Source organism: Spermophilus citellus (genome assembly GCF_964194105.1).
Source record: "Spermophilus citellus genome assembly, chromosome: 9".
Taxonomy (NCBI): Eukaryota; Metazoa; Chordata; class Mammalia; order Rodentia; family Sciuridae; genus Spermophilus; species Spermophilus citellus.
In genome coordinates this window covers 63351753-63495931 of record NC_138191.1, presented here as the reverse complement: position 1 = coordinate 63495931, position 144179 = coordinate 63351753, and positions in this window count along the sequence as shown.

The window sequence follows — 144179 nt, the reverse complement described above, 5'->3', positions numbered from 1 at the left end:
ATCTTTCCTACCCACATACTTCCTCCCCCCACTCCACTCCCCTTTGCCCTATTCAAAGTTTCTCCATTCTTCCCATGAAATCCCCACCCCCCCATTATGGATCATCATCCACTTATTAGAATTAACATTTGGTCTTTGGTTTTTCTGGGGCATTGGCTTACTTGGCTTTGCAGGATATTCTCCAACTCCATCCATTTACCTGCAGATGCCATAATGTTATTTGCTTTTAATGCTGAGTAATATTCTGTTGTAAAAATAATGAAATGCCAAGACTGAAATAAAATAATAAAATACTGAAGGTGGAAAAAAGAAAAAAAAATAAATCATTCAAATTTCTGGCCACGTAGAGTGTGTCCATGGGCCCTGACTTAGATTTATGATAGTCTCCTAGATTCCAGTCCTTTCTGAATCCAGGATATTCAGTGTGTCATTGGATTTGTGAGTTTTCAGTATTTGTATTCATTAGATTGTACTAGGTTATGCTCAAGTAACAAACAATTCCAAAGTCTGAATGGCTTACAACAAAGGAAGTCCATGTGTTTCCCATGTTAAATGTGGTCTGTAATTGCCTGAAGCTCCTTTCCATATACTTTTTGCTCTGGGTTGAAGACACTTCTGTTTGGGAAATTGCCACATTTGTGCAGACAGCAAAGTGCAGTGGGGCAATCACACAATCCCTGCTAAGTCTTCTGCTTGGGAGCCCCGTGTGTTATTTCCCCCTCACTCTAATTGGCCCCAGAAAGCCTAACAGCTGAGCAGCTGGAAGCCAACTTCTCCTCCAGGGAGGAACCTAATAGGGCAATGAGAAGCAAGAGGGGCAGCAGGCACTTCGCATAACAACGCAATTTAAACTCCAGTTCTGCCAAGTATTAACTGTGCAAATGTGGTGAAATTACTTCACCTTTCTGAGTTTCAGTTTTTGCATCTTTATTGTAATAAACCTCAATATCAAAGTCTCACATTGTTGGTTGGAATCTATCACAAAACTTAGCCAATGAAATGAACTTACTTCCAGGATAAGCCCTATGAGATTCTCTAGGATCTCTCTTCCCCAACTGCAGCAATGGAGAAGACCTCACGTTTCAATTGGCATGGTTATTACAAGCTTGAGTCTATGAGAAACTTCAGAGAGCAGAGTCAATTTCCTCCTAGAGATCTATGCTGGATATTAGATGAGAGAAAAAGCAATACTTTATTATGCTAAGCCATAGATTTTAAGGTCAATTTGTTTTACTATATAACCTAGACATTCTTGACTAATATAAAAATTGGTAGTGATGTTGTAATCCTCAAAATCCTGGTATTAAACTACTTCCTCTTTGAAATACCTAGAATGGCTACTATATCCTGCAAAAACCTGACTGATACAGATGCCTGACCCAATCAGAATATGTTTGGGAGGGTTGAGAGGGATGTTTGGTCCTGCACAATGGGACACTTGAGCTATGACTATGAGAATGAATAGATATGTGAAGTAAAGGAGAAGGGTATTCCAGACAAAATTTAGAGCTTCCTGAGAAGTACAGAATCAAGAAACAAAATTATGGAGATCTATATTCAATGCCACTGGTTGAAGTTATAGAAAATAAAGTTGGGGAGATAAATAAGAAATTTTGTATCCCATTAAGGTGATTAGAGAAAGATGATATTATGTTCAATGTTAAGGTCCATAAAGTTACATTTACCTGAGGCAATAGGAAAAAGTCATTGATGGATATGAAAAGGGAAAGAGAGGAGGTGATAATACATGAATTTTAGATAAATCTCTTCATTTACTACATGAATGATATATTTGGGGATGAGTTAGTGAATAAAATGAAGACTAAGTAGTCATTTAGAAGGCTATTATAGTAGTCTTGAGGAAAGGTAATAAAGATCTAACCTAAAGAAGTAGTAAAGGAGATCGTATTAGGGAACAAATCACAAAATATTCTGGATATTCAAGTGATAAGACTTGTTGAACAATTCCATGTAGTAGTGTAAAAGGTGACAATCAAATAAAGATTATTAGTTTTCTAACTTGGATGACTGATATCCCAAAGCTGAGAATGATATTATTGGAAGAGCAGGTTTAGGTAATTAATTCAATTTTGTACTTATTGATATTTAAACATTAAGGGCATATGCATATAGATTTGTCAGTGAAAAAAAACGGATATTTGCATTTGAAACTCAAGGCACAATTGTAACCTGAAAACATAGATTTACAAATTTCAGAATCATCTGCTTATAAACCATGAGTGGGGGAGATCAAATGGAAAACATTGGAAGAGTTATGTCCTGGAAGAACATTAAAATTAAGAACAAATTAGACATAAAAAGAACAGAGAAGATAAAGGACATCCAAAGAGCATAGTGGCAACAATCATAGTGATAACAAGTGTTAGATATAGTTAGGTCAGAGATTTGATGAGACATGATGTGGAAAATGTCCATTGGATTTGATCGTAAAGAAGTATGTTATTCAGCTTTTCATCTCTGTGATCCCAATACCTGACGAGAAAAACTTAGAGGAGGAAAAGTCAGAAGTATCCCAGAGCCTGATTGATAAGCCACACAGTTACCCTAGCTAAAGGGAAAATGGATTTTTAAGAAACACCTAGTTTCAGCTAAGAAAGGAGATGGGAAAGGATTTTGTGAGTAGGTCCAGGAAGTAAGAAGGTTAATGCGGTGATGTTCTGGGGGTATGTTTGTACAAGTGGCTCCTCAAATCCCTCCCTGACTGACTGTACAATACCACTTCCTTTCTTTGCACTGTGAAAATTCTCCTCAATAGCATGTCAAACTCATTTCAACCTCATTGTTCTCACCTCAAAGACCTCAAATTATTTCTCTACTAACCTCTAAATCTATCAAGGCCCAGTTTGAATTCTATCTCTGTTTTGAAGCATTTCCTGATTATAACTGGCTTTCTGAACTTTTCTATTCTATGCACCACTGTGTGCTTTTTGGATGTATCAATGTGGGGTGCATCATTATAAGCAGCTCATGAATCACAGTGTTGGCTTTGCTCCTCTAAATAGCTTGCAAGCTCTTTGAGAGCATGATCTGTGTGGTGGCTATTTATTATTTTGGCTTCACTTCTCTTCTCCATTCTATGGAGAAAGTGCCTCTTGACAATTTAAGCTATCTGTTTCTGTTGGAAACCATGATTTCTAGTTAAAATATTTCACCCCATCGCTTCCATCACAAAAATAGGCAGGTAACCAAGTGTTATGGTTTGGATGTGAAATGTCCCCAGAAAGCTGATATGTGAGACAATGCAAGAATATTCAGAAGTAAAACCTTTAGGTTATGAGAGCTATAATCTAATCAGTCCATCCTCATTTGAATGGACCATCTGAGTGGTAATTGTGGACAGGTGCAGTGGGGCCAGAGGAGGTATGTAACCGAGGGCAAACACTGGGGGGATTGTTCTTCCTGAAGCCCCTCTCCCTTTCCTCTCTCTCTCTCTCTCTCTCTCTCTCTCTCTCTCTCTCTCTCTCTCTCTCTCTGCTTTTTGCTGCCATGAGGGAAACAGATTTCCTCTATCACGTCCTCCCTCATGATATTCTGCTCTACCTTGAGCCCAGAGCCATGAAGTCAGTCATTCATCTGTGAACTGAGACCTTTGAAACCATGAGCCCGGATAAACTCTCCCTCCTCTAAGTTGCCCTTCTCAGGTATTTTGGTCACACACACACACAAAAGCTGACTAAAACACCGAGTCTGGATGAATTGTAACACTGCGTTTTGGTAATCACAATGATTTGTCAATGACTAATAAATGTTCATATCTAGAGTGGTCCAAATAGGAACTAAAAAAAGAAGGGGAAATTTCCTGTATCAAGTTATTAGGATGGGACTTCCTGTCTGATAGCAGGTATGGTCTATGGTAGTTAATTTCACATGTCAATTTGAGTAGGCACAGATATTTGGTAAAACATTATTCTGGATTTCTCTGTGATGGTGTTTTGGATTAGATGAACATTTCAGTCGATAGATCAAGTAAAACAGAATGGCCCTTCCAAATTTGAGGTGGCCTTATCCAAAGAACTAAAGTCCTGAATAGAACAAAAAGACAGATCTTCCTTTAAGTAAGAGAAAATTATTCCCGCCTGCCTCTGAACTCAGATATTGACTGTATTTCCTGCCTTTGAACTCAAACTGCAACATTAGCTCTTCCTGGATCTCCAGCTTGCAACCTTCCGACTGAAACTCCATCAGCTCTTCTGGTCCACAGGTCTTCAAACTCAGACTGGAACAAACCACCTTCTCTCCCTGGTCTCCAGCTTGCTGACAATCCCCAGAGACCTTGTGAATTGCAAATCTCTACAATCACGTGACCCAGTTCCAAATTGATAAATAAATAAATAGATAGATGAAAAGAGACTGAAACTGACATTGAAAGATAAGCAGTAGAGGGAAAGAGACGCATGACTTTAAGACATCAGATCCTGGGGTTTTATTTCATTTCTGGTGTTCCTAATTCATGGCTATAGTATTGTTTGCTTCAATTCTGTGAGCTAACCCAGAATCTTCTAATAAATTCTCTCCTGTGCTTTAACTAGCTTGAGTTGTGCTTCTGTGACTTGTAACCAAGAGAACTTTCACAAAAGCAGTCTGTGTTTTATATGTCTATATTCCCTGAAGTACTCAGAATGTGCAGGGCACATGGCTGATTCAATAAAAACTTGTTGATTGATTGATTGATTGATTGATATTAGAATTAGACTTCTCCTTCGCCCAGGTTGTTCCTGCTGAACTCTTGGCCTGCTCAATAGTATATTCTTAGCCCTATATTGAAGAAAATTTATCTAGACTTCTAGGAGATAATCCAACTCTGAGAAAACAGGACCACTGGCAGTAAATAGCCTAGATTCACAACGAATAAAACAGATTAGACTAACTAGAAACTTTTTGGTTGAAGTCAAAGATTATATTAGCCAAAGGGAATGTGGTAGATGATTATTTGATCTTGTATCTCGATAATGCATATAGTAAAGTGCTGGATAGATAACAGCATCTTGTGAAATCTTGATAACTAAATTAATTTAAATTAGCTGCATATGTAGATCTTAAGTATCTGAATACAGCAAACATGGGATGAATATAATAATAAGAAGGTGTCAGGTTGGAATGTGCAGACTGGCTAATCAGATCATGGGGGATCAGTTTAACTTCGTTTTGTTGGACCATCTTCACTAATAGCATCTGAAGGGATAAACAGCATATGATGACCTCTTCAAAGGATTGAAAAGAACATTAATAAATTAAACAAAGAGCTTGAAGAGATATGAGAGATATCCTGACAAAATGCAAGCTAGAATATTAGAGAGAAAAATATTCCTTAGATCATTAAGATCCCAAATGCTTAATTAGAAAGAAAAGGAGAGTGACTAAGCAATATAAAGTTGTCAGATTTTAAAAGGATGTTAGGGATCAGTGTTAAGTGCATTGGAAAGCGAGGGGATGTGTTAGCCCAGAAAGCAAGTAGGGGTAGAATAGTGTATTGTCAAGCACACAATCTTTTTTTTTTAAAGAAGGAAAATGTATATCTAATCTTAGAGTAGAAAAAGACCTTTGAAACATGAAATGTAAAGAAGAAGCCAAAAAGGGAAAAAATTGTCAACTTACTAACTATATGATTTTATGTATTATAAAAATCACAACATAAAACAAAGGATAATAATGACTGTATTTGAAAAGCTTTTCAAGTTCAAAATTAAAAAACCAATAGAAAAACCTAATATATGAAAAGAAGTACTCCAAAGACAAAAAGAAAATTACCAATAACATTATTATTTTTAAAATGAGAAAACATTTTTGACCTTGAGAAACAACAGATCTCAACAATATGCTTTTATTTGCTTGTGATTGAAATGGTATTAAAAGTTGATGGTGGGGCTGGGATTGTAGCTCAGTGGGAGAGCACTTGCCTAGCACACGTGAGGCACTGGGTTCGATCCTCAGCACCACATAAAAATAAATAAATAAACACATTGTGTCCAACTATAACTAAAAAATATCTTTAAAAAGGCTGACAGTGTTTTCTATGTGACTTTTAGGCACAACAATTTGAAGGACAGGACAAGATGAGTACTTTAAATTAGAACAGGAAGTCTAATATCAGAAAGACTGCAATATCAGAAAGACCCAATACTTTTTGTGACGGATGAAGAGACTTGTGTGCTTTTTCATGGAGGAATCCTGATCAGGTACTCAGTTGGTGAGGAAGCTTTAATCTGGTCTTCCTCCAAGCCACATTTCAGTCACCTTTTGTTGCCACCATCCCCCTCTGCACCATCATGATTTATATCCAGCCAGGGGAAGGGAGACCTCATGAAGAAGACTGACTGAGTGGCCATTCCTGACAGTGGCATCCAGCATTTCTATTCACAATCCATTGGAGAGATGATAGTCTTTTGGCCACACAGAGTGTGAGGGAGCCTGGGAAATGTAGTCTAGCTGTGTGTTAAAGAGAAAGAGAGAGAGAGAGAGGGAGAGAGGGAGGATTGTACAACTAGAACTAAAGAGTCAAGATCCTGAGCTTCCATGGAACAGAAAGTCTGTTATAGATCATATATTATGTAAAGATCTATTATAGATCAAGGAGTGATCAGCTCCAGAAATATATTAACTACATGAACACATTTGCATTTATTAACACATCAGTGGCCTTTTCATGTTTCTTAATCCTCATAACATCTCCACAAGATAAGTATTAATATTTCCTTGAAGAAATAGAGTCATGAAGTCTTTAAATATATCTTTATGTCAGATAGATAGCATATATTCAGTACCTGAATTCAGGTCTGTCTTATTCCACAGCCAACTTCTTCATTTTTCATCTATGCCACAGTGGATAGAATGAATCCTCAAACACTTTATTTGTCCCATCTTGTTCTACAAAAACCACATACAAGCTATCACTAACTTTATCTTCAGTCATTTACTTCAATCAATATTTGGTGAGAATTTACTCTTTGCTGGACACTGCATAAGCATTATTTCTTTCTGTCCATGCAACCATCTCTTGAAGGAGACATTTTATTTTCCACTCTGTGTAAACTTGGCAAAAAGTTACATAAGTAGGCAACAGTTTCTGATTGCAAAACCCAGGCTTCTCACCATGAACACCATACAGCATCCACTCATATGCACATAATTCCTCAGGGAGGTTTCCTGGAGACACACGATGTACTATGACTTTTTTTTTTTTTTACAAGATGAACCAATGTACAAAATCTACCTCTTCTCTCAATGAGCTTCAAATTGGTTGGGGGAGACCAGACTCTCATATTCACTCAAATGTACATACTACACACACACATCAGGAATATGTTGACCAAATGTAATGGTAAAGGTGTCAGTGGTCTGTCTTCTATTGGAGATGTAAGGGGAAGTTTCTTGGAATCATAAAGATTTGAAATGGGTGGCCTGAGAAAGACATGGGAGACAGGAAATGAGACAGAGATCTCTGAAGATGGGAGGACAGAGATCCCATAGAGTCAGGGAATCTAAGAACAGTCAGACTTGTTTCCATCCAAGATGACCTACCTGATAATACTGGTTATAATAAACAAGGAAATAAGCAAAAATGCTTCACAAATACAACTTAACAAGGTTTTGGCTTCATTAATGTCCCGTCTACAATTAATGATCTGAATTCTAACTCATCCTTCTTCTCTGACGGGGTTCAATGCTTGTTTTGAAGTTAACTTCCCCTCCCCCTTTTTATGAATGTGCAAATGTTATAATGCAAAGGTGAACTGAAAAGCTCTTTGTCTTCAGAGACTGAAATATATTACCCTAATATTAGTTGCTGATATTGCTCTTGCAACAGCTGTTTTCCTATTAATATATGTGCAGAATACTTTGTTTAGCAAGGCTTATACCAAGAGATCTTAGTGGAAGGCTGAGTAGACACCACAGGGAGAATGGAAGAGAGTTCCTTGGCTTCAAAAATATTATTTTAATATATGGTCAAATTGCCTTCTATCCTCAAAACAACATGAATATGTTCTTAAGAAAATGTATCGGGGGTATTCGATTTTCTTCTTTCATAAAAATGATTTTAAAAATTTCCCTTGACTGAGGAAAACATGACTTTCAGGGGAAACGGCAAACAAGGTAGTGACATTTGTAGACCAGAGGCAGCCTCATTTAAATTGGGTATTAATTAGGCCTTAGTAGGTATAGGTTCTGTTCTAAGCACTGACTCAATAGTTTCTGTTCTTTGCAACTCAACTTTGGTTCCAAAGATTTCAACCAGGAACTGAAAGATGCCTTTTCTATTGATGGGACAAAGCTGCATCCATATCTTCCATGCTCACTTAATATATATTTATTGCTTTCCAGCTATAAGACAGGTACTTTTCTATGCATCAAAAATATAGCCAGGAATATTATGAATAGGATTTCTTTCATTGAAAGTCCATTATTGGTATATAAAAAATGCTACTGATTTTTAATGTTGATTTTGTATCCTTGGATTATTTTTACCAGATCCAAAGTCTTTTCATGGAGTCTTAGATTCTTTCTATGTACAGAATCATATCATCAGTAATCAGGGACAATCTGACTTCCTCCTTTCCTATTTGTATTTCTTTTATATTTTTTCCTCCTGTCTGATTGCTCTGGCTAATGTCTAGTACTAAATTAACTTAGGGTAATGAGATCTGATATCCTGGTCTAGTTCTAATCTTATGGGAAATACTTTTAGTTTCTTTTTCCCTCTTGGCATGGTGTTGGCTATGAAGTTTTCATAGTTTTATTGAATTGAGGTATAATACTCCTGTACCTATTTATTCAGGAATTTTATCATGAAGGGATGTTAAATTGTCAAAGGCTTTTTCTGTATCTATTGTGAAGATCATATGATTTTTACATTTGGTTCTATTTATGTGTTATGTATAACTTTATTGATTTGCATAGGTTGAACCATCCTTGCATCCCTGGAGTAAAATCAACTTGATCATGGTGAATGATCTTTTTAATATGCTACTGATTTCTATTTGCAAGTATTATGTTGGGAATTCTTGCATCTGTATTCAGCAGGTGTATTGGACTGTAGTTTCCATATTTTTTGGTTGTGTGCTTATTAGAATTTGGTAGCAGATACTACTGGTTTTGTAGTATGAGTGTGGCAGGCTTCCTTCCCTTTTTATTTTATGCAATAATTTGAGGAGTATTGATGTTATCTCTTCTTTAAAAGTCTAGTAAAATTTCTCAGTGAATCCATCTGGTCCTGGGCTATTTATTATTGTTTCATTACTTGTTATTCATCTATTTAAGCTTTTTATTTTTTCTTCATTCAATCTTGGTAGATCATATGTGTCTGGAAATTTGTTCATTTCTTCTAGATTTTCCAACTGATTGACATATAATTTTTCAAAAGATTCTCTAATGATTCTTTTAATTTCATTTGTGTAATGTCTGTCTTCTCTAATTTTATTTATTTGGGTATTCTCTCCCTTTTGGTGAGTTTAGCTAAAAATTTGTCAATTTTATCTTTTCAAAAAACCAACTCTGTTTCACTGATGTTTTGGATTGTTCTTTTGGACTCTATTTCATTTAATTCTCCTCTAATCTTTATTATTTCTTTCCATCTACTGATCTGGTGTTTGTTTTGTTCTTGTCTTACTAAGGCCATGAGATACATCATTAGGTTACTTATTTAAGATATTTATATAATGAAAATTATAAAACACTAAAAAAATAAACTGAAGAAGACACTAGAAGTTAGAAAGACTTCCTATGTTCATTAATAGAGAGTATCAGTATTGTTAACAATAGCCATATTGCCAAATTCAATCTACAGATTCAGTGTAATCCCTATCAAAATACCAATGACATTCTTTTAAAAACTAGACAAAAATAGTGCTAAAATGTACATGAAAGCACAAATACCCCAAATAACCAAAGCAATCCTGAGAAAAAGAGTAATGATGGAAGTTTCAGAATATCTGATTTCAAAACATACTCTAGAGCCATAGCAATAAAAATAGCATGGTATTAGTATAAAAATAGACATGTAGACCAATGGAATAGAATGGAGTACCCCAGCAATAAATTTACACATCTACAGTCAACTTATTCTTGACATCTTTACAAAAATACCCAAAACAAACATTAAAGAAAGGACAACCTCTTCAATAAATGGTGTTGGGAAAATTGGAAACTTACATGTAATAGATTGAAACTAGACATATACCTACACGCATACAAAACAACTTAAAATGGATCAAAGTCCTTAATGCAAGACTTGAAACTTTGAAAATACTAGAATAAAACATAGGAAAAACACTTCAATAAAAAGACATAGACTACAATTTCCTGAGTAGGACTTTCATAGTTCAGAAAACAAAACTAAAAATAGACAAATAGGATTTCATCAAATTAAGAAGCTTCAGCTTAGCTAAGGAAACAATTAAAAGAGAGAAGTAACAACATACTCAATGGAAGAACATGTTTACCAGCCACTCATCTAATAGAATATATAAAAAAACTCCAAAAACGTCATAGGTGATACAATTAAAAAATGGGCACATGACCTGAATAGACATTTCTCAAAAGAAGTACAGATGGCCAATAAATATAAGAAAAAATGTTCAACATTCTTAGCCATTAGGGAAATGCAAATAAAACTATAGTGAATTCCATCTTACCCTATTTAGAATAGCTATCAAATAATCAAAAAGTAACAAATGCTGATGAGGATGTGGGGAAAAAAGGAACCCTTGTAGGCAAAGCTAAGGAAGTCTTGTACAGGTATAAGGGAATGGAAATTAATACAGTTGCTATTGTGGTAGTTCCTCAAAAATCTAAAAGCAGAGTATCGTAGAGCCAGCTATACCATCCCTAGGTGTATATCTGAAAGAAATGCACTCAGCATACAAAAGATTCACCTGCTTAACCATATTTATTGCAGCAACATTCACAATAGCCTAATATATAGAACTAGCCTAGGTGTCTGTCGATAGATGAAAAGATAAAGAAAATACAGTCTACATACACAATGGAATATTATTTATCCATAAAGAAAGAATGAAATCCTGTCATTTGCAGAAAATGGATGAAACTGGAGGACCTCATATTAGGCAAAATAAGTCAGATATAGAAAGACAGGTATTGCATGTTTTCTCTCATATGCAAAAAAAAAAAAAAAGAATTAAAAAAGACCTGAAAGTAGAAAAGGAACTATTAAGGACTGCAAAGGACGCTGGGAAAGGGGGAAGAGAGGGAGGGTGAGACAGGGTAGAAGGGAGAGTGAGCATGAGCAATGCCAAATATATGCAAGCTTGGAAATGTCCTAATGAAACCCATTGATTTGTACAATGAATATGTTTTATTAAAATAAATAAAACTGGCAAGAATACTTAAAGAATACAGCATTGAACCCAACAAGACAAAATAATAAACAATTGAAATATGTTACATTTTATGAAGAAAAAAATAACTCACAATGGGGTAGGGACATGGAGGGAATGTTGAATGAACTGACCAGGGAAATCCTCTATGATAATGTGGAATGTGAGTCAAGCAACCAGAACAAAGTGAGGAGACAAGTCATGTATATATGTGAGGAGATGTCATCATAGGCAGAGCTATGTGTTAGTTCAAAGGTCCTGTGAAGACTTGTAGGGTTTACAGAACAATGAAGAAGGCAATGTGGCTGGCAGAGAGCAACTAGAGAGAAGCAACAGGAGGGGAGTGAAAGAAAGTGAGAACCAGTTACATATGGGTCGATTTTGTTTTGGATAAACATTAACAAAACCCAGTCTTTTGAGCAGAGAAGTGATATTATCTTAAAGTTTTCAAAAGTAGTTTGTTTCTGAGTAGATAGTAGTAAGTCAAGGATTGCCATTGCAAACTGATTAGGAGGCTCCATCCAGCAGAAGAATATGGTGGCATGGACCCCTGCACTGGGGTGAAGGAGGGAGGATAAGAATAGAGTAGAAGTGGTGAAAAAGATAAATTTATCTATATTTTTGGACATAGAATTAATGGATTTTTTACTCTATTTAGGGTATAAAAAATAGAAATCAAGGATGAATCCAAGTTTGGGGACCTGAATAAATGAAAAGTGGAGTAGAAATTTAATAGTCCAAGGAAGACACTGTTTGAGTTGGAACTGTTTCATGTGTAAAGTTTGAGATACAGATTATACATACAGGTGGAGAGATGAGTGTAGGGGTGGTTGGCTGGATGAAAAAATCTGGAGTCTAAGAGAGAAGTCAGAGCTAAGAGAGAAATACCAGAGTTCTCAGGGTATAGTATATATTTGAAACTCCTGGCTAGATAAGTTCACCGAGGCACTGAGTGCAGAACAAAGAAAGGAAGAATACTAAGAAAGAAGCTCTAAGGCAATCTTCCATTACTTAGAGTTTGGAAGTATAAAATACAATTGAGCCATGCAGGCTGAGAAATAGCAGTCAGCAACATAGGAGAAAAACTAAGAGTCTTGGAGGCCAAGTGGATATATTATTTTTGGAATAAGGATGATTGAAAAGTAGGTAAATGGCTACCATGGCTCCAAGAACAGATAAGGAAAAAGGAGACCCCACTTTGACAGCCTATGACTCAGTTACTTGGTGTGGGTTCTGATGACCCAACAGGGCTTTGACTGCAAAGTTCCTTACAGCTGGGGGCTCATCCCCAGCTTTACTGTTGCATGCATCAGCTATTCGTGCTATCTCAGGTTGACAACTTCTAGTATCTGTTTCCAACTAAAGAAGAATATTAAGCAACCATTTTAAAAGAGATGATTATACATCTTCACTTAATTGAGGCTTTCTTCCTAAATCATCATCATTATCATATAGGAATTGTTGGCATCTTCATTATCTAATCATTTCTTATAGAGTCTACAGGTGCCACTGAACTAAGATCTTCACATGCACATTCTGGCAACTGTTGAGAGTTACGTGTTTGGCTTCAATCTTAGCTTTTGAAAAAGCTGAGGCAGGTAGGTAAAGTGCTTGCTTGTAAAGCCAGAATACCAGGGTGTCTAAATTCAGAATCCATGGTCTTCATCACTCCCTTGCTTCTGATTTAGTGATTTTCATGGGCCTGGTTTACTGTTTGTAAAATAAGTCTTATTTCATTTAGAGACAAAAATAACAGGCACTTATTATTATTCTAAGAAAAAAGTTGTTGTGAGTCATCCACAAACCCTTACCTCATTCATCTCTCAGGACAATATTTTGTCTAATGCCCCAACTATTATTATATTAATAATATAACTGTTATTATAAATGTTAGTATACTTTATGTGATACCACCTCCATTCCTACCCTGATCCCTCAAGAATTTTGTTTATTGTCTATTGAGGACTGGGGGTTGGTTGAGTTGGTAGGTGATAAACCTGCATAAAGTTTTCATTACACACATGATATAAAGTTCTTCATTGTTTGTATCTCTTCTTTGAAGTCACGCTTTCAATTACTTATATCTATACACTTGGTTTAAAGATAAATTATTTTCAGTTTGCAAATATATGCAAGGGAGAAATTGATTTCTATCCATTTACTACTTTTGAATCTCTAAAAATGTTAGGGTCCCCTATTTCTACCCTTGTTAAATCATTATATTTATCAAATATTTATTCACATTTGTTCTATTTGGACTATATTGATAATTTTCTCCTATTCCATATTTATAGTACAAAGCCTCTTCATAGCGTTTTCATCTCCAATTTAAGATCTTGTTCACCATTTTTGATGATAGAAAATGAAAAAGTAAGATTTGTCCTTCTTCTAAACCAATATATCTGGTGAATTTCGCTTACTTCTTCGAAAGATATCCCTTTCACTTCTCAACTTAATAAGAACCAGAATAATATTTTAGTAGCTATGGAAATTGTACCCCATTATTTTGTACCCCATTATTTTGTTTTTTATCTAGTTGTAGGATTTTTATTTCATTATAAAGCTTTCATTAATATTCCAATGACTTTTTCAGAGACTGTCCCTCAAAAGCCAACAGGAACATGTTAGTAACTTGATGGGGATTTAAGCTTCACTGAGTGTCTCATTAGCACAACAAACTTAAATTCAGAGCTACTAACTTAGAATTTCCTTTTCAACATATTAAATAGTTTGAAAAGCTAAGTTTTCATTTTAATTTTCACAAGAACATGACAGCAAATTCCCAGGCCCAATATGTCTGCTCCCTGCTTTATACATCACATGCTAACACCAATGAACAAATACAAAAAGGTACAAACCAGCTGCACTCTATGAACTAAAATAGGAAAATTCTATGAGGTAAAAGCAAAGATTCAAGGTGTAGACCAGTTCTTTAACCCAACCTGTGGGACCTTCTGTGGCCACATAAATGATCTGACTTTCCAGTTACATTCACTTCTTTCCAATTTCTTAGCCACCAACCTCCTCACCTTTCAGGTCTTCACTAAAGAAATATCTCAATCTTCATTGCCCACTGTGAGGCTTGGTGTAGGAGCAGCCCATCTTTGGGAGAATCCCTAGCACTTTGTCATTCTCCTATGGTAACATTTATTACACTTGAACATCATAGTTTCTTTGAATCCCACCAGCATCATATTTTGGCAATGAGGGCATAAATTCACCACTTTTTCCAATAGGTGTCTATCATTCATTATATACTTCTTACCTATGTGTTGAATAAATGAAGCACATCATTAAAACAGGTGGATAAAAAAAAACATTTATGTGGTGGTGTAGCTTGGTTTCTAAGTTCAGACTTCTTTGGACTGAGAGTGCTGAATTCAAATCTCAGTTTGGGCACTTAACTAGCTTGATTTACAGATCTGGGAAAATTACTTAATTTGAATTTCAGGTTCTTCTCTATAAAAATGGAGATAAAAATAGAATTACAATATATTCCCAATGAAATATTTTGTATAGAACTGTATTTGACATATCAAAGTATCATATATATATATATATATATATATATATATATATATATATATAGATATGTAGATATAGATATAGATAGATAGATAGATATTTTTTTTAATTGTCACTAAGTGATACTATTAAATAATGAAATATGTTTACAGGTCAGGGCATGAATAGCTTTTATAGTAGTGTTTATGAATTTTAGTAGTAAACATAAAAATACCTAATGTAAAAGGTTTAGGGAGTAAAAGTAATGAGTCTATAATGTGTTGAATTTACAAACATAGATAATTGATGAAGATTAGGATGCGGCCTGACAATGGCCAATCCACTAAATTTTCCACTAGGTATTAAGGAGAATGAATGTTATCCCTGTGCATTTATCTTTGATTGATAGTTTAATAAATACAAATGAGATGAGTGGAGAAGATGGCGGCGGGAAGTGAGTAAGCCGCTCTGAGCCCCGCGCCGCGGCGTCTGAAAAGATGAGGTAAAGATCATTAAAGGAGATCTGTCGACAAAAACCCAGCACCATGTCAAGAAAGGGGCCTAGGTGGAGTGAATCAGCCACTAATCCAGCCAAGGTGAAGGGAGTACAGCACGACTTCAGCGCGAGCAGTAAGGCTGCAGCCCGAGCCGCCCGGCTCCCTCAGCCCCTTCTCCTTCTCCTTCCCCTTCTCCTCTCCGCCTTTCCGCCTTGCTTCTTTCTCCCCAGCCGTCTCTCCTCCCAAGCTCAGTCTCTAAATTTAGATCTCAACTTCTTTCCCCCACCCCGCCCGCTCTCCTGCGTGTCCGGTACCCGGACCGCGCGGCCCTGAGGCGCCGCCTCCCCTCCCCCAACCCGCACCCCCTCCCCGGGGGTCCCGAAGGCCGCCGCTGCCGCCGCCGCCGCCGCTGCTGGCGCCGCCTCCCGTGGAGCACCATAGAGCAGACTCTTCACCGCACGAATGAGCTGCCAAATTATATGAAACAGCTGATAAGATGAGCGACAATTTAAAATCCAAGTGATCCGAGAACACGCACTGAGCTCTGACCCGCTGAATTCAAACTCCCGGTCACCTGCTTCCCGCAGACAAACAGCTATGACTCGGCATTAATTCATCCCGCTGAAACAACTGGTCAGCCCTTCTCATCATACGAAGGTAAATGCCTACCGAGCCTTCATAAGTAGTGGCCACAGGTTTGAAACGGGGCTTGGGAGAGAAGGACCCACCCGTTGAATTAGTCTCCCGGCAAAGGGAAACCGTGTCATCAGACTGCTGCGGAGGAGATAACTGCGTTGAAACAGGTGTGTGATCCCATAGCCTTGCCTCTCCACACATCGGGAAAACTCTAAGAGCCCCTCCCAGCTCTCCCGTAAGGGCACCTCCCAGCTCTCCTGTGAGTGCTTCAGCCAGCCCGAGGGAATCAGAGGTGGTGCGGGTCCCGCAAGCGGAAATACCGCTCCCACTAGGGCTGACTGCTGAGGTCTCTTGCACCACCTACGGGAAGTGGATACCAGAGGGCAAGTAAAAGCCGCTGAGGATTCTCAGCCCCAAACTCTACAAGCTTAGGGTCTGAGGGAATGGCAAACTGGAAGAGTGTGCCCAGTCGTTCATGAAAACAGGGCTCCCGGGAGCAGCAGACTTGGCGTGTAGCCAGTATTGTGGTGAGAGGGGCCTGGCTAGAGAAAAAGTGGGAAGTGACTAGACACAAGAGGAGGCCCTAGACACTCAGGATTGGAGACTCGCCCAGTCTGGGAAGAGCTGCTGCACAGTGATTGGTTCCCGCGTATTGACAGGAGAAACTTGACCTGGTGGGCACAGCACCACCTACTGGAAGAGAAGTTAATCAAACTCTAAGACTGCATTTATTAGGTTTTTTTTTTCTTTTTCTTTTCTCCTTTTTTTTTTTTTGATTTAGGTTTTTCTTTCATTTTCATTTTTTTCTTTCTTGTTGTTTTATTAATTTTTTTTTTACAAAATATTTTTTTTAAATTTTTTTCTACTAATTTTAACTTAAAATTTTTTAATTATTATTATTATTTTTTTTAAATCTTTTTCTTTTTTAGTTCCTATTCTTTTTCTTCTTTAGTCTTCTCATTTTTCTTATCCCCCCTTTTTTCTTGAATTCTACCTGCCTACTCTCATTCTCTTTAGAGACTTCTTCCCTTCCCTTCAAATACCTTTCCTCCCAAGCATCAAACTAATTTATAGGAGTAAACAGTAACTCAGCAGTCAAACAGAACAAGAAGCAACATGAGCAGCTTCAAAAAACGAGGAAGAAAAGGAGTACAAACAACGCAGGACAGCCTAAATATTCAGGAGGACCTAGAGTCATCAGAAAAATGGTCATATAAAGAACTCAAGGAACACCTAAGACAGATGGAATGGAACCTTAAAGAGGATACAAGACAGCAAATTCAAGCAGCGAAAGAACACATTGAGAATGCATTTCACAAACAGATAAAAGAAGAAGTTAAGCATCTTTATCAGGAGATAGAGACTATAAAAAATAATCAAACAATAATTCTAGAAATGAAGGAAACGATAAACCAAATTAAAAACTCAATTGAGAGTATCACTAACAGAGTGGAGCAAGTAGAAACCAGAACATCAGAAAATGAAGAAAAAATATACCATCTTGAAAAGAGTCTAGCCAACTCAGAAAGGCTGGTAAAAAATCACGAGAAAAACATCCAAGAATTATGGGATAACATTAAGAAACCGAACTTACGAGTCATCGGGATAGAAGAAGGTACAGAGATTCAAACCAAGGGAATGAGAAACTTGCTGAAGGAAATAATTACAGAAAACTTTCCAGAAATAAAAAAGGAAACAGATATACAAATTGAAGATGCATACAGGACACCGAGCACACAAAATCACAGTAGACCAACGCCAAGACACATTGTTATGAAGATATCCAATATACAGAACAAAGAGAAAATATTAAAAGCTACAAGAGAAAGGAGACAGATTACATTTAGGGGTAAACCAATACGGTTAACCACGGATTTTTCATCACAGACACTGAAAGCAAGAAAGTCATGGAACAATGTATTTCAAACACTGAAAGACAATGGATGCCAACCAAGAATTCTGTATCCAGCAAAATTAAGCTTCAGGTATGACAACGAAATAAAAATCTTTCATGATAAACAAAAGTTAAAAGAATTTGCAGCCAGAAAACCAGCATTGCAAAGCATTTTGAGCAAAACACTAAACGAGGAAGAAATGAAAAACAATAACCAAAGCCATCAGTGGGAAGTGCCGCAGTAAAGACAGAGGGCAAGGGGAAAGACAATCATGGAGAGACAAACTAAATTTTTTTTTTTTTAAAAAAAGGATAAACAATCAAACATGGATGGAAGTTCAAACCACATATCAATAGTAACTCTGAATGTTAATGGCTTAAACTCTCCAATAAAGCGACATAGGCTGGTATCATGGATTAAAAAAACAAATCCAACAATATGCTGCCTCCAGGAGACACATCTGATGGGAAAAGACATACACAGGCTGAAGGTGAAAGGATGGGAAAAAATATACCACGCACATGGTCCTCGTAAGCAAGCAGGGGTGGCCATCCTCATATCGAATAAAATCGACTTCAAGACTAAGTTAATCAAAAGGGATAAAGAAGGTCATTATATACTGTTAAAAGGAACCATTCACCAACAAGACATAACAATTATCAATATTTACGCACCAAACAATGGTGCTGCGACATTCACAAAACAAATTCTCCTCAAATTCAAGAATCAAATAGACCACAACACAATAATTATGGGAGACTTCAACACACCTCTCTCACCATTGGACAGATCCTCCAAACAAAAGTTAAATAAAGAAACTATAGAACTCAATACCACAATCAATAACCTAGACTTAACTGACTTATATAGAATATATCAACCATCATCAAATGGATATACTTTCTTCTCAGCAGCACATGGATCCTTCTCAAAAATAGACCATATATTATGCCATAGGGCAACCCTCAGTAAATATAAAGGGAGGGGATAATACCATGCATTTTATCTGATCATAATGGAATGAAACTGGAAATCAATGATAAAAGAAGGAAGGAAAAATCCTACATCACATGGAAAATGAACAATATGTTACTGAATGATCAATGGGTTACAGAAGACATAAAGGAGGAAATAAAAAAATTCTTAGAGATAAACGAAAATACAGACACAACATATCGGAATCTATGGGACACAATGAAAGCAGTTTTAAGAGGAAAGTTCATCGCCTGGTGGTCATTCCTCAAAAAAAGAAGAAACCAACAAATAAATGAGCTCACACTCCAACTCAAAGCCCTAGAAAAGGAAGAGCAAAACAACAGCAAATGTAGCAGAAGGCAAGAAATAATTAAAATCAGAGCGGAAATTAATGAAATTGAAACAAAAGAAACTATTGAAAAAATTAACAAAACTAAAAGTTGGTTCTTCGAAAAAATAAATAAGATCGACAGACCTTTAGCCATGCTAACGAAGAGAAGAAGAGAGAGAACTCAAATTACTAACATACGGGATGAAAAAGGCAATATCACAACAGATGCTACAGAAATACAGAAGACAATTAGAAATTATTTTGAAAATCTATATTCCAATAAAATAGAGGATAGTGAAGACATCGATAAATTTCTTAAGTCATATGATTTGCCCAGACTGAGTCAGGAGGATATAGACAATCTGAACAGACCAATATCAATAGATGAAATTGAAGAAGCCATCAAAAGACAACCAACCAAGAAAAGCCCAGGACCAGATGGGTATACAGCGGAGTTTTACAAAACCTTTAAAGAAGAATTAATACCAATACTTTTCAAGTTATTTCAGGAAATAGAAAAAGAGGGAGCTCTTCCAAATTCATTCTATGAGGCCAACATCACCCTGATCCCGAAACCAGACAAAGACACCTCAAAGAAAGAAAACTACAGACCAATATCTCTAATGAACCTAGATGCAAAAATCCTCAATAAAATTCTGGCAAATCGAATACAAAAACACATCAAAAAAATAGTGCACCATGATCAAGTAGGATTCATCCCTGGGATGCAAGGATGGTTCAACATACGGAAATCAATAAATGTTATTCACCACATCAATAGACTTAAAGATAAGAACCATATGATCATCTCGATAGATGCAGAGAAAGCATTTGACAAAGTACAGCATGCCTTTATGTTCAAAACATTAGAAAAACTAGGGATAACAGGAACTTACCTTGACATTGTAAAAGCTATCTATGCTAAGCCTCAGGCTAGCATCATTCTGAATGGACAAAAGTTGAAGGCATTCCCTCTAAAATCCGGAACAAGACAGGGATGCCCTCTATCTCCACTTCTATTCAATATAGTTCTCGAAACACTGGCCAGAGCAATTAGACAGACGAAAGAAATTAAAGGCATAAAAATAGGAAAAGAAGAACTTAAATTATCACTATTTGCAGATGACATGATTCTATACCTAGAAGACCCAAAAGGGTCTACAAAGAAACTACTAGAACTAATAAATGAATTCAGCAAAGTGGCAGGATATAAAATTAACACGCATAAATCAAAGGCATTTCTGTATATCAGCAACAAAACTTCTGAAATGGAAATGAGGAAAAACACTCCATTCACAATATCCTCAAAAAAAATAAGATACTTGGGAATCAACCTAACAAAAGAGGCGAAAGATTTATACAATGAAAACTACAGAACCCTAAAGAGAGAAGTAGAAGAAGATCTTAGAAGATGGAAAAATATACCCTGTTCATGGATAGGCAGAACTAACATCATCAAAATGGCGATATTACCAAAAGTTCTCTATAGATTTAATGCAATGCCAATCAAAATCCCAACGGCATTTCTTGTAGAAATAGATAAAGCAATCATGAAATTCATATGGAAAAATAAAAGACCCAGAATAGCAAAAGCAATTCTAAGCAGAAAGAGTGAATCAGGCGGTATAGCGATACCAGATTTCAAACTATATTACAGAGCAATAGTGACAAAAACAGCATGGTACTGGTACCAAAACAGGCGGGTGGACCAATGGTATAAAATAGAGGACACAGAGACTAACCCACAAAGTTACAACTATCTTATATTTGATAAAGGGGCTATAAGCATGCAATGGAGGAAGGATAGCATCTTTAACAAATGGTGTTGGGAAAACTGGAAATCCATATGCAACAAAATGAAACTGAATCCCTTTCTCTCGCCATGCACAAAAGTTAACTCAAAATGGATCAAGGAGCTTGATATCAAATCAGAAACTCTGCGTCTGATAGAAGATAAAGTTGGCTCCGATCTACAGATTGTGGGGTCGGGCTCCAAATTCCTTAATAGGACACCCATAGCACAAGAGTTAACAACTAGAATCAACAAATGGGACTTAATTAAACTTAAAAGTTTTTTTTCAGCAAAAGAAACAATAAGAGAGGTAAATAGGGAGCCTACATCCTGGGAACTAATTTTTACGCCTCACACTTCAGATAGAGCCCTAATATCCAGAGTATACAAAGAACTCAAAAAATTAGACAATAAGATAACAAATAACCCAATCAACAAATGGGCCAAGGACCTGAACAGACACTTCTCAGAGGAGGATATACAATCAATCAACAAGTACATGAAAAAATGCTCTCCATCTCTAGCAGTCAGAGAAATGCAAATCAAAACCACCCTAAGATACCATCTCACTCCAGTAAGATTGGCAGCCACTATGAATTCAAACAACAACAAGTGCTGGCGAGGATGTGGAGAAAAGGGTACACTTGTACATTGCTGGTGGGACTGCAAATTGGTGCGGCCAATTTGGAAAGCAGTTTGGAGATTCCTGGGAAAGCTGGGAATAGAACCACCATTTGACCCTGCTATTGCCCTTCTGGGACTATTCCCTGAAGACCTTAAAAGAGCATGCTACAGGGACACTGCCACATCGATGTTCATAGCAGCACAATTCACAATAGCTAGACTGTGGAACCAACCCAGATGCCCTTCAATAGATGAATGGATAAAAAAAATGTGGCATCTATACACAATGGAGTACTATGCAGCAATAAAAAATGACAAAATCATAGAATTTTCAGGGAAATGGATGGCATTAGAGCAGATTATGCTTAGTGAAGCTAGCCAAACCCTAAAAAACAGATACCAAATGTCTTCTTTGATATAATGAGAGCAAGTATGAACAGAGCAGGGAGGAAGAGTAGGAAGAAAAGAGTAACATTAAACAGAGACTTGAGATGGGAGGGAAAGGGAGAGAAAAGGGAAATTGCATGGAAATGAAGGGAGACACTCATTGCTAAACAAAATTACATATAAGAGGTTGTGAGGGGAATGGGAAAATAAACAAAGAGAGAAATGAATTACAGTAGATGGGGTAGAGAGAGAAGATGGGAGGGGAGGGGAGGGGGGATAGTAGGGGATAGGAAAGGTAGCAGAATACAACAATTACTATTAGTGCATTATGTAAAATTGTGGATGTGTAACTGACGTGATTCTGCAATCTGCATTTGGGGTAAAATTGGGAGTTCATAACCCATGTCAATCTAATGTATGAAATATAATATGTCAAGAGCTTTGTAATGTTGTGAACAACCAATAAAAAAAAATGTAAAAAAAAATAAATAAATACAAATGAATTACATGTGCCATAATCTAAAAAAAAATCATTGGTAGAATTAAAAATAAATGTTTCCCAAATAAATATAGCTTAGTAAAATCACATTATAGTTTTTCTTTTGAAACGCAGAAAACTAAGAAACAGCAGAGTAGAAAACAAATTTTTAAAAAATTATAAAACATGGAGAATGGGAGGGTGGGTATGCTAGTTATGAAAACATGTAAATGAAATACGTATCTTACTATAAAAAGAGACCTCTCAATGAAATTTTTGAAAAGTTGATGTAATCCTCACAGAACAAAATAACTTTTTAAGTATTAAAGTGAAAGATTCATAAATGGTAATCAGAAATTTTCTCATAATTCCTGGTTTTCTACAATAAGCAGTTTTTAATTTTTTTATTATGGAGAAAATAGATGAAGTTAATGCAATTCAGACCTCAGAAAGGGCCTGGATCAGGTCAGCTCCACGTACGTGTTAGTTCATGGTACTAGTGATTGCAATAGCTCTGCCATTGCCATCAAAATACTTATATCACAGTCAAGATTTGAACAATAGTATCACAACCATGCACCTCCCAGTCTTTTGGGTTTAATTGGTCAGACTTAAGAGGTTCTCAGGGAGAAATTCCATGTAGGGATTTCAGTTATTTCTGGTAAGGCTCATTCATGTATCCTACATAGACTAATGTAGATACTTCCATTATTTTCACTAAGATAGCAGTTATGACCTGTAAAGGGTTCTGAAGTTATCAAAGTGGCTTCATTTCTATTTTATGAGACAACAGGAAAATTAAGCAAGTTGTGATTTATGTTCTTTGCCCTCCCCTATCATGTAAATTTTGTTATTATAATTATTTAATTCAGTCTTTAATTCATTTGTCTGTTATTTACCAGGCATTGTGAGAACGCATAAAGACAAGTGAAAACACACCTGGCCCCTGCCCTCTGGATACTTACTGTGTATTAAGAGACAACATTTAGTTTATTATCCAAACCAAAGCAAAAAAAGCACAATTTTGTGACAGCACATTAGCATATAACCAAGAAGTCTATATCCTTTGCTGGGGCAAAAGCAGGCCAGGATTTTCAAGGAAGATCTCATGTTCAATGACTCCTTTGACCCAATCACCAAAATGAACTCTGTAATATATTGGTTTATACTTTGTTTTATTCAACCCTCTGGGTTATATCTTTTGAAAACAATACTCTCAATTTTTATTAGTCACTAAAGCCAAACAAACAAAAAACATTTATAATTAATTACTGGGGAGGAAAATGAATGGATAAACCCAGACAGACTGAAACCCCTTCAAACAGGTTTGTATTTGGAAAGGAGACACATTGGTTCTTACCCAACACACTGTGCCCCAGCCATAAGTGGAGGGTTTTGTTAAGGTCAGCTACTTTGCCATGTCCTTAGAGGTTGGACCATATCTGAAGAGGTCACCTGGACCTGAAGGAGAAAAGTCACATAGCCCACTTTGACTCTTCTAACACTTGCAATTAAAAAATATATAGTTAAATAAATAATGCCCGAATTCACTCCTCTTATAGAACTGAAAACATTGGAAATAAGATTAAAGTCCCTTTGGTAGCTACCCTTTCTATAAAATGTGTCATCTATACAGGTGACTAACCACTGCCATCCGTTTGATGTATTTCTTTCAAGACCATTTTCTTTGAATTTACATAAACACATGTATGATACTAATTTTCTATACTTTTTTTTTACACAAATAAGCTTATTCTATAGATACATTTTGAAATCTCTTTTTTACTAAAGACTATATCTTTCTGATTTTCTATTGGGTTCTTTTTATTGTTGCAGAGTATACGGAAGTGAGAATATATTAGAGTTTATTCATTCCCCTATTGATGGGCATTTAGGTTGTTTCCCATTTTCTTCCCAATGTAAAGGTGCTATCATGAGTATTTCTGTGAATACATTAGTAGGTCTTTTTTCTACACCGTCACCCTATATGGAGGTAAGCTTATAAAAACTTTATGGAGTTGTCTGTCACTTTATGATTTTATAGTTTGCCAGAAATTATTTAAAAAAATCAGAATGACATGGGCACTAGCCAATCAGAAAGGAGGCACCAAGGATCCAGGATAGGTGCCAGACAGAAACGATTATTATGTTCCTTCTACTAAATACCCACACTTGGATTTGGAATTTCAGTGTTAGTGTTCAAGAAACATTCTTATTCTCTTACAGATATTCTTATGGTCAAATTTGACTATTCACATTAGTAATGCTACCTCTCCATGGCCAAAAAAACATATAAGCTAAATACTCTGTGTGTGTGTGTGTAGGTGCATTATGGCTTATATAAAAATAAATGCTTATTATTTTAATAAAAATCATAACTCAATTGAAATTTATAAATAATGCAAATGATAAGTATTTAATTAAACATATAATTTTAAAGGAAGATTTTTTTTACAGAATAAGTCACACTGAAACACATTGATATCTTTCTCAGTAAGTATTAACTACTATTTATCTTAATGGGATTTATAGTATTTGATTAAGATATTTCTTTCTAAATCATTCAAATTTTTAGTTTAGACCTTTTCTAGAATTTGGTACACACCCAATGCTGCAAATTAGTTTCCCTCAAAAGCTTGTCTAACTTTTCAAGTTGTTATTATGCATTTTAAAGGAACCACTCTTATGACTACTCAGCTCTCATACCTGCTGAAAAAAAAAAAAGTCAAAAGTTTCAGTAGTCTTCTACTTAAGGGTGTTTCTTTCATCCTTTCCATGGCACAGAATCAGAAAAAGAAGGAAAAGAAACACACGGGGCACTCCCTTTGCTGAAATTTCAAAAACTCCTTGTGACTACTTCAAAAGGATCTGCAAAAAAATACTTTTCTGTTTAATTATTAAACAAGAAGGAAGCATATCTCTTTCACACTGTTTCTTTTAGAATAATAGGAAACGGGGATAGCAAGGCATGTTGTAGTCTGTAAAGTACATTCCCATCCTCCAAATGGAAGCTCCTAGCAAGTTGTAACAATACCTCACAGAATATGGTTTCCTTTAGTAATACACTAGCAATGAAGCCTACCCTCACACATGATTGCTCTCTTGCCCAAAACGTTCATGCTATTAGAAAAATGTAAAATGAACTAAATGAGGATTTTTAAAGCAAATCAAAACTGGTTATCTGTGACAACCAAAAGAGGGGAGGTAAGGGTCAATCCTATTTTCCACGCCCCTTCCTCCAGTTTCTCAGAAATAGAGTTGTTTTGTACCTTCTTGTTTCAAAAGCAAATCAAAGCCATATTTCATTCAAACTGCTCATGAGAGAGGGATCTTGGGAGGCAATTTTCAACCCTATGATTTTAGAATCTATTAAACCTCTTGTTCTTATAATTATCTTCACATTTTCTCCATTACTTTACATAGATGGCAGAATAAAGAAGCTGCAATTTTGATTACAGGATTGTTTTAATCTCATTACTTCCTCATATCCACTTTTTCTCTTTAATTTCTAATTTGAAACATATTAAAATAATAAAAAATATTTCAATTATTCTCACACTAATTATTCGACAGGTCTAAGATCCTAATCTCTCAAACATCTTACTTATGTCAATGAAGCACATGCAATTTTAGGCATTAAGAAAAAATAATTTTAATTTATTCTGTAAATGAGGAACATTATATTTAATTTGATAACACACCAGTCTATTCAATCTGAATTTGAAGGGGAGAAACAAGATAATGTTGGAACCCCAAATTCAAAGTTTCCTCTTCTTTGCTATACAGATGACTCTGGAAACATTTATTTACAACACACTCTTTCTACAAACCACAAGATAAAAACTGTGTTCATTGGTTACACTTAACTCTGATCCAGGCACTATATCAGGCGCTTGAAAACCGATCAAGGGTATCTGGCTTTAAGGAGCCACAGTGTCATAATATAAAATATGGCTAGCACTGTGAAGCATAGGAATGATGTTCTAGAGGGACATTTAGGCATTAATGGTCCCTTCTCACCCATTAAGTTGTGGGGAGAGTATCAGAGGGTGGTTTATTAAATAAGTAGCATTTCAAAGCAGATTTTGAGGTATACTATAATGAACTCAGCATCTGGTTATTAATAATACTTTTAGGATTATTTATCTTATATGCACATATGTATAGTTCTTTCCTACTCCCTCCTAGTTTGTGAGGCATATTTGCGGAAGGTTGGCACAAAGGGAAAGATGCAGGCCAAACAAGTTTCTATTTTCCTCTTCTACCTTCCCCGAAACATCTTTCATCAAGAAAAACTTTGTTTTACCTATATTTTATATAAATGCAGACTGAAATAAATAGCTGTCTGCATTTATCTGTTTTGCAAATTCAAACTGTCAAACTGTGTGTATATTCAGTGTGTATATGTATGCATATTATATATGTATGTATGTATATTTTTTTAATTACATTCACCTCCGGTAATAGACAGATGAACAGATGTACATACAAATAGAAACTCAGACCTTGAAAAAAAGAATTAAACAGTTAAAAAAGAAATCCTAACAAATGAAAAAATCAAATATGAGTAATTCCTTAAAACTAATGTTGATATGTTAAGGAATCATGAGAATTACGACAATGTTCACAAAAAGTAAAAGAAAAAAAAATCAGAGAAATCTAAATTTTTTCAAAATTGAATAGTCTCAAATACAAAAAAAAAAAAAGAATAAAAGAATCTCCAACAAACACTTTTGCATTATCAATCCACCTTTAATGGGAGAATTTGCATGTACTGAAAACAATGAGATCAAGTGTCAGTGGAATGCCCTGCATTCTCCACACTTGGTAAGAGAGAGGCTTGCTAAGACTGCAGCTTTTCACAGTTGAAATTATTCTGTGAAATTACAGACTTGGTTTATCTACTTTTTTATTTTCTTCATAAAATTTTCAACACTGTACATTATTTTAAAACCAAGTTCTATAGTATAGATCTATACTAGCCTTTGAAGTACTTTACTTTTTTAAAACTTTGAAATATACCTATGCTCATTTTCATTTGCCATAAAAATCACTTTCCTATTTTTTTAAATTTTTAATTTGTTTTGATTAGTTATACATGACAATTGAATGCATTTATGCACTTTGATGTATCATACATAGATGGGATATAATTTCTCATTTTTCTGAGTGTACATGTTGCAGAATCATATTGGTCATGTAGTTATATACATCCATACAGTAATCATGTCTGTTTCATTCTACTATCTTTCCTATCCTCACATCCCCACCTCTCCCCTCCCATCAATTACCTCTACCTAATCTAAGGCAAGGTTATTCTTCCCTAGTGCCCCCTCTCACCTTATTGTGAATTAACATCTTCATATTAGAGAAAACATTCAGCCGTTGGTTTTGTGGGATTGGCTTATTTCACTTAGCATGATATTCTCTAACTCCAACTATTTACTGGCAAATTTTATAATTTTACTCTTCTTTAAAGCGGAGTAATATTTCATTGAGTATATATGCCGCATTTTCTTTATCCATTCATCCATTGAGGGACACCCAAGTTGGTTCCATACTCTAGCTATTGTGAATTGAGCTGCTATAAACATTGATGTGGCTGAGTCACTATAGTGTAGAAAAATTTAAAAAAAATAGAAAAGTGGCAGCTCTGTGGTTGCTGCCAATTTCCTATTTTAAAACAATTTTTTTCTTTTAATATTTTTTAGTTGTCAATGGACCTTTATGTTTTTTAATTTTATGCGATTCTGAGACTCAAACCCAGGGCCTCACACATGCTAGGCAAGAGCAGTAAAACTGAGCTACAACCCCAACTCATCACTTTCCTATTTTGAGGAGGAAGAGTCAAACAGTTCCTTGGAGTTGTCATGTATAAATTCTCTTTAATGCAGTTGGGGGGGGGGGAGAAGAGAAGGGAAAATTTCCCACATTAATTGCCTGCAAGTTCCTCACAGAGGCCATCAAGGGGTTAAGTACCATAAGAATTTGAAAACTTGTTTGTTGAGATTGACAAAGCAGTTTATCCCTCACTTCAGTCAGAAAGAACCTCCCAAACTGAGTCATGTTTTTGCTATCTGTGCAGAAATTCATAGTTCATACATGCATCCACACACCTATACTTTCCACATTCCTGATTTGTCTTCAGAAATGAGAGATAAAACAACCTAGAGACAAATATAGAACTTGCTGCAGAGAAAAGTACAAAGTATAAGAGCTGGTCATAGAAACTCTTCAGGGACAAACTATCTTTGGTAAGACATTCTTGTTTGTGTTTTTGTCCTTGGATGATTCTTGGGGTATGTCCTGTTGGATAAGAAGTAAGGAAAAAAAAATACATAAGCCCCTCTGTCCATGAAATCAAAGGACTTTTGAAGGAAGGGCAAGCAAGTCTGAGGGTATGGTGTAAAAAATATAGTATCTTCAACATAGCAATGGGATGAAACTGGATTAAGAAAACAAAGGAAATTTTCTACAGTTGGTAATGACTATCTCATTTTTTTTTTTTTTTTGTAGTGCTAGGAATTGAACCAGGACCTTTTGTGTGCAAGGCAAATATTCTACTAACTGAGCGATACCCCAGCACTACAACCAAGTCTTTTAAGAAGCAAGTCATTGGATTTCTTTTGTAAATGGACTGTGTGGCACAGTCTTATTTAGCCATCTTTTAGCCATTCCATGATCCCAACTCTCATTTACTGACACAAAATCTTCAATAAAATCTACTACATATACAACCTTAAATAGTTGATATCTAGGGAGATTATATCAATATTCAGTAGTTTGATATAATGCAAGAAATAAACAGACAGGTGATTACATTCAGTGGATCGATCGAGAATTTAGTAGAGGAAGCAGTTATTTAGGGGAAAGATGAGCCCTGATCTCAAGATGCTGTGACAGTGTGGGGAGGGGGAGAGACTAAGTTTTCCATCACCAATGGGACAGGGACAAAATGATCCTGAGCAAACCAGGGACTTGGGAACATCCTTCAATTTGACCTATGCATTACAGTTCTCAGGGTCCAGTGATGGTTCACTAAAGCTTACATTTAGACTACAGTAGAAAAAGAAAAAACAGTGATGATTCAATTATTGAGATGAAGCTTCCTTTTATTAGCTATGAAGAGTTTGATAAGCAAAAATAATTTGGTTCCTGGTCACATGTTACAGGAAAAGGGGAAAGGGAAAGGAAGAGTGTAGAGGAGCTATGTCCTAATCCCTAACATTGAGGTACTCTTTGATATTTTGCCAACTTCTCTAAAATCAAAGCCTCAATACATCATCCAACACCATTTCCAAGATCTAACCTCACCCCCCAACTCAAAAATGTCTCTTGAGCTGTATCTCACAATGAATCTATGTGTTACAACTAAGGCCATTGTCTCGTGACCATGCAAGTATCAGAAATGGGGGCGAGTTTGGGCAGGCCCTCACTTCCTAGTAAAGGAGGAGTAAGGCAGAGAGAACAGCTTTGGCAAGGTGACTACAGCTCCAAAGGTGTCAGTGTGTCAAGGCAACCTCTATTTTCCCTTTGCTAGATTTGGCTTGGGTTAGAATGGGGGCAAATAGAGTCCAGACATCTTCTATCTATCCAGCTAGGAAGATCTACTATCAACTTAGAGGAGAAAAATCCAAGAATGTGCTTTATTGTATATTAATTCAGTTATTTCCTGCCTTTCACTGAATTGAAAAGCCATGAATGTGACTTCTTTATTCTCTAAGGTTTATCTATGTTGGTACACTGAAGATTCACATCTGTTGAACAGAATGAGAGAGTACTGTATGTCAAAGGGGAAGGTGTACAAGGAGAGACACACTGGTTAGAGTTTAACAAACTGATCCTGCTCATATCAGCAACAGAGAACAGTGATGATTCAATTATTGGGATGAAGCTTCCTTTTATTAGCTATGAAGAGTTTGATAAGCAAAAATAATTTCGCTCCTGGTCACATGTTATCCCTTTCTGCTACCATTCTTTTATCCACTAGGCTGGAGACATATGGCATTTCATCACATGGGCTTTCTCCCATGCCAGGCCTTTATACCTCACTCCTCCTCTTCCTAGGAAGCTCAGACCTTCACATAGCTGACTCCTCCATATTCTAGACTCCACTCTACCACCTTTCCTATTAAGGGCTTTCCTGGTCCTCTGTTTAAAAATAGTGTCCAACACACCCCCAAACACACACAGTCACATTCTATTTTTCTGCACAGCATTCTGAGAAATCCATTATTCTATTTGCCATCTATTTATCTATCAATCTAATTATTACATCTATTTATCTATCTAATCTAACAATTATTTTTCTCTATCTTTATAAAATATCTCATGAACTTCCATGAAAACAAGCATCTTTTGTTTCTCTGCTCTTTGCTAGCCTGTAGAATTGTGTATCCAACACGCAACAGGTGGCCATGAACAAATACTAGTATTTAAAGTGTTTTAGCAGGGATATACATCTTCTGTTCTTTGTTTTCAATAGATGGGTTAATAACGAATGATTCTTATCCATTTCTCAAAATTGACTAGTGAAACCTCTAGCTAAGATACTTTGGTTCACTAATAAAATTCTGCCTAGAATATAGTAAGTTTATATACAAATTTTTAACATTGCAACCATTCAGGCTTGCTTTTTTTTCCCACTAAATTAGGTTGGCCGTTCCCCAAATTAATATGAACTATTTTAGGAAGTTAATGATATATGATTCACCAGACAGCTCAAAGTCCCCTTTCCTTTGTTAAATAAAATCTAAAGGAAATGACTAATTAGTCAATTTGAATGATTCCCAAATAACACCACCAGTCTGTGTTTGTCTATACTACCAAGGTGAATTATTCATTAGCATTTATGAGAAGTGCCTGAAGAGCACTAGCAGTGGGAGTAAGAAAACCTGAAATGGTTTTTAAATGACCTCCAAGCAACTTGGATTAACACTGACATCATTCTCCCTGTACAAATCAAGTTAGAATTTTCCACGTGTCGGGGGATCTTAGAAGGCGGTGGTGGAAGGAGTGGGGGGCGGGGGAGGCTTCACAAGGGAACGACCTCTGCACCTCCCAGCAATTAGGTTCTGCTTTTGTTCCCTGTGTAGGATCTGGGTACACGTATGTGCAGGCACAGGCTCCTGAGAGACAGAGACCAAAAGGGACTAAGAAGCAAAGAAAGAAGCAGAAAGAGAGACAGAGGTGAGTCAGAGAAAGAGACAGGGCAAGGGGAAAGAAAGAAACCAGGGATGAGAGAGAAAAAGGAAGAAAAGAAAGGAGATGAAGTGCATGAAACAAAAAGAAAAAGAAAAGAGAAAAGAAACAGGAAATAAAAGCTAGAAAGCAAGAGGAAGAAGGGGCCCAATGGAGGGAGGGAGATGCTGGTGATGGCAAGGACAGACTCAGGGCAGGCCTTCCCTGGAGTTGGCAGGCCAGGTTGCCAGGCTCCCAGGAGTTCTCCCAGGTGTGCAGGGTCACCTGACTTAATACTGATTAAAAGTGTAAATTGCAACACAAAAGGAAAAAAAAAAGAGTAATTGTCACATTGTTTCTCTCCTGTGAGGTCATACTCCCTGGTTGAAGCTGAGCCTGCTGCTAGGCACACCCCTCTTGTTTAATAAAATTGTATTAACTTTATCCCTGTCCTTGATTTGTGGCTTTCTCACGTTGTGAGGAATAAATAATAAATGATTGTAAAGTACTTGTACATATGAAATGCCACATAAATGCTTAATAATAATCAGCTTAGGCCAGGAAACCAGGGGGTTTGAATAGAAATCATCGCACGTGGCTATTCTTGTTTCTGTGGCTAAAATCACCCTGTGTACTTCTCCTCTCCAAATCATCCAACAGATTTAATTTCCACTCATTCAAGAATCCACTTCTCTGCAAACTAAACAACCTTTGTTCCTCCATCCCTACCATAATGTCATTTATAGGAGGAGAATACAGCTGCAAAAATCCATCTTTGTCTTTTCGTTTCAGCTCTTTTTTCTTTTTTTCTTCTTCTTCTTTTTTCTTGCAAAAGTCCTTTCCTCCATTTTAGTCTTTCTAAATCCTCACGTGCCCAATTTTAAGCCATCATTTCTTACCCCATCAGGAATGTTTGTTCTGTTCTGCTTACCTTTGGAAAAATATCTGTCTGCTGGTCTTGGATTATATTAGGCTTATGTTTTGGGAAACCAGTGGAGCTAAGTTGCTCCTTCCTTAGTTGTCTTCATTTAGGCACTCATTTAACCCTTTGTTCATCAGCCTTGACTGATAGAGTGTTGTGTTAAGCATTAAGGACAAGTGGAAACAAAGATGCATTCCATAAAGAAGACAGACAAGACAATTTTAGCCACTTTAGAAAATTCCACAACCAAATTACTAATAGCTAAGGAAAGTCATCTTACAAGAGGCTGGATGTAGGTAATTCTGCTAGAGTCTGGGCTAAGTTCTTTTTGCTTAAAATGTCTGTAAAAGACTTCTTATATTCTATTTAATTTGCTTAAATTCTCTTGATTTGACCTGCAGTGTAGATAGAAGGGAATGGTTTAGACCCAAGGAAATACCCTATGAGAGCCTCTCCTTGCTCTCTGGAAGGAAGAAGGCAGAGAGTGAGGGGCTATGCATCTCTGTCTGCTCCAGATTCTGGTGGGTGAAAAACAGTCTTGGGATTGGCAAAACCTGAACCTTTGCTGATATAACTGTTCATTTTGACCCAAAATGAATTATTTTTTTCAAAAAAAAAATCTCATCTAGACTTTTACTAGTACATTTAATGATAAAAGTAGTATATGTCAACTTAGAGAGGCCCTAAGCAACTTAGTGAGATCTGGTTTCAAAATAAAAAATCTTAAAAAGGTCTATAGGTGTGGTTCAGTGATTAAGTGTCACTGAGTTCAATCCTGTCCCCCCTCCCAAGTCATATATGCTTATATAAAACATTGAAAATAAATATAAGCAAAAGCAAATGAACTGCAATAACACCACCCACTTGGGATCATTTTTATCATTTAATATATATCTGCTCAGATTTTTTCCCCATGTTTATATTGTATATAAACGTGCCTTAGGGCACATATCTCCTCCCCACATAATATTAAATTTTTTATCAGTGTGGGATTATACTATTCTTTATATATATATATATATATATATATATATATATATATATGTTTATTACTTTTCTTTAGCAAAAATATATCAAAAATATAATTTTGTATGAAATGATTTTATCCTGATTCTAATGACTGCTTCATATTCTGTTACACATATGAATTATTTCAGAGTTTTACATATATGAGCATTGCTGAAATAAACCTCCCCAAATTGGAGTTCCTGAGTAGAGGTATTGCCCGCATTAAGGGTTTTGTTACCTTGCCAAACTGCACTCCAGAGAGCTTAGACTAGCTTATCCTTTGATTTCCAGTACTTCAGATCCCTGCCCATACCCTCTGCTCTCCTTCTCAGCCCCCTACACATCCCTTAGCCAAATGAAGTACTCTCAAAGAAGATCTGCTTGAAGCTCAACAATTTAATTTTTCTTCTACTTTCCCTTTCACTCCCTTGTGGCATGAGAATTAGTGGGCCTTGGGTTTTCAAACAGGTGGAGAAGGCTGTAGGGTGTATAATTGCTTTTGGTGAAACCATCAACGTCCACATTTAGTTTTTCCTGCTCCACTTCCTCCAATTCAATTAGACTGTTCTTACCAGGGGGAGAGTTTTCAAAGCATCAGATGAAGTGTTACCTCATGATTAATAATTCATGACAAGAAATGAAGATCTGGAAAGGTAATAATGCCCTCCAAGCTGTTTTTCTCTACCACTCTCTTGTTCTCATTCACATAAAATGCTGTGTCTCAATCGTTAAAGCAAACATACAAAGTTTCACTGCCCCATAAACCAAAGATCCAAAACAGGCTTCTTGAAGCCCCTTTGAGAATCTCACAAAAGACTCAGCTTTGAGGGAAAGAAATCAACACTGTGGCATATATAGATACTCGTTCCCATAGGCCAGGCACCATGAAGGCCATCCAAGGGACTCCCTAAGTGAAGCTCTCTGGTCAAATAAACAAAGAAACAGAAGAGGCCCAAAAGAAATCAGAAGTAAAGCGGACAAGAAGTTTAATGTGCCCGGCTTCTGCTTTCTGTGCCTAGATCTGCGATAAAAGAAAGAGATTTCTTCAAATGTGATTTAGTTATTTAGGTATTTTTGCAAACAGATATGTGAGATAAATGAGTATTAAAAGAGTACATTTGGGAAAATGTATCTATTAGAGGACAAATCCAAAAAGGGTGAGCTTAGTGGGGTGTTGATGTTGAAATCTATTTGCAAAGCTACAACTGAGGATGCATTTTTTTTCTTGCCAAATGCTATGAGCCATAAAATGTCCAAGGCAGCGGGTCACACCCACTGCCTCATGCTCTGCTACTTGGCATTCCTCTAGGTTCTTCCTCAATTGTCATATCTCCACAGGCCATAACAAGGGACAACAGTCAGCAGAAATTCAATTTCGACCTCCATCTGCTGGCAATAAGAACATAAGGGGGAAATTAATGTACACTCACACACTTGTCATTATAATAGCCCAAATTTGTTTTTATAGTATGACTTTCTTCCAAGGAAATCAAGAAAACAATTTATGTTTAAATTCCCAAGAAGCAACTCACCTGATCGACAACTGAAATAATAATTTCTTTTTCTGAAGGCACAGAGATGCTGAATATGTGTCCAGGGCCACAAAGCACTTCCATGGCAAGGTATGGAGATCAGAAAACTCTCTGGAAACCAGTTTGGCAATTCCTCAAAATCTGATATCTAATATCCAACCCAGAAATCAGGTAACACTAACAAATTATGTAAGTGTACATCCAAAGATTTATACTTTGCTAACACGGTCTTTTTTTACTCATTTTTTTCCTTTAATTAATTCTCTTTTCCCAAATCCAGGACCTATACTCCGTGATTTTGCCTACATTTGTTCCTCCATGAAATGAAAATAATAAGAGAAGCCAACTCATAGATTTGTTATGATAATTAAGCAAAAATTCACAGAAGATTCCCTAACATATACAGGGTTACCATAAAAATCTAAAAACTTGGAGATATATATGTGTGTGTGTGTGTGTGTACACATACACATGTGTATATATGAAAGATGAATAGAGTGAACTACTGATAAGTGAATGGAGGGGTCCATCATAATAAACATAGCAGAGCCCTTTATCACATATTGTCTTGGGAGAGCTGATGTTTTTGACAGCAAAATTAGAAAGTTGGTTAAAAAAAAATCAAGGATATAATCAGTGTGTAGGGCAAATCTTTTTAAGAATAATGATCTATTTTCAACAAGGTGAAGGAAACAATCATAGCCAAGGCCATAGCCTGCCAAAGAGATCAGTTTGCCAAACAGCCAAAGAATTGGAGGAGCCTTGCAAAACTGTCCAAGACATCCCCAAACACACATCTTTTAATCATACAAGATGCAAGTTCTACAAAGCTGATTGGGGGTTGATCCTGACAGCATGAGGAGAGGGAAGGCACTGAGGCTACCTAACAAGTGAGGTTACCCAACAAGCCATGTATTGTACCCAAATACCAATAACCATTTATTATGCATATTTATGTTTCCAGGCCTTTAAACACTGATAGTAAGTATTTATTAAATATTTATTATTTGCATCATAAACATCATCATCATATAAAGAAAAAATATAGGAATAAAAGGATGTCTCACAATCCACTGCTTTCACTTTTTAAATAATCACGTTTTGGCACCAGCAAGTAGGAGCAGAGGCCTCGGCAGTCAGTACTAATGTTTTGTCCCTATTCACTTGGGATCCTCTATTCACCTCTTTCTTCATTAGCTTGCTAATATGTTCCTCATCCTTTAAGGAAACATGAGTAGTGAAATGAATCTGCACATGTTTCCTGGCCATTCTCCATAGAATCAAAGAGCTTAATATCTAAAATGGAAAGTTGAAGCCCATCTAAGTAATTTTTTCTTTCTTACCTACTGTCAGTGTCCCTTTCATGAAGAGATATTTGTCTTAAAGTTGACTTTGATGCTTGAAAACATTATATTTAGGCTCAAATAATTATATAGATAAGTCTGTATCTTCATACACACACAATAATAACATCAATTTATTTTTGATCACTTGCATTGTCTCTCTGGACAAGTTTTAATGACAGATTTCTGATGAACAATTCCATGAAAGCAATTGTGAGAAAATTATATATGGGAAAACATTTTTAAAACCATCCTTGCTTATGCTCATTTCTAATCAAGATACAGGGAACTTTCCAAATAGACAGTATGCATATATTATTTACTTTATATACTATATGTCATTCTGTCACATCAAGTGGACTTACTTCACCAGGTATCTCAGGTTGATTTTAATTCTCTAGCTCAAGGTACTCAGTGTGATGCAGTCTGAATCTGAATAAAAAGGGGAATTCAGAAAGGTCTGTTAATAGTAGGCTAATGCACTTTAATGTCAACACGTGTGATCAAAGTATAAAGAGGCAAGTATCATAAGAACCTCATAAGAGCTTCTTCTTGCAGGATGCTTAGAAAGAAAGCCAGATACAAAAAATATGACATCTTCTATCAGATTGTCATTTGGCAAGTGTTTCTAAATTTTTGTATGCTGCCTAGCAGAAGCTGTAGGTTGGGGAATATAGAGAGGCTACATGTTGGTAATCACTGAAATCTTTTACTTCCTATGAATGTGGGACTTTGGAGAAATCAGACAGGATAGAAATTAAAGAATAGCCAAAATATAGGAACAAGGACTGAAAACTTTCAAAGTAAATTAGTAACTGGTTAAATCACACAAAGGAATGTGATACATGGGTCAAATCAACCAGGAAGGAGTGATCCAGTAAGTATTATTCTTAGCCCTGAACTGTTTACAATTTACTAATAACTTTAAAAAAGAAGGTGGAACTATTAAATTTCAAGATAGTACAAACTGAGAATGAAAGGTAATATTTTTGAAGATAAGGAAATCAATATGGAGAGTATATGGACTGAAAGTTTGGGTGTAAGAAAAGTAGAAAGACTTCAAGTATTCGTTTATTTAGAGCTAAAAGAGAAGGGACACCCAAACTAAAATAATTTAGGGAAGTTGAATAAAGGAATTATTTACCAAGGTGTGGATGTGGGTTTAAGGAAACCACAAAATGTTGCTAAATATCCCAAAGAATAATATATGTTCAATTACTCCCTCTATGCCTGAAGGAGTGAGGGAAGGGACTGATTTTTTGAGGGGAACATAGAAGGATGGATAAAGAGAGGCACCTAACTTAAGAGGAGCTTTCAGGAAAAAAATAAAGGGAATAAACAGTCCAATCTCACTCTTACACCTACTTCCATTCTCCAACCAGTACTTCCAATCTACCAAACTCAACTGAAAACAAAACCAGAAGCTAGTAACTCATTGATGTGTTGATTCTTGCAATGGGATATAGAAATGTCTTGTTTACAAATATGGTTGATGATTGGAGAGCATCTTAAATTTTAAGACATTAAAATCCAGAGTAAACTGAGTCTTACTATATTTCATGGGTCAGAATACCTTCTGTAAAGGGCCAGATTTTAAGCATTTTAGGCTGATATAGGCCGTAAGTCTTCATTTTAAGTATATGTCCTTGCCTTTGAGGAATAGTAAAAATAAAAATGGCCAGTCTTGCTCACCAACCAACTGGATTTGGTCCACACTACAGTTTGCTGATTCCTACTCTACTGTTTTGAGGAACAAAACATGCATGAAGTATTGTGTTCATTTACTGCCCTGGATTTTAAAAACACAGGACTTCTCAATACCCTCTAACACTTGAAGATTTAAGCATATTTCTTATAAAATTTAAAAGCTTTTAAAACATGTTGATAATCGCATTCATTATCAATAAAACTTATAAGTCCTGACAAATCTTGTTGGAATCTCAGTTATACCAGAAATGAAATTTGACAGAAGTATACAAAATGGGAAGTTCATATCCAGGAAAATGATGTATTGATGTATGATATGAAATATTAGAACTTTGATTTTTATTTATTTTTCATCACATTTGTTTTAAATTTCTATTTCCAAATATTTTATGATGTACTTAAGGTTTCAATATTAAGGAAATGAAAATATTTACAAATTAAATAAATTATTTTATTTATTGAAAGGTAGTATTGCCAAACATAAAAATCTATCTTCCATTAAAAAACAATAAGAATACAGGTAAATAATTGTCAAAATAATCTTTTTAAGTGCTTTGGAAATTAACCAAAGGCTTTCAAAAATCTAAGAGCAGTTTACTCAAGAAAAATGGTTAAATCGCTATAAGAAGATCCAGCTTTGTGGAATTTTAGGTTACCCTGTTCCCATCTGCTTCCTCCCAGCCATGTAGTAGCATTGAAAACCAGAGGTTTGGAACCATGGTAACCAGGAAACAAAACAGTCTAGCAGCAACTGGAGAGAGCAGAATAAGTTTGGAGCTTCCTCAAAAACCCCATTCCCAGAGAGCTGTCTTACCAGACTGGTTTTGGAAGCCCCTTGAAGAACTCCATTCTCAGAGCTCTTCTTTATTTGAGCTTACTGAATGAGGAAAATTGCATGTGCAGGTTATTTGCCTCCCCTACCCACCCCCTCCAAAAAAGAATCAAAGGCAATTGGTGCTCATCATGGCAACCCCGAGTGACAAGGCCAATTGGAGTAATGAAGACACCAAAAATTAAACAGAAAATTAAACAGAAAATTATGAGAGCAATAATTCTATGAGGGGTTTGAAAAGTTCTGACACATTTCTGAGAAACCGGAAAGCTACATATATGTGCAGGGTTTTGCACGTAACAGGAAAAAAAAGTCTTGAGAAGTCTCCACTCCCTTAACCATGGCTGATCTGAGACTCTATGCAAACAAGGAGTAAGGGTTAAGGTACAGTTGTAAATTACTGGGGTACTGAAAGAGTAGCCCAACCCACATACTGGGCCTTTCAGCAAAGATTGAGGGACTTATTGGTTCAAGGCATTTTAGGAAATCTCTGTTTAATTATTTTCTGAAAATAAAACAATTGAGCAGTGAAGAGAGTTTGGTGGATGCACAGAACAAAGAATGCAGACACTAAGGAATTCAACAGGACAATCAGTAAACAGGTACACAAATAAACAATAAATGTAATAACAATAAAACCCTGGGGGAAAGGGCAGATATCTAATTTTTAGAGTCACCAGGCAATATTATTTTAAAATTACCACCTTTCAACAACAACAACAAAACAAATCACGGGATGAATGAAGAAATAGGAAAGTGTGTGCAACACACAGGAAAGAAATTAGTCTTAGAAAGTGTTCCTGAAGGAACCCAAGTATTGGACCTACAAGACAAAGACTTTAAATCATATGTAATTCAAATAGAAAAATAAAATTAAACCAAAGTAAAATATGACATTTCCTTACTCCTAAGTAACCAATGGGTAAAAGAAGTCGTCACAGGAAAATTAATAAATATTTTAGATGCAAGTATGCCAAATTTGATAGGATATAATAAATGCAGTGCCCAGAGGGAAATTTATAACTACCCACATTAAAAAAGAAGAATGATCTTAAAGCAGAACTTGAACTTACGCCTTTTAAAAACTGGAAAAAGAAGTACTAACTAAACCCAAATGAAGTAGAGAAAGGAAATAATAGAGAGTAGAGCTGAAGTAAATGAAAGAAAAAATAAACAATATAGAAAATCAATAAAACCAAATGCCAATCTTTGAAAAAAGGAAAATTATTTACAAATCTGGATCTAGTCTGACCAGGAAGAAAAAAAAAAGAATCAAATCACTAAAAATCAGTTATAAAAGAAAAAATGTTACTATTGACCTTTCAGAAATAAAAGCTATTTTATTAGATATAAATTTTATTAGATATATCCAACAAATTAAATATAGTAGATGAAATGGAGAAAGTTTCTAGAAAGACACAATTTGTTAACTATGATTCAGGAAGTATTAGAAAATCTGAACAGATATTAAAAGGCTCAAATTAATACTTTTTAAAGTTTTCACAACAAAAGGCAAAGTCATAGATGTATTCACTGATAAATTCTTCCAATGTTTTAAAGAAGACTTATTAGCAATTCTTTATGAACTCTTCCCCCCAAAAAACAGTGTTTATTGAACTCACTCTTTGAATCAGCACATAAAAATGAATATGCCAAAATGAAACCCACCACTCTGTATAAATAATATGCACCAATAAAAAGTGAATCACAGTTCAAAATATAAAGATTAAAACCTCAAAATCTTTCAGAAAAAATGAGGATGATTCTTCACTGACCTAGAATTAGATAATTGTTTCTTAAATGTGATATTAAAAGCATAAATATTTTTAAAAGATAAATTTGAACTTTACTAGAATTAAAAACATTTTGTTCTTCAAATAAACCATAAAGTTAATTCTTCAATAAAATGAAAAGATAGATAGGAGAAAGTATTTATAAATTATATATCTGAAAAAAAAGTTGTAACTAGAATAATGAACTTAACAATAAAAATACTCGAATTTTAAAATTGGCAAATGATTGAGTAAACTTTTCTCTTAATAAATAAGTATAGAAATGACCAATAGGCCCACAAAAGGAAACTTTGCATCTCTAGTCCTTAGAGAAGTATAAATCACACCTAGCAGGCTGGCAGAAACATAAAAAAGAAAAATAATAGTAAGTGTTGCCAAAAGTGTGGAGAAATAGGAACCCTACTACATTGCTGATGAGACTGTAAAGTCATGAGCCTTTGAAAAGTTTAGCAGTCCTTCAAAAAGTGAAACAGGGTTAACATGTGACCCAGTGTTCTCACTCCTAGGAATATACCAAGAGAGATGAAAATGTATGTTCACACAAAAGCTTGGGCAGGGATGCTTACAGCAACATTATTAATGATAGCAAAAACTAGAAACAACCCAAATGTTTGTCAACTGAGGAATGCATAGAAAAGAACAGTATAACTATATAGTGAAATATCATTTGGTGATAAAAAGGAATGATTACTGATTTGTGTACAACACAGATGAACTTTGAAACCATTATATTGGGTGAAAGAAGCCAGTTACGTGTTCTATGGTTCCATTTTTATGAAACAGTCAAGCAAGGTAAATCCATGCAGTCAAAAAGTAGTTTAGTGATTTCCAGGTGCAGGAAGAAGTAGGGATGGAGATGGTGACTGCTATTATCTACTGTCATGAATAACTAATTAAAACAAATTTAAAAATTTTAATAAATAAATAAAATGTATTAAATTAGATGGTGGTGCTTGCTATATGCCAGGAAATACAATGAAAAACACTGAATTGTATGCTTTAAAGGGGTACATTTTATGGCATATGAGTTATCTCAATAAAACTGTTATTAAAATTATTGGAATGCATCATGTAATGTTTTTAAAATTAATGGCATGTAAGATGAAAATAGCTTGAAGTGAGTTTGGGCTCCTGAAAGACTAATAAATTCTATCACACAGACATTCCTAAATATATTAACTACAACTACAGATTAATACAAAACCAACAACTTTAAAACATTTGAACAAATGTAGACAGATTTTGGAGTGGACCATGAATGTGGAAAAACTGATTGAATTTTTTGTTTTATGAATTTTAGCCTGAGAACAAGCTGAAGTTGAATTTTTTTTTAAAAAAAGATATCTACTTTCTCTGTCCTAAAGATCCAGATGAAAGAGTTCAGGGAAATTACATCTGCTAGAGTGAGAGTTAAAGTAACAGGAGAAACTCAACATGGTGGAGAGGATCCAAGTCCTGTGTTCAACTCCATTCAAAATAACTGGCTGACCCCTGAACCAGGCATGCCTGAGAAAAATGTAAAACAGTTCAGATGAGGATTAGACATACAAACAAAATCAAAAACAAAATTAAAGCTTTAACTGATGTTTGAGTCACTGCGCAATAAAGAGCGCTTGTAGTTTCAGTATAACCAATATAGTTGCTTGCCGAAATAAAAAATATCTTCACTTTTCAGAGGCAGTAAAAGAAAATACAGAGTTTCTGCAACATAACAATCGTGTCTAGAACACAAGCCAAATTTACACAGCATAAAAAGAAACAGTGACCAGTTCTCTAGCAAAAAGATAACCTATGTTGATCAACCTTAAAGAGATTTAGGTATGGGATTAGCACATATGGATTTAAAAGCAGTTATTACATTTTGGTACACTTTTAAAGTAATGAATATAAACATAGCACAATGAATGAAAAGATAGGATTTATCAGCAGAGAAATATAAGCCATTGCAAGAAAAAAGAAAAAAAAAAAGGAAATTCTAGTACTAAAGAATACAAGAGAATCTGTTGCCAGTATTAAACCAAATAAATTGCCAAAGTCCTGAGGCTGAAGAATGAACACCAGTTAGAAACTCATCCTCAGAAGAAATGAAGAGCATTGAAAATAGAAAATAGATGTTAAAGATAAACTATTTTCTTTTCCTCTTAATTTCTTTCAAAGTCATTTAATTATTCAAAGCATACATTACAAATTGTCTCATATGGTTTATAATGTATGTAGTAGCAAATATGTGGTGACAAGAAGATAAAGATGAGTGTGTAATAGTAGCCAGTTTTGTGAATTTTATGTGAAATGGCTCAATATTAACTCTAAACTCACTCTGAAAAATTAAGCAGGTACATATTATTCTACACAATAATTACTAAAAATGGAATGAGATATATCTAAAAAGAATATACATAAAATGAACAACTTTACTCAACAAATTTGGTCAAATAGAAATATTTCAGAGGGTAAGGGTAGACAGCTTACAACTGACAGAACAAAATTGAAAGTCTTATTAATTGTATGTGTAATAAATAAATTGAACCAATTAAAAGCCTTCCCATAAAGAAAACTCCAGATCTTGATAACTTCATTTATGACTTCTTTCAAATATAAGGAGAAATAGTACAAAATGTATACAAAGGCTTACAGAAATTAGAGGAATAGAGAATCTTACTAACTTATGTTATGAGGCCAGTATTATCCTGATACTGATATCTGATAAAGAAATTACAAAAAAAGAAAATCACAGATCAGATTTCCTCATGGGCATACATGAAAAAATACTTGACAAAATATTACTAAATCAAATGGTAGATTTGTTTAAAATATCCAAATATTGAAAATAGCCAGATACATATTTAAATAGAAATATAAAGCAACTATTGTATGTATTATGGTTTAGATATAGATGTCTCCCAACAGCTCATGTTGAGACAATACAAGGAATTTTAGAGGTGAAATGATTAGGTTGAGAGTTTTGACCCTGTCTATACACGAATCCACTTGTATGGATTAACTGAGTGGTAACTGTAGGCAGGTAGGGTGTGGCTGGAGGAGGTGCAGGCATTTCTTTGGGTCCTGTATTTTGTCCCTGGTGAGCAGAGCCCTCTCTCAGCTTCCTGATTGTTTTCCTCACCTTTTTTTTTTTTTTTTTTTTTTTTTGCTGCTGTGACTAAAAGGACCCAACCAGAACAATTTTAGTGGAGGAAAAGTTTATTTGGGGGCTCATGTTTTCAGAGGTTAGTCCATAGAAGACCAACTCCATTTGATGGGGCTCAAGGTGAGGCAGAATATCGTCCTGGAAGAGTGTGGCAGAGGGAAGCAGCCTACATGGTGAACAGGAAGCAGAGAGAGGTCTCCATTTGCCAGATACAAATATATACCCCATAGCCACGCCCCCAATGAACCACTTCCTCCAGCCACACCCCACCTGTCTCCAGTTAATACTCAGTTGATCCTACCAGGGATTAATTCATTGATTATGTTAAGGCTATAGCCCAGTCATTTCTCTTCCAAACTTTCTGGCATTGTCTCATACATGAGCTTTTGGGGGACACCACATTTAAACCATAACACTGATTGTCATGTCCTGGGCTGCTTTCCTCTCTCATACCTTTGTACCATGATGTTCTGCCTCACTTGTATCCAGTGCAAAGTAGTTTGGCATCTATGGACTTAGACCTCTGAAACACTGAGCCAATTAAACTTTTCCTTTTCTAAAATTGTTCTTGCCAGATCTTTTTTTTTTCATAGTAGCAATAAAGCTGACTAAAACAGTATGTTTATACAATAGAATAATACTTAGCAATAAAAAAGAACAATACTTAGCAGTAAAAAAGAACAAATTATTGAAACATGGATAAATTTCAAAAACATTCTATTGGAATAAGAAATACATAAAAGTACTCTGGGTGGTTCCATTTATTTGGAGTTCAAAAGCAAACAAAACTAAGCTGTGATGCATTCATAAGAATGATTTGGGGTTACAAGGATATTGAGGCAGGAATTAACTAAAAGTTCATGAGAGAACTTTGTGAGGTGATATTGAGTTACACAAAATCTGTCAAATCCACCAAATGTTTTTCAACTTCTTTCTACATAAATTATACATTTTAAAAGTGTAAGAAAGATTGAACCCTATAATTAATGCCATGTATGCTAAAGTGTTTAGGAAGATATGTTCTGATATCTGCAATGTTTTAAAAAGATGAGTTGATGAATAGCTGTATGGATGGATGAATGACTGTATGTGTGATTAAGAAATAAATTGCTGAGCGTGGTGGTGCATGCCTGTAATCCATGCAGCTCGGGAGGCTGAGACATGGGAATTGCAAGTTCAAAGCCAACCTCAGCAAAAGCGAGGTACTAAGCAACTCAGTGAGACTCTGACTCTAAATAAAATACAAAATAGGGCTGGGGATGTGACTCAGTGGTTGAGTGCCCCTGAGTTCAATCCCAGGTTACTGCCCCACTCCAAAAAGTGTCAATTTTAAATATACAACAATGTTTACTGTGTTTACTATACAAATCTTTCAAATTTAATTTGTTATTTATCATGTCAAAAAATGATGGACAAATATTTAGATGTCCCATATCTTATACTTCGGGAAATTCCTCCTTTAGGAATTTTCAGGACCAACAACCAACAGAATCTTAATAGAATTATGAAGCCACCTAAAACATAAACCATGTTCAATGTATACCTAGTATGAAATGAAAAACCAGCATTCCAATGTGGAAGGAACTTTTCAATTAATATTAATGGGTCAGTACTAAGAAACTTAATTCATAGTCATTTTTCTTATTTAAATCTTGGATCAAATAGAGCATCTGAGCCATTGATTCAGGTTGTTCCTACTTCTAGGAGAGCACCACAGATTTCCTCTGAGCAAATGTTCATTTTTAAAGGTAAACATTCAAGCACAATGCTCTGCCTAGAGTTTCTGGTTGTTTCAATGTTCCATGTGCTTCAAAGTCCCAAATCAGCTTGATAAGATGTTAACAGCTCTTTCTCTTATTCCTCAAATTGGATTACATTACTAAAATTGGTTGGATCAACAAATAAATCACCAAATAAAGAAAGTGAACAATGGAATGAAGAAACAGAACTTAGCCAAGGTCAACAACTCAACCCTCTAAGCAGCACTCCAGTTTCAGTGAGTATTTGGGTATCTTGCCAGTGTCTTGGCCTACTGAGAAGGGTGGAGTCTTATCCCTACATTCTGGTTGTCCTCAAATCCCTGGACTAAATAAATCTTTCTGTGCAAAGAGAAGTCAATGGAAAATTTTAACACTTTAACTTATAAATCTACAGTACAGAAGTGTGAATTCTTCATACGATTAGACTTAGACCGTATAAATAAAATTGCTCCAAAAATGTTTGCTTGTAGTCTCAAATTACATAGATATTACTTAGAGTTCTTCTATCTTTGTATTCTTTAGCACTTGGCACAAAATAAATTTAAATATCTCTGAATGTAAATAAGTCTTTCTCATTAAAAAAGGTAACCTTAAGGTGATAGGAGATTGCAGACACATTAAATCACTCTTGGAATCTGGAAGTTGCTAATTGATACTGCAGAAATAGAACAAATAATTCAAAGCATATGCTTGAAAAATATTTGTAAACTGAAGAAAAAGGGAATAGAAATTTAAAGAGAGAGAGAGAGAGAAAAGACATGTAAATTAGAATTTCTAGATTCTATAAAAGATTTTAGGATTAATATTTTAAAAAGGGATGATAGAAGGCCTGTACTCTAAAAATCCTAGGAAGTTATTAGAATTTAAAAGTGGAATTTGCAACACTTATAATTTTCTAAAATTTCATATATAGTTACTATGTTAAAAAGTCTTTTTTTTCTCTTTTTTTAAGCTTTAGGAAACCTGAATTTTTTGTCTTTTGATTCACTGTTAAGTGAACACTACCTAAAATACCATCTGATGCTTAGTAAATATACAATAAATGTCTATTGAATGAATGAACTAATTTTAATTAATTAAAAAAAAATCTAAGCTAGAATTCATTTGGGGTGGTGTTGGTTGCGTATGGAAAGGCAGGGAGCCAAATAAGTTTTCTGCAAAGCAATTAAAACCACTTTGGTCTCAGGTTTCTCCTCTGCAAAAAAAAAAAAAAAAAAAAAAAAAAAAAAGTTTATTTATTTTTTTTAAATAAAAGCAACATAGGTTTAAAAACTTTTATAACCCCCAAATTGCATTAATAAATAAACTGCCTTTTATGTACAAAGACAACAAAAACAAAACTCAAGTTTTTCCTAAGCCTAAGAAATGATGGACCATAAAAATGTCTTAAAAGAGTGCTTTGTATAGGTTAAATATTTTATCAAAATTAGAAGTTGGGGGGAAAAAAGGGAAGTTTAAAAAACTGGTAGTTAAAAAATCCATCAAAACCATAAAATTACATGAATAAGAGGATTATCACCATGAAGAGAATTGACGCTGTTGCTTAAAGAGTATATTGAAATATACTAAATAGAATATTAAATGCAAAAATCACCTAGAATAAACCTGTGTACACATGACATGTAGTATGTATAATACGGCTAGTACTTGTGTATAGGTATAAATATAGATAAGCAGCAGAGGACTGTTGGAGAGCTGGCATCTGTTCCCATGTACGTGTGTGTGCACGCGCATGCGCACGCACTTCAACTTTGAGAATAATGCATCCAGATCAATGAGTGGAGGGAGAAGTAAGGATGCACAGAGAGAGAGGAGCAGTGTTCTAAATACTGTGGCCAGTGAAAGATAACAGGACACCTGGAAAAGCTTAGTCAAACTCAGTTTCTTCCATCCTACTCCCAAACCACTGGTGCCTTTTGGTTTGTACTCTGTGAATCATGTAGCATTTCTTTTTGCCTTAATTCCTCAAAATGGTGCTTTGTAGATCTCTCTCATGAACTTGCCTGTGACTTAACTGAGTGTCCTTGAAAATCAAAACCTAGAATGAAGACCTGTGTCTAGAAAACTTATTTAGGAGGAATAGGAGTAGGAAGGAGGAATGGGAAAGAATAAAGAGAAAAGACAATATAATGGGTTAGGACCCCAGGGAGGATGAATATGGCTCAGTTCCACCCAGAACTTTCTCAGGAGCATAGAAAATAACTCTCACATTAATGTGACATAGGATTGAGTTGGATAGCTATATGCATATCAGTCTCTGTGCCCTGTTGAGTAAGAGATGAGGGTATTAGCTCCCGGGCACCTCCTGTTTACACAGGCTGGTTGTTTCTGTGAAGTGAGAGAAGCTGGGGTAGGACGTGAAAGACCAGGCACTAGCTGTCCATTTGGGGAGGACACTGTCAGTATGAGGTGAGTAGAAGGCTCAGGGAGCTAGTATAGCCATGGCTGAAATCCCAGGTGAGGCAAGAGGGTGTTGACACAAATAGGAGCCTGATATTCCTTTGGTATATCCTCCAAAGCTATAAGGCCACAAGCTTTACAGCTCAGTTAATTCCTTCCCATCCTCCTATCTAGTCCCATTGAGCAGAATCTCCTTTGAAAATGGTGATCTATGTTTTTACTTACTTGGAGGAGGATTTCATACAAAGAAAAATTGTTAATGAAGGCAGTAAATACATTAAAGATAAATATGTGTGTGTGTGTGTGTGTTATTTTCATATATATATATATATATATTTTTTACTCTAGAGGCACAGGGGTATTTGTTCTTTTATAAACTATAATAATTCACACACTAAAACAAAAAAGAAACATTTTTTTAAAGTATGAACTTTAGGGGGGAGAAACCTTGTCACCATGAAATAAAACTAGAAATTCAATGTAATCTCAATTCTCACTTCCATTTTAGACTCTTAACTTCCATATTCTTGAGTGTGTCGTTTTGGGACTTATGCCAGTCACTGCCTGTTTGTGCTCAGCTTCGATGCCCACCCTTCTGTGCTTTGTGGTACATTAAAGGAAGCTAGAAGTCCGCAAGCTGTTTTTCAGTCTTCCTTGCAGGTTTCTTCCTGATGAGGTCTACTAATAGAAGGTACTAGTAAAAGATAAGAAGACAGTGGGAACAGCAAATATCTTCCTTCTGGATCCAACAGTGTGGCAGTTGGGGGAGACTACTGCCAGTACTTATAGTAGCACTGAGATAGGTTGAATCCATCTTCCAGCATGGTGGACACAATACAGAACCTTCTTCATGGTGCCAGTCTTGATTCAAATAACACACCTTTGGCAAATTCACTACATCATCTCCAATCAGCAGCAGAAAGGACAGGCTCACCAATTACAGCCAGACAGTCTTAAAGGTTTCTGATCTCTTGGTATGACCCCTCTTATTTCTTTATCCCTCTATTTCTCTTTTCTTATATTTGATTTCTGCTAATGATCTGAATCTTTGTGTCTCTCTCCAAAATTCATATGTTGAAATCTAATCCCCACTGTGAAAATATTAGGAGGTAGGGTGTTGGGGAAGTGATTATGATTAAGGGTTCTACCTTTTATGAATGAAATCAGTGCCTTTAAGAAAGAGATCCCAGGGAGTTTCCAATCTTCCTTCCACCTCAGGAGAAGGCAATGAGCCCTCGCTAGATTGAATCTGCTGGTACCTTGACTCTTCTAGAACTCTAAGACATAAATTTCTGTTCTTTAGAAGATACCCCATCTATAGCAATCCAAACAGACTATCCCAATCCTTCCAATCCAAATCCATAACTCTTTATATAAAATTTAATCTGTTTGAAGTACCCATAGTGAATATTTGTTTTCCCAGATGCACCCTAATATATAAAAATCTTTGATTAATTCTTAATTTAAAATGTTGTATGTGTTTTTAATTATTTATTTTTTTGCCTCAGAATTCTGTAAATAACTCCAGATTATTTTGTCATTTTTGTATTATGAGAGAAAAAAAACCCTGAAAATAGCATGTATTTTATTAAATTGTATGTATTATGCTTATTTTGTTTTCTGCAGTGCTGAAGCCTCAGAATTTTTCTGCCCAATCTCCTTTCCATCCTTTTCTGCTTTCATAGATTGCAGACTGGCATCTCAGTCTGAAAGCTCATGCTGATCTGCCTCTTTACAGGCACATGGGCAAGCCCCTCCATAAATCTTTGGCATTTGTAATTCTCTTTTGGCATCTGCTTATCAAAGGACCTGAACCAACACGGTATGGAACACAGTTTTGATAGATTGCCCCTGTTTCTGATCGGAAACTAAATTTCTTTTGACTGAAAAAAAACATTTTATTTTATCTTTAATGTTTTTATTAGTGCATATGGTTATATATAATAGTGGGGTTAATTTTGACATAATCATAAATGCACATAACATAGTTTGCTTATCCTTAATCTCCCGTATATCACTCTTCCCTCTTCTCTTTGTTCCCCATGATCTCCTTCCTCTACTCTACTGGTCTTCCTTCTATCTTTTTACTGTTTTAAAAAATTGGTACATTATAATTATACATAATTCGTTGTGATGTATTGATAATGTGTACATAACATAATTTGGTCAATTTCATTCTGCAGTTTCTTTCTCATGCCTCCTCCCTTCCCCTGAATCCTCTTTCTCCACTCTACTGTTCCACTTTTTAGTTTCATGATGTACCCCTACATTTTTATTTATTTATTTATTTATTTCTCTCTAACTTCCACAAATGCGGGAAAACATTGGGCTCTTGACTTTCTGAATCTGGCTTATTTCATTAGCATGATGTTCTCAAGTTCTATCCATTTATCAGCAAATGACATAATTTAATTCTTTATGGCTGAGTAAAACTTCATTATGTATACATATCACATTTTCTTTATCCATTCATCTGTTAAAAAACACCTGAGCTGTTTCCATAACTTGGCTATTGTGAATTGCACTGCTATAAACATTGATGTACTGGTATCACTATAGTATACAGATTTTAGTCCTTTGGGATAGTTACCAAGGGGTGTGGAATATCAGAGTCATGGTAGTTCCATTCTTAGCCTTTTGAGGAAACTCCATACTGCTTCCCAAATTGGTTGTACTAATTTGCTATTGTTACACGTTGGATGTGAGTTGTCCCCCAAAAGCTCATGTCTGAGACAATACAAGAAAGTTCAGAGGAGAGATGATTGGGTTGTGACAGTCTTAACCCAAACAGTGAATTAATCTTCTCATAGGGATTAACTGAGTATTAACTGAAGTGATAGGATGTGGCTGGAGGAGGTGGGAATTGGGGGACATGGCTTTGGGGTATATTTGTATCTGGCAAGTGGAGACCTTTCTCTCTGCTTTCTGACCGTTATATGAGCTGCTTCCCTCCAATACACTCTTGTGCCATGATGTTCTGCCTCACCTGAAGCCTCAAGGAATGAAGCCTGCTGTCCTTGGATTGAGATCTCTGAAACCCTGAGCCCCCAAATAAACTTTCCTTCTCTACAATTGTTCCTGTCAGGCCTTTTGGTCACAGCAGCAAAAAGTGCTGACTAAAACAGCTATCCTACCAACAGTGTAAAAGGGTATCTTTTTCCCCACATCCTTGCCAGAAATTATTATTTGTATTATTGATGATTGCCATTCTAACTGGAGTGAGATAAAATTTCAGTGTAGTTTTAATTTGCATTTCCCTGATTGCTAAGGATGTTGAACATCTTTTTTGGTCATTTGTTGGCCATTTGTATTTCTTCTTTTCAGAAATGTCTGTTTAGATCATTTGCCCTTTTATTGATTGAGTTATTCGATTTTTTGATGTTAAGCTTTTTTTTTTTCTTTTTTTTTATTGGATGTTCACAACATTACAAAACTCATGACAAATCATATTTCATAGATTAGAATCAATTGGGTTATGAACTCCCATTTTTACCCCAAATACAGATTGCAGAATCACATCGGCTACACATCACATTTTTACATACTGCCATATTAGTGTCTGTTGTATTCTGCTACCTTTACTATCCTCTAAAATCCCCCCTCCCCTTCCCTCCCATCTTCTCTCTCTACCCCATCTATTGAAATTCATTTCCCTCCATGTTTGTTATCCCATTCCCCTCGTAAACTCTTATATATAATTTTGTATTACAATGAGGGTCTCCCTCCATTTCCATGTGATTTCCCTTTTTTTTTTCTCCCTTTCCCTCCCGCCTCATGTCTCTGTTTAATGCTAGTCTTTTCTTCCTGCTCAGCCTCACTGTTCTGCTCTTAGTTTCTCTCATTATATCAAAGAAGACATTTGGTATTTGTTTTTTAGGGATTGGCTAGCTTCACTAAGCATAATCTGCTCTAGTGCCATCCATTTCCCTGCAAATTCCGTGATTTTGTCATTTTTTAGTGCTGCGTAATATTCCATGGTATATAAATGCCACATTTTTTTTATCCATTCATCTATTGAAGGGCATCTGGGTTGATTCCACAGTCTAGCAATTGTGAATTGTGCTGCTATGAACATCGATGTGGCAGTATCCCTGTAGTGTGCTCTTTTAAGGTCTTCAGGAAATAGTCCGAGTAGGGCAATAGCTGGGTCAAATGGTGGTTCCATTCCCAGCTTTCCCAGGAATCTCCATACTGCTTTCCAAATTGGCCGCACCCGTTTGCAGTCCCACCAGCAGTGTACAAGAGTACCCTTTTCCCCACATCCTCGCCAGCACTTGTTGTTGTTTGACTTCATCATGGCTGCCAATCTTACTGGGGTGAGGTGGTATCTTAGGGTGGTTTTGATTTGCATTTCCTTGACTGCTAGAGATGGTGAGCATTTTTTCATGTACTTATTGATTGATTGTATGTCCTCCTCTGAGAAGTGTCTGTTCAGGTCCTTGGCCCATTTGTTGATTGGGTTGTTTGTTTTCTTATTGTCTAATTTTTTGAGTTCTTTGTATACTCTGGATATTAGGGCTCTATCTGAAGTGTGAGGAGTAAAAATTTGTTCCCAGGATGTAGGCTCCCTATTTACCTCTCTTATTGTTTCTCTTGCTGAGAAAAAACTTTTCAGTTTAAGAAAGTCCCATTTGTTGATTCTTGTTATTAACTCTTGTGCTATGGGTGTCCTATTAAGGAATTTGGAGCCTGTCCCCACAATCTGTAGATCAGAACCAACTTTTTCTTCTATCAGACGTAGAGTCTCTGATTTGATATCTAGCTCCTTTATCCACTTTGAGTTGAATATTTATTTTTTAGTTGTAGTTGGACACAATACTTTTATTTTCTTTATTTACTTTTATGTGGTGCTGAGGAGCAAACCCAGAGCATTGCACAAGCAAGGCAAGTGCTCTACCACTGAGCCACAACCCCAGCCCCTGGTGTTAAGCTGTTTGAGTTCTTTATATATTCTGGATGTTAGTCCCTTGTTGGAAGAGTAGCTGGCTAAGTTTTTTTCCCATTCAGTAGATGCTCTCTTGTGCTTTGCTGTGCTTGATTCTTGGTTTTATTTCTTGAGCTTTGGTAGGCTTGTTAAGGAAGTCAGTGCCTACACCAATATGTTGGAGTGTTGACCCTTATGAGTTTTTCTAGCAGTTGCAGTGTGGGAATTAAATGTAACAGAAATACCTCGTGAGGTAGGCAGATTAGTTACAAGATCTTTCTTAAATGTGCTTCAAATGATTGTTTATCAAATTTGGAAAATGTTAAGAAGGTGTTATAGTTTGGATCTTAAGAGTCCCTCATAGGCCATGTGCTAAAGGGGCTTGGTGCATAGCTGATAGCGTGGTTGGGAGGTGGCAGAGACTTTAGGAGGTGGGGCCTTGATGGAGAAAGCAGATCTTGAGGGGTGTGCCTTGGAAGCATTTATTTTGTTCAGGTGGGTCCCTTCCTCTCTCTCTCTTTCAGTTTCCAGGCCACCATGAGGCGAGCAGCTCTGTTCCACCATGTGCTCCTCACCAGGAGGTTCTGCCTCACCACAGGTATAAAAGCAATGGAATCACGCAACTATGGACTGAAACCTCTCAAATCATAAGCCAAAATAAATCTTCCCATCTTTCAAGTTTATTTCTGTCAGTTATTTTGTCATAGCAATCAAAAGCTGGCTAGCACAGAGTCTCTTAGTTTCCAAGTATAATGAATACATTTATTTTTAAAAATAGAGATATGGACAAAGTTACTGCTTACTCAGACAGGAACAATAAGGATAATAAAGGGATCAAGCTATATTAAGAGCAAGAGATAAAAAATAAAAAAGAAAATCTTAAAAAATGATTTTAATAATTAAAGAACCAGTATATAAAATGGGGCCTGGCTTCAAAAGGTAGAACTAGGATCAATACAGATAAGCTATAGGAAAGAAAATTTTTAGTTTATTGAAAGGAAATGTTATATTTTAATGGTTAAAATGTATTAATAATGAATTAAATAATATATTTTATAATATATTTGCTGAGTAAATAACTCCTTTGTGCGCCATTTGAACAAGGACTTGACCACCTGGTAAGAGTGTGGCAGAAGCACTTGGTGGAGGGCTAAAGTCTAATATTTTTAAGATCAGTTCAATGTGAGATAGTTGATTCTGTAACCAATTTAATAAAACAGAAGGATGTACCATTACATCCCTTCTCTTTATAATTTTCGTTCTCCTATGATCATTCTTATATGCATGGTGATGTCAATAGGGCATGCTTGCAAAAACACACACTGTAGGAATATGCCTGTTTACTGTGTCTCAGTGGGGGCATAAATTTATATTTCAGTGGAGAGCATATGGAGCCCAAAGAAAGGAAGAAAATATATTGGTTTAAAAACAACTAATTAAAGCTGGTGACTGGACCAGAAATATCTTCCACCTTTACACTAAAACATTTCAAATTAGTTTCTAATTGATAGAAAGTAGAAAATTTAAAAATAGTTCTATTTCTCTAGGAGTTGCTTTTAGTGATGTTGCTGGGAAAATGGTTGTCTAGAGGAAAATAGTGTGGAGGGGTGCAGACATTATGAATTCGTCTTTGAAGTCCAGTGCTTATGTTCTATGTCGTCTTAAATTTCTCAAAACTACATGAAACTGAACATAAACATCTAAAGATCCAAAATGAGTTCCTTAAAAGAAAAGAGAAAAGTTTTCTAATGGGTCAATGAATTGATATTTGCTAAAAGTTCCACATTGTATGAAACTGTGGACAAAAGTTGTTCATTTATCTCAGGTAATAATGTCCATCACCTGCAATTACCTAATCTAGAAAACCCTCTAGTTTAAGTCCTCTTTTCATCATAATTGATCTGACTTTGTTTTATCACCACAAATAATATGACTTTGTTATATCAATTTTACTCCCTAAATATTTTCTAAAGTCTCATCTGCTTTCCAGCCCCACATTCCCAATTCAAGGCTTTATTACTTCCTCCTTGGATTATTAAAACAACCTTGTAGCTGGATGTTCTGTGCCTCAACTATCACTTTGCCAATCAACCATCCACCTTACTAACTAAATTATCAAGCTGTATCTCCCTTGCATTTGAAAGCCTTCAATGGTTTCCCATTGTATTCCATGAAAGTCAATCTTCACAAAGCCCTGCTATAGAATGAGGGTTTAGACTGTGTTATTTCCCTATCCTTTCACCTCTGACATGATATGGATTTGTCCTCTGTAAATGTTGACTAAATAATGTGTGATTCCTAGACAACCTTGTAGTTAAATAGACAAGAGTGTGTCCATGTGGCAATTTTCCTCAGTTACTGAACTGATTTTCATATCTGTATCTGTTCATTCTCTCTCGCTCTGTGTGTGTGTGAATTACACAGTAGTGTAATATGTGTATGTATATATATATTATGTATGTAATACACACATATCAAATAAAAAATACCAGGTGAATTTGAAAGAAAGTCCAACATCACTGAAAGTATATTGGAAATTATTTTTAATAGCTGAGTTTGATTTTAAAATCTTCACGTTTCACTTTAGAAAATTTGAAAAGTTATAATAACAATAATCATAATAAGTCACCAATTACACCACACAGAGATAATAATAAAGGCTGATGTTTCAAGTTCTTTCTTGTCATTTTTTATGCCAAATAAGCAATGAAAAATGAAAATTCTGTTGCACATAGTTTTGTCTCTTTAGCATTGGTATTATTCCATATTAGTAAATGTTTTTCTAAAATGTGCTTTTAGTAACTTTACAGTATGTTTAATCATCATTTTATCATTGTGCACCTTAAACACTAATTCATTCTTAACTGTAGCCCCAATGATTTCTTATACAGATTTCTAGAAGAGGAATTCTGGGCTAGAAGAAAAAGATAGTTTCACTGTGCTTCATATGTAGTGAAAAGTTTTCAAAAAAGTGAACTGAGGATGTGAGAAAATGTTCATCTCACCAATATGCCACAGCTACTGTGTATTATCTTTTTTAAATCAGATTTTTGCCATTTTAAAAACTAGATTTAATTCTAATAAGGCAGTCGAACAGTTTTTTTTTTTTTTTTCCTTATAGACATTGGCTCTTTGTTTCTATTGTGAATTGTCTATTCTTGGCCCATTTTTCCATAGCAGTATAAAATAACACATATTTTACCAGCAGGTTTCAACACACATGGGAAAAAGATATATTCGTGGAATGTGCCTTTGAACCTGCATTCAAAGGAACTCAGGCAGAGGTTAGTGGTGAATAAAGCAATTGCTTTCCCTTAATGACACAGGTGGGGAAAGAGTTTGTCGAACATGTTTTTCTTGAAAATAAAATATCTGTGGCTCGCAATGTAGGCGTACGTACAAATCAGCTTCAAAAGTGCTTTCATAGAAGGAGCTGCTGGATACGCAGTATAAATATCTGCCTTTTGTATCACAACATTTCTTTAGAAGGGTCTAGCTAATAGTGCTTTCAAGCCTAAATTTAGGAATTGATAAGTCACATATCACAGAAGCTCGAAACTTCAGAGTCATCCTTGACCCGTCCCCTATCCAATTGCTAACAGATTTCTGCTCATTTTTCTTGGGTGTCAATGCAATAGATCCCACTAGAGGCATCTCCTTTGTTACTGCTTTGACTCCGGCCTCGTGTCACCTCACCAGGACTTTCACTTGCCGGTGTCTAAAATTACTCCCAATTAATATTCAGTCTTTGAATTGGATCAGAAATATATCTATTAAGTATAATTTATTTGTTAAAGTAACAAGTGGTAAAAGCTCATCAGAGAAAATAGAGACAATAGAAAATGCAAAGAGAAAAGGATTTTATCCGCACTCCTATCTTTTCCTCAGAAATAAACACCTAAAATCCATGCATATATTGTTTCAGTATTTCTACTTACTTAAAAATGTAATCATTCTGGTCCTGCGCCAAGCAATATATTGATTGAAACACCTTCAGATGTTTTTATACATTTGTCTGCATCCAAATGTTTAAGTAGTTGATGTGCCATTGCTTGGACATTCAGGTCACTTCCGATATTTTGCTATTACAAGTAAAGCTACAGTAAACATCTTTGTAATTAAATCTTTTCTTTTAATACTTTCAATGTATTACTTCATTGTTTTCTTCCATCCAATGCAACCATGGAGAAATCTGCTATTAATCTCACTCTTCTTTCCCTGCAGATGAACTGCTCTTCCTTTCTGGAAGATAGTAGAATTTGTTTTTTTGTCTTTGCTATTTATTCCCTGTGTGAGGTTTTCCTTATCTATCCTTGTGTTCTATAAGTCCTTTTTGCGTTTGGGTCTTTCACTGTTTAAAAATGCTGGCACATTTTGCTCCATTATTTCTTTAAATAGTTCATCCAATTTTTCTTTTTCTCTCTGAGACTCTTTTCATCCAGATAATGACCCTTCTGTCTTCTTTAACTCTTAGCTGTTCTGTGTTTCAACTCTTCATTCTTCCCTGCTGTCTCCTGGGTGAACTTCTCAATCTGATCTTTTAACTCATTAAGTTTTTCTTCAGCTGTGTTCATCTAAGTCTTCAACTCGTTTTTATCACTCCAAGTCCTGTTTCCCAGTGACATATTTTTTCACATTTATTTCATATCATTCATCCATTCATTCTAAAAATTCACTTACTGAAGCAGTATGTTGTCCAGGCTAGTAGGTTATGTGTCTTCTGTAAAGTTGTTGAATGTCACAGTAGGCTCATTATTTTAGCCGTGTTCTCTTCTGAGTGTCAGCTGCTCTGTCTGGTAGTCTGTGCAATGGAAGAGCTGAGGTATAAAGTCCTACTTTGGTCAGACCATGGAAGTTTCAGAAGAAAGGAAGCATGAGCCCAGAGCAGAGCCCTGAGCAAACATGCAATTATTGTTGACCACCCTCTTTTGCAGCAACCAGGCAATACCTCTGGGAAAGGTTTCAACAAGCAGCAGTGGTAGGAAACAGGCTCCCAAAAGTCTGGTTCATTAGCCTAGGGGCTCAGAAGGCTGGGGCGTGTGAGTATGTGCTGGAGGATAGCTGGTGGAAGGAAATCTGTTCTCCCCAGTTCTTCATCCCTTAGGGACTTTTGTTGTGTTCCCTTCATCCTACACCACAAACCCAGATACTCACAGTCTGTGCCATCAACAATTTGAGAGACACCAATGATCCCCAGACAACAGGAGTAAAGGTAAGAACAAAAATTAAAATGGTTCATTGGTCACTGCCATAGCCCCTCATCCTGTGTCTCCAGTGATAGCTACTCACTGTTCATTGCATTCAGCCACTGCAATGACCCCCAAACCCAAAGTCCTTTATGTTCCCCCATTGGTTTTCCACTGTTTTATGACATCATTTGTTTCTAAAATCTGTTTCCTATTTTTTCCTTAATGTTTCCAGGATTAAATTTTGGGCATGGATATCCAGTAGCCCTTCTGATTTTCCATCATGGTAGAAACCAGAAGCTCATAGCAAAATCTTTATTCACTTCCATATCAGTTCCCTTAGGAAAAACCCATGGATATAGTAATGTTATGATACAGAGTACCTAAAATTTAAGACTTTTGGACACGTTTTATTAAATACGATTTTCAGGCACTTTGGCAAAGTATGTCAGGATTCACAAAAATGAGAGGACAAGCAGAAATATCCATAGCTGATTTAGAACATGGGAAAACTAAACTATAAAGAACCAACTTTTTCTTGTCCTTTAATACAGAATTATAAATAGAAAGAGATACATTGGTTGGTAAATGACATCCAGTCTTTCTTGAACAATCTGATGTCTTTATAAACATACTGCTATGAATCTAAATGCATCATATCCAACCATACAGAACAATTTACCACAAAATGAACCCAGGTCTTTTCTACATCTGTCCTTGCTGCTTGAAAGAGTGCTGCTTTATTCTTTGCTTGGTTTCAACTCAACATCAGGTATTGTATGGATTTCTCCCTAAGTTCCTCAGAGATAGTCTCTTTATTTTTTTGGTTATTTTCTAGCATTTTGCTCAATGCATCTATTTTCTTTTTGTGTGTGTGCCTTTATGAACCCCTACACTGTGAAATTCTTTTATATAGAGACTCTACCCTAGTCATCATTTTATTGCCAGAGCCTTGTGAATGGCACAACCTTAGCTGATCAACCAATGTTGGTAGAACCAATGAATGAATTGTCAACTACCTGAAAGAACTTTAACTAAGTGTGCTTTTAAAGCACTTTCATTCAATCTTCAAAACCACTTGTATTATTATCTGAACTTTGTAGAAGCGACAACAGAAGCTTTAGAAAGGTAAGTAGCTTTCCCACAATAGAGCTGGAATTTGAATTCTTACCTAATTCCAGAGTGGAGACAAAAACTGGGATCTACAGTCGCCACTGATTCTGTGTTCTAATGAATGCAGATAGAAAAAATCAGGACTATTACTCAATAAAGTGGCTTTCTATTTTTCTTCATGAGGCTGGTATTTCCAAGCTCATGTAATCCAATATTTGAGAGGCATCTTTTCACTATCCAGTTATTTCAAAATAAACCTGAAACTAGAAGGATTAAATTATATCAACCACAAGAAATAGCCTTTTTTTAAAATGATAATCTCGCTGAATGACTATATAAAAGACTGACCTGAAAACATTAATTTGGGGCTGGGGATGTGGCTCAAGCAGTAGTGTGCTTGCCTGGCATGCGTGGGGCACTGGGTTCGATCCTCAGCACCTCATAAAAGTAAAAAAAAGATGTTGTGTCCACCAAAAACTAAAAAATAAATATTAAAAATTTCTTTCTCTCTCTCTCTTTAAAAAAAAAGAAAACTTTCATTTGCCTGCAACACAACACAATTCTTATCTCCATTCAACAGTTCCATTTAAAAATGATTCTAAGATTTGTGTAGTTTTCATTAAAATTTCTTGGTGAGGCTATGGGATGGGAAGAAGATATAAAACTGGTGCTGGAAGAAGCAAAAGAATCCAACATACATAACAAGGTAGCGGGCTAAGCAATGAATAGGTGCTCTTTAATTTTCACTATTACCTCAAGAAAATTCAAGTATCTAATAATGACAGATGGATGAGCTAGCTTACTGATTTTGCCATTTTTATGACAAACTTTATAGGTCCAGCCTGAAAACACTTGTTGAATTGCATAAGCCTGATTGATGCCTCTGGAAGATACTTATGGTTGAAGGATAACTACCTGATACCAAGGTCAAGTTTTCAACCCTCTTCATCATCTACTGCCTGGCAGTCAACCAGGCTGAGGAGGTGGAATGGGTGACCCATGCCACCTGATCCACTCTGCCATGCTCTTGTTATTTCAGGCATGGAGGCATAGTCCAAGGTAAATGTCACTGATATGTATTCCCCTAAAGCTGAATAAAAACAAAGGCAAAGTTTATTGATTTTTTAAAATTAATTTCTTTCTGCCAGACTTCATTTAGGCCCATTGCCTACTTTCTTTGAGAACACCTGGGCAAGCAGAAATTTCCATAGCTGATTTAGAACATGGGAAAACTAAACTATAAGGAGCCAATTTTTTCTTGTCCTTTAATACAAAGGGAAAGAGATCTTCAGAAATGGTGTGTTGGTAGCTCAAATAAAGAAGGGGAACAATAGAGCCAAAGAAATGCCCTAGAGGTACAATGGTTTTGACCGCACTCTGATGTTACCCCTTCTGAAGTTAGAGATTTTTGTTGGAAGATTTCTTTGTTTTGTCGACAAATTTCCATATCCACTTATGTACTATATAATTGGCCGTTTTATTAAATATGATTTTCAGAGCATTTTGGCAAAGTATGTCAGGATTCACAGATATGAGAGGCAAGAATCCCATCATCTTGGAGTTACAAGAGGGAATAATTTGAGAATTAGCTCTGAAGGAATGTGCCCAACATGTTCTCTTACCATTGAACAACTTCTGAAAGAATAAAATTCTTGAAATTTTATGAAAACACTCAGTTAGGGACATTTTGGTTTAAAAATAAAAATTTTGGCAGATTCAAAATCTTCTAGATGCCAAGTGTATCTCAACATAAAAGGCAAGTGTGAAGGGCCATTTTAGAAAAAAAATCAGTTGTAATAGAGGAGTCACCATTACATGGTCCTTCTTCAGTAAACACTGTAAAATTAACCTCTTGAGCCTTTCTTTCTTGCTGATGATGAAAGGAGTATCTTCCTATTACAAGCAGAGAAAGTGAGCCATGACAGGTCCAGATCATGTCACTTTTGGAAATGGGAAGGTGTGATTTAGGTTGCTCATGAACAAGTGACCCTGTAGATGCTACAAATCTTCTAACTCCTAGGTCAATGCTCTAAGACTGGAAATAAACTGAATTATATGCATGTTGATAGATAAAACCTGATTCTGATGTGATGCTTATTATAAGATTATTTTACTATATTCAAGTTAGAGTTTTATTCATTTTGCTTTACTAAAAGAGCTGTCTCTAGCTCTCTTACACACACACACACACACACACACACACACACACACACAGTCACACCCTGTTTTCAAAAAATGAGAAGCAAAATGCAGAATTCAAGCTTATGTCACAATACCCCAAAGATGACCCAGGTCTGGTTGCTATGCAGACATCCCTATTGCTATACAAAACGTATGGCAGGCTACAATTGTTTTGTGCTAGGGAACAGATAAATGACATGGATTGAAATGATGGTAAATTTAAATTGATGGCCTAATTAGTATTATCTCTTTTTGTATTCAATGTAAGAAAAATTATCCAGGAGGAACTCATTTTGCATTAATGTTGATATAAAGTGTAATTCTCCAGGATTTTCATTGTAATTTGGCATTAATTAATGCATCATTATTTTAAAGTGTTAATTAAATTGTTACAGAAAGGGACATCTGCAGTGGCTCAGAAAGGAAATCACATGAACAATTAGTTTTGTGTAGGTCTGTGGTGCAGTCTCTGAGATCACGTGTGTGTGGTAGCAGCATCAAGGACAGGGGGAGAGTGCAGGCAGGAGAAGCTCCTGTTCAGTGCCGTGCTTTGTGGCATGGACAGAATGCAACCACTTTTCTTTCCTTGTTTATTGTGTCCATGGGAAGAACTGGCAATCTTCAGAGCACTGGATATTTGCTCTGTGGTTAGGACAGTATGCATGTCAGAAGGACCATGGTTTCTACTTGATCTGGGGGAGCGGGAAGCTTGGCAGTCATCACTCTCTACTTTTCTGTGTGAACAAAAAGAATAACTGATTCCTTTTTTGTAAGATGTTCTAAAGACCACATAACCAGGCAGCTGTAGAAGGCTAGGTTAATATTTCTACTGGTAATAAACTCCATACAAAACTGTGATAAATCAAAGGGGAAATAATCTGTGGTAATTCCTTACGCAGTGGACCATCATTGTGGAAGCATCTGGAAGTCATTGAATGCTATCATGGCTTAAGATATATAATTCCAAGGAAATTCCACTATGATTTCATATATCAAGGAATCAGGGCAATTAGATAGCAATGCAGATTGGCAATTCAGTGGAACTTGGGATTTTGAAGGTATACATAAAATAGGCCTCGAAGATTCTGTCATCATGATCCTTCAGGACAAAGAAATTTGGGGAATCTTATTCTGTCAGCAATATTATGCTAAAGTTGGTCCTGTGGGGTTCTACTGAATGAATTTTTTTTCTTTTGTCAAGAGTTGTAAACCAGGATCCCCATAGGAGGAGCATAAAAAGATACTATAGCATTGTACCACATACAACTATGAAGTCCTGAAAGTGTTTATATATTTTCTTCTAGATACCAACTTAATATTAAGATTGCAGCCCTTCCTTTTGTGGCCAAAATAAAAGCCTTAAATTTCTTAGGTTGTGTGAAATTTTCCTCATAGATAACTCTGATCTATGAGCATATAAAGCAAAGCCCAAATTTCTCCAACCAATTTGAAGTCAATTTTTTTTTCTCTTTGCATCAAGTAAGTTGAACAGAAAACATCAGAATCAACCTTGCTCATTTTGAGTTTTTCTTAGACAATCGTAATTCACTGCCCTTCTTCAAGAAGATGAAAACTTCCCTCAGCAACAGGTCTTTCTTGGGCATCTTGTTCAGTTCCAGGTCTTTCTTGGGCATCTTGCAGGCTTAAGCCAGGTTCACTCAGTAAATAGTTCCTTAATGGATGGATTTATGTAGTTCATGAACAATGGCTTTCCAAAGAGGTGGTCACAAAACTTTTATAGGTTCAATAGGAACCTATTTGGAGGTGATTGGCTTTAAAGAAACAGTACTGCTCATCCCAATTTCATGGCCTGTATTCATCACCAGGAAAGGCTGTAAAATGAAGCTGATTTGTTATGGTTCGTACGATGCTGAGGGCCATTGCCAAGTAGGAATGACGCATCGAAATTTCCTTGCCAGCGTACCCCATGTTAAATGAACTTGCCTTGGAAATTTGCTGTGACCTTGCATGTGTGTTTGAGAAAGGTGACCCTGCTCAATGACCAGGGTGGATCCAGGTTTTAGGAAGTATCCGGGTTTAAGATAATTTGGTTTTAAGGCGTTCCCGGTTTAAGACAATAGGGGTTTTAGGGAAGTTGGAGGTTGAAGATTATTGCTGCTGGGATTAGGGTGTTCCTGCTGCCTGAGCTCCCGTTGAGTTCTCGTGAGATTCAGAAAGGATTTTGGGAAAAAAGCCTCGTGGAATAGTTGAATTGGGCCGTGGCAGAACGGGATTGCCCCAGAGCGTGTGTGGAGGCCGGTGTGAGTTCGGGAATAAAGAATTGCTGTTTGAATCTACAAGGTGTGTGGTGGCTCGTGATTCTGTGCCCAGCCAAGACATTGGCATTACATGAGGTGCATTCAGAGGCGAATGATGAGATTATGAGAGTTGTAACCTAACCAGTAAATTAATCCAGTGATATGGATTAACTGGGTGGTCACTATAGGCACCTAGGGTGTGACTGAACTAAGTAGGTCACTGTGGGTATGTCTTTGGGATATACATTTTGTCTCTGTTGAGCAGAGATGCTACTTCTTGGTTGTCTTATCCTAAACTGCTGTCCTTTACCATGCCCTTTGGTCACTCTGTTTTTTCTTACTTTGGACAAGAGCTATAAAGTCACCTACTGTGAAGGAACCTCTGAAACCATGAGCCAAAGTAAACTTTTCCTCCTCTAAATTGTTCTTGTCAGGTCTTTTGGTCACGGCAATGCAGAGCTGACTAAAACGAGGTGAAAAATCGAATCCCAATGGAACCTAATGAGGAAAATTTTATTTGTGGGAAGGAAAAATCTTTCTTAGCAGAGAAATGAGTGTTTTGAAGAACAAAAACAAACCAACAAAAGATAACATTAAGAAAAAAAAGCTACAATTTAAGTGGTAGAAGAATCTTTCAATCTGTAGAAATGTGGCATGACCCTTAGATGAAGGGGATCCACTCTATGCTCCGAGATTTGACTAATTTTGAGGTGATCCTCCATCTTCCATCCTTCCCAGACAAATTTTAGAGTCTTCTCTTAACCTCACTTCATTCTTGATTCTACCATGATATTTCCATTTATTGATTACCATGTGTTTTCTGAAACTGTTTCAGTTTGGACTCCCTACTTCCAAAACACTGACTTGGGGACAAGATAAGAAGCTGACATTACAATACAGAAAAACATCTTTAAAACATATTGCCCATGCCTGTGCTTAAAAGCCATTTCCATAGCCTTTTCGAGAACACTCCTTTCCTCCTCCTGGTTCACTCTCTTGTCTCCTTCTAGATCTCAACACTTACCCTGTCCATCTCCTTTCTACAGTGAACTTCAGCTCTAGGAACACGGTTAACTTGGTTTGCAGAATAGTTGAGCTACCTCTTTGTTTTACTCCTACTTTCATACCATACCCTGAGGCCTTACTCTGAACCAAATTTTAGGTGTGTCAAGTTAATTTTGCCAAACAAAGGGCTATTTAGTCCTTCTTGGGGGGGGGGGGAACAGAAGTTGCATTCAATTGTGGTGTTAAGTAACTTTTTCCTTTTTTTTCTGTTGAGTTTATCATCTTATAGTTTCAATGGTTACCTTAGGCTTTTGGGAGAATGTTTCTTTGTTAACAACACTTCCGACACACAGCAGATGCCAAGTCCTTGCCCGCAAGTTACATGTGTCTAGTTTTTTTTTTTCCGTAGGTGTTTGTAAATGCTGAAGTAGACTCTTCTGCCCGCTTTGGGCATTATATAAATGCTAGGGACCAAGAGCCAAGTGAAATTCAAAGAGAGGACTAGGAAAGCATTTTCAGGTCCAAGGTTTGGAGGTGGTAAAAGGAACGTGCAAAAGAGCTGACTACATTCCCAGAAATGAGAGGAGCCCAGAAAGGCCACAGAACTAGCTTTAATTTTTAAGCATAAGATGCTCCACATTCCTCTTTCTAAATTTAGTGCTGTGGCATTCAGTTTAAAGCACCTTGTGTCCAATAATATAGTTCCTGGCCTGCCCTGAGGTCTTCAGGAAGCATTTTGTCTTTGATATAATTGCCAGGGTGAATCCCTAGTTATAACATACTCTACAGCATATAAAATAATTGTTGCAACTGAACCCATCACATAAATATTAGTGATTGAAGAGATTGGTTGGGATAAATCAATGTGGGTGACATATTTAATAAACTTTGTATAAACATTGTTTGCAACAGCTATAAATAAAATTGTCTTTAGGAATTTTACATATTGCACATCCCTCTATTCATGGAGAGGCACAGGCATGATTTCTAGCTGCACTAAATGACAAGCAAAGCCTTTTAATACTTGCCCAGATCAGGGCAGGCACACAGTCAGGGCCGGGGCTGGCAGCTCAGGCAATTGCCGAGGCTTGCCCCCTCCCCTGAGCTCTCCAGCTATTCACTGGCCACTGGAAACCAGGCTCATTCTGAGCAGAGCTTCTAGCCAACATGCATCTTCTTTCTTGCTTCCTTTTTTTTTTTCCAAAAGAAAAAGCCACACCATAAATAAAGCATGATCGAGATGGCATTTTACATTCACACAGATTTTGGCATAAATAAATAAAAAGGATTTTGTTAAAATTCTGTCATCCTTACATGCCATTTTAAAATTATCTTTCTCTACCAGTTCATCATATTGTACTCCACTGTGAGAGTCCTACTGGCTCCCTCCAGTGGCTGGCCGAGCCTCTATGAAAGGCAGGGGTATCTCTGGAGGCCATGCAGACTACAGGTTCAACATGGAATCACTTATTTCTGAGATAAGGAGTTCAAATCTCTTTGGAAATTCTGCCTGCCTCTTAACATGCATTACCATTTTTGAAGGATTTTATTCTCTGTACTTATTTCATAATTAATCAACATCATCGTCCCCCATCCCAATTTCACTGTTCCCATTTTAGGGATGAGAAAAAAAAAAACCCTAGAAAGGCAGTGGAGTGACTGGGCACAACGGGCTAGGCCCAGCAAGGCCTCACCTCTCACGTAGAACAGCCCTTACCTGTCTTCTGACCTATTATTGTTAGATTCCAAGGGATGACAAATTATGGAAATATTTAGGTTCTTTTTTTAAAAGAGGTCAGACGTAATGCAGTGTGTCTTCAGCTTTAAGCTTAATGAAATGTCACATGCACATTTGGAAATTCAGGTATGAACTGTGGGTCTTACATTGTATGAAATTTACAACTTTCACATTTATTTTTATTAGTAATATTTTAGTCTCTCATATATTTCTCTGTCATTAATGGAAAAAACATGGTGTCTTCAAGCAGCCAAAATAATCTCTCTAAATTCCCACTGAGTTTAATCAAAGGCCATGCAATTTAATGGCCAAAGTTACTGCGATGTATTTCCGGTGTGCTGGGTTCAAATCCCATTAAATTGGGCTCTAATTAAAATTCATCTTAACTATTTTTTATTGTGTAATTGTTTTTTAATTCTTAATGACTCACATTAACCTCCTTTTACTGAAGGAAAAAATAATAGGGAATTTTAATAAAGGAAACAGTGAGGCAGGAAAAAGATTCGTTGAATTATGATATGAGGCCTTTTAAAAACGCAGCCTATGAATTGGGCATGCAATGCAGATGATCAAGAGGAGACTTAATTAGGGCTCAACTGTTCAGTTCATAGTTCTTGGGTCTTTATAAAAGCTAAGAGCAAAGCTAAATCATGTGTAATTTGCCATTATTTTCCCAGATAGCTCTCCCTGAAATGTTATTTTTTCACTTGCCTTTTCATTTTTTTTTTCATCTTGAGAGCACAGTATCAAACCTTGTATATACAGCTTGCCACTTGCCTGCTGTCAGAGAGAGAAGTGACAACACTTGTCACTACCAATCTCTTCATGTCTGGTCTCATCTGAGCGATACATGCAGCCTGATTTCCAGGTGTTTGTTGAAACTCCAGGTTATGTAACATGTCTTTGCTGTGCTCAGAATTGAAAAAGAAGCATCACAGGGGGAATAAATTCTTAACTTTCTAGGAACTGTGAGTGTGCATAATACTGATTGAGCTCTATCCTACATTATTGAAGGGATGATTTAGGGACAAGCAGATGAGGCATTGCAAAGCCGAGGGGGGGCCAAACAGATTCAGGAATAGTTAAATAGCATTGACAGATTTTTTTTTTACCAACTCTTTAAAAAGCAAAGCAACGTGAGTCTGTAGTTTAAGAAGTTAACCACGTCTAAGAGCACTACATATTGAAAACAAATGAAACAGTGACATTTCTCTCCAGCTCATTTTTTGATCTCTTACAATAGTAGATGGAGATGGTAGCTCCTTTACACATACACACAGATACACACCACCTCTTTCTCTTTTCCTCTAATCCTTGCAATAGAGTTTCAGTTTGGAATTAAATCCACATTCTATAATGTTCTTATTATTCCCTGCAGATACTTCCTTGATAAACCAACTAGTTAACTCCACTTGCACGTATTTTCTTGGAAAGCTTCTTATTTTCTAAAATTAATGGTCATATCATTTCTTCCTTTCCTTCTTTTAATCTCTAATTATTTGACTCGTGCTCCAAAGTGTGCCTCTTAATAGAGTTTTCCACCCAGTTAAGTCTAATAAGTAATATATCTGTTTTTTCATCAAATACTCCTTGAATTCCACACTTTCTGGTTTCACTCTGTGCTGGTTACTGCTAGGCCAGCCACAGAAAGATTGCCTTATGTATTTCCCTTTGAATCATCCTGAGAATTACCTTATCCTTTCTCCAATGTCAGGTGTGGGTTTTCTTTTTTTATAACTATGCTTTTTTGGAGAAAATCCTCCACTAGCTTTCAGATAAAATGTGAATTTAGAAATCTTTCCCCCATTAGAACTTTAAATTCTCACTTTACTTTTTCTAGTTTGCAGCTTTATAGTCTAGAAGTTCCATGCCATGTCTTTATCTTCAGTGTTCCAAAATTCCATCATTGCTCACTTTGGTGTGATAGTTTGTTCAATCATTTTGCTAGATACATAGAGGGCCTTTTCCTTCTGAAAGCATGTTCTTCAGTTTGAGAAAATTTTATTGTGTTCTTTAAAAAATAACTTCCTTTCCATTATTTTCTCTGGTCTTTCCTTCCCAAAACACCTATTCATTATTATACGTGAAACTTAATTTTGGGATTTACCTTAAATTTTCTTTTAACATTTTTCTATGTTTATTTTTTTTCTATTTTTGTTTTTTATAAATTTTTTTTAAATGTATCATCTAACTCTTTCATTAAAATTTTGGCAGTCATATGTTAATTTTAGGAACACTCTATTTTTTCTCAAATTGTTTCATTTTTCATAGCATTCTGTTGTTGGTTCATGGGACAATCTTCCTCAATGATTTTCATTCTTTCTATTGTGTAGGTTTTACATCAGTTCTATTATTGTTTACTTGTTTCTCTTTATAAAGTGTCTGTTCATAGTTATACATTAAAACATTGGTGGAAAACCAGGTAGGTCAGTGACACTGTGAACTCATTGGCTTCTCACTGGCATAGAGTTGGGTTTTTCATTGGACCATTCAAGTATTGTTATCTGCAAATCTGTACTGGTTTGATTTCCATGCAGAAGGAACACCAATATCCCTTCTTCTGCCAGCATCTCAGTATCAGAATAGGATTAAAGCTGATGTGGAGATGGGGAGGTATTCTCAATATTCATAATTTTATTATGATTTTTATCCTTATCCTAAAATTGGGAATTGCCACCCTTCCAAATTCTTCTGTTGCTCGTATCCTTACTTATCACTCTCTATAGGTGGTTTTGGTTAAAATCTGTTGTTGTTTTAGATAAGGTATATCCACTTGCAGAGCCAGATAGTATGAAGGAGGGTATCATCCATATCATTCTTCACAGAACAATCAGTGAGTTCCAGGTAGCTTTTCTTAGCTAAAGAGCCATCTGTTTTCTTGCCCCTCATTTCCCAATCAACCTGAGTAGTCACATGTAGGTAATGTAGAGATATTTAAAATTTACTTTTGAATGCTGAGCCAGTGGAGTATTATTAAAAGCCTGGGGTTTGGAAGTAGAGAGACATGTGCTAGTCCATTGACTTACTATCTATATGATGTTAGATGACCTTTCTGGATTGCAGTGTCTTCATTAAAATAAGCTAATTTCTCTGGATTCTTATTTCTCAGCTATCATAATGGAGATATAATGTAATTTTTTAGTTGTAATAGTTGTATGAATTACTACATAAAATTGCCTAGCACACAAAGTTGCCCTAATTCCCTTTCCTCTTGTAATCTCAGTAGGTCATTATTTCAGGTAGGACTGAATCTAGTTGCCTATAAAGCCAAACCTATAGCAATTGTGACTGGAGCAAGATGTAGGTGGCCAGTCCTATGTCTGGCAGGAACTTAGGCTCTTTCTAGATTTCTGTCCCATCTCTTTAAAAATGGAAGTGAAAATAATATTGTGGTCATTTGGATATTACAAAGATGGAATGTATATTAATTACTTAGTAGTGTTTATTTACAAAAACAAAAGCATGACTTTAAAAAAGGAGATAAAAGATTCAATCAGTTCAATTAGTTATAAACAATTACTTGACAAGGAATCTAGAAATATGTTTTCCACAGGCATGAAGAAGTCTCTCACCAAAAATCTGGTGGCATATTCTTACTCTCCTACAATTGTTTAGAATGAAAATAAGCACTTGGCAATTCAAATTGTATCTTCAGTAACAAATCCCCAGTAACTCCTATTTAGAACCACTCTCCTAGGTTTATTTTGCCCTTCATGAACATATTCTTAATCCATCAGCTGGATAGAGATGGTCATCATAACAAAAATAACAAAACAATAACTACTCTGTGGATGCTGCATGAGGACATCTATTCAGAAAACTTCGTTGACCTTGACTATAATAACAACAGATAAGGCTAGCTTTTGCCTCATTTTTAAAGACATTGAGTTTCTGTCTAAAATGGAAATAGCCTCAGTAAGTTCGAGATCTAAATTTCATAAGCATGCCATTGTTCTTTCAGTATAATTCCTCCAGGGCTTGGCAGAGATATTAAATTCCTTCCAAGACAAAATTATGATAACTCAAGGATTCAAAATGTTTTACTTTTCCTACTAAGCCTTTAACAATTTTCTGGAATGCTATAATTATTTTCTTCTAAGTTATAAGTAAAAGAATTTGCTAAAAATATATCAGATGACTTTGTCTTTTGGTTTATTGTTCTGAAAATTTTTATTTCCCCAATCTTTCCAGAACCCATAGGAGCCAAATAATCCATTAATGTTGACCAATTCTTAATTGTACTTTATCTAAATTTCCAAAAGCAAGATTTTCCACCTGACTTAGGAATGTGTTGATTGACAAAAGGGTATATCTCCCTCTATCCCATTAAAGTAGACATAGTTTATCCCTTTACAATCCCAACCAAAAAGAACAGATCCAAACAAGAAGTCCAAGTATGTTTCTACCATAGAGAAGCCTGTTTCTCGGTGGGTTGTGTATCTCTTCCCTGAATGATGGACAGAGAGTAAAATGTCTTGTATATGGAAAATGGTGACCAGTTTAGGATTGAGTTTCCTTTGAAATTATGCCCAAATGAATCATAGGCTAAGCCCATTTTGTTCTACTAAAAGTTCCTTTGTGCACTAGTGGCCATAAAAATGTTTCACTGTCATGAGGCCACTTCACCTTTCAATGAAATTGTGATTCCTAAAACAAGATCTAGGAAAGATGCATGCTGGGTGGCAAGCAAGGTCAGCTAATTTATCAATACCCAGGCATAAAGGTTCACATACTTCACTTTACCAATAAATGTGTCTGCCTCTTCTGTGCCAACATCTCAATCCTCAGAATAGATGACATTGAATAAGGGATCTTTTCAAATTCAAAAAATACTTCAGCTCTCATCTGTCTAATGCAGCACTTGTTAACGGGGATTCATTCTATCATTTTAAAGCCAGTAAATGATTACTGTGCCAAGTCAATATTCTGAGGTGCTGAGATTAAAAACTACATTCTCCTTTTGAACATCCCATCGGGACAATGGAAATATTTTTTGGAACCAATTAACATTGTATCCTGGGGTTTCTACAAGTTCCCTTACATAGAAAAATGAATATAACATTCTTCAGTGATATTTTAGCTTTCTATTCTTTGTCAACAATTGTTACATAATAAAGAGATGATAGATTTGTAATTGGGCAGAAGGAAAAGAACTCAATTTAAACAATTACATCTGGGAAATTCAATTCTGTATTCAATAAATTTTTCACCTGGGAAACAATTCAATTCCCCTGGTTTGTTCCTCAATAGGAATCTATGGGAACTTGATAATGGTCATATTTCATATTGGAAGTTTGTTTGTTTCTGTAGCCCAAAATATGCTGGAGACCTATTTCTGGAGGCCACTAAACCTTTAATCAAGTCACTGAGTTCATTTTTCTCCCCTTTGACCCAGATTGAGGAATCATCATAAGATCACTTGAGAGTCCTAGAAGAATCTTTAGGGTTGAGAAACAAAGAACTTACTCTTTTGCCCTCTGCATAAGCAGAGAAGAACTAATGAAGGAAGGTGGGTGTCAGATAAATCCCAGGGCAATCCATAAGTGGGACGATCCTGTCATTTACCTGATAACAGTCCTTATTCTTTCCCAATGTGTAAATCTTTACCCAGATGTTGAGCGTCTATTGCACAAGCCAATAGCAAGACTGAACTTATGCTGAATGACAGGCATCAAGACCGACTGAGGTATCTGGAAGTGAGAGAGCTAAAAGATATAGGGATGGCAAAAGAAGCAGGTATGCATACATTTTTTTAAATATCATTGTTCAGGGCAAGGCTCCTCGCATGCATGAAGAGAATAGTGGACTATTCCCTTAAAGACCCTTAGATAGGAGCATGGAGCAGATTTCCATAGATACTTCCCTGTAGGCCGAATCTATGGTCTATGTTCTTGGTAAGAGTTTGCCCCTCCAGGCTTTGCAAAGAAAACAACAGACTTGTGTAAGGGTTTCTCAGCTTTCAGGGAACTTGTGATCTATTGCTAGGATGAGTATAGACAGGAAATACCTCAAAGCAATATATGTCACTATGCATAATGACCAAAATATATGACTGATATAGAAGTGTTTGTTAGTTTGTTACTGTATCTCTAATACTTTAGATAGTACTTAGCAGGTTCTAGGTGGCCTACAAATATATTAGAATGAATGAATGAATCAATGAATGATTTCACACAAAATATAATCTATTCAAGGGTAGAAGTTTCAAAACTAAGTAGGTTTACTCTCAAAGGGCTAGTATATATTATAATAATTTCACTTATATATCATTCTTGAGATAACAAAATTATAGAAATACCCAAAAGTGACTGCCAGGGTTTGGTAGTAAGGTGGGTAAGGAGGTGGCAATGGATTTCTGAGGATATTGCAAGGGATCCTTGTGATGAACATGCCATCTGTATGTTGACTGTGGTGGTGGTCAGACTTTACACATGTAATAAAACAGCATTGAATTAAATGGAGTCATACACATGCACGGGGGCATGTAAATTGGTTGAAATCTGAACAAGGTTGGTGATGGGCACCAATGCCAATATTCTTCTTGTGATGCTATACTGAACTTATATAAAAAGTTATAATTGAGGAAAGCTAAGTGAAGGCTCTACACAATTCCTCAATGTTACCTGTTCAAGTTGCAAGTAAATCTACAAACATCTCAACATGAAACTTTTGACAAAAATAACAAATAAGCTGAAGAGCCTTGTTTGGAGAAAGGTTCACACAGAGGTAGGGTTGGGCTTGGCTTTGGAATATGGATAGGATTGGATAAGAGGAGAAAAGACTGCAGAGAGGATTGCAGAATGGGCAGGAAAGTAGGCTTATGAGAATCTCAAGGGAATGGTCACCCATGTCAATAAGGATGAAGCTAGAAGCCTGGCTTCATAATTTAATGGCTTTGTTTTTAACAGAAAAAGTATGAATTTTGGAGTGTGTCCTTCCACCCTTCTGGCCAGTTCCTACACGCTCATCTGTCTGATGGCAGCATCTACCTAATCTCTGAAGTAGGGTTCCTCAGAGCATCGCAGAGGGTACACTCTTCTGGTACAGGCAGGAGGACTAAGGGAGCTGACACATTATTACATGGCACTTAGCAAACACAGACTCTTTTCTCCTGCCTTTGGACCCTGTCTATAGGTAAACCAGAAACTCTCGAGTCAAATTTAAGGCAGGTGATTGTACATTCTCACCCTGCTCAGGGCTGGGGATGCTGCAGAAAGGGGCAGTGCAAGAGGAGAGGCCTGGCATATATCAGCCTTTAGCCACAACAGAGGCCCTGATATGGTTGAGATATCAGGTGGCCCCCTGAAGCTCATTGTGAGATGATGCAAGAACATATAGAGGTGAAATGATTGGATTATAAGAGCCTTGGCCCAATCAGTGAATTAATCCCCTGCTGGGGATTAAAAGAGTGGAAACTGAAGGCAGGTAGGGTGTGGCTAGAGAAAGTGGGGTATTAGGGGCAAGTGGAGATCGATCTCTCTCTCTCTCTCTCTCTCTCTCTCTCCTTCCTGATCACTGTTGTGAGCCTCTTCCCTCTGCCACCTTCTTCTACTATGATGTTCAGCCTCACCTCAAACCCCTAGGAATGGAGCCCCCTTGTCAATAGACTGAGACTTATAAAACTGTGAGTCCCCAAATAAACTTTTTCTCCTTTAAAATTGTTATTGTTAGGTCTGTTAGTCACAGCAGTGAAAAAGCTGACTAAAACAGGACCCATATGAGGACAACACATGAGTAGAAGACAGGAAGCATGCTCAGTCTCAGGATCGGCCAGCATGCCTGACCTCGCAAGAGGAGACCAAGTTCTCAGAACAGCCTGTCATGGCCAGCTGCAGTGACCATCACTGCCTCTTGGCTTTGCCACCTCTGCTTACCTGGACAAAGCATGAACACAAAGTCAGGGGGTCTTCTGACAGTGATGGCATGATCCATGTCAGCCCCAAGCACAGCCCCGAGCTCACTTAACCATAATGGTTCTGCTGGGGAAACCAGGTGGACTTCTAAGGACAACCTTTTTTGGCAGCAGCAGCAGCAGCAGCCACAGAGCAAAATAGAAAACTTTTTAAATAAAATGTTTGCTCACATACCAACAATTTTCTTAAATCTACATTGAAAATTAGTACCAATTTGGAGACAGAATGAAAGATCTAAAATAATAACTTTCCAAGGAATGTTTCTCCCTCATTTCCTCTAATTTCAAAATTCAAAATGATTACCATTTTAACATCTCGGTTTGTGCCTGTGTATGTATGTAAGTGGGTTTCAGCGTGTCTGTCTGCGTGTGTGTGTTGTCTATAGTGCCGTATTAGTGCATTTGTGCTCTTTTTCTCCAAAGAGGAAAACACAGATTGGAGAAACAAAACTGTAGGCTGACAATATATAGTTTTGTAAATACAACATGTAACAATACAAGCATTTACCAATAGGCATTAGCTATAACAATATGAATTCTGCAGCTGAGCCGTATAAAACATATTTAGAGCCAGGGCTTTACAGCATGCTGCTGATGTAGTAGGATAGTGTTTATTGAGATGTACAGTGAAACCCGAGGAGATGATCGTGCACAAGAAAGGCATCTAAATTGACTTCTCCAAATTTCTGCTGCTTTCAGGTAATAAAATTCGAACACTATGGACTCTAAACAAAATCTCTGTCAAAATGGATGGTTAGTATGAGATCTGGTCAAAAACGTCAGGCTAGGAAAATAAGTCAACATTTTTTTGTTACGGTGGTGGTTGTGTTTTTTTTCTTGTTTCTTTCTTTCTTTTTTTTTTTTTGGTACAGTTCTGTTTTCTTTCTGTTCGTGCTGCTATTGATACGTCAGGCATCCAATCATGAAAAACAATGTCCATGTCACTAAAATGGCCTCCAGGCATCCAGTATATCTACATTGGGGTTAAACATCTGTGTGAAGATGTGACAGCACACCCTATAAAAGGTATTATTGAGTAATATAGACTTTCTGTAATAACCAAACAGTAAAGAATATAGCTTTTTAAAGGTCTCCCCATGGCTGATCTCATGACTCAAAGATAAGACACTGTGCTGCAAGCTAAGTAATAAAATCTGGTGGATACTCTGGGCTAGCTTGTGACAAATCATATCAAAGTATTATTAAAGAAAGAACTTGAGACCCAAGACTATTATTGATTCTTGACAGAATTTCTTATAAATAAAGTGTTGCAATCAGGTCCCAGACTTGCCAAGGTCCTGGTAGAATTCTTCCTATTATAGGGACGGCTGCAAAATAGTAACGCTCCATTAGTGAGAGCCGAAAGCCTCTGTACACAGCACCACAAGGATGGGTCATGGTCAAAAGACAGCCAATAGGAACACAATCTCCAAAGGCCTTTTATGGCACTCTCCACTGATTCCTTTCTGAAATGGGTAAAACTGCCTCTGAGCTTCCACGCAAAGTAGTTTGTGCCCTGACTGTGTTCCAGAATGAATCTGTGACCCTCCAGAGCACTAAGGACACACCTCCATTAGTGTCCATATTCTTATAGCAAAGGGGCTGATACAGTCAACTGACATGACAGGGTGATAAATATAAAACCACTATCATCAATAAGACTGGAATGTAAAAGCACTTAGTTTCAGCCTAAGTAACTCACAGAAAGTTTGGTTTCAAGAACCAATGCGTCATCCATCACTACTGTACCTTCTGTTGACAAAGTAATTGTAAGATATCTAGAATGGAGGTTCAATACGAGCTGACATTTTTGAAAGGAGGAATTGTGTGCCGTACTTACTCATTAAATGTATTTTTCCTCTACTAAAGATGTTTCCTTTTTTAGTTTATGTATGAATAACTTTAAAGTTCCCTTGACACTCTGACTTTTCTCTGAATAGCACCTATGTTCATTAACATAAAACCTGAAAGAAAATAATTTTAATGTAGTTTTTTTAACACTTCAAAAGCCTCTAACAAATTGATCGAGCAGCACAATTATGCATTCTAAAGGGAATTATAAAGAGATCACAGAAGGTTGAAGAGTTCTAGTTGAAAAAAAGAAAAAAAAGAAAAACTTTGGGGTGAAAAAGAAAAGAAAAAGAAAAATAGGTGGTTAGTGTGAAACTTTGAAACACATTGAATAAAAGTAAACTCCGGCTGTTGAGGTGTTTTGCATTATCCTATAAATGCAACACTCACAGAGAACAATAAACAAGAACTCATAGCAGGTTGAGGCTGGGATAATTTGACAGAATGAGATATATTTTATACAAATGTATGAACTTTAGAGTCAGACAGGCCTGGGTTTGAATTTCTGCTCTGCCTCTCTCTTCTTGCATAATGATGAACAACTTACTATTTTCTGAAACGAGGTTTCTTTTTTCTCTAAGACTCTTTGTACTAGATATGAAGATAATATTATATAATGTACTTTTTAAAAGTGCTTACCACACTGCTTTGCACACTCAAGGCATTTAACAGTTTAGTTCTTCTGATCACCGTTGGAAGCACATCATGAGAACATAAGTTCTCCCTTTCTTAAATTCTGTGGATTTTTTTTTAAAGAACTAATGGTTCTTAATGAAGTGCCAGGGTACAAATAAGAAAAACTTTCTCCTGAGATGGATACATCGTATCAAGCTTAAATTTCTGCCCTTGTTCTTTGGCAAGAAGAGAACTCTTGGACTTTGTTTCTTTCTCATTGCATTTTACAAAATCCAACTATAACTCCTTCCATCTCTTAACAGCCATTATAGATTCTTCCAGTGAGGTTCCCATTCCTTTGGGGACATATTATGTTATGTAATTTATACTATACTGCCAGTTCCTGGAGGGCAGGATCTGTGTCTTATTTGTTTTTGTCCCCACAGTACCTACCACTGGTCTTTGCCGATGGTGAGTACTCAAAAAAAAAAAAAAAAATCCATTGAGTACCTGTTGGATTGCTGTCACATAAAATCAGGCTAAAAGGTAAAGACTCAGAACTTGAAATAAAAAATTTCTAAGCAGCTAGCCATGCCGTTAACCCTTTTATGCTTTGCAAATAAAGTCATTGTGACCACCATGCAAAGTCCCTTCAATCCATGCAGTCAATCAAAACCATTTACTGAGCCCCAAAGAGTTATAAGTAAAGGATATGCAAGAGAATAAAAAGCTGTATCCCAAGCTTTGAGAAACTTACTATCTTGCTAAGAAAATATCCATGAGGGGGATGTTAAAAACACACCACCACCATATGCAGGTTATAAATCTCAGACTGCCAGGCAGTAAACCTCAGTGGATATGTTCCCCATTGCCCTGAGCCATTGTATATAAGTTATAACACAGAGAGTGCATCAGTAAAAATATATTGGACCTGTTGCTCTGCATGAGGCTAGATTTATACTTAGCTAGACAGCCCCAGCAGCCAGGACAAACCTTCTCTCTTTGTTTCAAATGACAGCCCTTCCTAGTGGTGATGGATATGAGTACTGGAAACAGTTGGCCTTTTCCAGCATCTCAGTTCTCTCTTCTACTGTTTGACCCTTGATCAAGTCACTTAACTTCTTTGTGTCTCACTTTCCTCATCTGCAAAATGGGAGTAAAAGCAGGATCTTCCTTATAGCATGGTGGGGGTTAGGTGATTAAGTGAGTAAGTTTAAGTCAAGTTTAAAGTTAAGTCAAGTTTAAGTCACTTAGAACAGTGAGGCCCTAACAAACACTATTTATCAGTAATTGTGTCTTGGAAGCAGCACATTTGGCAAGAACACTATTCACTAAGGCTCAAGACTCAGTGACAACATTCATCCTAAGAAATCTGAACTGGGGTGATGATGGGTGTGATCTCACGGCAATCAGTTAATTGAGAGGATGAGCCTCAGAGTTGGGAATTGGAGACCGTAAGCATGCGCTGATGTTGAAATAACAACAGTTTGCCAGTATTTTACATGTATACTTACATACTTCCAAAAAACTTTACCAAAGGTTTTATTGCTCTCTTTTTAAAACTTAGAAAACCAAGGTTCTGGGAATTTGGCTTGTTTAAAGAGCCAACAGCAAGTGTTGAGTTCAGTATTAGATTCTACCTGAATTCCATTGCTTGAATCTTATGAAGACACCATTCTGTGAAATAGCTCTCAAAGTTGGAGGAGAATTGTTTTGTCAGGAATCAGGTTTACAGTTCACCTCTCATCCTGCACACAGGTTAGATCCACCAGGAAATTTCTTCTTAAAGAGATCAACTGGCTTTAACTGGATCCAGTCTATTCTCTCCTTTGCACAAAGGAGAGAATCTCCAATTCTTCATCTTGAAACTTTCTCAGCCCCAATGCAAAATTTAAGAGACAAAAATCAAATGTTCTTTTGCTGTTTAGATGCTCTGTTGCTTGCCTTCTGCAGCAGCACTCGGGTCCCTGGAGCACCTGAACCCATTTATTTTCCATCTGTTTCTTGCCTTCCTAAAGCAGTTTTATTGCACCCCAGAAGGCTTCACTTCTCTCAATTAGAGAGGGAAGAAACACTCAAAGATACAGATGCACCAGAGATTTTGCAGGTGGGCCAGGAGGATAAACAGGTTCAAGAGCCCAGGAAGGCAGATATCTGATCCTTTAGCACTTAGACACGCATTGGGTTGGCTGACTCTTGGCTGAAAGATTATGACTTAAGGAGAACTGTGCCTAGGAGCCCATTTTGTGGGGAGAAAGTTGACTTTGCCCAGCAATGGGTGAAGGTGAGGGCGCTTTCCTACACAGGTGGGAGAAGTATACAAGTTGATGGGAAGGTAGGTTTTCATTCATTCTGATAAAATGTAAGAAGGATTTGGAAAGTTACAGGGCTGCAGAGTGCTCAGAAGTCTTGAGGAATCCCTTTTCTCCCTGAGGATGGCCTCAGGCTCTTCCCTCTAAAGTAAGAACAACTAAGCCCATCATTTTGTACCATTGACATAGATGCTGGCTGCCCCTGGGGGAAGATCGCCCTATGAAACCCTAGAAACTGTTTCCCCAGAGGCATGCCAGTTTTAAAAGATGCAATTAGGACTGACTTGGGAAAAATGAGAGAATTTGAAATCTGCAGTGTGGGGAGATGCAATGGAAGGTGGAGAGAACTTAATTCATAGCTTGTCAGGTATCTGGAAACAGCACTCACTCATGGGCTTCTCGGACTCCAAATTGTTAGGAGAGCCAATTATTTCACCTATTAAGGTTTTAATGTGGCACCAATAAGTCAAAACCAGTTTAACAACTAGGAATTATAGTTGATATAAAATGTTTGAATTTGGGCTAATAACATATACTAAGTTAGAGACAGATGAGATTTAAAATGACTAAGGTAAGAAACGGGGTTCATAATGGACACATTAATAGACCACTAAACTGACTTTAAAGGCTCTGGCAGGCACAGTCAAGACACCAAACATATAACAACTCCATCCATCTTGAGCTTCCTCATCATGTCACCTAATAGAATTTCAAACACTGTTAGCACACTGATAAATGGTTATTGCATATTACCCACGCATGCTGCCTTTCCAATTAAAAGACAGGAATGGGCATCTGCTATTTTGTTGTATCGGGCCATCTTTCCTTATCTTTCTTTATGCTGAAATAGAGTTTTATTTCTCAGGATTGTTTTAGGAGCCATGAATCCTTTCTCTAATTCTAGGGTGGAGAGATGCCTTTATGGCCTAAGGACAAAATCTCCTAAAGTAAAAATACTTAGATTAACTTGAGAAAAAGTTAACCAGGTGGCTCCTGTGGGACTGAGCTAGCCAATATCTCAGAGGTTGGACCTGATTATCCATTGCCATATCAGCAAGGCCAAGGACCATCATCACTCACTGACTCACCAAAAATAATTTTTTGAGTGACTTCTATAAGCCTGACAATGTTCTAGTCATGGAGAATACGGCAACAGATTATACATGATTTGTGTGCTAACAGGGTTGAAGAGTTTGTGGGAGACAGCCAAAGAGCCCCTAAAATAGTTAAATTACAAGTAAGTTTACTATGAGGGACCCACAGAACAGAGAAAAAGTCCAAGAATACTTCTCTGAGGAATGCCAGTTAATCAGAAATTTGCTTCATACATCAGATTTATTTAACTAAAGAACAGAAGGAAAAAAATATATCCAAAGGGTCTAAAGAAGAACAGGGCTTTTACTACCTCCCTCAAAAAAAAAAAAAAAAAAGAAAAGAAAAGAAAAGGCGTGATTAGCAGAGACCACTTTGTGAGGCGCACACTGAGGATTTAAGATTTTGTTCTAAGAGCAATGGGAGGTCACTGAAGGGATTGAACCAGGTAAGCCATGTGGTTAAATTGGAGTTTTTGAAAAAACAGTGTTACCATTGCAATGTTGGAAGTGGACTAAAGGGATCAAGAGAGACAGAGGAAAGTGAAATCAGTTAGCTATTCATTAATTCATGTGTGAGAAGATCAGGATGCTGATGGTGGAAATAAGAGTACTGCAAGATTCAAGATCTGCTTCGAAAGTGAGATTAGTAAAACCCGTGTCAGGTAGGATATAGGGATGGAGAGAGAGGAAGGTGTCAAGAACCAATCCCAGGGTTCTGGTGTGACTGAGTGGATAGAGATGATATTTAACTACCTGAGCTTATGGCAAATGTAGAAATCCACAAGGAAATTCCATTAAAGGTATATTAATCTCTTGTCTATTGTAGTGGCTTAATACAGGAGCCTCATTGATACAGAACTTAGTCCAGAAAGAGAGAACACTTCCATGGGAACCAGAATAGATTTCACTAAATCCATGAGATAAAATGTGAACTTTAATATAGAAAAGTCCCTTAAACTCTCAATCAAAACCACCCATTTACTCTCCCTTTGAACATAATGTATTGGACTTTCTAATTTTGGCACTTACATAAAAACAATGATACAAAGCAATATACAAAACAAATAAATGGTCCACAAAATAGGCAGAAACATCCATAAGAATATAAAAACAAAATAAGAGTGTGTGGTTTGCAAGAAGGAAAAAAAAAAGATGTATGGTAGATGGTGAATTTTCATTGTTTTGATTGTATTTGCCCAAGGAGGATACTTCTCTCAAATTTCCCTATGTGGCTGGATTCAATAACACAATTTCTATTTCAATAGAAATTTCTATTTCTTCCTTTGTGTTTTGTCCTTTTGGTCACCCCATCCCCCTTATTATCTTCACTTTTCACCCTTGTTTTCTTGGTAATTATGAAATTAAACTCTAATAATTACATAGATGTACAATAAAAGGTGCAATGAAGGTCACTGAGGGTTTCTGAAAGGTCAGCAAATACACAAAGAAGGACCTAGGAAATCTTCTGATTTTCCATTGAAGCATCACTAGACTTTAATCAAAAAACCATATAGAGACCCTTATTTATCCTTGGATCCAGATCTTAGCACAATGTCTAGGAAAACTGATGTAAACGGTTTTCAGAGAATGGATATAATGAGTGTCTTGCAAAAATGTTAAAGGCTTGGGAATGGGGTGGGATCTTTATGGTGAGGATGGGTAGAAGAGCAGTTAGTGGGAGAGCAAATTATATGAGTGACAAAAACAGGTTTCACAGATTATATTAGGAGTCCTTTCTAATTGTCAGGGTAAATTATTTTTTTCATGTTAGTTTAGCCACAAAGATTGTGGCATCTCTTTCCTTTGGCATTTAATTTAATTTGATATTTTTGTTATTACAAAAATAATATTACAAGAAATTGAAACATAAAAATACATGAACTTCAGTCTCTAGTAATTAAATACATCAAATTAAATTCAAGTTTATCTTATTCCACCCCCCAGTCTCTCTCTCTCTCTCTCTCTCTCTCACACACACACACACACACACAAAAAAAAAAAAAAAAACTGAATAATATCTGAGAAGCAGTAATTATAGTATGCATACAAGTAAGCATTTTAATCGTTTTATGTAATATTATGTCATAAACTTTGTATAAAATTTTTAATTATGGTTTTAATGACTGCATTAAAAATTCCACCAATTTAGCCTCAGCAACTTAGTGAGGTCCTAAACAACTTAGCAAAAACCCTGTTTCAAACTTAATTTTAAAATGGGCTGGGCTGGTGATGTGATTTAGTGGTTATTTGCCACACTGGGTTCAATTCCTGGCAAAAAAAAAAAAAAAATTCCACCAATTGGAAAATGGCAATCTGAGCACCTGTTCACGTTTCAAAAAAAAAATTCATTAAAATAACAATGAAAACGTATCAAAAGGAATACATCAATATTCATTAATTCATTTGTTTGTGCATCCATTCATTCAACAAATATTTATTAAGTGCAAACTATGTGATGGACAAGTTTATAGGCTCTCAGTCCATAGTGAGAGTGAGAGTTCATCTCTGTTCTCATAGTGATTACAATCTAATGAGATGGGAGACATGTTTCCCAGGGAACTTCAGGCAGATTCAGTCCTGAAGTTGGCAGGCATGAAGATCAGGAGTGGGCTTTGGTGCATGGTTCAGTCCAATTAAATGAAGGGATTTCTATAAAAGAGCAGACTGTTGATTTCTCCACCACCCACAAGGGTCCAGAGCAGCATTTGCCTCCATCTTAATTAAGACCTTGAGAACTGATTTTTAAACAGTTTTAAATTTTACCTCAGATGGCCCTTACTGGGAGGCTGGGATTAGAGAAAAGAGACCACCATTAGAGATAACCCTAAAAACACACAATAATAGTATATCCAAGTGGTGATGGAGTTGGGAGTAGTAAGAACAGACAATTTCAGGCGAGCACAGAAATGAAGAAATCACTTTGGTTTTGGGACACACTCTCCCTTTCAGGGACAACACTAGGAGGACTGAACCTCCTGCCAATACTGCACAGGGAAGCCTGCTGATGGTCCGAAGCACTGCCCGCCGTGGGGGCCTCACCTGGAAGAGAAGTGGTGCTTTGGTAAATTAAGAAGTGGCTTGTAATCCCAGTGGCTTGGAGACTGAGGCAGGAGGATGGCAAGTTCAAAGCCAGCCTCAGCAACTTATTGAGACCCTAAGCAATTCAGTGAGACTGAGTTGTCTCTAAGTAAAATATAAAAAAGGGCTGGACACATGGCTCATGGGTTAACTGCCCCTGGGTTTAATCCTCAGTACAAAAAAAAAAAAAAAAAGTGGTAACAAAAACCCTGTCATCAACATGCTAACTTCATGGTCCCCATTCATCCATGTTAAAACAGTTCTTTAAACAATAGCATAAAAAAAAGGCTACCATATATAATCAAATAGAACCCTGGGGAAATAGCTCTCTAGATTTGAAAGAGAATCTAAAAAAAAAAATCAACAACAACAACAAAAAACTAAGTGGTATCTTGAGATATATTAAAGAAGATATTGTATTTATAGGCACAATTAGATCCACTCCATAAAGAAAGTAATCAAAAAGCAGAACAGATTTTCTGGAAATTAAGTAAGATTTGTAAAGTGTGAAAAACAATCAGTAGAAGAATTCAAGAATGCAGTAATGAATGCACATGATTGAAATGAACTTGTTGGAGGTGATCTTGGAGATGAGGATGAGAAAAATCTCTCACAACTAAATAAAAAAGGAATGGAAACTATGAGAAAATTTTTGATCAAATTTCCACCCCAACAGATCAAAGTATTTTATTAGATAATTATTTTTGCAAATTGAAATCCTAGGAGCAGTTGCATGACATTTCAAAAGTTAGGAGCAATGAGAAATCCAACAACATCCTAGAGGGGAAAAAAATTGATCACCAAGCATCAAAATCAAATTGGCATTACACTTTTTAATCAGGAGTAAAAATTAGTAGTTTTCAACGTCTACCAACATTAAGCCTCTAGCCAGGCTATCAGTCGTGTTGGAGAACTCAAAGACATTTTCTTAAGGACAAAAACAAACAAACAAACAAACAAAAAAGAAACATAAAGAAGAAATTACTTAAGGATGTATTCCAGCAAAACAAAATAAGGATCCTGAAAAGTATAAGCTGCAGAACTGATGCACGATGGTACTAACACAGAACAATGCAAAGAGAAGATAATTGTGCAGCAGGCCTAATGAGCAATGGGTAAAATTAGTGAGTATTACATAAAGATTGTCCATAATAAGCAAGGCAATTCCATTGCAATTGCATAATTCTGAAACTAAAAATTCTCTATGGTAAGATAAAATCATTCGCCCTTCCCTCTCTTGGTAAGGAAATGAAATTCTAAGCACAAACAGATGCAATGAAAGCTATAATCCAAATAGCAAGCACATATTAAGAAAGCAAGGAAGAACAGATTGGCAGACAGACTCTCTTCACTCTTGCGGCCAGATTTGCCATTGTCCTTTAAGCAACACAGATTAACATGTGCTTGCCTGGATTCAACCTCTTGGTTCTTCTGAAAATTGTATGTACACTATGGTGATACTACATCTATGCTTATTTATTTTCAGCTTTATCATCAACTTAAATACAAAGTAGACAATTATACAGAATAGAGGACACAGAGACCAATCCACAAAATTACAACTACCTTATATTAGACAAAGGTGCTAAAAGCATGCAATGGAGAAAAGATAGCATCTTCAACAAATGGTGCTGGGAGAACTGGAAATCCATATGCTACAAAATGAAATTGAATCCCTTTCTCTCACCATGCACAAAAGTTAACTCCAAATGGATCAAGGGGCTAGGAATCAAACCAGAGACTCTGCATCTAATAGAAGATAAAGTTGGCCCTGATCTCCATCACGTGGGGTCAGGCCCCAAATTCGTCCCTATAGCACAAGAGTTAAAACCAAGAATCAACAAATGGACAAATTCAAACTAAAACAGTTTTTTTCTCAACAAGAGAAATAATATGTGAGGTAAATAGGGAGCCTACATCCTGGGAACAAATTTTTACCCCTCACACATCAGATAGAGCTCTAATCTCTAGAGCATACAAAGAACTCAAAAAGTTAAACACCAAAAAAATAAATAACGCAATCAACAAATGGGCCAAGGACCTGGACACTTCTCAGAAGAGGATATACAACCAATCAACAAATACATGAAAAAAAAATGCTCACCTACTCTAAGATACCATCTCACTCCAGTAAGAAAGGCAGCCATTATGAAGTCAAACAACAACAAGTGCTGGCGAGGATGGGGGCGGGGGGAGGAAAGGTACACTCATTCATTGCTGGTGGGACTGCAAATTGGTACAGCCAATTTGGAAAGCAGTATGGAGATTTCTTGGAAAGCTGGGAATGGAACCACCATTTGACCCAGCTATTTCCCTTCTCGGACTATACCCAAAAGACCTAAAAAGAGCATACTACAGGGACACAGCCACATCAATGTTTATAGCAGCACAATTCACAATAGCTAGACTGTGGAACCAACCTAGATGCCCTTCAACAGATGAATGGATAAAAAAAAGTGGCATTTATACACAATGGAGTATTGCTCAGCACTAAAAAACAACAAGATCATGGCATTTGCAGGGAAATGAATGGCATTAGAGAAGATTATGCTAAGTGAAGTTAGCCAATCCCTAAAAAACAAATACTGAATGTCTTCTCTGATATAAGGGGGTGACTCAAAATGGGATAGGGAGGAAGAGCATGAGAAGAAGATTACCACTAAATAGGGAAGAGAGGTGGTAGGGAAAAGAAGGGAGAAGTGAAATTGCATGGAAGATGGAAGGAGACCCTCATCGTTATACAGAATACATGTATGATGATGTGAGGGGGAAAAAAAGAAGTGTGTCACATTAGATTGGGTAGAGAGAAGTGATGGGAGGGGAGGGAAGGGAAGCGGGGGAAAGGAAGGACAGCAGAATAAAATAGACATTATTATTGCTGTGGGTATATACGTGACTGCATGACCAATGTGATTCTGCAACCTGTACACTCAGAAAAATGAGAAATTATACCCCATTTGATTCAAATGTATGATATTTCAAGATCATTGTACTGTCATGTGTAACTAATAAAAAAATGAAGTAATAATATCATAGCAATTTGAATCTGGAGCAAGAGGGAGAGAAAAATACATGATAAAAAAATTGGTTTGTTCGTTTTCTCACTTATGTTGTTAGGAATAAACAGATACTCTTTAAATTGATGGATAATGAGTAAATAGAAGACCAGATATATCATTTAGTTATAAATGTAAATGCTAGAAATAGTAATAACTAATAAAATTGAGAGATAATAAGTATTAAAATAATAGTGCTTTATAGTCTGATATAAATAGATACAATATAATGTAGATAATTGATAAATAGAAATACAAATATAGTATTTTGAATTTTATGTAGCAATTTACGGTGGATGAACCTTGACTCTCATTACATCTTTGTTGTATTGTTTTTTTTCATCAGATGACTCAGAAAAATAACTCTCAGTAATTAGTGGTAAAATAACTCATAACTGCCATTCAGTTTCTAATTTAATTTCTCTAAGAGGAGAATAGGCTCATGGCTTTTGTGTGAATAGTTAGTCTCACTTTAATTCCCACAAGAAGCAGAAACGGACTTGGGAGCAACTGATTTGGGATCAGGAAAGCCAGTGAGCTGGTGTCACTTTCTTGCTCCCAAATCAGAGGCTCTTTAGCTTGACCACTCAAGGATGATTCAATGAGAAACAAATGCTGATTCAATGAAAAACAAAAGAAAACCATTTTTTTTCAGTTGTTGATGAACCTTTATTTACTTATTTATATGTGGTGCTGAGAATTGAACCCCATGGCTCACATGTGCAAGGAAAGCACTCTATACTGCTGAGCTACAACTCCAGCCCCAAAGGAGAACCATTTGAGAAAGCGTAACTATAGAAATCTTCACAGAAATATGGACGACTTTGAGGAGTTAGCACTGTGAAGACCATGTATCCTTGTATCCAGTCTTGATTTTTTTTTTTTTTTTTTGTACTGGGGATTGAACCCAGGGGCACTTCACCACTGAACCACATTCTCGACCATTTATTTATTTATTTATTTAGGCACCAGGGATTGAACCCAGAAGTGCTTAACAGCTGAGCAACACCCTCAGCCCTCCCCCACTTTTTTCTGTTTTGAATTTTGAGACAGGGCTGCTAAGTTGCTGAGGCTGTTTTTGAACTTGTGATCCTCCTGCCTCAGTCTTCCTGAGTGGCTGGTATTACAAGCTTTGCCACCATGCCTGGCTCCAATCTTGATGATGATGATGATGTACTGGGGATTGAACTCAGAGGCACTCAACCACTAAGCCACATCCCCAGCTCTATTTTATATTTTTATTTAGAGAGAGGGTCTCACTGAGTTGCTTAGCAACTCACTTTTGCTAAGGCTGGCTTTGAACTCACAATCCTCCTGCCTCAGCCTCCTGAGCCACTGCAGTCTTGATTCTTGACATTGCATTCTGGATATATGGCAAAGCAGGGAGACTCTGGTCAGAGCCTATCAAAGTTTAGGTATAATTCTCATGTTTTTGGGAGTTGAGTTTTGCTAGTTAGTCTCTCCCACTCCCTTTTTTTCCCTTATCCAAACACATTTAGCTGATTTTAGAAAAAGATCTCATTTGGGATAATTATATTCATCAATCAAATTCAATTTTGATCCACTCTGTACAAGTTCAATGCAATTTTAAAGAAAATTCAAGTCTACTCTTAGGGCCCTTTGCTTTAAGAATAGATGGCAAGGAAACTATAAGACATGGAATTAAAAAGAGATGATGCTCAGGGAATAACACATTAGCAACAGATTTCCAGTGGCTAGAACTGCACAGGACTGTGGTCACCCTGGGTGGCATCAAAGTGCACACAACAAAAGGCCAGATGGACCAGATGATAGGTTATGCTTGCTTTACAAACTGTGTGACCCTTCACAATTACAAACCCTCTCCAAGTAACATTTTCCTCCTCTATAAAGTGGAAGTATTGAAGATAATTAGACATAACTTGTCTATCTCATTGATTTTTTTATGGCAATTAAATAATATTTAAAGCTTTTTGTAAATGTAATGTATTATTAATATCACCATCCACAACCTGATTGAAGAGATATTTAAGAAAAATATTTGATTCCTTCTTCTCTCTTTCACTCTTGTCTGGCACTGAGGAGACTGATCATAGGATTTCAGAAGTGGCACCAGCTCAATGGCTTTCCTGCTCCCAAATCAGAGGCTCTTTAGCTTGACCACACAATAGTAAGATGGAATATGAAGTTGCTCGCTAACAATAGAATTCCAATTTGGAACCCTCAAGGTGGTTACTTCCATAATTAAACACATTTGGTGGTTCCTTTTACCACCCTTCATTCCAAAAGACCTTCATATATACTATTTTTGTTTATCAATAGCCTCTGTCTTTATGATCTCTGTATCTTTTTGGTTTGCTCTTTTCTCTTGTCCTTTGAATCATTCCTGTCATCTTGCATTATCAGTAAATCATCATTAGATGTTTAATAAATTACTATGCAAAGCATTTGAAGCATCAACTAACTACTGATTAGTACGTCTAAGGAAAACCACTTTTTGATTAAATTGGGTTTATGGCTATGGATAAGAAATATACCCCTTGTGATAGGCAGATCTCCAAATCAAATTGACAATACTTCTTCAGGCATTTGTCTTATCTCATTAGCCATTCAGGACCATTAATGTTATAATATTTAATTTTCTATGTAAATAAATGAATTAAAAATGAAAGTAAAGTGAGAGTTGGAGAGCTATTATTTTTATTAGGTTGCGACCCTCACTAAGTACTGTAGACAGCACTGAAGATTTAAAAAATACTTTAGAAAGTTGGAGAAGAACCTAAGTCTCCTAATCCTCCCCTGAACTGCTTCATTTTATACAATTTAACTTTTAAAAACAATTCATACAGCAAAGAATTTGGTTTGTTATTTTTATTCTGTTTTCCAAGCAGCACGTGGTATTTTTGAGACACTAATAACAATGCATTAATTGCAACAAAAATCACTTTTTGGATGCTATTTATCTGTTGAACAATAATTCCAGGAGTGCTCTGCGACTCAGTGTGCAGTTCTCTCCTTTACATCCACTCCCTCAGTAATGCTCTCCATTCCTCTGGCTATAAATACTACTTCTATGTGCTCGATTTCCTACTTATATCCTTGCTGCAACCAATCCACAATGCATACATCTAAATACCTACTCAGCTTTATACTTGGATGTTTAATAGTCATGTTAAACTTAACATTTACAAATAAACTGAACCCCTAGTTCCCCCCACCAACTATTCCTCTTACAATGTTCCTCTTATATATCTAGTGCACCCATGTTCATCAAGAGGCTAATATTAAAATACTGGATCTATCCTTGCCCCTCTCACTTCCCATGTTCAATCCATCAACATATTCTGTAATATACACTTTAAAACATTGTCCAGATTGGGCCATTTCTCATGACATCGGTACATTTCATTCCAGTGCAAATACCATCAAAAATCACCTGTTACTGACAATAGCCATGGTTTCCTAGCAGGTCTGTAGGCCTCAGTTCTCACCCCTTCAGTTGATTCTCCAAATGGTAGCTAGATGACTTTCTAATCATTCATCAAATCAGTCCTACCAAAGGTTTACTGAGTTATGTAAATTCTAAGGCGAATTTTTGCTGTGGCCTACATGGCTCTGTGTGGAGTAGCCTTTGGCTGTCTTCCCCTACTCTCATGTCCATTCGACCTCGTGCTTACTGAAACCTACCTAGTCTGCTTTTGCTCCTTATTGTGCACTTCTGTTTCCAGAGCTTAGAGAAACCAGGCATTCTGTTTGCCTAGAGCCCAATTTATGTCAGCTTATTTGATGTTTCATTTGCTTTGGCATTATGAGACCCTGACTCCTGTTTCATTAAAATAATGGAGAATCCATCTGGTAGGCTTCAACTTTGTAACTCTAGCTTTTGGCATCATCTCATCTAGCAGTGTGTGAGAAATATATGCAATGAGCTGAGTTTTCACTTTGTCATGTAATAAAGTATGAAAATGACCAAGAACAATCTATCCCTCCTATTTCCCAATAGGGTGTCACCAAGACCTCCCTTTCAGGGAAGAGTGCAGAAGGCTTGCAAGCAAATGGCTGGGATAGAGAACTCTTCTCTCTTAAGTGGAACTGGAGGAAATATCATCCTGCCACTTCTGTCAAGCATTTGTTGTACTAGAGCACCAAGCTGTGAGATTCATAAAGCCACCAGGTTGCTAGTTAATGCCAGTGGGAAATCAGCAAAAAATATGATTTCAATGCATGTGAAATTTATGCAGAAGCAAGATGGCACAGTCTTTCCATAGAGTGTAAAATGTATAGGCTGAACACACTTAGGTTTGGTTATGACTTAATGTAGACTGACAACTATTTATATACTTAATTCACGATACATTTTCTTTCAATTTTTGAAATAAAGTATTTCAAAGCCAATGAACTAAAAATGATCTACTACATAGAAGTCAAAGTGCTGATTTGTCATTCTCATATTGATGTTGATGTTTAACTTGCCCATAGGCTTATCAACATTTACTTCTTACTTTAGGGACCACAGATGATATCACAGACATGTGAAAATCAGAATGCATAAATCTGCTGATGAAGCATCAATATCTATTTCAAAAGCTAGTGCTTATTTTAAAGCCTGATCCCCAAAAGATAATTTAATTGATGCAGCTGCAGAATGTATGTTTACAAATCTCTCTCTGAACCATGACTTTTCATTTAGATCAAAGGATTGTTGTATTAAATTAGTTGTGTTTGTTTTTAATTCCAAGTCCTTTTTGCTTTGTTTTGTTTTTACATGAGTTGAAAGTAAAGCATTAGCTGTTAACATGTTGAGCTCATTAACTGAAGAAGTCATGTTAGTTTCCTACCAGTGTCAAGTAGAAAATCAATTCATTCCAATAATTATTTGATTTTTTATATGACTCATTGAATCAAAGGAAAGTTTTGTAATTTCACTTTGTTGTAAATGAAGCACCTGAAGTTACTGCAAATGCTATTGTGAAATCAGTTAAGTAAAACATTAGCCATAAGTATTTGTCTTGCTATGATAATAAAAATAAAAATTGAGAGGAACAGTGCTATGGTAAAAACAGTTTTTACTGAATTAAAAAGCTTCTGTAGTATATAGGTACTTGAAATTGATTGTGATATACACTTAATTCACAATTATGTCCAAATGGATTGAGATATTTCATCAGGGAACTAGAAGTGTTGCTAATAGCTGAGCAACAACACGTGACAACACTAATAATGAACACAAGAAAAAATTACTTCAACATGGCAATATAAGCTTTCCGTCTTTGCTATCCATCATCAAATGGGATTTGTAAATATTTGTACCTTTGAAAAACTGCTTTTAAAATTAACCTTCTTGTCCCATTAAGATATTGTACATTTTTTATAAGTGACCCCAAATTTTGGTTGTATTTTGATCACAATTATTTGAAAAACTTTAACCAAATTATTAAACAAATGGAGATGCAAACATCTCCATCTTTTGAATCCTTTAGCAAACTGCAATTATGAACACAAAGTGTATACAGAGTGATGAAATTTATCCCTACAAAAGCATAGGAGGAACTGAATAAACAAAATCATGAAAGTAAAATTATATAATTATAGAATAGCTCAAATTGTGGGAAGAACCTTTTGATAAAATTCCTCCTTTTAATTGAATAAACAATATTATATACTGGAATTGAATCAAATTGAGACAATTTAAGATTTTATAGCATCTATATCTAGCAAAAACACTCAATAGAAACATAAAAAGAGAAAATTTATTTGACGAGTTTTGCCTTGTAAAAATATTTGTCAAAGAAAGGCCTTAAAAGACAGTACCTGTGAAAATATTTGGCCTGAACTATTTACATATTTCAATATAAAAAATAGATTTGAGAGTATTTTCTATTTCACAGAATATGCTCTCAGGTTACTGATATCTCAACATTTATGTGGAAAATATTTCCCTCAATTTAAAATATTATGGGGGGCCAGGGTTGTGGCTCAGTAGGCAGAGCACATGCCTAGCATGCATGAGGCACCGAGTTTGATCCCTGACACCACATAAAAATACGCAAATAAAATAAAGGTATTGTGTCTATTTACAACTAAAAAATAAAATAAAATAAATAATAAATAAAATAAAATATTATGGCATATAGAGAAATATTAGATGGAGATGTCAAAAATTTCAATTTTTAAATTTCAAAATGTAACTTAGAAATTTCAGGAAGTTTTATGAGAAAAAAATTGAAAGATAATACATACTGAAAAAATATTTTTTTCTGCAATATTTGTAATATGGTGAGATAGATATGGTTTAAAACTGATTACAATTTATGAATATAAATCTGGAATAATTGTTTGACCTGTTATTTTTTAAATTAATACAATATTTTTATTTTCCTTATGTTATTTTTATCATTTGAACATGTAGCAATACATTTCCTTCTTTTGACTTTTCAGGTACATGAACAACATAAATTTTTTTTGTTTCATTTTTTTGGTATTAAAAACAGTTTAAGTCGGATTTTTTGTCACTTGAAAGCCAATTTAATAGGGCTGTTTTGAAGAAATAGGAAGATGAAGTTTATGGAGCACTTAACCTCATGGTTAACACATTGTAAGTTCTTCATAAAAATAGCTATTCCTATATATTTGGAAAAAATAAACACCAATAACAGTGTGTCCAAATGCCAAGGTAACATCAAGTTCTTAACAATATATGTTCAAAACCATTTGGATAATGATATGATGGCTTTCATTCATTCAACATTCAATTTTTTTCCCTAAAGTTGGCTCCTTGTTCTGATCACCCTGTCCTCGATGGTTATAGCAGCAACCAATATTTATGTCAAAGAATTTGAAACAGTTGAATAGAGAAGTAGCCTGAGCAGTTAATTATCTTTGTAGTATAATTTAAGACCCACTTAGAATTACTATTTATCAAATGTATTTTCTGACTTATATATAAACTTACATGAAACTGAATATTATGTGAATCTGAATATTATGTGAATGTCCACACCTTACAACCCTTGCTTCTTCTAGTCTTTCTTATATGTTGATGCAATTGTTATGAACTACATGTGAGGTGTCCCCCAGAAAGCTCACATGTGAGACAACACAAGGTTTGGAGGAAAAATGATTTGGACTATAGCTTTGACTCGATTAGTGAATTAATCCCTGATGGGATTAACTGAGTGGTAACTAGAGGCAAGTGGGGTGTGGCTAGAGGAAATGGTTCACTGGAGACCCATGAGGTATATATTTTTTATTTGGTGAATGAAGTTTCTTTCTCTCCACTTTCTGATCATCATGCACTGCCTTCCTGTGCCATACTCTCCCACCATGATATTCAGCCTCATCTTGAGCCCCGGGGAATGGACCCGGCTGTCTATGGACTGAGACCACTGAAACTGTAAGCCTCCAAATAAACTTTTCCTCCTCTACAATTGTTGTAGTTAGATCTTTTAGTCATAGTGGTGAAAAAGCTGACTAAAACCACCAATGCTTATGAAGAGGAAACTACCATAGGTGATTAGACTTACTCTTTCATCCACATGCCAGACCCTGTTCTGGTTACCTCTATCAGTCTAAAAGGTAAAAATTCTGATGTTTGTGGAGTTTATAATCTGAATGGGGCACCAAAATTAAATATTATTTCTAAAGAAGATTAAACAGTATGCTAGAAGGTAATACATGCTATGGTGGGGAGAGGGCAGAAAAATACAGATCGTGCTAAGGTGATCCTAAACAGAGAAACTGTCTGGAATACATACAGCTCCAGAATTGGGAGGGTACCTTGCATTCTTGAGGAGTAACAAAGAGGCCAGGGTTATCTGGGAAGATTGAGCAAGAGGCAGAATAGAGGCAATGACATTACAGGAATGTTGGCTTTTACTCTGAAGGAAACCAAGTAATTTACAAATGTATCTTTTTCCAGGCAAGAAAGTGCCTTACACTTGGGGCGGGGGGGAATTGGAAGGCTGGGTTATTGAAGTCAGCTCTTGTCAACGGAGAGGCATACATACTTGCTGGCAAATGTTGAAAATAAAAACTCATAGTTGTCCCTAAGAACACTTTTATAAGTGGAATACCTTTAAGCAAAACAGACTGAAACAAAACAAAGGGATTGCTAGCTGGAGAAAGAGAAGTGGCAGTTCTTAATAGGAAAGTGACCGAACATCAAAGCCTTAGACTGTGTTACTTGATTGAATGAGTCCATTTCCATGGTAGCTTTTGCAAAAAGTGATTGATTCTCATCACTTTAAGCCAGTGTACTTTCTACACTGCCAGAAGGCTGATGGAAGGGAGAACTTGAGGTTGTGTTTCTAACAGGTAGTCCACGGACCACCAGCATAGTGTCACCTGAGGACACACAAAAATGTGGATTCTTGGGGCCTACCTAGGCATATAGATTATGCTGTCCAGGTAATTTTTATGCATTTAAAACTTTGTGAGACTACAGAACAGAAAGACAGCCTCTTAAAAGTCCCTCAGACTCTGGGATGCTATAGAGCGAGCTTTCCATGCCAGGGTGCCCCAAATGTTCAGTTTTGATGTGTTTTTGTTTGGTGTTTTTCATGGCTACTGATCTTTGGATCAGAAGAAGAAAGAGTTGGGAAAACATGTTTTAAGATATTTTTACAGGGGAAGGAAAATGATTTGAATAAGGATTTAAAAGGTTGCTCATTTCTATAACTGTCTAAGCACCAAGGGTTATGAACAGTTCCCAGGGAGAGCTCACCTTTCATACCTGTTTGAGGATTTGAGGGTATGCTAACTCCTCTGAATGTGCATGTTGTTGTTTGTGATGGTTTGAGCCAATGAAATGTAATGATAGCTAAATACCTGAGATCTATTGCCTTTGTAACTAAAGAAACAGCTTGATTTCAGAAGAAGTACCAAGCTAAAAGTATAATTAAACTATTTATTAACCTGTCAACTTGAAAAGAGTGGGTTAAGACTTATGGTGTCTGAAGAGTTGAGGAGGGCTCATTTCCCATTTTTTCTTATGCCCATGGAATATCCCCACCTACTCAATTGGAACTGAAGAAATGGGCTTGCTAATTTTTCTTAATGTGCAGTTTGAGATCCAAAGGGACTTGAGAAAAATCCTTTGTTGCAAAACCAGCAATTATTGAAATTCTCTAATTACCCTGTCTAGGACCTTTCTTCATACTAGGATGAAGCAGATCTCTCAATTTTTTTTAAAGGTCAAATTACCTTGCTTCAGTATCTTCTCGTGATGGGCCAAATGAGACTGGCTTAATTTAATATGTCTCTGCTGCTTTTCTTTCACTCCAGAGGGGCATCCATCATGGGCTTCTCATTCTGACTGATATTGATCAGGTAATTGCCCTCAGCTTGTCAAACTATCATGATTTTTATAAGAATGAGTCTTTTCTAGAAGAAAGTAGACCCTGAGAGAGAGACAAAGATTTCTATTAGCAGTTTGCCCCAAAGCAAGTCAAAGTAGAAGGAAAGATTGGAGAGAAAAGAGAGGGGCTGAGGGGAGAGGAAAAGGGGGAAAAGTAGAGAGGGTTGTACCCTCCAAAAAGGCAGCAATGTGAATCACAGTTATCCACTTGGTACCATCCAGATGAACAACTCCAGCCTGATACATAATACAATTCAGAATGATCCAACTGTGTGGTGGCTACTAGTGAGTGTTTAAAAAAATATCATCCTCACTTTAGCTTTCTGTCTCAGGATCAAGATGGATACCATTATCTGGGCTCAGGAACACCATCTTCCTTTTCTTTGCGAGTCTGAGGTAAACAAAGATTACCCAACTCTATCCCAGATTGCTAGGGTGAAGATGAAATCCAAATTAAAAGGGGAAAGCTCCTGCCAGTTGAAGCGGTTCCTCTAGGAAATGATCTAATGTTGATTTGGGGAATGTCTCCTTAATGCTGCCGACGTGTCCAGCCCTAGGGAAAAGAGAGAAGGCCATTGCCTTCCAGACAGAGCAGTGCCAGAGAGAAATGCAGCTGCACAGCTTTCTGTGAAAGTGGAGCAAGCTTACAAAAGCTCAGGTGAAGAATCTAGAAAGTCAAAGGGAGCCCCCATCTAGTGTATCATTACTGTTAACAACTGTGTTCCAGGTAGTGCCGGGTGTCCAAGAGCTGTTTCAAGCCAGCAGGGAGAGCCGCCCTGCTGCAAGGGCTTCAGATAATCATCTGCCATCACTGCAGATATTCAAGACCAGCTTGATGCCCTCAATTGAGAGTGCTTGAGAATAAAGAATGCCACTTTGTCACCTTGAGAGAATTCTTCCAGAAATAGTCCCTTAAAACATCAGTCCCTTCAGTAAAGCTGCTTTAAATAAAGCTGTTTTACAGTTGATCTTCACCCAGGGTTTTTTTTTTTTTCTTGTTTTTATCTTTTTCATACCCCCCCTTCGCCTCAGACCCTCTTACACTTGGAGGCCCTGCCTCATCACATATCAGTACTTTTTAAAAATGCATGCATGACCTATATTTAATAAACCTAATATTGGTATGTTTTAATGATATTTGTAAATTTTTTAAAAAAATTATTTGGCTATAAGTTGTGACTCGCTTTATTCACAATTTGTTATGTGAGTTCTCATAATACCATTGAAACTTTTACAAAGTAAGAAAATACAAATTACTTTTAAATGCAGTGAATACTATTAACAATTAATTAAATTGGCATGATGCCACATCATGAAGTCACTGCATAAATTTACTAAAATCCAGTTTGCAGTTTTCTTTTTAGTATTTTGGAGCCAGTTTTTAAGCAGAGAACTTAATCTTATCCTACCTCTTGCATGGATATTTGAACCAACCTTGCTTCTCCTAAGGTAGCAATATGAATAGCATGAAAAATATTATTTGTTGGATCTTCATAGATTTGCAGTAGAATTTTTAAAAGTTTCCCCTTTGCAAAGTCAACCTCATATGGTAGCTCTTCTTCTTTGGGGGCCCAGAAATATCCTAAACAACTGGAGCACTGTCAGACTAGTTACACAGTACAGGAACTAGTCTATATTTCCTGCTGTGTTACCCCAGCAAAGTTTGACCCAAGGACAAGTGTGATTCTGGGCTCCACCTGAAACTGCTTATCTATTCTCTAGAGAAAGATCATCATGAATTGCAGTTACTAAAGAGGAAAGGAAGATGCAGGGAAAATAATGAAAGTGATTTTTGTTGTTGTTTGTTTGCTTATTTGTTTGTAGTTTCCATTTATGGGATTCGAGATATTGAAATTTCTTTCCTTCACCTCTCTTTTTCCTGTGAGTCAGAAGAATTGCATACAGCATATTGGGCTACTTTGGTTAACACACAGAATGCAGCAGATCAGAGATCTATAAGGAACAGGGTGTTCCTTGCCCTCTTGGACATACCTTCCCCCCGCCCCCACCCGGGGAACACAGGTTCCCCACTTAGGGGAGGTTGAACGTGTTTCCTGTTGAGACTTGCCCTTCCTGGATGGCAGGTGAGGCTGTAAACCCCACATTGAGCTCACCAAAGCATCTCTCTGTGGCTGCCTCCACTTTCCTGGCTCCTGGCCCCAATCCTCTGGGGTTATTAAAGCAAATGTCATATCAACTTACAGTTGTCAATCTTAGTTGCCAAACACTTTCCATACTACTTTGGGGGAATGTTATTTTATTTTGTTCATATTTCTTGCTTTTATATGTCATCAGAATGTTTTCTCATGTTCAATGGTAATGTATGTTTGTATGTGGGTATTTGTGTGTCTATATGTATGTATGGTACAGTTGGTGCACATGTTTACCATCACCCAGCCAGTTTACCATACCCATTCTTTCACATTTTCAGAATTAACCATATTTGTGAAAGGGATAAACTTCTTTTTAAAGAGCCCTTTTTCTTTCTTAAATCACGTGTGGAATATGCCTTTTGGATCTTCCTTGTGTAAATAATGTGTAAAATAATCAAAGCACCATCACAACCTGACAGCTCAGGCCTTTGATGAATAGGGTTTTAGGTGGGATTATCATATGACATTTCCAAACTAAATTATATTTATGAGTCATATAGAGTACTATTACATTATCATCCCTCAGTGTGGACTTTGTACATTTTGTAAGGAATTGAAGAAAAGCAAGAGACTGGGAATTGGACAACATTTTTTTTTAAACATGTAATTTTAAGGCTCATCTAAGGTTCCTGCTCTTTTGCAGAAAATTGTTTCCTGTATTGTCTCCTACATTCTATTACTTCATACACTTAAATTTAACAGGTTCAGAAGTTCCTGAAGATGAGTTAGTCCACCACTCCCTCTTTACAGATGGGGGAATTAAGCAGAGCTAGAAACAAATTTAAATCTCCCAACTATTTGCACAATTATTTTCTGCCTAACTTATAGCTTGCCTAGACAGCCATGTCCCCAGACAGATCTTGGTCAAAACATCAAGATGATAGTATATTTGCAAAATAAAGAAAAGGTACCTCGCTGGACACAATGGCACATGCCTATAATCCCAGCGGCTCAGGAGGCTGAGGCAGGAGGATTGCAAGTTCAAAGCTAGCCTCAGCAACAGTGAGGAGCTAAGCAACTCAATGAGAACTTCTCTCTAAATAAAATACAAAAAAGTGGCTAGAGATGTCTCAGTAGTTGAGTGTCCTGACTGCACTCCCCGGTACCCCCCCCCAAGAAAAGGTACCTTAAATATGAAGCCCCAGTCTCCATTTAGATTTATTAATATACTTTGTCAGTCATTTTGGAAAACTTTGTACCATTCAAGTTAGCTATTATTTTTTATTTAATTCAAAATGATTTTTCTTTCTTTGACACCAATATTACTGCATAATTTCTTAGGATTTACATAGTAACATGAGAATGTTCTTCAGCCTCCTCTTCTTAAGTCAAAACCCTTAGAGAAGCATGGCCTGAGTCCTTCAGGATCCCCATCCTATTTCCCCCCAGTGGTCTGTAGCTTATACACCCATGCCTGCCAGCTCCAACCTTGGTCTGCTTACTCCTCAGAGTGGAATTAGAGAAATTAAGAATTCACCATTACCTCAAAGTATACACAGGTTTTTGACTATTTGCATTCAATTTTGTATATTTCTTGTAGAAATAGACAAAGCAATCATGAAATTAATATGGAAAAACAAAAGACCCAGAATAGCAAAAGCAATTCTAAGCAGGAAGTGTGAATCTGGAGGTATAGCGATACCAGAGGTCAAACTGTACTACAAAGCAATAGTGACAAAAACAGCATGGTACTGGTACCAAAACAGGCAGGTGGACCAATGGTACAGAATAGAAGACACAGAGACTAATCCACAAAGTTACAACTATCTTATATTTGATAAAGGGGCTAAAAGCATGCAATGGAGGAAGGATAGCATCTTCAACAAATGGTGCTGGGAAAATTGGAAATCCATATGCAACAAAATGAAATTGAATCCCTTTCTCTCGCCATCCACAAAAATTAACTCAAAATGGATCAGGGAGCTAGATATCAAATCAGAGACACTGTGTCTGATAGAAGAAAAAGTTGGCTCTGATCTACATATTGTGGGGTGGGGCTCCAAATTCCTTAATAGGACACCCATAGCCCAAGAGTTAACAACAAGAATAGACAAATGGGACTTACTTAAACTAAAAAGTTTTTTCTCAGCAAGAGAAACAATAAAAGAGGTAAATAGAGAGCCTACATCCTGGGAACAAATTTTTACCCCCCACACCTCTGATAGAGCCCTAATATCCAGAATGTACAAAGAACTCAAAAAATTAAACAATAAGATAACAAATAACCCAATTAACAAATGGGCCCAGGACCTGAACAGACACTTCTCAGAGGAGGACATACAATCAATCAACAAGTACATGAAAAAATGCTCACCATCTCTAGCAGTCAGAGAAATGCAAATCAAAACCACCCTAAGATACCATCTCACTCCAGTAAGATTGGCAGCCATTATGAAGTCAAACAACAATAAGTGTTGGCGGGGATGTGGGGAAAAGGGTACACTTGTACACTGCTGGTGGAGCTGCAAAATGGTGAGGCCAATTTGGAAAGCAGTATGGAGATTCCTGGGAAAGCTGGGAATGGATCCACCATTTGACCCAGCTATCGCACTTCTCGGACTATTCCCTGAGGACCTTAAAAAAGCGCTCTATAGGGATACGGCTGCATCAATGATTATAGCGGCACAATTCACAATAGCTAGACTGTGGAACCAATCTAGATGCCCCTCAATAGATGAATGGATAAAAAAAATGTGGCATCTATACACAATGGAGTATTATGCAGCACTAAGAAATGACAAAATCATAGAATTTGCAGGGAAATGGATGGCATTAGAGCAGATTATGCTAAGCGAAGCTAGCCAAGCTCTAAAAAACAAATGCCAAATGTCTGCTTTGATATAAAGAGAACAACTAAGAACAGAACAGGAAGGAAGAGCATGAGAAAAAGACTACAGTAAACAAAGACGAATGGGGGGAGAGAAACGGAGAGAAAAGGGAAAGCACATGGAAATAGTAGGAGACCTTCAATGATACATAAAATTATAAAAGGTTATGAGGGGCAAGGGGGAGGGAAAAAAAGGGAGAGAATTGAACAACAGCAGGGGAGGTAGAGAGGGAAGATGGGAGGGGAGGGGAGGGGAGGGGGGATAGTAGGGGATAGGAAAGGTAGCAGAATACAACAGTCACTAATATGGCATTATGTAAAAATGTGAATATGTAACAGATGTGATTCTGCAATCTGTATTTGGGGTGAAAATGGGAGTTCAAAACCCAATTTGAGTCAAATATATGAAAGATGATATATCATGAGCTATGTAATGCTTTAAATAATCAATAAAAAACAATTTTGTATATTATAATCACATTCTATCTGTTCTTCCAAGACTACATTCTAGTTGGAGGTTCCTGTGGACCATTCATCTGTAAAGAGAAGACTAGCAAATGAACTCTGTTTCACAGTGTTGCTATCCCAACAGGTAAGAGTGCAACATAAGGTGTGGAGAAAATTTAGTTATTATGGCTACTTTCTAACAAGTAAAATTACAAAACTCAGTTATAAATTCATGAATCACAGGAGAGAAATATAATATGGATGAAGAATCACTGTGCTATGATTTCAGAAAAAAAATTCTCTACCCAAACTGTCTCTCTAAAAACACATAGTTCATCTGATCTCATTGTTAACACTTGGCATTGTCTGTGTAATTAAAGCAGGATAATTTGGTCTATAATAAAATAAAATATACCATAAGGAGACAGTCTTTATCAGCCCCAACAAAGAGAAATGTCTAAAGCAGGATAAGTTGAGTCTTTCAAGAAAGTATTTTTAAAAGTCCTTTCAGTTGTCAAATAGAAATTCTTAGCAAATTCTTAGAATGTTTCTTTAGTTCCTTCAGTGTGGTCCAACATGCCAGGAAGCAAGGTGATCATAAGTCCAAATATTGGCAAAAAAGTGTTTCAACTTCTTTCTTTGAAAATTCATAAATACCAACATTGACATTTCCAATTCTCAAAGTTCTCTTCCTTGCTCTAATTCAAAAAGTCGCAACTCCCTCACTGCAGTTGGCATAATCACCAGAACAGAAATCCATCATCAAAACAAACTTACATAACCCAAAGCAATAAAACAGGCACCAACGCAACTTGAAAAAGCAAAAACAAACAAAAACTGGTCAAATTTTCTTTTGGCTTTTATGTACTTCTTCTAACTATGCCAACAGTCAATCATGGCAGGTGTTTTTCTAGTATATTGAAATAACTAAATGTGGTTAAATTCTGGGTCTCCTGTCTTATCAGATTTAACAGTACTATCTGAGATTATTTGGTTCAACAGTCAAACCAAATGATCGGGATTATATCCACAACCATTTACGTAGCAGTGACTGTAACTTGCCAAATACGGAAGGACACCTGAACTGATTTAAAGTATTAGTGTTCATTTGGAGAAACTCTTTTGTAATCAGATATTTTCAGAAAATTAAAAATATTTAGGAGACAGAAACAGGGACATCTTCACAATGATCTTTAAAGCTAAAGAAATTAAATCTCTCCAACACGGGACTGTACCATGCAGAAATCCCTCTCATGTTCATAATCATGTGCAGATGCAAATATCTCTCTCACCGTAATGAAATAATGATATCCTATTTTCTGCAGTTTCATTGACAAATAATAAGAAAGATGTCTAAATGGGTGTGGCAGGGCGAGGGTTAAATCTGATTGTAATTAGATTGCAGTATGCATGGTCATGTGGTTAATAGTAAATTTTCCTTGATTAACTGGTCCTGTTTGTTAAGAGCTCCTATTAACATTAGTGCTCTCCGTGTTGGCTGTAGAGACACACCATGGACCAGTGCAAAATTAATGAAGGCAGGTACGCATGCTGATTAGAATGTGGCAGTTTAATAAACTCTTCCAACATTAAATTATTTAATGCATTCATGCTCATGCAGGCTATTCAATGGTCAGCTTGACCACCTATGTGTTAATATTGGGAATTGAAATGCAGAGAGTGGAAGAGATATAGTGGTGTATGAGGTAATTAGCTCTCATGTCTGATAAATGGGGCAATACCTATGTGTGCGCATGTTTTAGCACACCACAAATGATGCTTTCATTAGCTGGAATCTTCTGCAGAAATTTTTATAAATGTTTAGTTTGATTTTTGCACCATAAACAGTGGATCTGATAGCTATAGTCACTGTCAGTTGAATATTTGAGGCAAATTTCAAGTCATATATAAGGTAACTGTCTTGTTACGATAAATGGGTAACAAAAATTAGGAAGCTTATTAATAAACATTTCCAATCTGGACATAATCTTTTGTCATATAGGAAATACGTTATATAAATATGAATTATTTCAACATATAAGTGTAAATATGTATTAGATTTTGAGCAAAATGCTAAAACCGCACATTTGTGCAAAGTTCTATAGTTTGCATGATGCTCATACGTAAGTTATTTTAGTTAATCCTAATCATAGACATTTTAGATGGAGTTTGCTAATAAGTGACTAGTCAGTCTTAACCTCAGTTCTTATAATTCAAAATCCAGACCTTTTAGTTACAATTCCACAGCTGCCTACAGACTTAGTACTTGTGAGAATAAACTATTGTTCAGAAACAAATTAATTTTTACACTAGCTGTGAATTCAGGAACTTATTCTCTCTGTGCATAGGGTACACTTAAATCTGGTGGAAACACAGAAAATTTCTATACTTGAAAAATTTCTCAATATAAACAAGTATTTTAAATGACTTATATTTTCTTAGTTCCTGAGATACATTCTGGTTTGAATTTTAGGAACTCTCATAGGACTTGCATGAAGTTCAGTATGCTAATTCAGAACAGTCCAGAATTAGACCGTACAGTATAGAAAATCTAAACTATACCTCTGGTGAGGTTGCCAACAGGTGAGGAGTACTGAATCACAAGATCACCCACTATAAATCAAGGCCCAGGAGAATGACTGAATGGATTTCTCTGTCTGGGACATTCTCTAAAGAATGAATTCTTTGTTAATACTGTTTTAGGGTTTTCTCCCCTTCTTAGGATGCCAGCTAAAATAAGGAGGAGAAAGATATTCTTGCCAGAAAAATTCAAAGAGAGTAGCAAGGAAGCTAGAAAGACTAATGCATAGGAGGCCAGGAGAATAGATCTGTCTTTGAGTCCTGGACATCCTTAGAAAGTTGTATCCAGACTTCGAACAACCAGTTAACTTATCTAGCCCTTAATATTTTTGTATGTAATTTAGGGAATTGGAGAAAACTCTCAAGCTCCTCAAATATCTACCAGGACCTTTTAGCTGTTTCTTACCAACTGAAATAATGTCAGTGATCATTTTTGCACAAACACCCTGTGGCCTAAAAGGAGCCGTGAAATACTGTAGCAGACAGAATGCAGCACCTTTGAACAGCACACTCTACATATCCCGTCTCCACAGGACCTGAATAGTAATTGTGGGCTTTGGTTGTCCTTTGATAGCTCTATGGGCCTTAGCCAGCCTGAATAAACTCCTAGGTTTTTGTTTTGTTTTGTTTCTTTTGTCTTTTTGTCTCTGGCTAGCTCCAAAGACTGTTGTGGTCATGAATTAATATTGTCCCTTTGGTTAGCAATTACAATGTTGATTGCAGTAACATTTTTGCTTGTCTTTACTGTTTCCTGTGAACAATGTGGACTGGCGCTTCTGATAGGTGGTTGGCAGCTATGTGACTATTGTAACTTGCGATATGGTCTCCAAAACATCATATGTTGAATTCTAAAGAAAACAAGAACTGCCAGTCCACTTTTTGTAGTCATAGTGTGTGCTAGCAAAATGGGTCATGTTTTCCTCTGGATCTAGCAGAACATTTGCACAAATACGAACATAAATAACTTCAATATTTTTGTGTATTTTCAGCCAATAAGATTACAGAAAATCACTGTTTTCTATCCATCTAAGTTATTTTATTTCAAAGAAAAAGCCTAGACTCTCCAAATAGCTCAAGCCAGTCTTAGTTTTTACATCTTAGTTTAATTTAAGCCTTTGGCTAACCAAGCAAGAGTAAACAGAACACCTAAAGTGAGGAAAGGCTACTCTCCAAAGAAGGCAAGATCATACCCTATATAGAGAATGAGCTCAAAACAGCAATAATAAAGTAAGTAAGTACTGTGAATGGCACAATTAGATGATGACAATGAGATACGATAACATGGAAATACAACTTCGGTATTATGCATTTCTTCAAATGCCCTTTTAGGCTCAGGCAATTTTCTCAGCCATAAGGTACCCCTTGAACCCTCAAATGCAACATATTCATTATTTGTCAGATATTTTGAATTAATTTAACCCTCATGACAACTTACAGAGGTAGGACCAGCTTTTACCCCTGTTTTACATATTAAGAAACCAAACCGAGTCTTGGAAAGCTTAATTAACTAGCCTATGGAAAGAGGATAGAGACTGAAGATTTAAATCCAGTGAGTCCTAGTGGTCTTAACCCCTATTTATGGTATATTTAAACCTACACAGTTTCATATGATAGCCACTACGGAGCTATGGAGCAATTGAATGTGGCTAGTCTGAATTCAAATGTGCCACAAATATAAAAGCAGATTTTGAAGATTTAGAATGAAAACAAAGAATATTAAATATCTCATTAACTTTTTGTATTGATTATATGTTAAAATGATAATGTCTTGAGTATTTGGACTTAAGATTTATCATTAAAGTTATTTTACCTGTTCTTTTTATTTTGTAATGTACCTACTAGAAAACTATATATGAGTATATGTTTGTCTATATATATAGTATGTATATGTATATACTATGTTACATAAATGTATATGTGTATACTATACACACATATTTCTATTAATAGTATTGATATATACTTCCCCCAAGTTGTTCCAGTTTTGTTTTGTTTTTTGTATCTTTTCTACATAAGATATTTTGTTTGTAGTAAAAATTCATTCTTCGAAAGACAAAAAGGTGGAAAACTATTTCACTGACCAAAATACAAATGCCCCCACTGTTAACCATCCCATGATATTTTTCATGTTCACAAGCTAATGTAGGACTCAGAAGTATTGTTCATCAATAGTAACTATAAAACAAAATCAGCCGATTAGATTGTTTACTGTGAATCTCTTCTGATTATAGTAAGGAATAATGATGGGATCTTTCAGGTGTTGGAAATCCATCCAGTAGGGGGCCAAACATCATGGTCTACCCCATGCAATTCCCACCTCATGTTGAGGTCTTCAAGAGAAGGCATCAAGTTATTCTTCATTTTGGAAAAGACTCAAGTGCAAGGAAAGCCCGTTGAAAATACGATAGTGATAAACAGAAGACTTTGGTTCAAATACCACTGGTGAGATTGTATCTACTAGGGAAGGACAGAAAGGAACACTTTTTTTTTTATTGGTTGTTCAAAACATTACATAGTTCTTGATATATCATATTTCACACTTTGATTCAAGTGGGTTATGAACTCCCATTTTTACCCCGTATACAGATTGCAGAGTCACATCAGTTACACTTCCACTGATTTACATATTGACATACTCATGTCTGTTGTATTCTGCTGCCTTTCCTATCCTCTACTATCCCCCCTCCCCTCCCCTCCCCTCCCCTCTTCTCTCTCTACCCCCTCTACTGTAATTCATTTCTCCCCCTTGTATTATTTTTCCCTTTCCCCTCACTTCCTCTTGTATGTAATTTTGTATAACCCTAAGGGTCTCCTTCCATTTCCAAGCAATTTCCCTTCTCTCTCCCCGTCCCTCCCACCTCTCATCCCTGTTTAATGTTAGTCATCTTCTCATGCTCTTCTTCCCTACTCTGTTCTTAGTTACTCTCCTTATATCAAAGAAGACATTTGGCATTTGTTTTTTAGGGATTGGCTAGCTTCACTTAGCATAATCTGCTCTAATGCCATCCATTTCCCTCCAAATTCTATAATTTTGTCATTTTTTAATGCAGAGTAATACTAGAAAGGAACACTTTTTGAGATCTGGAAAACAAATCATTTTGTTCACAAGTGCACAAACAATCTGAGAATCAATATTACCAAGCATAACATGTTAAGGTCACTTTCCCAGAGAAATTTTCTTAATGGAAAAAAATGTCAAAATTATATTTCCTACTTGTTGCTAATTGCCTGTGCATAACTCCTAATAAGATTAATAAGTCAGCAAGTATTGTGAGGTACAAGAACTGAAAAAAAAATCTTAAAAACTGCTGTGAGAAGCTACACTGAAAGCAGAAACCATGAATTTTATACTCTTGAATATTTACACTTTCATGATGGCGAGATGACACCTATGAAGAGCTACAGAGTAATGGGCTGTAAATGTTAATGGACATGAGTAGGAATTAATTAAATATATTAGATTTAAGTACAGCATATGATTCCAGACGTAGATAGGCACATTTAGGGGAGGGGTTTTAAGACTCCACTTAGGAGTTTCATTTGACTTGAGAGGCAATTGAATACTATTTTTAAATGATTGATCAAATAGAGAAATTCAAGTTTTAACTTTTTTTGGAAACAGTAAAAACAACAGCAACAAAATCTTTAATGTTTTTTTTTTTTCCTCACCTCTAGCTAAAATCCAGCTGAATTTTACAACTGAATTTGGCAGGCACTTGATGGCATGCTTTTAGCATGATGTTTTAAAGATTAACCATGGAGCAATCTTTAAACATTAATGGAGGTCACATGGCAAATTCCACTCACACAACAGAATCATCATGTCCATCTCTCTAAATATGCATCTCAGCCTGTGAGCTGGAAGGATATAAAGAGATATTCTTACTCTTCTCCTTCTTCTTTGGGTTCTAAGAATCCCTTTAAAATGTTTCTGTAGCACAACTAATTCCTCTCTAATACATTTTACTGGCTTTGGTGTTCAATTTAATTTAAATCAGCAGAATAATCCAAGTGAATCCAGGTTGCTGTAATGTTACATTAGGAAGATCTGATCCATTTGCAGCTAAGGTACACCCAAATTCATTAACATTTACTCAATAGGCTTCCAGCAGGTGACTTTATGAGAGGAAACAGATGCATCTGAATGTCACCTTACCATACATGTGACTATTACAGATTTTTGTTCTGTCCATAATATTGTTACATCCTATTCTAAATGAATATGGATAATAGCATTAGTTTAATTTATTTTTCAATACACTCAACTACATGGAGATGTTCTGTGACAGGTTTTGACAATTAAATGAGCCCAAATTTTGCACAGGCACAATGGGATTGACCTCAATGGTTTTCCAAGTGCTAATTACTAAACCTAAATGCAGTATGGCTCGAAGGGCTAAACCACAGAGAGGACATTCGGAGTTGTGGGTTCTAATCCCCACATCAGTCCCATGACCTAAGGCAAGTCTTCCTAGAACTGAAAACTAAAGCACTCCCAGTGTCAGGCTTCTGCACCAGGGCAAAGAAACTTATTGGAGACCTGTAGCCTAGAAGATAGGCTCTGTGCATCTGAAAGAAACTTAGCCCCTTGCCAAAAGGAGCTTTTAAAAATTAGCCACTGAGACTAAACAAACCTGAAGCCGTTAGGACATAAATAAAGTTAGGAAATGCTGACAAAACTGCAAAGGGAATTCCTGAAGCCCCAAAAGCAGAGAAATCACATGGGCCCACTATGCCCATGGAAACCTTCAAGAGCCACTATGATGGAGTAGAATGAATATAAAAGCCACAGCATCTTATTAGTTTGAGGACTAGCATACCCCTCAGCCATGTGTTTCACCCTTTATGAAATATGAGTCATAGCCTCTCTGGCCTGTACATGTGCAAAATTCTTGTGGGATAAACACATAAGACCATGAGTTTGAAAATATTTTAAATACTATACGAAAATCAAAGGGAGATCAGTAGAGTAGAGGAAAGGGACCAGGGGGAGGGAAGAGAGGATCGAGGAAGGGGGGAATACTGGTGAATGATACTGGCCAAATTATACTGTTATATTGTGTGCATATATAAAGATGTAACAACAAATCACACCATTATGTACAACTATAATGCATTAATAAAAATATGGAAAAAACAAATACAATAAAAGTCTCAAGTGCTCTGTAAGCTGGTGTTTGCCATTGGGCTGCTGGATGAAAGTGAAGTATAATCTTTACAGAACATTTTTTTTAAAAAAAGACCTAAAACAATAAATTTGACCTCAGCATTCATGTTGTTTATGGAGCATGTGGCATGTGCCTCTGTGGAGGGAACTTTGAGACGTGGTGGCCAGGGCGCTCCTCGAAGGGAGGAACAATGACACTACACTCATCTCTTTCACCCTAAATAAATCAAAAGAAAAAGAAGGGGAAATAAAAGAAGGAAGGGAGGGGGATTGAAACCTTTACTGCAGATCTGGAATGACCAGAGTGAACAGCATTGCCTCCAGCTGGAGAATTCCATCCATGCCCGCTAAGGCCTCTCTTTGGCTTGGTGAGTCTCCTCCTCTCCTCTCCTTTTCCTTTGCATCTCATCCCCCACCCCCCTCCTCCTCATGCATTTGTCTCCCCCTTGCCTTCTTTCACATAAATTTTCTCCTTAAATCCCTGGTCCATGGACTAACTCTCTGACCTCTAGATCCCTCTCCTCTCACCCCTCTTCCCTATCTTCCAGATAAATTCACTTCTTTTTTGTATTGTTCTGGGTCCTATCTAAGCTAAGCGTGTCTGGTCTTTCTTCATTCCTTCCCATTCTTCTCTTCTCCATTCCCCTGAATGCAGAAAAGGGCTTAACAACTGAGAAGACAGAAATGAGATTTGCTCTGTAAAGTAAGGGAGGAAAGAAAGGCTGAAAATATCTTTATTAATTATAAGAAGATGATATACAAAGATCTATGGGATTATGATAGTTGACATTTGCTAGTGCTTACCATGTGCCAGACATTGTTTCAAATCTTTCCTTTCCTGGATTCCTTCAATTTTGTCTCTTTAATTCTTACCCTATTAGATACTACTGCTATCTTTATTTTATAAAAGAGGACAATGAAGTCCAGAGAGTCACTAATTTGCCCAAAGTCACACATTTGGCTAAGGATGTTGTACTCTGTTACTAGAGGGTAGGGATGCCTGGTTAACAACACAAATCAGTGCTCTGAGGACTGAAGTGGGCTTTTTAGGGCTGGGACAGGGGATTTGGAATTTGTGGGGAGTCAGAGTAATATCTGCCAAACAAGTCATGGCTGATCCCAAGAGAATCTATCACAAGCTCATGACATGGTATGATATCATCTAAGGGCTATCTCTTCCTAAACAATGTTTTCTCGAAGTTGGATTTGTGGGGTAAAACATTATTGAGAAGTATATTTGTATTGACTACCAATTTCATTGGAAATAAAAACAGTCAAGTGAAGCAGAATGAGAATCAAAGTAAACTAAACTCAGTGAAGTCTGATATATAAAATTGAGTCCAGAACCCCCAAATTAGTATAAGTCTAGAAAGAGCCTACCCATTAGAGGCAGCTGAGTATCAGGCACAATTCCAAAGCATGCCAGTGGAGATGGCCTAACTTCTTCACAGATGTGTGTGAAGGTGGACGTGTCATTACAAATGGCTCTTGCAGTGTCCCTCACCAACCCTTGAGTGATAAGATATGGAAGCAATATGAAATTGTTCTATAAGTTCAAGCAATTGTTTTTAATAATTCTTTCTTTATGATATCCAATTTTTTTTCTTTTCCTGATTCCATTAGGAATTACAGTATGCCTGATATGAGTTTGACTACAAAAAATCATTTTCAGGTTTTTGGCTTTAGGACAAATTCCTCAGATACATTCCAGAGTCCAGTCATTGACTTTTATTAGTATACATAGTAGTATATATAGTAGCCAAATCATGCCACTGTGCACAAAAAGTTACCCTTAGGATCAAACCTCAATAATAATCTTAATATGTTGAAAAGTAATTTCCAGTTTGCATACCTCTCAAAAGGCAAAGCAGATATAGGAGTTTAGGTTTGAGATAATAGAAAGGAAACTTCTCAGTTTTTAACACTTAGAATTAGAAATGTACAACAGTAACCAGGTGTGGTGGGGAATGCGTGTAATCCCAGCTACATGGCAGACTGGGGCAAGAGAATCCCAAGTTTGAGGCCAGTCTGGGTAACTTAGTGAGACCCTGTTTCAAAATAAAATTTAAAAGGCTGGGGATGTAACTCAGTGGTACAGCATTCGCCTAGCATGTGTCAGAGCCTGAGTTCAACCCCCATTATTAGAGGAAAAAAAAAAGAAGGAAATATATAAAATTATAAAATAAGTGATCATTTTTCTTCTAAATGCAATAATCCATTATTTATTCATTATTTGCTATCATTCATAGGACTGAATGGATACAAGCCATCGTTCTTATGAGGGACTCTTACTAGTGGATCCTTTCCATGAACCTCTTCAAAAGAAGTTTATCTCTGGTTGTATTTCTTTCTGTCAGAACCATTTCTTTGCCTTTGCAACTCAGTAATACATATTATTTCAGTACCTAGAATATGTATTATTCCCATGTAAGTAGGTTGTGAAAATTGTCAGCCCACACAAATTTCATCAATAAGCCTCATGCTAGGTTTTACTCCTGATGCAAAAATAAAAGAAATTGGCCTTCTTACCTCTTCACTTGATATAATTTGTTACTTACCTTGGAAGAATTTCTTTTTTAAGTTGCTGATAAACAACTATTTTATGTACTTTAAAATGTGGGTAGATTATCAGAAAAAAAATAAGCTAGGTTTTTCTGATGCTGCCTATTTGGGCAAGAAATGGGTACTATCTTTTGTGGGCAGATTCTCTGCCATTGTCTGGTGCTGTCTGCAGGGATGCCACAAAGAATTGTGCCTAGCTATTCCATTTCTCTATGCTAGCATCTTCCATATTTTTAAACTTGATTCAACAATCATTTCACACCAGGGGAGATATCATGACTTTTGAAATGCTCAGTACCTTTCAATAAAGAAAGATGAAATAATTTTACATAAGCAAGTTTAAAATGTCAGGAGAACAGAAATAGATCTATTTGAAATCGTTTCTGAAACAAAATTTGATTTTTGTTGTCAATGGTGCATGAAAAACAATGAAATATCCAAGGAAACATTTGATATTATACAGTCCTTTGGATAGAGGGTCAGTCTTAGACTTTTAAAATTTGCCATCCTAAAATAATATCAATATATTTAGTTGGAAGATAGAATATCTTCTTAAAGTTTGCTTTAAGCAAAACCAGAGATAGGAGGAATGAAACAAGATACCTTAATATGCTAAAGCATGTGATACTTTATTGATGTTCTTAGTGAGGAGTGGTGTTTATTATTTTATAATCACCACAATTAAAAAGTGCTGTGTAAGAGGTTTCAACCACATTTCCATTGTGAAACATGAAACTATCCAAATCCCCATCCATAAATCTTTAAACAAACCTACTTGGAAGAAATGTATTTCTTCTATTCAACAACTACAGGTGATTTTACTAATGCATATTGGTAACCAGAAGCTAGGTCAAAAATATCTTGAAAAGAGCACATTTTGCATGTTTCCTGAGAAATTTAAATATGATGCATCTCATCCAGGGGAAGAAGCATAATATACACAAAGCCAACTTTGGGTTCTTTAATGTGCTTATCTCCTCTGGAAAAACTATTTAAAGTTCATATCAATGTTATGCTTTTAGAATTTTTCCATTGACTGTGACTGAATTTATGAATGACCTTTTCTTCTTAAGAACTGAGAAATAGTCACTTTCATTTTATAAAAGGGGTGTCCATTCAAAATTGAGGTGATTTATAATTACAGACTAATACCCTAAAGAACCAAGAAATCTACCTCTCCTTCCTTCCTTCCTTCCTTCCTTCCTTCCTTCCTTCCTTCCTTCCTTCCTTCCTTCCTTCCTTCCTTCCACTGGAGATTGAACTTGGCGGCACTCTACTGCTGTGCTACAGTCCCAACCTTTTTCTTTTGAAACACGTTCTCCCTAGTTTGCCAAAGCTGGCCTTGAACTTGTACTTTCGATCTTCCTGTCTCAGCCTGCCACATAGCTGGGATTACAGGTATGTGCCACACACTGGCTTACATCGGCCTCTTTTAAAGTGACTCCTGTTTTCAAAAATCTCTAGGGAAGGACTGGGGATGTTGCTCAGTGGTAGAACACTTTCCTGGCATTCGGAAGGCCCTGAGTTCAATCCCCAGCACTACCAAAGAAAGAAAGAAAAAAAGAAAGGGAGAAATCTCCAGGGAACTTATCCCTGAACCTTCACATTGAATGGATTTTAATATTTCAACATTTCTAAAATGACATGGTCTGTAAAGAGCCCAGAAGTGAAGTGGAAGCGCTTCTATCAATGACACTTTTGAAAATAGAGTATATTTCCAGGGTTCCTTGAAGGAGAATCAGCAGTGAGGGAAGCTGATTGCTCCATTTATTTCTAATGAGTTGGAGAAGGTGACCTCTGACCAAGGAGCAAGAGATGGCTAGCACGTAGCACTAAAAGCTATCTTCCCCTGTGAGATGAATAGAAAGAAAATCCCATGGCACAGTTCTAAACAGTTACATTTCTTCAAGAGGCAATGGGCCAGTTTAGTTTGATCAGTCTCCCTTTCCACTTCCCTCTTGATGTCTATTAGGTAGATACTTCTTTCTCTTTCACAACACTCTTGAGCATTTCTCTCTATGTCCTGCTCACACCCAGAGGGGACTAAGCACAGACTTCTGATTACTTTCCTTTCGTGCTTTATTTCCCCTGGCCACACCCTGGGCTTCGGCATCTTAATCTGTGCAGATGGAGAAGCCAAATGGGAAATAATTCTTCTTCTTCATTGTAATTCAACCTTCTTCAAGGGCTCAATTCAAACACCTCTTCAGCTGGAGTTTACCTTCTATCTTGTGGTATTATATGCTTAGGAATACGCTTCTTATGTAATAGGCAGTTCTGAATGAATGTATATCACTGGTTATTTGTATCATTAGCAAGCCACTTAACTATGATATCATGGTTAAATGTCTATCTGGATTGTATATACCTGGAAGAATAGAAGATCTCTCTCACTGTGGTGTGTCTTCCGTGTGTCTGCAAAGTACCCTTTTATATGCGATAAGTCAATGAATGTTTTTTGAATGAAAAGAGGGCATGAGATAATGTTAGAAGATATGAAGACTCTTAACATAAAAAGTTCCTTACATTCTCAAGAATATTCATATTTGGGAAATAGCACTATAAAATTTAAAAAATCTCAACTAAGAGTTCAAAGACTTCACTAAAGTAGAGAGTGAATATGATATCATATTAACTACTAAACTCAATAAACAGTCTTTAAATCTTAAAAAAAATCTTTGAAGAATATTAACAAATAACACACATAAATGAGGAAAAGACAAACTAATGTTTCAAAGATTAGTAATATATGAGTTTTGATTCAAAATGCAAGTTACCCTCCTCCCTTTGGGGGACTGGAATGAAAAAATAATTAAATTATGTGCATTAAAAATATTTCCAAAGAGTCTTTCACAGAGGAATCTCAAAAACTGTTAACATCTTAACTGGTAGTTATCATTATTGCCACCATAATGTATCTAAGGGCAGAAAAGCCTGAGTTATAGATTGTCCAAATTTACACACATCATCAGCAAGAGAATAATGTGTACCTTTCAAACCCTTGATTCATTTTACCACACAATCTTTTCTTTTAAAGTGATTGTAGGTTTTTCCTCCACATGAGGAAAAATAATAAGAAACATAATTTTTAAAGACATACTGGCAATCACTAAATTTGAAATTTTCTGAAATCCACCTCCTGTCCATTCCCACAGTCATTGTACTTACCTAAACCCTCTCTGAGCAACCAGAGGATCACTGGAACAGCCTCCAGCAGGAATCTGCAGTCCCATTCTATCCCCTTAACAAATGTCCCTCCTTGTACTATGGGTCACTCATAAGGTGAAAGCTGCTCCTGACTTCGTTTCTCTAGTTATTAAAGTCTATAAAATCTGATCAACTGGCCAAACTATTTTTCTACCATTAAATGGATTAATATGAAAAACACTTTTCTAATGTGAACAAGCAATTAATCTTGACCACAATGCCAGGCATAAAATAGATGCTGGATAAACAGAGGTTAAGCTGATTGAACAATTCCAAAGATTTTTTTAAAAGTTCTTGTGGGGTACAGGTAACTGAATGCATGCCTTATAAAATGTTTTCTATTATTATCATCAAACCTGTATGTAAATATCAATAGGTTCAACAGTTCTAGGGAAAAAGTCAACAGAGGCCCTTTTCATATCAAAACCACTGAAACATTCTGCTATTGAGATTCACCTCAGATAGAATTCTAAAGACACTTCTGTATTTAGAGGTGTTGAGTTTATTTGAACACCATAAGCCTAAAACCTAAGTTTGTTTGCCTTCTTATAAGCAGTTCAGTAAGGCAGACCCAACAGCTATCAATTTAAGGGCAATATCTGGATCTCTCATACCTGCCTCATAGATGCAAAATGTTCTACCAAGAATTTTAAGACAATATGTAACAAAACGGATACAAATCTAGCAAACCCTATGTACCACAGAAAAAAGAACTTAGCTCATTTTTCTGCAATTGAAAGAAACTGGATTTATCCTCACAGTAGCTCCCATTGCAATTACTTGTAAGAAGTCATTTCTCAGAGGAGAGTTCTCATCCGTCTTGAGTATTTGTCTACAGGACAGTATACATAAGTTTCCATTCCCTGGTTTAATTTCAGTCTTAGGTGGGTAAATACATATATTTCATAATGGATCTCTTCTGTCAGCTCTTCAGATGATTAGCTCCTTTGCAGTTCAATATGATCAAATTCAATGAATGCCACATTGGGTAACTCCTGGGTCACTTACTTGAGATTTACTATCCTGCTCTACCAGTACACAGCAACGATACAGTGTGTGTGTGTGCGTATGTGTGTGTGTGTGTGTGTGTGTGTGTGTGTGTGTGTGTGTTTGTATGAATTATCATGGGATCACTTTTCAGGTAAAGAAAAAAGAAAAACCTACAATCACTAATAACCTCATTATTAGCAACACAGGCCCCCGGTCAGCTATTGCTGCTTAATGACCAAGATTGACAATGGTACAGCAGACAACTGACATTTTGCCTTAGCACGCATCTCTGGCCAGTGATAATTAACCTGAAGGTAAAGAACCAGTCATTTTCTTAATACAACAAGGCACCTCTTTCAAAGTTGGGGCTCTTCCTGTTTTAATAATCAAAAGGAAAAGACCTTTGGTACTTAATATTTAAACAAAATGTTTAATATTTACACAGTAAAGTTCTTCTTCTGATATTAAACCAGCATTAAAGCAGGGATGGAAATTGGTTTATAATCTCTGACACTAGGCCTGGAGCCTTGTGGTGTAGTAAACAATGTGACTCTTCAGATGGGTACCACCTGCAATGCGTTCAGAAATGTCAACTGTAATTAAACATTTTATTTCAAGGATAATTCATAGGTTATGTGTATGAAGGTCTGTTTTCTGCCACAAGAAATTTCAAAGTCCTGGACTATGTAAATAGGAAGCAGGTTTTTTTGTTGTTATTATTATTGTATGTTTTTTAAAAAAACCATATGCAAACAGCCTGAGACCTAATTAATATTATTCTTAAACATGTGTTTCATATTTTTCAAGTCCATTTCATGGAGCATAACTGGTAATGATACATCTCTACCTGACCAATTACTTCCTCCAATTCTATGTAAGAATACTGAAAGGGGAGAAAGGATATGATTTGCCACAAGCTGGTGGGGTAAATAATGGCAAAGTTAGAACTGAGTCTCACCAGCACTAAATTTTTCCTTTGGAAATATAGTTGTTTTAACTTACTGTTTTAATCAGCTTTTTTGCTGCTGTGACCGAAATACCTGACCAGAACAACTGTAGAGCAGGAAAGGTTTATTTTTAGGGGCTCACAGTTTCAAAAGTCTCAATCCGTAAACAGTAGGCTCCATTCCTCAAGGCTCAAGGTGAGACAGGACATCATGGCCCAAGAGTATGGCAGAGGGAAACAGCTCACATGGTGATCAAGAAGCAGAGAAAGATTCCACTCTCCAAACACAAAATATCTACCCAATAGCCACACCCCCAATGAACCACTTCCTCCACCACACTGTACCTGCCTCCAGTTAACGCCCAGTTAATCCCATCAGGGATTATTTCATTGATTAGGTTGAGGCTATAACCCAATCATTTCTCCTTCAAACTTCCTTGCATCGTCTCACACGTGTGCTTTTGGGGGACACCTCACATTCAAACCATAACACTTATGGTTCCAACGAAAACCTTCATACAAATTATCATTTTGAAAAGGATGACAAGTTATTCAAAGGTGTGAGGGTCACCTACCATGTGATATGATATTTCTGATCCTATGGGAATTTAAAGTGCAATTACTCAACTAGGAAGTACATGTGTGCTCCATGTCTGTGTGTTTGTATGTGTGTGTGTGTGTGTGTGTGTGTGTGTGTGTATGAAGGGAGCAAAACACCCTCCATTCTTTCTATGTTAATTAAAATTTCACTCCTTGTTTGGGGGTAGCAATTTGTTAAAAGTTCATCCAACAACCACAGACTTAATATACACCTTCTCAAGCCCTCTACCCTACTAGTCTACATCATTATATTTTTCTTCAAGTAGGGCTTATAGGAAAAGGCTGTATGTGAAAATACTCTTAAAATAATGAAAAAAATTCTAGGTAAAAGTAACATGTTTTTTGTGCATGAAGCACAGTCTATCATAAAGAGTACTATTTTTTTCTTATTTAAGGCTAGAAGGAAAAAAATACTCCATTTCTCTTTTTCTTTCCCTGTGCTTTCTGCATTACATCATAGCCAAATATTTTATGATAAATATCACCTACCAAAGAGAAGGCCTTATGTACATGAACAAGCTTAAACTCTGGGCAAAGGTGTTTGATGGAGAATACAGAGAGGAAGCTTGGCTCTGGGAAAATGGAGCCTTGCATGTAGAGACACTCTTTCAGAGATACAGTGTTAGTTTTTTTGGTTTTTTTGTTTGTTTGTTTTGTTTTTGTCAATGAGAAAAATTGATTATTAATAGCAAAATGCAATAGACATAAATTCTTCTAAGTCACTGTTTCAAAATGAATATGGTTTGAACATTTGTTAAATGAGTTCTGATTGTATTTACTTAATCAAAAGTCTTTTCTTTTAGAAATATGATTACTAGAAAAGCTATGTGAAAACATAGGAAAAGGAAATTACACATTAAGAGAAAATGCTATAAATAATATGTATACTGATTAAAATTGCATTTGAATTAAAAAGCTGCTACATAGAAAAAAATACTTGAAGAAAATGTGACAACAACATGTCGGAATAGTAGGGTTACAGATAATAATTTCCCCATTCTCCAAATTTATATAATGTGATTACTCTAATTATTAAAAGTCTATGTCCATGAATGTATGATTAGGTTGAATTTAACTCCACTATTATGTATAACTATAATGAAATTATAAAGACATTAAAAAAAAAAAAAAAAAAGGACTGGACTCTGGAACTTCTAGATAGCCAAACATATGAAGGCTCACCTGGAGAGGGCATGGTGGCTCGGTGTACCTTCTCTCCACCTTGCCCTGTGCTTTTCTTCCACTTGCCTATTCACCTGGATCCTAAGATCCTCAGTGTGCTTGTTCATGGAACCACATAAGAGTTTGGTGAAGGCTTGGATCAAACACAATTTGAATTTCCTTGTTTATACATCTCACACTCAACCTACAGAGAAGAGTTTTGGCAAAACAGAGTGGAGACAGAAAATAAGAGAAGATGGTATTGGGAATGACTGGTTGCTCTGAAACTAGAGCTCTTATGAAACTAATTTCAGATCCTAAGAATTAGACACATCCTTTGTCTCCCTGTTGCCCTGGCTGCAAGATAAAAAAAAACAAGGGTTTTCCAGTCCAGCCATAGCCAATCCTGGGAAGGAAAGTAGCAAAGGCTGTGGTTTGGATGATGTCTATAGCATTCATAAAACAAGATTATCACATACACAACATATTTCAGCTACATACTAAATTTGCAGAGCATTTTTCAACTCATAAAGGAGAAAGGATGTGTCTAAGGCCATCAAGCTAGGGGTTATGACAAATCAGGTAAGGTAGCATGAATGATCGACTGTTCCACCAATAACAAAGATATAGTTAGAGACTTAGATAGATACAGATCTTTGTCTCAATCAATTAACGTTTAGTGAATATTTCTCATGTGACTTGGAGAGCTAGGTCTCTCATTTTCTCTTTTAACCTGATATGATGGACCATCATGTCTCCCTAGTTGCAAATTCCTCTCAGCGAAAAGTTCTATGATTGCAATGGACCTGCTACAGGGACAGTTGCCCAAACTTTCCATCTGGATAACCCCATTAGGCAGCCCTCCAGTTTAGGTGTGGAGGGGCACAGAGTTCTGGCTGGAGGACTTTGGAACCAGGGCCTGAGTAAGAGAAAAGCGTAGCCGCCATGGAAGAAAATTAGAAGATTCTTCCCTAGAGGCTTCTCCTTTCCCCAATGAGATAGAAAAGGATGAAGAGGAAGAATCCTAAAGCACCACACCTGATCAAATGAGAGGAATTCATTTGGAATGAATACAATATTAAAAGCGTTTTTTGTCACCACAAAATTAATTGATTAACTTTTCCCTCTACAAATATATTACTAAAACTTCCTCACTACACAAACTCTCCAAACAAAATTAATGGTTTTGTTTTGAAAATTAATTTAGATATTAAAAAATTATATTTTCCACCAAGATCTCAGTTACTCAGATTAAATATTAACCAAAAGCTGTCTTCTGCTTAAATAGAATTTAGCCTTTGAAGTGTTTTTATTAATCTCTTCTGATGTAGGTGCTTGAAATTCTATGAGAGTGCTGCTGCCACCCGTTCTGTGCATCACTTACTGTAATTTATTTTCAGAACATAATTCTATTTATAAATGAAAATCCTATTAAAAGAAGACAAGAAAAATTAGTCCTAGACTTTGCATTGGTAGAGTAGAAACAAAATGAGTGGCCTAACCTGAAGTGACATTTACAAATTACCTGTTAATTTAAACCGGGTTGAGGGATGACAGAGTTTAGTCAGACTGACAGGAAGTACGGAAGGAATGACAGTTGAGTCTGGAGTGGTCATAAAGCTCTCACGGCTGGCACATTTATCTGTGTTCCTCTACTACCCAACCACCTCCCCAAAAGCTGCCTGCTTAGTAAATAATATATTTGCAAAAATATTTACATTTTTTGGCAGACTAGTGAGTAAAGGTTGTGTGCACCCAGAGCTCTTCCCCTTTGTTCAGGGGGAAGAAGATGGCTCCTGGCTTTAGTCATGAGCCACGTAAGCTCAAATATTGGAGGTCTATTTCTTAGGTGTCTTTGGTTAAGCATGAAGACTGCACAAAGCTACAAACAAATGAATACCTACATGCGGGCAGAGAGATCTGCACTTTCCCTCATCCCACCCCCACGCTTCAGGGAAAGAACTGGTGATTCTTTTCCTCATTCTATCAGATCTTTAGAAGGTAACCTGCAAAAAAAATATATATTGTAAATAAAACTATAAAATAATAATCCTTTAGAAAGAGGTCTAAGAGGGGAAAAGAATGACTTTGGACTGGAATTGCCATAGTCCAATTTAAATTACTACCAGCCAGAATAAATACCTGAAGATATTATGCATATCCGAGTAGATTTTAATAATTAAAACTTACTTTCAGACCACATTAAGATTATAAAGAGTCACTATAAGAGCTGTAAGAGCTATACCTATACACAGAGTGAACATGCACATAAACCTATACCTAGAGCACATGTCAACACGTACAAATCACAGTATCACTGCCCATACATGGTATCTTTGGTAATTTAGTCTTACAAAACTTGTGTTCACACTTTAAGTGATAGACTATCTTTACATTTATAAATTAATGACAACATGCATTTAAATAAAAAATTGAGATAAACTTTAAAAACAGTTAAATAAAGTAATAGGATAAAAATAAGAACATCTTTGCATTCTTAAGTTAATGACAAAAAAAAAAAAATCCTGGTATTTCATCACCTGGACCCTGTTTAAGGCTCCTGCCCTCTTTTACCTTCTTTAAATGGACTTCATTTCAGATTTCAGCAAATTTTTAAGGCATTATCACATCTCTATTTTCTTATTCACTGATTCTGGAGTTCTATTGACTGTGCAGGGATAATTCCATAACATGAAAGTAATTCTTGTAAAGCATTCACTCCCTCATTCTCAGAGGCTTCATACAACTTTCAAGAACAACGCTAGACTGGGAAACTATTGGTTTTAGGCCTGTCTCTTTTTTTTTTCTTTTTAAAGAGAGAGTGGGACAGAGAGAGAGAGAGAGAATTTTAATATTTATTTATTTTTTCTTAGTTCTCGGCGGACACAACATCTTTGTTTTTGTATGTGGTGCTGAGGATCGAACCCAGGCCGCACACATGCCAGGCGAGGCGCTACCGCTTGAGCCACGTCCCCAGCCCCTAGGCCTGTCTCTTTATACTTGTAGTAAATATAACCATAAGAGTCAATGAACCATTGGTGTTCTGTTTTAGAAATGTTACAAAGCAAGAAAGCATTTTATCTTGGAAGTTTGAGCCAATGTTCTTGAATTTGTATCATTTGATATCTGGCAATAAGGAATAATTTAACCCCACAATGCCAGCATATTCTGAATAATCACATGGATGATTAGCATGTCTCCATAAGAGCCAAGTTTTGAATTGATTAAAATGTCAAACTGAGTGAATACGTTTGACACCTGGGATTCTGATGAAGAACATCAGTTGGGAAACTAAGCCTTTTCTCCCAATGTTCCTCAGCCATGTCAGATCCCATCTTCAGGTCTTTTCCATTTAATACCATGGCTTCTATTTTCAAGTCATTGAAAGCTAATGCCAAAGTTAAAGTGCAGAAGGGATCACCAAGAGAAAATATTCAACTCCTCCTCCCTCCACCCCAGAGTGCCCTAGGAGACTTTCTCCCAACACCATCTACCATAAAAAAGAAAAATCAAAAGGCTCCCTTGTCCTCTGTGACATGTAAAGAAACACTTTTTGTACTAAATGCTACTTTCAAGTTTTTCTTCAATCTGGGTTTAGAGATAAATTATAAATTATCTGTGTCTTAGACTCTTCTGTCACATTGCTGTCAAGAAGCATATGCCTGTTTGGACAATCCTGGTTATTTCTACAAGATTTATGAAATGTTACTTTGCTCTAAGATTGATATCCACGTCCTTATTCAGTATATCAAGGGCATATGATAATGATAGCGATCAATGTTATTTTAACACTGCACAAAGGCCAGGGTGTCAAGGCCATCACTTCATTAGACAACAGGACTATTGATTATTAACTAGAGACTAGCTAAAATCGAAACACCTGTACAATCTCCCAACGCCAAAAAATTATTGGTGGGTGAGCAGATTACATAATCTGTCAACCGCTATGAAACTCTCAAAACTAGGCGAAGAGGGTATGGAAGAGCATTTCAAAAGCCATTTCACAATGAGCAATTTCTCCTTTATGTTCCCTGACCCTCTGCTATCCTCCCTCTTAAAGCTGAAATTATTTTAGACTTGCAATGCTGCTGAAAGCTGACCTTATGATGTAAATGCTCATTAGAAATTGAGGGGAAGGGGATGAGAAAACTGTTAAGATGTGGGTGGGAGTGGAGGGGAGAGAAGGAAAGTAAGAGGTCACATGTGTGAAGGAAAACAGCAAAGGACTATTTATGTCCTGCCTTTCTCTGTTATTTCTAATTCTATTCTTTTAAAAAATAGCAGATGTTTTCTAAATATCATAGAGCTACAGAAAACTACACCATTTTCCCTCACTGTCAAGGCACATATTATTGTTTAGCTGGCTCCAATCATTTTTACATGCAAATTTATCAGACGCCCATTCTCTTCGCCCTGAGCTACAAGCTATGAAATGTGCATGCTCTTTATGCAGGTATTAAAGAGGCCTCTCTATCCTGGAGTTATATATTTGGACTCTAAAGCAATTTCCCCATCATGTCTGCTTTAATTGGACCATGCTTCCTAATCAACATAATTTCCCCCTTGACCAGCCCTCTATGTGCATACACTTAGGGAAAAAAAAGTGGGTTACAAGGAGGGCATTGAAAACAAGCAGCCTACTCAAGACTGTTGTTTGAACACTTCCTAATGGAGCTCTAAGAACTCACTCTAAGTAAAGTAAATGGCATGAGGCATGTGGAAAACTGATTAGTGAGGACCAAAGCAGACATTTATTGCCCAGAGGTAGGAAGTCCACTAATCTTCCTGTTAAACCTCTGTTTTCATTTCCTTCTCAACTAACTTTTCTAGGGACCAAATTCATCTCCTGTCTTAAGCCTCCAACTGCTACTGAAATCAAAGAAGTCAAGGAGACTGCACATGGAATCTCATGGGGATTTATTTCCCCCATTCCTCCCCACATTCTCAAAGACCGTTTTGAAGTGATGAAATGTCAGGGCCTTGGCCTATTACAACTTTCACTGCATTTTTGTTTTGCAGAAGCATCCTTGGGAATGCAGTGTCATGGTTCTAAAGATATTACCTGTGGTCTTGAGAAAGGAGATGGGATTGAGCTCCCAGAAGAAAATTCATTGATGTTGAAAGTTCGGGAGTCCATTTTGGTAAATGAAAGACTCTAAAAATGCAAATCTTAAAAAAGACCTGTTAACAAAGCTGGAACAATTGGAACAACAAAATAAATAACAGTATCAGATTATAACCCAAAGAATAAGATAAATATATATGAGTTCCATACTTTAATAAATAATGAAAAAAAACCATAAGTACAAAAAAGAGTAAATTCTTCCCAAGGAAGACTTCCTAATAATTTATGGAAATAGTCACCTCTCCAAGGAAATGGTCCTTGGTATTTCTCTTCCACTACTCTTGAACACGAACTGAATTTAATGACTTCTTCCAAGGAGCAGAGCGAATGGAAGGAGAGTGGGAAGAAGAGAGAGAGAAGTAGGTTTTAGTAGAGAAATCTCTCAGCACTACCTGAACCAGGTGATCAAAATGAATACCACCAGCAATAGATATTGATGATGCATACCCCCTAAAAGGATATGGCAAGAAGGACACTCTGTGATAGTCTTCTCCAAAATGTGTAACTCCAGTCTAATCAGGAGAAAAAAATAGACAAACCACAAATGAGGGACAGTCTACAAAATAACTGACCAGTACTCCTCAACATCACCAAGGTCATAAAAACAAAGACAGAAAATGTCATTTGTCAGTGACCAGAGAAGACTGAAGAAATTTAATGTTTCTTCTTTTCTCTCTTTTTAAAAATTTTCTGTTTTGAGACAATGTTTCCTAAATTGCCAAGGCTGGCCTTGAATTTGTAGTCCTCTGCCTTGGTTTTCTACGTTACTGCAATTGCAAACATTAGCCACTGCGCTGGTTAATATGATGTTTCATTACAATGTGGCATCCTGAATTTGATCTTGCAACAGAAGAAGGACATTGATGAGAAAATCAGTGAAATCTGAATGAAGTCTGGAGTTTAATTAATTGTAATATTTGCCAATACTGGCATTTTAGCTCTAACAAATATATCCCGTAATGTAAGGTGTCAAAATTAGGGGAAGCTAGATATGGAATATGTAGGACTTTGTATCCTCTTTGAAATTTTTCTGTGAATCTGAAATAATTTCAAAAAAATTATCTAAAAATTCCAAATATATGCTCATACTATACAGCCTAGAATTTTTTATTGTATAGTAAAAAAGAATAAAATGTAAAAGATAGATTTTTTTGTTAAGAATAAAGAATGAAATAAAAAAAGGTTAACTTGTTTGCTATTTGTACAAAAATAATGAAACAAAATTTCATACATCAATATCTGTTTTTGTATTTATCTTTTGTGTACATTTTATGTATATGTATATATGCATATATACCTAAGTATATGTTCAACATGCAGATACACCTTATACATAGATCATTCTACTTTTCATTCATTTATAATTTTATGTACTCATTCATCTACTATTTTTGAAATGGCAACTACTACACATGAGGCACTTTGTTAAAGGCTGGGAATACAATATGAATATAAACCTTACCTCCAGGGAATTTTTATATATGTTTGTAAAAGTTTTGTGTTCCAAAACTTTTAAAATGTCAATAATTCTTATTAAAAATCATATATTTCTCAGAAATACTATTTTTGGGGAGTAAAATTTTTGAGGTTAAGATTTAAACATCATTTATTGGACAGGTGGTTCTGAGCAAAATTTGTCACATCTACCTGTGCCTCAGTTTGTTGGTCTGGAAAACACAGATCACAATAATTACCATTTACCAAAGTTATTGTAAGAGTAAATTAAATTCTCATGTGTGTTATACAATTCTATGTAAATCTTACCTATAACTCATAGAACGTTCTCCATGCTACCTAGCAGGACCTATGGGAGAATGGAGAGCTGTGGTAGAATGGAGACTTGGAAAGGAGACTGGAGTTAGTTCTGACTTTGGAGATGGCAAGGTACCAAGGAAAAAACTGTCTCTACTTCACAGTCTTGCCTGGTGTCAGCTTTGAAACTGAATATGTAAATGTCTCTAAGAAAAGTACAAAAAAATATCTTGTGAAGAAAGTAAAAGTCACACATTATTGTCCCCATAAATGGATGCATACCTGTGTTCCAAATATGTTGAATAACTTTCTCACAATATCATGGAACCAATAACATGCAAGTCAAGAATCAAGATGCTTTGGCATTAAGATTGTTACTGAAAAGGTTTTGTCCCAAGTGCTCCGTGTACAGGTTCATCTCATTAGGACTCGAGGTCTACAAACACCTTGGATGGCTGTGATGATTCGTGTACGTGTGCTTAAACAGCTGGGATGCCAAAGCCTCTCCACTGCTGCCCTTCAGTGCAATCCTATTTAATATATAAAACTCTTTACTTGTCCTCTCATGTGGTTTTGTCATCTCTGAATGACACTGACCATCCACAAGAGGCCCACTGAAAGCCATCGCCACTGTCTCTTCCTCTCTGTGCTGTATGGTACAATTAAATTCTGATGTATACTTGTGTTTTAATGTTATATTTATAACTGTACATATGCCCAAAGGCTTTAGCAGGAGTTACATTTTTATATCTTGAAAAAATACATATTCAAAACATCAGTTTTTGAAAAACAAGAAAAATCCTTTAGTAGTTTTCTGTTCTTTTTTTTCCAAGACAAGAGTAAAGTCAAAAATTTCCCTAGGCTACTTTATAAAGCATTAGATCAATTTGAAAAGCTTTTTCTCTCTTTCTTTCTTTCTTTTTTCTTTTCTTTTTTTTTTTTTTTTAGTCTAAAAAAAAACTTTTGGTGATTCTTCTGGCTGTATTTTTTGCATACATGGTGCCTAAGTGACAGCCTATTTCAACTCAATATTTCAAGTCCTTTCCATTTCTCAAAGAATTAACTTTATAGTGAAGGTGGGAAACAAAGCAAAGAGCTAGAAAATAATATAATTTTTTATTAGGCTTACACATAGATTGCTACTGAATCTTAGTTGGTGTTGTGGGGAAAGAGGAATGAGGAAAAAACATGGAGGAGAGAAGATATTTGAGTCAAATCTTAAAGAGTATGTGTGGGATCTATAGAAGAATAAGAAGAAAGAAATTTCTAGGAAATATAATCAAGTGAGCCCAGACCCAGAGCATTAATTATAGGATTCATAGCACCAGGTATTGAGAGCCACAGCTGAAGGGGTCCCAGCAAACTTTCAGACTGCCAGCTGATGATTGGCTCACAGGCCTCAGCAACATCTAGCTGATTGGCTCCTCTGCGGTGATGCTCATTGGGCTGTTTCCCTGCCCTTTCAGACCAGGGAGCTGCTCACTGGGGGACTATTTTGGCTCCACCCACGTGACCCAGCCAATCAGCCTCAAGAGCAGGAGGATTGTGGGAGGTGGAGAGGCTTGTGGTTGGGAGAGAGCCTTGTGGGAAGCCGGTGGTGGCAGTTGGGCTCTGAGGGTTTTTCCTGAGGAGCCATTTTATTTGGCGTGTGTGGTTCTAAAAATAAAGTTCGTTTCTTTGGCAAGTGTCTCCTGAATTGTGCCCAGCCAAACTGCGGCATTTGGTGGGCTGTACTGTGATGCTCATTGGGCTGTTTCCCCGCCCTTTCAGACTACCAGGGCTTCAAGAAGACCAGACCGGAGAGGTCGAGAAAAAAGATGTTTGGGAGCAGCTTCTGAAGGCCATTATATACCAAATTAAGGAGTTTTTAAACTTCCAAGTCAGGTATATGAGAGTTTTATGAGAACTGAGAGATTAGGGAGGGGTTCAAGAAAAGAATACTCAGAAATATTCACGCATGTTAGTTAAATATGACTTTTGGAGAATAGTTGTCAATTCATTAAACAAATTCAATTCCATTTTACAAATATGAAGTATTAATGGTATTTATAAGTTAAAGCTCAGTTGGGAAAACACCACTCTAGGTATTTTATACAGAAATAAACTTCACACAGGGAATGAGATATTAAAATCTGTTGCAAAGATTGAAGGAAGAAAAGGTTGGGGAAGCCACTGTTAGCATTCAGGAAATCAGGAGATGCATAAATTTAAGGAAACTGCCTCTGATGATCTCAGCCATCAGCAGCATCCAAATAGTGCTAATGAATCACAGTGGAACAACCAGAAGTCTCTAGAAAAATCTCGAGTCTGTTATCCGCCATAGCCCCAACACCTGCCCAATGCCATCCAGAAGCAATGAGCATTTTATGATTCTGTTTTTCCTTTCAACTCTTACACAAGTGTCTCTCACTAGTGGAATCTAAAACAGAATTCTGCGAGCAGATATTTTAAGAAATTGAGTTCTTGTGCTTGAAGCTCCTGCAATACAGTAGTGCAGAGTTGATGGGAAATGGTATTGAGTTGCCAAGAATGACAATCTGGCACATTGTGCAGGGAAAGTCAAAATCTAGCTTAAATATTATTTAAATGGCATTCACAGTAAAACATGCAGTTCTCAAATACTTTGGTAAAACAAAACAACAAAATAGAAAAATATAGAAGTTTAGGAGTTTTCTGTATCCTTTCCTAATTTTTCTAAGTTCTCCCAATTCAAGTGTCCTAAACATCAGTGACACAAGCTCTGGCCACTCACTGTGCCTTTGGCTTCTAATCCCAGCTTGCTCAGTCTCAGAAATTAGTCATGACCACTCACAAAATTTTTTTGAAGATTTTTAGAGAAAGAGAAAATGATTCACTTTGGCACTTAAGAATAAAGCCCCACATGAAAATGACTGTGGATTCCCATGTAAACTTCTTAAACACAGGCTTTTGATGGAAAGAACCATCAGATAGTACAGTTCTACACATACATACACAAACATACACAGAGAGGAAGTCCTTCAATTGTTTCCCATTATTCATAGAATAAAGTGCTCAATGATAAAGGGTCCTAGGTAGTTGAGTTATGGCCCTTGACTACCTCTCCAGATCCAATTCTTACCCCTCTACCCTCATGTGGGGTACTGGCTCTACTCTGTCCTTCTTTCAGTTCTTTCTAACAAAGGTCTTTCTTCGTCTGCCAGAGATATTCTTGCCTTCAATTCCTTTCTTGCCTCCTCTAGGCAGATCAACTCTTATTTGTCTATCAATATAGTTTTCATAGCACTTCCCCTGGGGTGGGAGGCTCTCCTGTTCAACCATTTGAGGTCCCCATTCCTCCCACCCTTCATATTCTATATGTTTTCTCCATAGAATATACCCAGCATCATCTGATAATCAAAAGCATAATTGATTGCTAATTATTTGTTGTATTTGTGTCTCTTCAGTAAATTCCATAAAGGTTATAACCTCTGTTTGTCTTGTTGATAATGTGTCTTTGAGGTCTAGCACAGAATCTGTCACAGAAGACACTCACTAACTACTTGTTTGAAGAGAGGGAAGGGAAGAGAAGGAAGGAAGAGGGATGAACAGAACTTCTGCTTCCCATTTTCCCAATAGCTACTCCCTTTCAAACAAACTCTTGGAGGTTATTTTTCTGAAATTTCCCCTAAGCTATGAGAACACTAGAATCTGGTGAGTTCTTTCATTTCAATTTGTTAAATGTATACATCTAAATCAGGACAACTTAATTCCTTTTCTTAGGCCAATTGAATTCTCACAGTCTTTGGGCGAAATCCATGAAAAGTAGATCACTGCCTTGGGAATGGATTTTGTGAGAGAGAGAGAATGGCAAGTTTTAACAAAATGGAAACAAGGAGTCTCATTCACAGGCTCTGGGTGGACTCTGCCCTTGAACTTTGAGGTCTGCATCTAACCCAGGAATGAGAAATTTTTTGAGCAGCCACAACACCCTCTTATCTTGCAACTTCTGATCTGTGGCACCTGCGTCTTCAGAGTGGCAGTTAACCAAAAATGGGTGAAATTAGCAGGAAAACACATTTATTTGCATGCTATCATCTAAAATAGGCCATGGTTGGGGAAAGGAAAGCACATTGGGACCCCAAATCACTCTAGAATGCAGCCAAAAAAGTTGGGCTGCTATTTTCAAATGTGTTGTCAATAGGTCAGACAACTCGCTTTCATGTATGATCAAAATCAGAGATCCAAATGTAAAATCCATCAATCAAGGACATCACTTGGACTTCTAATGCTCCCTGAAGACCTCAGGACCCTTAAACAATGTGCAGATTATAATGAAACATAAATACACAATTTTCATTTCTGATGATAAAATCTTGTTCTAAAACAGCCTGTTATTTAAAGGAAAATGGTATCTACTTTTTTAGGAGCCCAACATTGAAATTTTAAGAGTTAAGAATATACCTCAGCTTGGATAAATTCATAAACATGTGAAAATTAATTTTGCATTATTCTTTGAAACTTCACACTTACAAGGCAAGCAGCAAAATTGGCACTGCCTTCTGTTATTCTTTCAACTTAAGAGGAGCAAACACAATTAGAGATGTGGCAATTTTTCTACCCCTCGGCTGTTGAATGGCATTATCACACAACAGCGACTTAAATGGCCACAGAAATGTGGATGATCAATGAAGAGACCAATCTCACAAGATTAGGTTCAAAGCATAAGTTTAGAAATCTGTCGATGAAAAAGCCACATACATACCACCTTGCAAAGCTGCCTGGACATAGGTAAAGAACAGAGGTGAAAAGCCTGTGCTCTGAAGACAGACCACCTCCGTCAGCCTCCTTGGCTCTGCAAGTTACCAACAGTGCAATTTTGAGCAAGTCATTTATCCCATTTGCACCTCAGTTTTCACATCTGTAAAACAGGAATAACAATATTATCTCCCCAATGATTGATGTGACCTCATTAGTGTAAAGAGGTTGGAAGAATCACCTGCAACACAGTAAATCACTGGTAAATGGTATTAATCCAGTGATGATATTTTCCCAAGATTATGTTCTGAAGCTTGGACTCTTCCTCAAAAATAAGCATATTTAACCTTGATGAGTGCCTCTGCATATCTTCATTCAGTGGTATGTGTCACACATTCTCATAAAAATATACCCTGAACAATAAGTCTGTGTTTATAATCTTGAGCCACACATCAGGGGTCATCTAAGGCAGAAAGTATTTTTGGTTTCACAACTTTTTGATGCTGCTGTTGCCCTGTGAAAACAACTATGGGCAAAATTTAATGAATGAGCATGACTGTGTTCCAATAAAACTTTATTTCCAAAACCAGAAAGCAGTCTGTATTTCATCCCTGGGGTATAGTTTGCCTGCTTTTCTTAAGTATTTTTCCACTAAGAAATCTTCACAAAAGTAGCTTTCTTAAATGAAGGGATTTAGAAAGGTAGGATTCAGAGCTCCTTATTTAATCCAGTACTTCACAAGGCATTCTGTGTATGTGACTGAAGTCCTTCCTCACATCATACCTAAATCCTCCAGAGACAATGAGGAACTCAGTTTTCACCCAGATGCACACATATGCACACTCACAGTCACACACTCACACATACACACCCAACTTGGGACTGATGCCAACATACTAATTAAAAACAATAGTCTACCACTTAATAAATGCTTACACTGTAGCAGCTAACATTCCAGATGAGAATGGGATATTTCATTTAATAATGATGATGGAAAATTCCAACAGCAGCCCTTTCAGAATAGGTCCACATTCTGCATACCGCTTTTCAGGTCCACTAGCACCATCATGACCCAAAACCTCTTCATCTGGCTTAAAGTTACAGCTCCTAACTCACCTCATCACATGTACCTTTGGCCCCACAATTTACTTTTCCTGGCCAGGTGTTCTTTATAAAATGTATTAGATAATATCATTTTTCTGTTCAAACTCTTCAGTGGCTCTTGATCTCACTCAGAGTAAAAACAAAACTTGTAATAGCAGCCTGTCAGCTGCTCTGAGCTGGGACTCATCTCTTCTCTAGCCTCATCTTACTGAGCCTCCTGCCTCAGGGGTCTGGCACTTATTCTTTTGTAGGGCACATGCCTTCATCATCCTCACCTTCTAGTCTTTGCTCAAATATCATCTATCCAGTGAACTGATCTTGATAATCCTATTTCCAATTGCCCCCTGCCCATCACTATCTTATTCTTCACCACAGCCCAAATTCCAACCACCTAAAGTTTAGGTATTCCAACAAATTATATATAATTTTTGCCTCTTTTTTGTGTGCATCCACTAGGATGTTCACCTCTATGACTCCAGCACCTAAAATAATCTTCCTATGTTGTAGGCATCTCATAAGTATTTGTTGAATGAGTGAATCTGTTAGATGCTTCCCATGCTCCAAGTATAGTTACAAGTGCTTTGAAGGTATTGTTTGTTAATTCTCAACTCTACGAGTAGATGCGATTATAAACCACATTCTTAAATGAGGAAACTAAAGTGTTGAAAGGTTAAATTAATTGTCTAATATTGCAAGGAAGGTAGTAGATGCACACACTTCATTCAACAGAGGCCTTTCAGCCTCTGTACTTTCAACTGCCACAGGACACTCTCTGTATTTAACTTCTACTTCTCCTGGATTGAGTGACTATGATCACTCTGTTTTTATAGGTGAGGAAAGTGAAGCCCAGTTATATTAAGTAACTTGCTTAGGTTCACACAATCTGTAAAATGAGATGCTAGGGTTCAAACCTAGGTCTATCTAACTCAAACAATGGCAAAAATTAATCACAGTTTTGATGAGAGATGATGGACTTTGACAAAGGAAGGCTGATCTAATTTTACAAACACACAGCCTTTCACACATTGGCAGGCTTAAGGCAAACATCCAGTCATCCCTGGTCCAACCTCTCACAGCGTTGTAGCCCATTGTCTACAGGTTCTCCCAGAACTAAGGGAGACGGACAACATCAATGAGCCTGTTGGCTACATATGCTGCCACCATCCCCGCCACATTAATGAGGCTGGTTGATGACATTAACACCATCCCTGCTGCATTAAGAGGGGGGAGGAAAGGATGGTAGACACCATTGTATGAGGTATCACAGCAGCTGAATGAAGAAGATAAAATCAAGCACTTAAATTTTGAAGTTTGGTTATCTATCTCATTCTGATGTTCCCAAATTAAATTCCAACCACCTAAAGTTTAGGTATTCCAAATTTGGAATTCCATAAGGATCCAAAGAGAGTGACAATGTACATGGAAAATTAACGATTCCACTTGGAGCACACTCACACATGATAAAAAAACAATGCCCATCATTGAGCCAGGGTTAAGTCAGTACCTCTTTTCCATCAGGGAAATGACTGAACAAAGACACAAAGGAGGAGCAAAGGTTATACCTCATCCGTGCAAAGGGAAGGCTAAGCAAATCCAGACAAAGGTGACAAACACAGGCGGGAACTGTTGCTTTCATTCTTGGAAAAACATAAAAAAGACTATCTGGGAATTCTAATTTTTAAAAGGACATGGGTAAACACAAATGCTTTATTTTATAGTTTATAAAATAATTTTAGGATCACAAGGTGGCTCTAAATACTAAAATCATGCTCTCACTTGCATTTTAAAGTGGTTAAAATTGCTGTGATGTATCAAGAAGTATCACAAAAGGCCTGGAATTTTAATAATTTGGAGAGGGTTTCTGATGCACGAAGGCAGGGGGAGGGATTAGATTCTTGATATCCAGTTCTCATCACACCAGGAATCTCATATTAATGTTTGTTAGGAAAAGGAATCCACCATAATTCCTGCAGCCTTAATGTTGAACAGAAATGTCAATATGTTTTATTCAACCTTTTATTTTTCTTCATAAGTTGAAATCTGGCTCATATATCTCAGTACATAATAACCCACAAAAAGCCCAAGCAGGACAAAAATATATATTTATATTTTATAATTATTGGATAATTACTAAGTTCATATCATTACCCATAATGCACAACTACAGCTATAGCTATGTATAGTATTTTATGTGAATAGAAATAGTTATATAAAAAACATACACAAAATCTTTTAAAATATTTTCCCAAAGGTTAAGGAAATGAAATGCCATAAAAATATGTAATGTGATTTTAAATGTTACATGTCAAGGAACATTTTAAGCAGATTCTACTGTGTGTATGTGTGTATATCTGCACACAATCAGAATACATATAATAAAATGCAATCACAAAATCTCAGAAACTGGACAATGATGAATAGAAATAATTTGATTAGAGACTGTAACCTTTGAAGCCAAAGAAAGCTACACAAAATTCTTAAAGCTGAACTCAATACTGCGAGGGGGAGGAGATGTGAGATTTTAAAAATATTTTATTAAAGTTTCATAATTTGGAATGCTGCTCTGGAACTGTTCAGAAAATATGGAGCATGTCTCAACTATTATCTATGGCCACAGCCATGCAAACACACACACACACACACACACACACACACACACACACACAACTGTGGAATTTGTCACTATAGGATATTTAAAATCCAGACTTGCTGCATTTAAAATGTATGGAATTTATTTTTAAACCAGCCATATCTGAATTCAATGCCTTATATTTTGAGTTTTAATTCCAATCATGCTAATTTTAAGTCACAAACATATATCTGCCGGTAATGAAGGTTGTTTAATTAGGTCCAGATAAAATAGCTCCAATTCTGTTTCTGATCCACCTGTCAAAGCAAATCAGTCTTTTACATGGCTAAAAAAAAAACAAATTAGACTAGCTGATGACTTTTTGAATATTCAAGTAGACACACCGAGGATAAATCCAAACAGAACTTGTGACTGAACAAAAGCCTAAAACGTGACCTCAGAGATGAAGATATCTTATTCTGCCAAAAGCAGATTTCCAGGATGGGCTCACCCAAGATTATGAAGTCAAGGACAGGGTGTGAAGGAGGATAACAAACATGGAACAACACAGCACTACAAGAAATGAAATCTGCCACAGCTAAGGGCAAGGAACAGCTCCACGTCAGGCAAAATAAACAACAATGATGAAAACTGTGATGGAGAGGGTCAGGTTAACATTTTCTCTGTCACAGAAATTCCAAAACAGAAGACACTCATGGAGTGTATGATACCCACAGTTACTATATCAATTACTTTCAAAGACTATTGAAGATAGAAAAGCTGTATCCCTTACAGATCTAAATGTGAATGATCTTAAGAGTGTTCTTGTCTTACAGATTTAGTTTACTTAGTATAAAGCACTATGCATTTCAATATAGACATATGTAAGCCCATGGGTAAAGTTTTTCAAATTGTTATGAGGGCTATATGAACTGGACATTTTAGATTAGAAGCAAAGAAGGGAAGAGGGAAGGAATAACTCAAAATCCAAAGCCTTGGGGAGTTTTAGTGGGAATTATTTCGCTATAAGACCCTCAGATCTTCCTGTGGTTGCATGCTGTGAGCAAAGCTGTGTAAGGGAGTCAATATCAAGGGCTGTGGGCCTTTCGCTCCCCTTCTAAATCCTCATCACTGCCTTCAGAGTCGGTTCTTGGACTCAGAAGAAACAAATGGGTGCTCAACCTCTCACTCTCCTATTGCTCAAATCAGAGACACAATCATTATCTATCATCATCATCATCATCTTTATCTATAATGTAAACATTTCATAGAAGATAGATACAGACATAGATTTATAGATAAATGAGTTATATGGATATTTCAATGAGGAAAAGACAAAACAAAATGAAACAATTAGATAACCATTTGGAGTAAAGTTAATCCTTCCCTCATATCATTCAAAAAATAACTCAAAATGGGTAATAGAAATAAGTGTAAAAGTGAAACTATACAATCTCTAGACAAAGGTAGGATAAATTTTTCATAATCTTGGGGTGGGCAAAGATTTCTTACATTAAGACACAAGATTCATGAATTACTAAAAATTGGTAAGTTGAACTTTGAATTAAAAGTCATTCTTCTTGTACATGTGCCATTAAGAAAATAAAAGACAATAAAATGTATTTTCTGTAACTGTATTTCTTAAATGAGATTAAAAACTCATTTAAAATGGGCAAAATATTTAAACAAAACTTCACAAAAGATAATATACAAATAGCTAATATTTAGCATATGGAAAGAGATTTTTGTCAGAATTTTATTGTCATATGTAACTCATGAAAGTTAGAACTACAATGAAATATCATTATACACACATTTTAATGGCTAAAATATAAAAAGCTGACAATACCAAATCTTAGCAAGATGTAAAGCAACCGAAATTCACCTATGTTTCTAGTATAAAGTGGTATGAATACATTGGAAAATAGTTTAAAATTCTTATTAATTAATTATGACACAGAAATTAGGGAGGACATAGAAAATGTTTTCTAATCCATTTCAGCTCTGATTTCAGCTGTGCCTGAAAGTTTCTTGATTCAAAAACTAGGTACAACCCCTCCCATCAACAGAAGGTTGCCTGGAAGGAACATAAGGCAACATTTTGTGGAAATGGAAATATTTTTATATCTTAATTTTGATGAGAGTGAGAAAGGTGTTAAATTTGTCAAAATTTTTCAAAATATACATCAAAATGAGTATGATTTTATTACATATAAATTATACATTAATATATTAATAAAGTTAACTTTTATAATATTAGAGTCAAAAACACTTTAGGAAACACATATCATAACCATTTTATATTGTAAGTGAAGAATCTGAAGATCAAATATCATTAGTATCTAGCTCAAATAGCTAGTTGGTAACAGATCTAGAACCCAAATCCCAACTCCTAAATCTCAATCACTGGTAAAACAGTTACCATTTCAATGAAATATAGAATTAATTTCAATAGACTTTAGCCTAAATGTCCTGGAAATCCGGGATTTTACTTTCCTGAAAGTTAAGATTTTCTGGAGGCAATGATGATGATAATGGTGGGTGGTGAATTGGATTCTGTCTCATTTTTTTCTTACAAGAAATAGATTTTAACTTCCATTCACCTGTTCCCCATTGTCAGTCTGTGTAGTTTACTGTTCTACAAAAAGGTATGTGACCTGGGCCTTAGACCTTCATTATTCAATACAGTTGCCACCAGCTACATGTGGCTACTGAATGAGAATTTGAAATGTAGCTGGTTCAAATGGAGAAGTTCTATAAGTTTAACACGCATACTCCTTTTACATTTTTGGGGGGCTAGAAGAAAATATGTTCAATAACTAATTAATAATTTTTTATATTCACTATGTTGAAATAATAGTATTTAGAATATACAGTTAAATAAGATATATTTTAAAATTAATTTCCCCCTATTTGTGTTCTTAACTTTTTAAATATCACCATCAGAAAATTTCAAACTTCATATGTGGCTCACACTAGTGGTTAGTATTATGTTTCCATTGTACGGTGCTGGCTGAGACAATTATCACACCCGTTGCCGCTACCATATTGACTTGTCTTTAGAAAAGCATATGCCAAGTTGAAGCAGAACGAAGAGTGCTTTATCCAGTAAATTGCCTTGTATAGACTTCTATACAGTTCTCAGGGTGCTTTCACATTCAGTATCTGTGGTCTTCAAAGATAATTATTATAAGGAAACAGATTTAAAGAAGCTAAGTTAGCTACCCAAAGTCAAGATAAGAAATCAGCAGAGCTGAGTCTCTAAGCTCAGGTGTCTGGATTCCAGATCTCCTTGCCCTGCCTTTGGTGCCACCCTCTGATGGCCCACCTGGAAGACGACCCTTCGAAGTTGATGGTAACAAAATCAATGTAAATAGAGAGGTTTGCTATTTGTAGGGAATTAATTCACCTAAAAGATAATTTGTTACATGCTACTGTTGAAATTAACATTCCAAATGTTATCAGGCAATATGAAGCACAGTAATTACAATATTGTCAGAGGTATACGTGAGGAATAAAAGTGAGAAATGAGTCATTGGTAAAATGACCAAGGTTTTTTGGAAGGCTCTAATAAAATTATAAACAGGAAAATTTAAATAATATAAAGTTTATACCACTTCATATCTGTCCGTTGGAGATTTAAATTCTATATGGTGAGAAACCAGACTACCAGGAAGATGTTTTCTTTAAATTAATGGACTGGGAATAATTCCTCACTTTGGTGACTATCACATTCCATGGTCTCCAAACCATGCTTATTTGGCTTCCTAGTTGTCCCAACTCAAAAAATAAATAAATAAATAGACAAATAAATAAATAGATAGATATTGTATGGAGATACAACCTAAAAGGTATATATTTGAGTGAAAAATGAATAAATTCTACATTCTGGGTTGTAGTAGTTTATACATGATTGCCATGTGATGATACAGACATTTTGAATATGTAATAAAGAGTACCGGATTCCAATTTGCTATAAAAATGTACATACCTTATAAACTTAGCCTAAAACTGTCAGTAGATTAAGCTCTTCTTGGTCTTTCCTATTAAAAAAAAAATGCAATAGTTTTTGCCACATATATCCTGAGTTTACCAGAGTGGCCCTAATTTCAAAATCCTTTTGCATGGTCCCCATGAGAAATCAAGTTGGTATGGACTTAATGTTTATGATGTTCCCCTAAAATTCATATGCTGAACCCCTAACCCCCAATAGTCATTGAAGATGGGCCCTTTGAAAGTTAATTAGGGCATGAAATGGAATGGGATTAATGTAAGAAGAGACACAGAAATAATCTTTTTCTCTCCCTGTCCCCACCCCTGTCCTCCGCTCCTCCCATTCTCTCTCTCTCTCTCTTTGTCTCTCTCTGTCTGTCTCTCCCTCTCTATCATCTAGGGGCAAAGCAAGAAAGCAAATCAGGAAGAGGACCTTCGCCAGAACCTGTACATGTTGGCACCCTGATTTTTGTACTTCTCAACCCCTGGGACCATGAGAAATAATTTCTGCTATTTAAATCACCCTTTTCTGACAAAGACCTGAACTAAGATATAACTCGTATTCTAATTAAAGTATGCATCTTGGTTTTTAATCCTAAAAGTATAAGATATACTTTATAAACCTAAGTCTAAAACCATTCCCTCATGGAGATTCCAACCTACTTGAGGAACTAGAGAAAGTTCATGTACCAAATAAATAGAGATTAAGGGATTTTTTACCTTAGTGCCAAAATATGGAGAAGCAGCGTGCACATAGTTGACCAAGTTATTCTGTTCTCTTCAGACTGCAATCCAGAGGAATCACAGCCAGGAACTTCCTAGTAGGGTCTGGGCAAAGAGGGAGAGTTGCTTTACAGCTCTGTGCTTCAGTAATTTCATCTGTGAAAGAAGTATAATAATACCAGTTTCACAAAACAGACATTGCAGAGATTAAATGTGTTACATAAGCACTTAAGACAATGCTAAGCACACAGTAGGTGTTCTGCCAGTGGCTGCCAATCACAGCATAACATCAGCCTTCATTACAACTTTTAATTGAGTGGATTTTACTGAATTTCGCCACATAGGGAAATGAAGACTTATTTGTTTTTTGTTTGTTTGTTTGTTTGTTTTGTTTTTCCTTTCTGGGGAACCTGTAAGTTTAGAAATCTTTGGCTACTGAGATTCTCTAAGCTACACTCAACTCCCCCGCCCCCTGCATGGCAGAAGGGAAGCCGCAGGTCTAAGAAGTTATGAGCCAGTAATTTTACCCTATGTCTTTAAAGCTTCCTTTCCAACTCAGTTTTCTGTAATGAAAGGTGCTGTATAAGCAAAAAATATTATTAGTATTAATAAAAATATTTCAGCCATGCTGCTTCTTGCATCATATGTAATTCATTAGCAACAGCTCATAGGCGAGGCCAAATTTTCATGTCAAATAATGTTTTATGGGTCTTTAGAACATTAGACTCACTGGGTGTCCCCACATCATGATGAGACCTCCCTGCAAGGGCAGACAGACAGCAAAGGCTTTCTGAAACCCCTTCTCTTTCAGATTTGCCTGGAGAAAGGTTAGTTTCTACTTCTTATTCAGCAACCACACAGCACCAAGAAGCTTAGGTGCTTCTTGAAAGGGTGCATGTTGTATTGTTCATGGAAATAGGATTTATAATGATGTTAACTCAAAAGAAGGAATTAAATATAGAAAGGTTTCAGTCATGATCGCAGTGACCATGATCAATCAAAGGCCAGAGAAATGCCGTTTTACAATTAAAATATCCCTACACATTGTTATTTATCACTATTGCCATATTGCAGCAGCAGGCTACAATTAATCATATAAATCACCCCAATGAACTAAATTCTCAGGTTCTCTTTTTGTTAAATAAAATGGCCGTATTATTGTTAAAACTGATGAAAGGACATTTTTTTTCTGATATTCAATTTAAAATACTCTTATTTAAAAAGATCTTTTATGCAGAGATTACAGCGAAGACTCTAGGCAGGAAACTTTAGTGATTATTTCAAAGCTCATTAGATTTCAAGGATGGATATATCCCTCCCATTCAAATGCATAATAGCATTTTCACAAAGGCTTATCAAAGGATAAATTAATTGGGCCCTAGGCTTGGTAGTCATTCATTTATTCATTCATTCATTTATTCATTCATTAAACCAGTACTTACTGAGGGTCTACTATGTGCCAGACATTCAGCTAGGCCCCAGAGCTACAGCAGCCACAATCCTTGATCTCATGTGCCTAGAGTCTGGTAAGAAAGAATGTCATGGCACTAGTAATAACAAGAGTGGAGAATATTATACAAGGCAGAGTACAGAAGACCACAGAAACTTAACAAAGTCTGAGTCAGGAGGGTGGAGAAGAGGCATTTCAACTGAGACCTGAAGGGTAAGAAGGTGGAGTTGAACACATCCTGAGGAAATATCCAGACAAAGGATCTATCTTCTATGATTCATCACTGCTATATTGCTGGGACCTGGCGTATTGTAGGTACACAATGAATATTTATAGAAAAGATTAATGCCGATTGTTCCATTTCCAGAGGGACTTGTCTTAGAGACAGAGCCGTCCCCTGGAGATTGATGGGCCCCAAGGCAAGGCCCACACAGCCTCCTTCTTTTCTTACCCGTAGAATTGCACAGAGAAAACATGAGATGAAAATACCAGGTAAGGGATAAAGGAAATGAAAGATGTCACCAAAAGGGCCACAGAGAATCCAGGAGAAGAGGAAAAGACCAAGTGTCACCAGTAGCCCCATGATAGGCCCACCAGGTGCTGAGCATGTTTGCAGGGGCTTGCAGATTTTGTTTTCCCATTAGGAAAGCCATGGCCCCTTCTTCTCATGTCACCATGCGGTTTGTGTCCTGCATAGAGGCACCATTAAAGTCATTGAGTGGAGACTGAAACAAGTCCTGACTCCAATCCAAGTTAAATACCCAGCATGAAGCTGTTACCTCAGAAAGGTGACGTCCTCTCCTAATTTGTTCACCCACAGAGGATGCCACTTACTCATTTCCATAAGGCACCTTATAAACCAGCTGCATCCTTGTCCCTCCCTATTCCTCCTCCCCCTAGACTGTGGGATAGACGGATATTAGTTTCATATTTTGCACTAATGTTTTCGCTCAAACAACAACAACAAAACAGATCCACTCCAAATGACTGCATCAGCAAAATTGAAAAAGTAGGATAGAGTTATTCTGGTGACAGGGATGATGCCATCAAAACAAAGGTCTTTGTGATCGAGTTCAAGTTATAATTTGTTCTTCCAAAATACCCCTGTGTGTACTCAAAGTCATTACTGTAAAACTGTAACCTCTATGACAAAACATCATAGAGCAACAGAACAATAATTTTTCAGCCCTAACACATAAAAAGGGGATAGCTAAGGCCAATGTATAGTCCTCAAATCAAATAACCTCCCACCAATTGAGTTGAGCTTTTTAAGTGAAAACACTTCTGCAGGTCTAGGATTCATGGATGAAGCAAAGAGGTATGAGGTCTTGTCTCTGCCTGTAGGGAATTTACATATAGGTTTTTTTTAAAGTGAAAATAGAAAGCCATTTTCTAACAAGAAAATATGGACAAAAATTGTTCAGCTGCCCAAACGTAAGGTGATAAGTGAGAATGTTCCTTACAGTGTATGAAAACAGCATCAGGCATATATGTTTTGAGACAGAGAAATCTCATGTCACATTTTGCCCCTGTTCTATAAGTTTTAAGAGCACATTCAACTATACTATTCCAATTGAACCTCACAATCATCCTGTGCAGTTAGGCAGGCCACATACTTTCATAACCATTTTGTGTCCAACTTAAAATAGTTCCCAGCAAAAGTTAGTGACTTGCCCAAAGTCACATTGAACCCAGACCAGAAGTAAGGCAGTTCAACCCCAAGTCCATGTTCTCTTTACCAAAAATGCAAAAAGGAAAATAAAGCTCTGTGCCACCTGTACCTGTGAGTTTGTGAGGCCATGGGGTTGCTGTGATAATTCCTGGCAGGACTATTTTTGCTATAAATTATTATAAGTATCCAACAGAAGAAAACCTGGTGGATGAGAGGTGCTGACAACATGTGGCAGTTAATTGAACATATAATCAGGGGCTGCACCACTGTGGCGGCTCTGGATTATATCAACAGGCATAATGATGTTGCTAAAATTATGCACCTACAATTATCCCTTAAAGGTAGGTGATAAATGAATTAACTAAGTGCTGAGGCACAAACCTTCAATATTTAGAAATTGACTGCTATGAGATGTACAGGGGCAGTCTCATGGCATGGAGTCACCACTCCAGATGATTGGGATGGTCCTTACTGATGACAACAGCTTAGTAAAACATTGACATGCATGCTCCAGATAGTTGAAACATTTTTTTTTAAGAAATGAAGAACTTATTACCACTAAAAAAGGGGTGGGGCATCATGTAAAAAATTGTAAAAACTTCAAAATAATGTACCAAGGTATAAATGGTCATTTGTTAGTGAACAGGGGCCATTTTGATACCAAGATCTTGTAGAGAAAGGGTAACTAAGCTTTAAAAGATGTTGGATCCAGAGGTGGATAGAAAAGATGAAGTAAGGAGAGAATGAAGAAGCATTGGCCACTGGCATCATGGGGGATGACTCCCAGGAGCCTCACATGCTGGGGACAGGAGAGGTGGAAAGCCAATTCCAAGGTCAGAAGAATTAAACATGACTGGTTCTCAGTTCCCACTGGATTCTCACCAGCACTAGCTTGCAAAGCAGCTATTTACCTATGTTAAACCTCAGTTTCCCCATCAATGAAACAGGAATAAAAATTGTTCCAAGCCTCTTTGGTTTGTTGTGAAGATTAAACAATGAAATGTTAGGCCCAGTAGAGGACACAGAGTAAGTTCTCAATTCATAGACACTGTCACTCCTATAATTATTGGATCTCAGGCTACTACAATGTACATAGGCTATAGACAACTAGGAATGGCTGCCTTTTCAGGGGCCATTGTGTTATTCATCAAGAGAATTCCTTCATCTGACTCCATCAGTATCTATACTCCCTTGTGTTTTAAAGAGACACATATAATAATCAGACATTGGACCTCCTTTTTGATGGGAGGGTCATCAGCTAAAATAAATGGGAGATCGACCAGGATCAGACATTGCAGCTGTTCAGGTTCAATATTTGATGGGAATGGGGGTTTGAAAGTAATCACACAAATGAGAATCAAGAACCATCTCTGTGTTATGCTCATCCATGCCGGCCCAGTGCCCATTATCATAGATAACTGGGGACTGACTATATTTGTTTCCAAAGGCTTTCTTTAAAATGGAAAGATCTCTGTGGCATCTATAAGATTCAATTAGAGGACCTTTATAAGCACACATCTAGTTGAACCAAATGAGAGATAAATTAACCTATAAACAGCATGCTCTTTCTTGTGGAATCCTCTAATGGCCTGATTTAGGATATCAGCAGATGGAAGGTCAGTGCCCAGTGCTTTCAGAGTTCAGCCCATTCATTACAATCAGGTTCACCATGCCACGAAGAGGTTCTAATGAAATACACTCCAGTGAACCGCAGAGGGGGCCAGCTCGTGTGTGTGCAAGGCATGAGCTCAAGGCAGCAGACAGACTGTGATTTTGTATTGCTAGGCAGGTAGGGGTCCAAATGTAGCCACTGCACATTTATTAAGTTGTATTCTTTCAGGGGAGAAACTCTTGCCGAGACAACTTACCTGCGAGCTCCTTTAAGCTTTTAGCTGAAATGCTCTAGTTCACATACAAAGAAAATTGCACTGTTTGTCACTAGTCAATGTCCTCTAACATCAGGGCATTAGTGGGAAAAAAAGGCACATTAAAAAGGTACCTGATCTCCCTGCATCCATCCCCATTCCAGCTGAGACTGGAGTCTGGGGGGGAGAGAAACTTACATATCTTGAATCCTGCCAAATTATAGCTCCAAATAATTTACAAAATATTGCCTGAGGGATTTTTGTTTTTAATCAAAGTACTTCAGAGGCCTAAAAAATATCTGCTTTTGTGGCCATGTTCACTAACAAAAGTCTTATAAATTGTCTGTAAACCAAATTAAGACTATCACAGTAAGAAAACATCTGCTTTTAGTATGCATGTGCAATATCACAGGGCATCTTGCTGTTTTCAAGGCACCCAGTTTTCTGTGTTTCTAGTGGATGAAGGAGGAGCCTGCCTTGCACACGTGTTCTACGGATGATCTGGGTACAAGGCGATGGGCATGGAAGTGAATTGCAGATAACTCGCTGGAGTCTTGATAGGAGGTTTCCCTGGAGGACCCACACTGAGAGGTGCTCTTAAAGATGAGATGGCTCCTTCTGGGTTTGCATTAGTACTTCAGTAAATGAATCCTCTCAGATGGAAGGTCCTAGTGACCCCATCTAATGTATAGTGAATACTTTTACAGTGCAGTTTTAAAAACCTCTTTCTCCTATTTTCCTTCCAATAGTTTATTTTGTTCGTTATAAGCATATATACATTTTTTGCACCTCTCTTCCCAACTAATCAAAATCATTAGTGT